This window comes from Artemia sp. Qi Xiang Cuo, chromosome 9 (genome assembly GCF_049724085.1).
Source record: "Artemia sp. Qi Xiang Cuo chromosome 9, ASM4972408v1, whole genome shotgun sequence".
Taxonomy (NCBI): Eukaryota; Metazoa; Arthropoda; class Branchiopoda; order Anostraca; family Artemiidae; genus Artemia; species Artemia sp. Qi Xiang Cuo.
This window is the reverse complement of record NC_142802.1, coordinates 73,737,095-73,843,500: the sequence shown is the minus strand read 5'-3', so window position 1 is coordinate 73,843,500 and position 106,406 is coordinate 73,737,095. Positions and strand designations below refer to the sequence as shown.

Below are 106,406 nucleotides of genomic sequence, written 5' to 3'. Positions count from 1 at the left end.
AGATAAGAAAAACCCCTGTGTCGACGCAACCCCCATGGCCCTGAGGCAGGCGTTGTAAGTAATGCTCTGGGGGCACATATCGTTTTTATGAAAGGGATACTTGCATAAACTTCGGAGAGGCTTCATTTGATTAGAAATTGAAATTTCTCGTTCTATTTTTAAGAGTCAAAAGAGATTGAAGGGCAACTAGCCCCCCCCCCTCCACGCCCTAAATGCATCAGATAAAATTCTTGAGATAGACATTTTGTTAAAAATAGTTTAAAGTTCAGATAACAAAAATCCAGTGTTGACACAGCCCCCCAGGGCCCAAGGGTAGGCGTTGTAACTTATGCCCTGGGGACATATATGGTTTTTATAGAAAGGATGCTCGTATAAACTTTATAGAGGGCTCATTTGATTGAAAACGGAAAGTTCTAATTCACCTTTTAAGAATGAAAAGCGATCGGAGGGCGGCAAGCCTCCCCCCACACTCCACTTTTTTTCCCAGACGCACTTCATACAGAAGGTTCCGTCGTATAAACTTCAAAGGAAGCTCATTTCAAAGGGGGCAAACTTTTTTCACTTTGATATTGTTCCTTTGATACCAGTTTTGATACTTTGATGAAGATTTTTAGATTTGATTTTGAAATAAGGAATTCTCTAGATCTTAAAGTGAGTAATGCTTAGATGAAAATCAAGCTTAAAATGAACAAAATATTTTGCTATTGAAGTGTTAAACTTAAAACGAACGGAAATTAAATAAACAACCAATGCAAACAAACATACAATAGACATTAATGTAAATGAATAAGTAAATCTTAAAACGAGTGAAACTTAAATTGAATATGCAAATCAAGCTTGAAACGAGAAAAAATCACTACAAAAAATAGTTTGGGCATTGCCTCCTTCTCTCGCTGTAAAAGTCTAAAACCTACTGTGGCATTGGTGCCTTACTGACAACTATGTGCGTCTTGAATAGTCTTGGAAAGTATAAACAACATCAAATTGAATATTTGATGTATAATGATATACATTGTTGAAAGATCTATCAGTTCAACATATTCTCGAACTTTTGCAAAAGCTTTTACCAGATCCATGGCTGCTTATTCGACAGTATTTACTGCAATGAACATGCCGAACAGGGCATTATCGAAAGTTGTCTTTTCTCAATGGTTCTATAGTGACAATAGCTTGTCAACGAGTTTGACATAGTAGCTATGTGGTTAAAACTCAAAAATGATACTTAACTGATCAACGAAATACTTCTTTGTGTTTTTTTTTTTACCACAAAATTTATTTCTCCTCCAATCTCCGCTCTTCTGGTATCTGCCCCCCCTCCCCCTGGAAATCTTTCTGAGGGTGCCCTTGAATACAAAAAATATTACTTTAAACAAATAATAGTCATCATTTCACCTTGCATTGTGAATTTTTCGCTTGAGTTTATAATTTCTATGTCTACTAATTCCTATGACGACTAAAGTCCAAGGCCCGAACGCGTTTCAGGTTGTATTTTATTTTATCTGCGGCATCTAATATTTTGCTCAAAGATCACATATATTCCTTATCTAAATAGAAAAAATAAATCATCCTTGTTTTGAATTTTATTTAGACTGGATACTAGTCTAATTTGAATTTTCACAAAAGATGACATGGGATGAAGGAGATCAGACTGCTGATATTGTGAAAGCAACCCAGGTATTAACTTAGAAAATGAATATCATTATAATTCATACAGTAGCCTAGAATAAGATTACCCAGTAGGCCTAACTTAGTTTGACATGTAGGCCTATTCACCACTTCAACAGATAAATCACTTAAAGTAACATTGCTTTAAAATCTGGTAAAATTCTACTTTGGTTACTTTTGGCTATCTGGGAAAGGGGTTGGGTTAGGAAAATGAAACTTTCAGGGATGGATGCACATGCTAAGGTTTGTCCCAGGAAGGTACTTTGAAGTACCTAGGCTACCTTGGTAAAATTCTACTTTAGCTACTTTTAGATATCTTGGAAAGGGGTTGGGTTAGGAAAATGAAACTTTCAGGGATGGATCTACATGCTAAGGTTTGTCCCAGGAAGGTACTTTTAAGTACCTACCTCCACTCCTCTCCACTCTATATAATGTAAAATTACTGCACATTACTAGTTGTTTTAGCTCACATTTCATCCTATATTACTATCATAATTATAAATCACTGCTTACCTTACACAACTTCAGCTTTTAACCTTGTTCATTAAAATATATTCCAAAATCCTACTTTCATTTAACAGTCATAGCTTTAACTTATTTACTATCTAGCTGACATTGCTTCTGGAACCCATTTGTGATGTCACAACTTTGCTTATCATAACCCCTTTAACAGTGGCATGCAAGTCCCATGGAGTAGAAGACAACTCTGTGTTGATAAGCCATTTAAACTTTATTAATTAGGGAAAGGATTTGACAAGAGATAAATCAGTAAAAAAAATCCAAATTGTTTTTAGAGAACAAATTATGTTATGAGAATAGCCTATGTTTCTATTTTTATAGGTCCATGCACTCATGAAGCTTTTTAAATATTTCTGAAGCACTAAGTCATAGAGTGCTACAAACATCAGAATTGACTTTGGAGGACAAGTTATGTCATGGGAAGATGTTTTTGAAATCCCCTTCCCCCCAAACTCAAAATTTACAAAAATTCTACTTTAGAAGCTTTTAAAATATTTCTAAAACACTAATAGATAGATTGCTTAAAACATCAGAATCGACTTCAGAGGACATGTTATGTCATGGGAAGATGTTTTTGAAATCTCCCCTCCCCAAAACTCAAAAATTTCTAAAATTCTACTTAAGAAACTTTTTGAATATTTCTAAAGTGCTAATAGATAGAGTGCTACAAATATCAGAATCAAATTTAGAGGACAATTTATGTCATGGGAAGATGTTTTTGAAATCCCCCTTCCCCCCAAACTCAAAATTTTCTAAAATTCAACTCTAGAAGCTTTTTAAATATTTCCAAAGCACTAACAGATAGTGCACAAAAAACATCAGAATTGACTTTTATTCTACAATAATTACCCCTTCCCCCCAAACGGAAATTTTTTTTGAAATCCCCCTTTGCCCCAAACTCAAAATTTTCCAAAATTCTACTTTAGAAGTTTTTTTAAATATCTCTAAAGCGCTAAGACATAGTGCTACAAACATCAGAATAGACTTTGGAGGACAAGTTATATCATGGGAAGATGTTTGTGAAATACCCATTACCCCCAAACTCAAAATTTTCAAAAATTCTACTTTATAAGTTTTTTAAATATTTCCAAAGCACTAATAGATAGAGTGCTAAAAGCATCAGAATCAACTTCAGAGGACACGTTATGTCACAGGAAGAGGTTTTTAAAATCCCCCTCCCCCCAAACTAAAAAATTTCTAAAATTCTACTTTAGAAGCTTTTTAAATATTTCTAGCACTAATTGATAGAGGGCTACAAACATCAGAATTAACTTTAGAAGACAAGTTATGTCATGGGAAGATGTTTTTGAAATCCCCCTTCCCCAAAACTCAAAAATTTCTAAAATTCTACTTAAGAAGCTTTTTAAATATTTCTAAAGTACTAATGGATAGAGCACTACAAATAATAGAATCAACTTCAGAGGACAAATTATGTTATGGGAAGATGTTTTTAAACCCCCTTCCCCCCAAACTCGAAATTTTACTTTAGAAGCTTTTTTAAATATTTCTAAAGCGTGAAGACATAGAGCACAACAAACATCAGAATAAACTTTAGAGAACAAATTATGTTATGGGAAGATGTTCTTGAAATCCCCCTTCCCCCCAAACCCAAAATTTTCCAAAATTCTATTTTAGAGGCTTTTTTAAATATTTCTAAAGCGCTAAGACATAGAGCATTACAAGCATCAGAATTGACTTTAGAGGACAAGTTATGTCATGGGGAGATGTTTTTGAAATCCCCCTTCCCCCCAAACTCAAAATTTTCCAAAATTCTACTCTAGAAGCTTTTTCAATATTTCCAAAGCACTAATAGATAGCGCACTAAAAACATCAGAATCAACTTTAGAGGCCAAATTAATTCTACAATAATTCCCCCTTCCCCCCACACTCAATTTTTTTTAGATCCCCCTTTGCCCCAAACTCAAAATTTTCCAAAATTCTACTTTAGAAGTTTTCTATAAATATTTCTAAAGTGCTAAGACATAGAGCGCTACAGACATCAGAATCGACTTTAGAGGACAAGTTATGTCATGGGAAGATGTTTTGAAAATCCCCCAAACTCAAAATTTTCCAAAATTCTACTTTAGAAGCTTTTGAAATATTTCTAAAGCACTAATAGATAGAGAGCTAAAAGTATCAGAATCAACTTCAGAGGACACGTTATATCACGGGAAGAGGTTTTGAAAATGCCCCTTCCCCCCAAACTCAAAATTTTCAAAAATTTTACTTTAGAAGCTTCTTAAATATTTCTAAAGCACTAATAGATATAGCGCTACAAACATCAGAATTAACTTCAGAAGATAAACGCTGTCATGGGAAGATGCTCTTGAAATCCTCCTTCCCCCAAAATTCAAAATTTTCTAAAATTCTGCTTTAGAAGCTTTTTCAATATTTCCAAAGCACTAATAGATAGCACACTAAAAACATCAGAATCGACTTTAGTGGCCAAATTAATTCTACCCTTCCCCCCAAACTCAAAATTTTTTTGAAATCCCCCTTCATCCCAAACAAAAAATTTTCCAAAATTCTACTTTTGAAGCTTTTTTAAATATTTCTAAAGCGCCAAGACATAGAGCACTACAAACATCAGAATCGACTTTAGAGGACAAGTTATGTCATGGGAGATGTTTTTGAAATTCCTCTCCCCCCCAAACTAAAAAATCTCGATAATTCTACTCTAAAATTTGTTTTAATATTTCAAAAGCACTAAAATATCGTATGCTTAGAGCATCAGAAGCGACTTAGAGGCCAAATTTATTATACAATCATTCCCCCTCCACCCCAAACTCAAAATTTTCCAAAATTCTACTTTTGAAGCTTTTTTAAATATTTCTAAAGCGCTAAGAAATAGAGCGCTACAAACGTCAGAATCGACTTTAGAGGACAATTTATGTCATGAGAAGATGTTTTTGAAATTCCCCTTCGCCCCAAACTCAAAATTTTCCAAAATTCTACTTCAGAAGCTTTTTAAAATATTTCTAAAGCACTAAGACATAGAGCACTACAAACATCAGTATCAACTTTAGAGAACAAGTTATGTCATGGGAAGATGTTTTTGAAATACCCATTATCCATTGAAATTTTGACAAAACAACATTTTACCTTAATTTTCAGTTATCAGTTTCTTTTTCTCTGGCTTTAGTTCTGAAAATCATTTGAGCAGAATTTTAAGCCATATCAATGTTTTATTTCCAAAATTTAGGAAATGTATTTGCATATATTTTAAACATTATAAGTTGGGATTGAGCAAAGTTTTGAAGCTGAAAACAATTTTGTTGTATTTTGCAAGGTTCCATTGCTATAACTCACAGATTTTTATAGGTCATTCAAAGTTTTTGGAATCCCCCTTACTATTCATCCCATTCCCCCTTCATACTCTAAAATCTGGTTGGAAATTTGAAAAGCCTTATTTCCCACAGGTTTTTTTTTGGGGGGGGGGGATTTTCCAGTGGGTATTTGCCAAAAACCACAAATCTGATGGTATGAGTTTTATTAAAATCTTTGACTTTTAGGGGTTGTTTACCCCTTTTACAAATCTCAGACAAATTTTTTAGACAGGCTAATTATCAACCAGATATTAGAGTATAATTCTGGTGCAACATGTTGCAACAAAATGGTCAGCTTAGATTAGTATAAGAGCAGGGGCACCGCGAGTAGGTTGCTGACTACCGCCCTCCCCCTCCCCCTGCTATCAAATCCCCTTGCAGCTAACCTTTCCACCCTTGTAAGAAAATTTTTATAAGTTCCAGCATTTTTAGCATATTTTAAATTGCAGATGTAAAAAAGAAAAGCAAAATTTTTCAACATCATAGAATTAAGCTATTTGAATGTTTTATGTCTTTGTCTAACAAATACCCGTTTGTCTGGTTTATTTGTCTAACAAATACCCATTTGTCTGGTTTCCTTGTACAGTCTATAGCGGTGGGTTATTTATAATGCACAAGTACCAAATAATCTATATTCGTTTTGATTATTTTTTTTGGAAACCTCTTTACATTTTGAGTTGGGTAACCACATAAAACATATTCAAATAGCTTAATCCTATAATGTTGAAAAATTTTGCTTTTCTTTTTTACATCTGCGATTTAAATTATGTAAAAAATGCTGGAACTTATATAAAAATTTTCTTCCGAGGGTAGAAAGGTTAGCTGCAAGGGGATTTGATAGCAGGGGGAGGGCAGGTTGGTGGTCAGCAACCTGCTTACCACTGCCAATTTTTGAAAAATTAATTTTTTTTTTCATAATGTAGGGCTAAGCCTAGGCAACAAATAGGTACTATTTGAAAGATAAAGATGGCTTTAAACGATTGTTTGCCTGTTATTTCAAGCAAATTTATGGTCCTATGTCAATTCTAAATTATTGGTCAACCTTCTTAAGACTAGGTGGGCGTGCCTTGTTTGCCTCTCATTAGAGGCAATCTAATAGTCTTATGTCAATTTTTGAATTCTTAATCAGCATGCCTAAGACTCTAGGCAGGCATGCCTTTCCAAAAACTAACCTGACAAGTATGTGTCAAATAAGAGAGTCATGCATACTCCTGCCTTTTACCCATGCCCCAGCCATTTAATCATTTGCCTCTCAATTACTTGGACTATCTGTCTTGGCTTTTCTCTGTCTACAATTACCCAGCGTCTTGATGCAACCTATTGAATTGAAGTTATCAAGTATTTTGCAATAGGTTGCATCAAGACATGGCTAATTGTAGACAGAGAAAAGCCAAGACAGATAGTCCAAGTAATTGAGAGGCAAATGTTTAAATGGCTGGGGCACGGGTAAATTGCAGGAGTATGCATGACTCTCTTATTGGACACATACTTGTCAGGTTAGTTTTTGGAAAGGCATGCCTGTCTAGAGTCTAAGGCATTGAAGGCAATTGAAGTTATCAAGTATTTTGCAATAGGTTGCACCAAGATGCTGGGTAATTGTAGACAGAGGAAAGCCAAGACAGATAGTCCAGGTAATTGAGAGGCAAATGTTTAAATTGCTAGAGCATGGGTAAATGGCAGGAGTATGCATGACTCTTATTGGACAGGGGCTTTAGTTCTGAAAATGCAATTCTTGTTTTTTGAGTTGAATTTTAGCCATATCAATGTTTTTTCTTCAGAATTTAGGAAATGTATTCGCATAGGCCTGTGTTTAAAATATTATAAATTGGGATTGAGCAAAGTTGTGAAGCTTAAAGCAATTTTGTTGTACTTCATTTAAGCAGAAGATCTATTTTGTGAGGTTTCACTTTTATAACACACATATTTTTAAAGGTCATCAAAGGTCAGGTTCCCCTAGAGGGAGAAGTAGTAGAAGTAGGCACTTCAAAATACCTTCCTAGGACATACTTTAGCCTGTACACCCATCCCTGAAAGTTTAATTTTCCTAACCTAACCCTATTTCCAGGATAGCCAAGAGTAGCTAAAGTAGAATTTTGCCAATTTGTGTTATAAAAGTAAAACCTTGCAAAACAGATCTTCTGCTTAAATAAAGTACAAGAAAACTGTTTTCAGCTTCACAACTTTGCTCAATCCCAATTTATAAGGTTATGAAGATCTGCAAATACATTTCCTAAATTTAGGAAATTAACATTTATATGGCTTTAAATTCTACTCAAACAACAGGAATTGCATTTTCAGAACTAAAACTAGAGAAAAGAAAACGAATAACTGAAAATTAAGGTAAAATGTTGTTTTGTCAATGTTTCAATAGGTAGGCTATGACCTGTCAAGCAGGCAGATTTCTAAGAATTAGAAATCAGAAGAGGGTTAACATAGAAGCTCTTGATAAAACTCTAGACAAGTTGCTTTTTGCTATCTTGGAATGTGGTTAGATTAGGAAAATAAAACTTCCAATAGTCTAATTAATCTAGGGTCATAAATATACTCCAGGAAGGTATTCCTAAGCTACTATGTTAACCCTCTTCTGATTTCAGTAATTATTTTGTTATTCATATTATTGAGTTACATATAAAGTAAACATACCACTCAATGCCTTTTTTCACTCTCTTTCCAAATATAATAATCATTTTTGCTGGAAACGAATTTTACATGCAAATATATACCCTGAATTGATATATATAGTGGGTAAAATTTCCAACAAAAATAATTATTATATTTGGAAAGAGCATAAAAAAGGCATCAATTGGTGTGTTTACTTTATTTGTAAGTCAATAATATGAATAACAAAAAAATTACCCTGATTTCTATTTCTTAGGAATTTGCCTACTTGACTGGTCTATACCCATTGAAATTTAGAAAAAAAAACATTTTTCCTTAATTTTCAGTTTCTTTTCCTCTGGCTTTAGTTCTGACAAAGAAATTTCTGTTATTTGAGTACGCCTAACATTTTAAGCCCTATCAATTTGTCTTTTCTAAATTTAGAAAGTCTATTTGTAGATATTTGAAACCTTACAATCAAGATTGAGCAAAGTTGCAAAGCTGATAAATACTTTTCTTGTACTTCATTTAAGTAGAAGATCTATTTTGCAAGGTTTTACTTTATAACTTAATTTTTAAAATTCACAAAAGTTCAGTGCTCTCTAAAGGTAGGAGGGTAAAATTTATTTTCCTAACCTAACCACTTTCCAAGATAGTCAAAAAGTAGCTTGTCTAAAATTTTAGCCTACCATCTACACAATGCTAACAATTTTATATTCACTCAATGTCAGTAGTATAGCCTAATCATAGAAAGACACTTATTAGGCTATTGAGCCTAAACACAGAAAATGTTGTCTGATCTTGGATATTAAAGTATGACATGGATCAAAGTAACCTATATAAATGATGAGACAATGGTCTCAGTAGACTACTTTCACAGTCTCTAATCTTGGACAAATACTTTTATGTGTGAAGGTTAAGAGTAGCTGCTCTTCACAAGGAGACATGCTCAAATGAAAAGAGAGATATTTTTGCCTGCTACTTTTATGCGTATTTTTAAAGCTTTGTTCAAATTTTTTGTAAATCATCCTAGCCCCTCCCCCATTTCTAATGGTCTTGTATAGCCTTAGACCATGTAGAAAACTAAGATAAACAAAAATATTGGGCCAGTATTTTATGTGAATTATCACATCATTTAAAGCCTTTATTCATATTTTTGGATCTTATGACTGATCTGATTGAAATGATTATTCTGAAATTTTAATTCAATGCATGTAGGGGCAAAAAGGGTAGGTTGCTGCTCTCCAATTATATTCAGCTTTAAGAAGGCCTTATAGACCTTTCAATTTGCAAATGAGTAAAGCCTCCCTCAACCTATTCTGAACAGTTGTTGTATATGATGAGCCTGGAAAAATAATTGATAATACATGGAAGACATAACTCTTTACTAAGTTAATGGTGTTCTGTTGTGTATTATGAAGGTGTAGCATACCAGTGTTGGAAATGTTTGATTTAAAACATTTTCATATTCTATTTTAAAATAGTTTTTAAAAACCATCTGTGCTTTTACAAGATATTGAAATGCTTTTATTTGTGAACTAGCCTTTTTATGTTATCAATAATTCATTATGACTAATAAAAAGAATTATCCTCATTCATTATTACTTCTTCAGTATTCTACTAGGCCTAGCAAACTAAATGCCTGTTTTATATTTGTGGTAGCAAAATATTATTTTGGTACTAAATGCTTCTTTTTTGTGTTCTTTCAGTTTGGTGTCCTTGAAAGATGTAAACAGCTTGTGGAGGCAGGTTATGATGTGAACAAAAGAGATTTGGAAAATGTAACTTTACTTCATTGGGCATCAATTAATAATAGAATAGAAATTGTGAAATATTACATATCCCAAAATGCTGTAGTTGATGCTGTTGGGGGAGATTTGAGCTCTACCCCTATGCACTGGGCAATCAGGTAAGATGCTTAATCTACATTGATATAGGTTCACATACATCAAACATTAGGAGAAGAATAGGAAGTTTTTATAGATTGATTATGTTAAATATTGGCAAAACTAGGTTTTAGGATTGTCAAAGTTTGTAGAAGATCTTGGGGCATAACCTAGACTATTTTGCTGTATGAAGCGTTTCTTAGTCTTCCTTGCAAGAAGCTTCAAGGAAGATTTCAGAAGCAGAGATTGTTAATCATCTGGCCTAAACTAAGTACTTTTGTAATTCTGTTCCCAATAGAAAGTGACTGAAACAATAAGAGCTAAGTAAAACTTAATTTAGATATGCCTTTTAATCTCCTGTATAAACTATTTTTATCTTTGTCAGAAACATTGTAGGATTTGTTTTATGACTCAGGTTCCAAATATGGAATTATGATAAGGATAATCTGCAAAGTTATTATTTTGATTCTCAGTCTTAATTTGAATAATATAATTTTTTTTAATTCTAGTCTTAATTTCCAAATTTTCAAATTCTAATCTTAGTTCTCATTGTCCTATTTCTAGTTTCTTAATTTCTTAAAACTTATTTCTTAATTTCCTAATTCTAATATTAATTTCTTAGTGTCTAGTTCTTAGATTTGAGTTTCTTAATTTGTATGTAAACATCTCCAATCCTAATCATAGAAATCTTTTGTTTGCACGAGAGGTAGGAACAGATGACAAAATAGTAGAAAACACATACAAAAAAAAAGATGCTTCGTTTTAATTATAATCTTAATTCCCAAGTTAAATGAGCTGCCATTCTTTAGTGGGTCATGTTCTAATTGTCTCCTCAGAGCTGGATCTTCAAAAAGAGTTATAATTAAATGGGGGGCATTCTCTTAAGAAATGATGGCCACTTTCATTGACAATATAATTACTGTAAAGAAAGTCAGGCATCTTGCTTAAATTCAAAACCCAGTTCATACAGCAGTTCTAGAAATTAGTGTCAAATTGGAAACTGTTTAACTATTATTTTATTGAATAGAAATGAATTGTCTGTTATTAGTATTATAGTCTCAGTTTTATTAATCTCCTTTGCTTAGGCAACTCACCAATAAAGATCAGTGATGGAAGAGTTCCTACACAGTTGTTACTCCTCAAGAAAGATGCATCAAATGCCATTACTACAAAAGCATTTATATCTGTAAGACCCATCAAATTTCGAAAAAATCCTACAAGAGCATAGGGAGGTGAAGAAAAAGCCTTGAATTTGGCCATCCGCCCTAATTTTTTATTGATTGTTTTCATGGATGGCTTTTTCGTCAGTTTTAGCTGAAATTCTTTGAGGCTCTCGGGGAAGTTCAAAGGTTTCCCAAAGCTCTTTTGATTTGGCTTTATTGATGATTTTTTTTTTCTTCAGGAAACTGGAAACTTGGTTTTGTAGTTTATGGAAACCCAATGCAAAATAATGCATACCTTAACTTTTTTTATGATCATCCTCTGCAAGCTAGTGGATTGTTCTCCAAATTTACATGGACTGCTTAACCTGACTATAATTAGTGGATTGTTTACAGCAGCATAGGCAGTTGACAAATTACTATTGCTATATATCTTAAACTTTGTTACATATTGCTCCTTATTATATCCTGGAAATTCTCAATCGTAACTTCATCAATTTTAGCTGAAATTCTTTTGAGGCTCTTGAAGAAGTTTAAAGGATTGCTAAGGCTCCTGTAGTTTGGTTTTATTGATGTTTTTTTTTTGTTATTTTTAAAGCCCCAAACTGGAAATTCGGTTTCATAGTTTATGGAAAACCCACGCAAAACAATGCATACCTTAACCTTTTTTTTCTAATGATCCTCTGTGAGCTAGTGGATTGTTCTCAATATTTACAGGGATTGTTTAACTTGACAGTTATTAGAAAATTATTTACAACAGCATAGAGAGTTGATAGAAATTGTTAAATATTGCATCCTGGAAATTTGCATGAAATTGGACAAAAAGATGTGTACTGATTTAATTGTCTGCTGTTTTCAAAAGTAATCTCATTATAAAGAATCTTCTTTAACTCAGGGAGAACATAGTAAAAGCCTTAAATTTGACATGGAATCCTTAATGTTAAGAATTGTTTGAATGAATATGCTTCTTTATTGATTTTAGCAGAACCTTCTTGAAGTAATGGTGCTATTGTTGTTTTGATTGTTGTTAAGATATTTTTCTTACCCGAGAACTGGAAACTTAATTTTACAGTTAACGGAAAACCTAAGCAAAATGTATATAATAGATTCTCCACTTTAAATTCAATCATTCTCTAAAGTAAAAAAAAAAACGCATTGCCACACCCTTAGTTGATTATGTTCTAAATATCTTCTCAGAGCCATATGTTCACAGAGAGCTAAATTTTTTTAAAAACATTCTTTAGAATGTATACCCATTAGAATGTATACCCATTAGAATGTATACCCATTTACTATTATAAAAATGTGCCCCATTTGCTCCATGGGAAAATAAAATCATAGAAAATTTAAAAATTCATCATATACAGCTGTTTCGGAAAAACTAGAACATCGCTTGTTTTCCGTATTTCCCACAATTTAGTACATTTTTAAGAAAAATGTTTGCTAAATGATTGCTTGTCCAAGAGTAATCTCAGGATTATAAATCTCCTTGACTCAAGTGAAGCTAAGAACCCAGTCACCCATCAAGGAGGGGTATATAAAATTGATTTGCTGATTTGCCCAAGTCTTTGAATGAAGGAATCTATTTAATGATAGAAATTCGTCTTCTTTGAGGATAGAAAGCGACTCAAGGCTTGGAGGGGTATACAGAGATGTTCCATATAACTGTCTATAATCCAATTATCCACTATCTCAAAATAGTTTTTCTAAGAACATCAAGATAATATATAAATTCTTTAAGGAAGTTTGAAGTGAATTTTCTCTGTTTTTATATTTTTACTATTGTTTTTTCATCATGAAATTGGCTTTACCTTGTCAAAAGTATTTTCTGTAAGCTAGTTAAACAATGCAACTAAAACTCATCTAGTATTGTCGTTATACTATCAGGTTAATGTATGCGTTCTAAGTTTAGCCTAAGTTCTCTGATGAATAGAGCTCAGCATTTTTAGTACCAGTTGCCATTGACTGATGTTCTAGATTGGTCAAGTTTAAGCTCTTTAACTGTAAATAGATTAGACTGCTTTTATGAGCCTCAACATCTATGTGACTGAATTGAATGATTGAACTGAAATGCAGGTGGACTGAAACAGAACATGTATATGACGCCTAGCTATGACCTCATTGCTTGTATAAGATAGTAAAATGCACCTTCTCTCAGCTAAGATGTCAATCCAGGCAGGTGACAGCAGAGGGAGTCCTAAAGCAGCCAGATCTATCAAATGATAATTCCTTTGAACTGATTTTCAGTATTTTTTTAGCAGGTAGGCTAAAATATATTTAAGGACTTACGTTTCCTGAACTCAAATTAGAAAATTCCTCTCTGATTAATAGAAAAAAAACAACATTCACACTTCCTGATCTGTAAGTCTCATCAAAACTGGATATCCCTATATCAGGCCCAAATTGAAAGAAATCCAATAGTTTCTCTAAGATATCTGGCAAATTTGGTGTCAGCTTTTAGTTTTCTCTCATTTATTCAAATCTATTATCCGAGTTCTTCAAGTTATATCAAAGCCGCCAACATAATTCTAAATAGTTTGGCCACACTAGCTAAAAACGTTTATAATGGGCGAGATAGGACAATTCTTTTTAGTATCAATGGATCTTAGGCATAATGCCCATTGTTGTCTTTGATATATGTCAATGCTATTTTCGGACAAGAAAATGATACATTTTAAATGATACTATTTTCAGACAAGGACATTTGCGAATGGTTGTTTTGTTGATGAAACATGGAGCAGATCCTCAAATCCGAGATGGAGAAGGATATTCAGGAATTCATCTTGCTGCTCAATATGGACACACATCTATTGTTGCCTACCTTCTGGCCAAAGGTGTTCCTCCTAATGCACCTGATAAAAATGAAATGACTGCACTTATGTGGGCTGTTTCAAAAGTTAATGGGTAACATGTTTGCTCCTATTTGATACCATGCTATGATTTAGGAGGGTAATAGTGAAATCATCTTCTTAGTTATTTTGTGCTTGTCATCTAAAAGCATTAAAAGCATAGTTCCAAAAGTGATACAATATGGCCCCTGGTGCTGATGATGTGATAAATGTTTTTTTTTAAACATTGTGTTTGTGAAGTCAGAAATAAATTACTTAAGATTATGAATATGATTTTAAAAAAGGGAAGTTCATAGCGATTTTAAGGAAAATTTAATCAAACCTCTCTATAAGAAAGGTGATAAGAGCAAGTATGGCAATTATAGTCATTATCTTGGTTTCTGTAGGAAGCAAATTGCTTTGTTTTTGAGCAATTTCCTTTTTGTTTTAATGCTATAACCCGTGGCATCAATTCATGAAGATGTGAGAAGGGGGAAGGGAGCAAATATGTTTCCAAAATTTAGAGAAGGGTAAATTTGTAGTTATTTTTTCAATGAAAATACCCCAAAAAGGCATTTTTCAGTGAAAATACCAAAAAGGTATTTTTGAAATTAATTTTTCCCGATCTAATTGACGTCACTTACTATAACAAACATGCACATCAATTAGGCTGATCTTTTTAAAATAGGAATACAGGTCCGTATTATAGGGTGGTAAATCAAATATTTTTTGGGGGTTGGGAAGATTGGCAAAAAGAATGATTTGTTTACACAAATTTTCCTAGAGGCAGTCTTATTGATCGATCTTCCGGCGGGGGGGGGGGGGTAATTTGGGAAGAGGAGGGTGGTAATGTTAAGTCTGGTAGGGGAGTGCATGCCATAATTTTTAGCTTGTTTTTTTTTTCACTAACATTAAAAATCAACTATTGAAGCATAAAATACAGACGATGAGACTTTAATAGCTGAAATAGTAAGACGAACGTGCTCTTCGATTCGATTTAAAAAGCAGTAAAGTAAACCATAGGTAAACACGGGCCTGGCCCTTAGGTTGGTGCATCAGAAAATATTTTTCTTTGGGGGGAGGGGGGGAAGAAATAGTATATTCATCAATATTTTTCTATATGTTTCTTTAGACTAATGGTGCTAGAAGAGGCATTATAATCATCGAAAGATATTCGGAACCAGTTCGTGATTGATAAGTGTCTTAAAACAAAGGTAAAAAAGATAATCAAAGTGCCAGGTGCAGCTTAAATCTGGTCCCTTTTTTCATTTCAAAATCATATTGATCATTTAAGGGTAAAACTTCCTCAAAATATCAGGTCTATGTATCTTTTGAAAAATCTTAATAATGCAGCAAGAATACCCAAAAATTGTTTACATTGACCATAAAAACTTGAAAATGCATCAGAAACCCAAACGTTGTTTTTTTTCTCCGTAAGTTTGTTAGATTTAAAACATATAAGAGAAGTTAATGTGTTGATATGGCATTTTCAAATATATAATCCTAAAATCTCTTATGAATCTGCCCCTCCTTCAGCTTTTATGTGTTCTAGAACATATCGAATTTATTTTATTTTTTCTGAAAGGTCTAGATTTTTAATTAGATACCATTAATTTCAAAAAAGTATAAGTTGAAAGATAAAATTCTAATTGATTTGTCCCTGCAATCTCAGCCGAAGTTAAAGAAAGGAACAAAAAAGATTATCTTTTCACCTGTGATAATGAAATACTTCACGAACCTGCGTTCCGTTGAGGGTTACTGTTTTTGTAGTTTTAATCTAATTAAATAAAACAGTTGTAAAACTGTTGCATTTTATTAATATAAACAAAAGTGAAGATATAGAGACTAGAACTTGTATTCTATTGTTTTAGGGTGGATCCATGTCGGCTATTATTGTCGTGTGGTGCGTCGCCATCTATCCAAGATAAGCTTCATGGAAACACTGCCATTCACTGGGCTATAATTGCTGGCAATAATACAGCTATACAGTTAATGATTGACTATAATCCAAATATGGACATTCCAAACCACCAGGTACGGACAGCTTCCAAGTTTAAGTTTCGGTTATAATTTTTATTATTTTGTTATAGTTGTTATAATTTTTAGAGGTTTAAAAAAGCTCCTACCCATTGGTATTTTTAGCTCCTTCATAGGTTGTAAGATATACAGGACTAGTAGGGGGATAGAATTAATCGATGTCCCTTTCATGGAAAGCCAAAAGTTGCTCTTGGACTCCCTTTTTTTTTTAATTTTCACATTTTAAATTTAATCTTTTGAAAATGTTTTGCCGTGGTAGACACAATAAAATTCTACAATGCCTCAATAGTTTTTCACCTAGTCACTTGTTTTTATTACCTGAGCAAATCCCTTAAAAGAATCATTATTTAGATTAAATGAAATATCTTTCTCAATTAGATGGTTCATTATGTTTCTTTCAGTTAGGTGTTTCGGATGATAAGAACGAGCTGTGGTAGCTGTGGACCTAAATATATGTCTTGTGCCACATTTTGTGGTGCCAGAGGCAACAAAAATAACGTGTATACCGCTAGCCCTTTAATCCGGTTTAATGACCGGGTATTTAGCATTTACTTGGAGGAATCAACTGATGGTTTTGGTTTAATACCTCACCTTCTCAAACCCTCACCTCTTTAGGGTGAGGGTTTGAGATGAACGTACAATGTGGAGCAGACCTCTTTTCGAGTATCTTCCCTAGCCCTACTTCAGGCAGTCAGAATATCAGCATCATTTTACTAGTACAACCATTTTAGTCAAGAATAAATTCCAACTAACTTCATATTTACAAAAACAAAAATCAAAAACCCTGGAGAAGCTCTGGACTACGATTTTGTCTTATCGCTTGGATAATGAATTTGGTAAGGGATTCTTTGACAAACGGTGAACAAAGATGTTTTCAATGAAGGCTGTTATTGCCAACATACTTTTAAAAAATAGAAGCATTTAAAAAATACAACCATTTTAGTCAAGAATAAATTCAAACTAACTTCATACTTACAAAAACAAACATCAAAAGCCCTGGAGAAGCTTTGGACTACGATTTTGTCTTATCGCTTGGATAATGAATTTGGTAAGGGATTCTTTGACAAACGATGAACAAAGATGTTTTCAATGAAGGCTGTTATTGCCAACATACTTTTAAAAAATAGAAGCATTTAAAAAATACAACTATTTTAGTCAAGAATAAATTTAAACTAACTTCATACTTACAAAAACAAACATCAAAAGCCCTGGAGAAGCTCTGGACTACGATTTTGTCTTATCGCTTGGATAGTGAATTTGGTAAGGGATTCTTTGGTGAACAAAGATGTTTTCAATGAAGGGTGTTATTGCCAACACACTTTTAAAAAATAGAAGTATTTCCTGTCTTTAGTAGTCAAAAGGGCTGGGCACACGTAGCTGATTTCGAAAACCGATTTCAACAGCTCAGTGGACAAACGAATGGGGTAAAAAAAATTTATTGAAAGAAAAATTTATTGCGCGAGATTTTCAAAATTAAAAATCAAATGGAGCTTATTAATAGTTACATGATTGATCTCAGCTCAGTAGCAGGGTCTTTCACCCCAGACATCTCTGGCTGATTATTTATTTTCTTTTTATTTGCATCCCTATTTTTTTGTGAAAATCACGATGAAAATTGGCGCTGATTTTTTAAATTGGCGCCGAAAACTAGAAAATTTCTCAAGCTCAAATCGACGTCGATTTTTTTCAAAATCCGCGCTGATTTGGAAGTCAGTTCCCGAAATCAGCTACGTGTGCCCAGCCCTTAATTGTTTATTTAAAATTCAAATAATAATGATATAATGCGAAAACAGGCTTGCGCCTCTATCTACACAAATTTACATAATCAAATGCTTTATTACTGTAATGATTTTCAATCTCGCTCTTAAATGCATTGACTGAATCTGAGTTGACAGTGTCTGATGGTAGTGCATTCCACTCGGAGACAATGCAGCTGCTGAATTCCTATCTACCAACATCTCTCCTGAAATGGTTTTCGGTTAGCTTAAACTCGTGACCTCTCAGGTTATTATTCTTGAATTTTATTATCTCTTCTAGATAGGGGATATTAGAAGATTGCATTAACCTTTTTATCATCCCATTCTAGGTGATCACTCTTCGGTCATCATTTTGTGCGTGTTTTTGAAACACTTTACCTCTCTTATTTATGTAAACCTCAGTGTTTTTTCATAATTTCTATTTAATTTACGTCTCTTAAATCCTTCAATTTTGCCACTCAAGTTCTCTTTTCTTTTATTTATCTGTGCAAATATGTAAAATGTATATAAAAATGTATATATATATTTAAGTATTTTAATTTAATTTTTAAGACCTCTCCTCCACCCACCCTCCTGAAAAAATTTCCATCGTATGTCTGAATCCCTATGTATCTGTGAAATCGTTTTTGTTTAAATTTGTAGTACTACTACTAACAACTCACCGCATCACCAAGCCGCCTGAGGCCGACACAGCTACGTACACTCCTCCTACATCCCAATCTATTCAAAGCCTCCATCTTTAAACCCTCCTGGGAAGTTCCCATTTCTCTTAAATCTTTCCTTACGACACCCTCCCACCTCAACCGCGGACAACCTGTTTCCGTCTAGCCCTTGACGGTTGGCCAGAAAGGACAATCTTTGGCAGTCTGTCTAGTTTGCTTCATTTATTTTATTTCTATTTATAGGGTGTTACTCCTTTTACACAGTTAGTTTTGGAGCGGCCAAAATGGCTTAATCAAAAAATTTTTGAACGGTTAGTTGAAAAATACCTTCCCAAAAAGGATATTGGATATCTAGGGAGAATAAAAGATTCAAAGGTGAGCGAAATTTTGTTGATTGTGTTATTTGTTTGTTGTTAATAATGTTTCAAAGTTCGTTCATATAAGGAAAAACGCAGTATACAAGATCATAAATCAAAATATATATATACATAAGAAATAAGTATATGAAATCTCTATTAGTGATTGAGTAAAATATATAACCAAGATTATTCCTACACCCAGGAGGATGGCTTAGATCTATTCTCCCACACATAAAATATTGAGGAACATATACTATTCTTCATTTTAGGATGTGAGGCCATCCCAACGGAAGGGAGGAGGGCTACATCTCTCATGTAGCCCCTTTCAGCCCTCAGAGCATCAGGATATCCTCTCTCTTGATGCTCTGGAAGAAAAATGGCTAATATTGGACTGCTGTGACGATTCTGCGCCAGGCAAAATTATTTAAATGTTTAATCTTATGAAATTTACTGGATAATTACCCAGGGGATTTGCTAGATTATTGCTAAGGTAATCTACCGAAACTTAGCATAGGCAAAGTATCAAAATCCTTATGCTAAGGCAGCATACTAAAATTTGGCTAAATAATGTACCAGATCTTAATTCATGGAATCTACCGGATTCAGCAAAGCGAGTTAACTGAATTCTGCTTAGAGGATCTACCGAAATCTTGGTCAAGGAAATTACCGGAATGTGGTTCAGGAAGCCTACCATAATTGAGTAGCCTACCATAATGGAATAAGAGCCTACCTACTATAATGGAAAAAGATATACTCACAACTTATTGGAATGACCTTGACACAAAGCCTACCAGAGTGTTTTGATCTGACAGATGACATGGCATATAGGATCATTGCCATCCTAGCAGAAAACATATTTCTAGCGGTCTGACTGACTAGTGTAATCTATAAGATAACCTACTTGGCAGTTTTGCAGAAGTTAAGCCAGGCTTTCGCAGATCTGACAGTTGCAAGACTTGAAGTTGTTTTGGTTGTTTTAATACTGGCAAATGATGTAGAAGAAACAACTCCGAGGGGGAATACCAAAGGCACAATGAACATGGAATAGTGCCAGTCCCCTTTGGGATTTTATAACTACTGTGCTCCTAGAGATAGTATAAGGAATTCTTTCTATTTAAAGTTAGGAATGTCATCCGCAGTAATGTGCAATACGAATACAATAGGAGCTTTCCAGACTATCATATGATCTAATAAGACCATTATATTAACGACATTCGGCTCGAAATTTCGATATATCTTGGAAAATCTATTGGCATTCCCTCAAGATCGAAGACGAAGATCTGCATTTTATTATACCGCTGGCCTTCTTCCAAGATTAAAAAACACTTTTTTTTAATAATTACATTGTAATTAATTCACTTCTCTTTTACCTTTTCCGCAAACTTAATCACTATATAAACAATTTAACTGCCTAGGGTATTGAATCTGTATCCATCTCAGTGCTGGGATAGCACTCTGACAATCTGATCTATCATATCTTTGATAATAATTTGATTTTACTTCTATATTGAATACCAAGAAGCGTAACAAATAACATCCAACACTACTGAACAGTAGAGCCCTATTAATATTGGCAACTTTCCAGAGTTTTCAAGACTACCCAATACTGTAATGGAACTGTTCTTGTAAAGATTTTGCGATTGCCAATACAAATTGGGAGATTAACGTGTTGTAAAAGTGAAGAAAATCAGTATTTAATGTCTCGTGATCTATTTCCAATAAATTTATCTTGTGACGTAATGAGACCGTTCTATTAATCTCCCAACAAATCGGGAGATTAACGTGTTGTAAAAGTGAAGAAAATCAGTATTTAATGTCTCGTGATCTATTGCCAATAAATTTATCTTGTGACGTAATGAGACCGTTCTATTAATCTCCAAACAAATTGGGAGATTAACGAGTTGTAAAAGTGAAGAAAATCAGTATTTAATGTCTCGTGATCTATTGCCAATAAATTTATCTTGTGACGTAATGAGACCGTTCTATTAATCTCCCAAAAAATTGGGAGATTAACGTGTTGTAAAAGTGAAGAAAATCAGTATTTAATGTCTCGTGATCTATTGCCAATAAATTTATCTTGTGACGTAATGAGACCGTTCTATTAATGAGTTCGCGAATTTTGGCTAGAAATCCTTGCAAAAATGGCAGAAAACGTGAATGTAATAATATGTGCTTGGAACCTTTAAATTCTAAAATATCAATTTGCGGAAGCTGTACATAAAAAAGGGTTTCAGAAGAACTTTAATGCTATTAAATCTATCTTAACCAAAGTTAAAAACATTTTAGTTATAAGGTGAATTTTATAAGGTAGAGATTGGAACAGACAACAATAAATATTTATTTTCCCTCAATTTATCAATTTCTCGTTAGATGTTCGGCTTTTGAAACAATCCTTGGAAGAATTTGCTCCAGTCCAATATTTAGAATATCAGTTTGTAGAAGCTGTATAAAAATACTTTCGGAAAAATATTAATATTGTTGCATATATCTTAATTAAAGGTCATACTGGGGGGATTTTTTAGGGTCGCATTTGAAACAGACAAAAATGAAGCAATTACTTTTTGGTCACAACTTATCAAATTCTCCTGAAAGGGTCGGTCTTTGGAAGAATATACCCCAATGCAAAACTATGTCATAACAGGCAATGTTTCCAAGAAATTACCTAATGTTGTTAAAATGCTCCTTGAACCGTGCCATCTTTTGCGCTGAATTAAAATCAAAATATTCTTAAATACATGTTTGCTCAGGTTGTTAGAGGGCAATCCAGCAATAAGATGGGTGCATGTTCTATGCCCTTGGCAATAATTTTTTCTTTCATATAGTGATTAAGTTTGTGGAAAGGAAGAAAAAAAGAAGTAAACTAATTACTGTTATATAAAAGTGTCCCTTGATCTTGGATGAATGCCAACAATATAATAATATGTAAACCTTGGCCTTAAATCTTGAAGGAATACTTTGTTAGGTTCGACTTACGTATCTAGCTTTTGCAACCTGCTCGATCTATTTCCGACCGTTGGGATTCTTGTATTTGTTTCATGTTACAAGCTCTTGGCTCTTCATGGCATTCGAGATCCGAGGATATGTTTGGCTCCAGGAAGGTCTGTCTGCAGCTGATGGCTTGATGATAGACAACCACTCTCGATCCCAGCGTCTGCTGCATTTCCTGAACCCGTCAAGCGGCTCTATATTGGAATTGATTGTGGATAACCAGGATTTGTTTCGATGGCTGGCTGGCTTCCTCCACGACAGCAACAGGAGACCTATCAGCTCGTAGTACGTGGTCAAACCGCTTGAGACGTCTGAATTTCATGACATTTGACATGGGAGGCTGGTTTCCAGCTTTGCTGCAGATTGCATCGTTGCTGACTCTCGCAGATCGCCGGGCTTTCAGGAAATACCCAAGGAATTTTTTATAGAAGGCATCCATATCTCGGGCTTCTGAGGTTTTTAAGCGCCAGGTCTCGTAGCGGCACAGTAGTACCGGCACCACAATTGCATCAAATATCCGCAGTTTGGGTAGAATCTAAAACCAACTTAGTCTCGTTTCTCTGTAATTTTTTAAGTAGCCCAGAGAGCCTCAGAACAAATAAAATATTTGAAGTTATTTTTGAAGTCTCACGTGAATTGAAAAATGGCCTGCCATTTAAGTGGAAAATGTACAACCTGACCAAGACAATCCCTGCTACCTCATGTAAAAAGCCTATAATTTCTATCAAGATAAAAAAGGTTAAGAGCGCATCTCACTCAGTTTAAAAAAATATTATAAAATGTATTTTTGTTTCTTCATATTATACCCCTTGGAGTACCTCCTGTTTATCCTGCCGAAACCCCTTAGAGTAACAATGATACCTATTTGATATTTATTCTTTTGATACATTAATCATTTACTCACTTTTACGGACAAGAGAAATCAAAATGGAATAAACTTGATGGAACACGTTTGCAGGAGGTTTAAGGTGACCTTTTCTGAGAGGGAGGATTTGAAATACGAATTCCAGTAAATCACGTAAGAAAAAAATGTTTATGGTTGTAAAAAGATATTTTGAGGGGATAATTAAAAAAAAAGATTTTATTACAAATCTATTTTTTTATAAAATAAAAGCTGTGTGGTTTTGTTTTTGCATAGAAGAGATTTCACTGCGTTTCCTGTGTTGCGCATGACGGGATTTGTTTTTTAAAGATAATTTCTACAGAATCTTGAGTAGCTTAACAATCTACTCAAGCCCCAAGCAATCAGACATTTGATTGTATATATAAATGATAAATAAGTGAAAGTCATAATGTGGACAAACAGCATTTATCTATATATTTACAACCATAACTGTAGCTTCTAGTAGCTCAAGTTTATACCTAGATAACTTGCCTCCAATTCCATACCCTAGTTGTTTACACATCTTTTGTGCGCCCGATTTTGGAATATATTTGCCCTGCATGGCTCTATAGTCACATCGAAGAATTTAGTGACATAATTATCTAGTTTAAAAAGAGTTCTTGAAGTTATTTTTGAGGGGGTCGTTTTCTCAAGAAAGGTGTTTGCTCTGTCCTTTTATATACTAATGTATTTTTACACTTTATTTATTTTATACTTTATTTATTACACATTTTATTTTATATTAATATAAAAAGGTTATTTTCAAAGCCAGAAGAATATGGTCACATCTGTTCTTTGCGGGCCTATCTTATGTCCGCTTTCGTGCTAAAATTGTCTCTAGATCAATGCTAGTTTGGGTGATTTTGGTTGACATATTTAAGTTCGAGGCTTTTGGGTTCAATATTCCAAATTCTGGGTTTTCTCGAACTATTTTATAGCGTTTTAACCTCACCAAATCTTACTTAGTGAGTGAATTTATGGCTTGAACAAAAACAGACTATTCTTTTGAAAATCCTTATTTTACAATCACAAATGTTTGCAAAAGAAGCTCTGCTTTTTCTGTTAACAAGAGAGGTCATTTTTTGCATAATCACGCTGGAAGACAATGCCTCGTGTGTCCAGCCATTTATAAAAAAGCGAGATGGCCAATACATGAATTTCCGTCTATAGGTTAATCATCGTAATGTCTATCCAATGCCATTCTTCCTACCTGCTTGTCAAGATACTGCAAATAACAGTTGTGATTTGAGTGATTTTGAACTGGATTTTACAATCTATGAGAACTTGCCATATTTTATCTTTAAAACGTGTATTTGTCTCATAAAAGGTTTTGTCTGTTCGATCAGTCATTTGGGGAAATAAATTTGGTCCTAGAAATCTTATAATTCTGTTTTCAAGCACAATTTTTTGTTTCAAATTTTCAATATTTTTCCTGGTATAGTTGTGAAATCTGCTGTGGAGACTTCCATCCCAATAGGACTCTGAATTTCGGAGCTTGTCTAATCTATAAATATTAGCGTCTCATTGATCCATCATGGCTATTGGAAATAAAAGAAAAAATCATTTTGAAAAACAACACATACAGTTGCTAGGTTATCACTTTATTTTTCACAGATGATCAAGTTTTGCTATTATTGGGAATTTTCAACCAGTGAGATTCGCCGCATTTCTTGGAAAAATTGCAAGCAAATAAACTCAACGATTCACCCTTAAGGATGAATCGCCATACAGAGATACTTGTTTCTGCCCTCCATAACCCGGAAAGAATAGGATTTCAAAGATTTAGAGTGTGAAAACTTATAATCCAATCCACGCTGTGACATAAAGTAGGAAGCATCGTGAAAACGTGTAATGGAAGCATAAATAATACCAAATGAACCTATCCCTGTCCTACCTCGGATGTCTCTTGATCCTGTGGTCTATTTTCCTTTCTTATTTTTTTCTAATTTTATATACTTTTATAGTTTTGAAGTCCTTTTTATTATTTATCTTTACCTTATTTTTCACAAAAGAACTAATGTTGATAATAATTATCATCTGACCTGCTCTTTTTTATTAGTTTTTGATTTTCTTTTCTCTTTTGTTTTCTTCTGTATGTTGTATTGCTTTGAAAGACACTTTTGTGAAGAAAATTCTTATTGTATCTTACACAGATTTTCAGGTCTTGTTTTAAATCTGCCCCTCTGGCTCAGCAGCTGGATATACACGACTGTAACGTTTTTTATGGAATTAAAGTTTTTGCAAACTTTTTAAATGAGAGTTTTGAAGATTGTGCAAAGTATATGTCCACTGAGTAGCTTTTTTTGGTACACCGTGAACCTACTAAAATTTAGGATATCATTGAAAGGAATTAGGAAATTAAATTATGGAACTAACTCAAAATACAAAACTTTGGAAACATTCGTGATGCAGGATGAATTTTAGTACAAAAATTATCCATGTGTCAAACGATGAGTGATATTTCACCTCGTCCTACGTCTGTGGACTTCTTACTCATATCATCCATAGCGCTAATGCGTCTATCTCCCTCCTTAAGCTCCTAAATAAATTGTGTCCCGCCTCCCATTCCTTCAGGATTTATACTTAATTTGTCCGCCCGCATCTCGAATATACTTGTCCAGTTTGGCACCCTGGTATCTCCCATAAAGACAGAAAAAAATTGAAGCCATCCAAAAAAAGAGCCCTGCGAATACTTTTCAAATGTTCTCTGTTTCTAAGAAAAGCTAGTTTAGAAATCCTTGAGCGCAGGAGAGTTACGCTGTGCCTCCGTTTTGCAAAACAATACAATAGAAAAATCTCGCACGGAAAGTATTGTCCCCATACGTCACTCCCCATCCTGATTCCGGCATCCTCGAGCTGTTTCTTAACCTATTCCTTTTTTGTCCCCCAGTCGCTGCCTTGCCTCCAGATATGAAAAAACTTTTGTCCCCTTCATTACAGGAAAAATAAACAAAATATTCCGCTACTTCCTCTTTTTTGATGGTGGCGCTGCCGAGTTTTTTTATTTATTCGATTGTTTTGCCCCCCCCCTTTTTTTAGGGTCCCTTTTAACTTCTTTTGTATGTATTTATTTTTTCTAGCTTAGTTTGACCATTTTTCATCTTTTAACTTTTTATTGACACTTTCCAGTTAAATTATTGACTGACGAATGATTTTTCATTCTGATTTTTCTTTTTTTCGTTTTCGTTTTGGCATTCTTTGCCAGTTTCGGTGTTTACTTATGTTATTTTGACTCCGAAATTCGAATCCGGTCCTTCGGGGCTTGTGATAATGATTTAATGAATCTCTTATCTATCTCACTCTAAGCTGACCTCTGACTCCGAATCGACATGATTCTAATGTGTATCTTATGTTTTTAGAGGATACGGAAATATTCAATGGTGGGACTGCCTTTTACTGTTCTTCTTCTACTGGGCTGCCTGTTCAATGCTGATTCCACATATCTGGTTAAGTCTATTCTACTGGGTGTGCTAGCGCTTTTTGTTCATTTGATTGCCAAATATTTATTTGATGATAATGCAATTAACATTGTTCCGATCTCAATTTATCTTTCAACCAAAGTAAGTTTTCTTCTGAAATTGCTATATTTTTGTTGTTGTTTTTATTTTTATTTTCTAAGCCATTTTCAGAAGTGGCTGTAGAAAAATAAGCTAAGACAAATAAAAAGTGAGGATGAGAAAGAAAGAGAGAAAAAGAGCGTAGGATGAGAAAGAAAAGAGACAGAGAAGGGAATAAAGATTTGACTTGAATTTAGACTGACTAATATTGTCCCACACTAAGATACTTTATTTCAAAGTAGGTTAATCTAAACAAAATAATGAATAACACGTAAGTTAATAAAATGAAAACACTTTAAACTTTTTGAAGATTGTGGGAAAATAATACTAATATGCAGAAGATTCGTTCTCTTAACTGTGTAATAATAAGCGAAAACCGTCTAATTATTGTTATTTTTTATATTGATTGACAAAGATACATAAAATATTCATAAAGATCAGTTAAATTATGGGTTCTGGGTTATCAGTAAAATTATATATATATATATATATATATATATATATATATATATATATATATATATATATATATATATATATATATATATATATATATATATATATATATATATATATATATATATATTTGTAGTGTGAAATACATTTTCACACTGAGAACGGATGAGCAGAAGTCTCGAGTGAAATATTCTTATTGCATCCTTGTTTTCAATGTATATAAATATTCAAAGTTTTCTCTATTGTCCTGTGTTTTCTCTCACTGTCTTTACTTGGGACTTGCTTAAGACGAGGCACAAGCTATTTAGTCCCAATCGGTACCAAGAAGCTGCTGGAGCAGGTTCTGCCAAAGTGATGTATCCTTTATCTGCGGTCGAATGAGTTGAAGCCACGACTTGCCCAACTTGTAGCCATGTCTCCAGAAACTAGCTAGTGGTTTGACATCCTTATTCACGATGTTCTGCCATGACTTGATCTGGCCTCCCTGTTTTTTATTTCAAGAGGAGGGAGGCACTGTAGTAAGGGCCTGGCGTGTTATAGTTTCCTCTTGGCGTTGCATTGCATGGCCAAGCTACTTAAGGTGTCTTTTCTTTGTCATGCTGGACATTGTAAGCTTTTGTCCGCACATCTTCATGAGCTGATGGTTGCTGATTCGTTGCGACCGTCTGGTGTTGCAAATAGCTCTTAGCCAGTTTTCGGGCTCTTGGGTAGTTGCTGATTATGAGACCTGCCATATCTGTCGTTGCCGCCAATCTTTATCATTTCTTGCGCTTTCAGTGCTGAGTCGGACAGGAAAGTAGTGTCATCAGCATATTCGAGGTCAACCACGCTTTCTTCGGATAAAAACATCACGCCATCTTCTTCGTTCAATGCTTCCTTTGAAATACAATCTACTATGAAAATGGAAAGACTTGGGGACGCTAGACAGGCTTGGCGAACACCTCACTCTATTTCAAAGAGTTCTGTCAGGTCGCCATATACTTGGTTATTAGTCTTTGTATCTTCGTAATAAGCTTTAAGTTGGTCGACGAATTTAGTTGGTCGCGAAAGCGGTGATGAGATCGAGAAACATGGTGACGGTGTCTTGTCCATAAATGAATTGATGTTGAAGAAGTGGATCTCTCTGGGCGGAACCCAGCCCAGAGAGATCTTATTGTCCGTTGCTCTCGTTCCTTTCTAAAATGGTTTATGACAACTATTGCAAAAATTTTCCCGGCTATGCCAATCAGAGAAATTCCCCGGTAATTCTTGCATTCGCCTTTGTCTCCTTCTTGAAGATAGGAATCATAGTGATGTTGCGCCAGTCCTGGGGGACAAAATCTGCATTCCAGATTTTACTGATTAAGTTCCGTCATGGCTTTCTACGAGTGATGGGCTTGCTTTATAAGTCTGCAGGTAGGGAAGCCTCTCCTGGGGATTTGTCGTTTTTCAAAGACTTAATGGCATCTCTGACTTCCTCTGTTGACGGCTGTGATATTTCACATGGACACTGCTTCTCTGGTGGCAGTGGTATATGATGAGAGATTTGGCTCGACGCTTGGGGTTTAATCTGCCCTGTTCTATTCAACATATCTTTGAAATCGTCTTTCCACCGATCCAATCTTTCTTGACTGTTTGATATGATGGTTCCGTATTTTGTTCTCACGTTTTCCGTGGTACTGCTCTTTTCAGACAGAGCTCTTCGAAAGTTTGGTACTGTTTGCGGGTCTCATTTTTGGTTGCTACCTCCTCTAACTCTTTGGCGCAGCTTGACCAGTAGGGCTTTTCGCGCCTCTTATCCAGCTTGTGAGCTTTCTTGCGCAGTTTTCTGAATGCTGCCCTGTTAGAGCTTTCCCTTGTCCTCCAAAACAGTGAGTGTTTTTGGGGTGCGCTATTTCTTGGTGTCCCGTGTTTTCTTTCCTAGAACCTGCCCAGCAACTTCTGGTGTGATTTCTCTCATTATCTGACAGGACTTCTCTATGGTTTCGGTTGCCGTTCCATCAGATTTATGTTCCAGTTGTTCCAGGACCTGAAAGCGGTTTCTCAGTTGCAGGTTAAAAACTCAGCTTGTACTTCTGGAACTTGGAGTTTTTCCGTGTTAATTCTGGGGGCGGTCTAGATTTCTCCCAGTTAGAAGGTTTAAGCTTTACTGTTGTTACTAGGAGGAAGTGATCTCAGTTATTCTTTGATCGAGCCGTCCTAGCCGAATGGTTAGCGCTCTGGACTTGAAATTCCGAGGTCAGGGGTTCGAGTCCTGCTGTCGCTGGTTATTTGGTTTGGAAAGGGGATCAATGGTGTGACTCGTTAGCTCAGCCAGAATCGACCCAGCTCTAAATGGGTACCTGGAGAAATCTGGGGAAAAAACACAGGAAGCGTCAGATGATTTGCTCCCAACCACGCATTTCACTTCTGGCTGAAGGCATTGAATCAGGAGATTGGTTTCTGCGTAACGCAGACCATTGGTCAGCATGCGAAAAAGTTTATTTTTTATTCTTTGATCCAGCGTCGGCTCCTGAACACTCTACAATTGACTACGGGTGACCTCCATCTCTGATGGGTCAATATATTCAAGTACAGCAAGGGCATGGCCATCTCTTGATTTCCACATTAAAGGGCTCTTGTGCTGATTGAGCGTATTTGATACTTACAGATGGTTTTGCATAGCCAGTATTAGCAGACGTGTACCGTCGGAGTATCTTTCCCTTTGGCAATGCGGTCCAAAACTAGCATGCTCATAGGTGTCGAATTGAGGACGAATCCTTACCTTAAAGTCTCCAGCAATCTTGGTTAAACAGTTGATCTCGATTTGGGCAATTGTCTATCGTCTGCTGGAGTGGATTATTCGAGTCGCGGGGCGGTGCGTAGGCAGTGATGACTGTGACTTTAAAGAGGTAGTTAACACCCGGATCCGGGCTATACGGTTCGATATTGGCTCCCGTTCCAAGACTGCTGATTCTATAGTCTCATTTAGGAGGAATCCGACGCCATGTAAACCGGATCCGTCACTGAAACCAGAGTAGTAGATCTGAAGTTTCTTGCCACTGACCGGGTCGTTGATTACTTTTTTGATCCAATCTTCCATTCTGGTCTCCGTTAGGCATAGCAGATATAACTTGTAACGATACACTTCTCCGTCCCTCAAAAGCCAGTGTACTTCACATTTAGTGGAATTAACGTTCCAAGTTGCTATTCTCAAGATTTGTTTCAGCATCTTCATCGCGGTGCTAGATTCATGATTTTTCGCCGAGGACGTTGCTAAACGCCTTAGCATGCATTGATCTCTTATTATGGTCCAGTGTTTCATGATGTTTCATGGGAATTAGGTTCACCGGTGGTACTCCAGGCCTTCAGTTACCCCAGTGCGTTAGCACCCCTTTGAATTAAGAGTAGGCAGTTCACAGGGGAGGTCCACCTGACGCCGTGGCCCATACCGCCATAGCAGCCAAGAATACACCTTGCCACATGAACCAATCTATCTCCGAAAGAGTTGGAAGGGACCAAATCTTTACTTTTGCGTATACATGTGCTGTTTTAATTCTTTGCGTTTGCTGATGTGCTGGTCTTACTAAAATTATCCTGAGTTGTGATTCACGTTCGATAAGTCTTTTTCTAGACAATGTACATTGTGTTGCGATCTTTTGATTCTATACGAGTTTACGGGTATACGATTTTTTTTCTTTGTGTTCTATGTCAAGTAATTAAATAAAAAAACAATTTTTTTAACTGAAAGTAAGGAGCGAAATTAAAACTTAAAACGAACGAAAATTGTTCCGTATATGAAAAGGGCTGTCCCCTCCTCAACGCCTCGCTCTTTACGCTAATGTTTTACTCTTTCTCACAACTCTGTTTTTTAAAAGAATAAAAAACTTGTTATGTAGTGGAAATTATGGCCTTTTCCACTGTATATGTTGCTCCACTGGATATCACAAAGATTATACTAGTTCATGCACCTACTTTTCCTTAACGCTTTATGCGTCGACAGACAGGCTCTGTGAAACTGAGCAGGTAAAATTTGTATATCTAAAAATTGACAGGTCTCCCAAGTTAAAAAATAATTAAGCAAAAATAATATCTAAGTTATTCAAGATTGTATATCATTATAGGCTTGGATATACATAGTGATGATAGTCGTAGTAAGTCCTGCATTTGGTATGCTGCCAACATCAGCCTTTTTACTGCTCTCCTTGTTTCTTCTTTATTCGTTCTGGAAATGTTGGAAGTCAGATCCTGGAATCGTTGAGAGCACAACAGAAAGCAAATATAAAGTAACGATCTTTCTCTCCAATGTAGTGTTTTCGTTTATTTTGGCTTAATATCCCTTAAACAGTCTTTTCTAGAAATATTTTTTTATTAATCGAAATTGTCTTTCTTTAATAAAGACCGGCGTGGGCCTTTGGTCTCCTTAATCATCTTCCTATCCTCCACCGCCAAAACTTTTAGTAAAGATATTGTATGTGGCACCTTATTCGAACCTGAATCATACAAGGATCTTTAATGTTTTGCAATTGAAGGCGAAATTGGGCTTGTGGCCTCGTTAAAATTGAATTTTGTTACATTTTTAAAAATTACTTAGTATTTGTTTATATTAAAAATAACACGCTAATAAGGTCATTAGAAAGGTCAGGATCAGAAAATTTGCTAGTTTTAAGGAAGCTTGGATCATTCTCTAAGAAACAGTCTTAAGTAATACCGTAATTCTGGCTCGATGAATGGATAGACCTGAAACCAATCAAGCCATTTGCTCCACATGGCACATGACATAAATTCCTGTTTTTCCATAGAAACCTTGAAACTTAAAGATGATATATTACTGAAATTTACTTTCTTTGATACAAAGTTTTTATTACGGAATTAAAGAGCGAAGTTGAAAACGAGCAAAAATTATTGCTTCGTAGATTACCCAAGGTACATCTGCAAAACTAGCTTAAATAACCTGACTCGTGGTACGCTCGAATACCTAATAAATGTAAGCTGAATGATAAAACTTAGATTTATCCATCACAAAAATCTCAGCTGAATTTAAAGAAACAAATATTAAAGATTGTTTTTCAATGTTTGTTTAGACCTTTGATGATGGAATATTAAAATTCATTAAAATTTACGATATTTTCTTTATGGGTTTGGTTTTTGTCCCCACGATGGGATGGCCTTCTACGCCCCTCCTGCCCAGCATTTCTTTTATCCTTTCCTTTCTTCCTTGTTTCTTAGGTTTTTGTTATTATTGTTTTTTTGTTAATCATGTTAATTTTTGCTATTTTTACTGTTTTTATGACGAGATGTCTTGTTTTGTCTATGTCCTATTACTTACACACCCAACCTTAGGAGCTCTGCTCTCTGTTGGGGGTCAATGCTCTTTCGTATTTTTAAGTATATTAAATAAACAAGTACCTGTAAAATTTTAAAACTAGTGCTCTACTAAAAGACCTAAACAGGATGTTTCAAATCAATACTGTGAGTCGTTCCTAAGATATTGCTGAAACGCCCTCTATGCACATAGTTTGTTTATGATTTAGTTCACTTTCTCCCTTAATATTCTCTGAAATTTTCACTTTAATACCCCTATCTTTTGTAGTCGTCGTAGTAGAAGTAGCAAGTGTATTAATAATATTAGTAGTAGCATGCACATATTGCCATTTGGTCAATTGATCATCCTCCTCATTATTCCTAGAAAGTTCCAACTTTGATACCCTAAGCATTTCCTGAGATATGACCTTTTGACATCCTGCATGCGCATAGTGTGTTTTGATTTAGTTAAGAAACCCCTCCATGTTCTCTGAAAGCTTCACCCTTAATACTCTAGGCCTTTTTGGACAGCAATGGTCAAACATGCCCCCCTTTTCCAATAACAAATGCTATAAGTAATGGGTGAATTGCATAACTTACTGCCCTTGCCCCAAGGAATGTGAGGGAGGGTTGTCATTCCCAGAGGTATAGTTATTGGACCTTTTAACTATGTTGAACGAAATGGCTATCTCAACATTTTTATTGGCTGCCCTGAGGGGATAATGGGCGTGAGTGCCCCTACAATCACTTTGACTCTGAAAAAAAAGATACTAGAACTTTTAATTTGCGATTGTATTAGCCCCGTCTGAAGTTTCTACAATAACTCCTTCTATAGGAATGGACCTGGTGGATAAATATAATACATAGATACCACTTTGCTCTTTACTTAAGCAGTGCTATTGCGCTGCCTATGATAGGGAGCTCAAAACCTATTCTCTAGGGTTTTAGACCATGAAAAAGCGACTGATAACCTTAGAATTTGCAATCCTCGGTATTTTGGCCCTCTTTGAGCAAAAGTTAGCCTGTTGTGTGGCACAGAATGGCTGGAAAATCCTCTTTGCTTTGATTTTGAAGATCAGCGCGTGGGGGGAGGGGCTCAAAACTTCCTCTTCAACGTTTTAGACCATGAAAAGGCGACTGGCTATCTTAGAATTTGCATTTCCTTGTATTTTGAATGTTTTTTGGCAAAAATTTATGTTTTATTGCCTAAAGAGGAAGAAAATTTTTTTGTTGTTGTTGTGGGACGATGCCCTTAATTATTTGAAAAGGTCGTCATTTGTTACTCAGAGCGCACTTTTTTAAGATAGGGGCTCAAGCTTTTCTGTGTAGGGAAAAGTGGAAAATCGATTGGGTCTCTGAGAGTTTCACTCTCTGACATTTTGATCTTGTTTGGGCAAAAACTAATTTTTGTGGCTTGAAATAGCAGAAAACGCAACTGGGGTGTGGTTTATCAAGATGGGAGGCACAAAACCTTCTTTTCAAGGTTGTAAGCCATGGAAAATTGATTGGATGTCTTAGAATTTCCATTCTCTGGAATTTTGACGAAGCGCATTGGTTATGGGGATTTCTTTTCAGATGAGCAATCTCCCAACATTCTACGGCATCTGGTTTGATATTATCATTCCTGGGGGAAAACGGAAACACGTGAATGCTTCAAATACAAAAAATTGATTTTCCTTTTTGCTTAAGGTTGGGAGGTTTATATCATCTCTTGAAGATTTTCGACCATCATGATTGTAATGGTACTCTTTCCATTTTGATTCGACGCTACATTTGAGGGGTTTCGGGCGCTTTCGGAAATTTTTGTGGGGTTCGAAATTCCTATAAATTTTTTGGGGAAGGAATTTTTACTATAAAAATTTCATAAAATGACATAAAAGTTACCATCTTGTAGATTTTGACTTTTGTTTACCTCTTGTTTTCCCTCATGGAATTGATGAACTGCTTTAATGAACTGCTGTAAATTCATTGCCTATTTATCTCTGTTTTATTGTATATTTTCAAAGGAAAAATAGTAAGAACAACTGAGAAAAGGGGTCTGAGAAAACTGAAGAGTTTGGCTCTTGTTTGCCTCCATTAGGGGAGTGAGCCTCTCCCTCCCCTTCCCCCCTAAAAAAGAGGAATTAATTCGAAACATATTTCAAGGCTTTTTAGCCTTGTTCTAGCCATAGCATCCCTGAAAATTTCCAAAATACAAAAAAGGAGGAAAAAACGAAAGTAGATAAATTTGGATGGTCAAAAACGAAACAAATTCTTTTCAATTAGATATTAACGAGATTTTGATGCAGTCTCAATCCATCTCCTAATAAAAATAGTGGTTCTTTGTCCCCCTCCGTCAGTATTATCCATATAGTGGTTACGACATAGCGTTAATTCAGTTTTAATTAAGTTACTTAGTTTATCTGTCATAAGAGAAAATGACTGCTGCCTTTGATTGTTTTGAAGAAAATATTCTTTTTATTTCAAATCAGATCAAATTAATTTTTTTAACATAAAAAATACAAACAAATTTACAGCAGCCGTCTACAAAAAACAGAAGGTTTATTTACGATAGCTCAAATCTATTATTATAAAGCTACAAGTTCACATAACAACTATCTCTTTGCGGGAATCAACATTTGAAATAAATGAACATAAAGAACATCTCCTACTCTAAAAGAATTACTCTCTAGAAATCGGAAGTGAGAAATATAACCCATCATCCTTACAACATCGACTCAAAAAAAAAAAAAAAAAAAATAGCAACAACAGAGGTAAAGAGAAAAAAATGAGATACTTCTAACTTAATCAACTATGACAAAATCAATAAATATCAGCTAAGCTATAGAGCCGACGTGGTGTGCTTTGGCTGGGTAATTTTGCAAAAATGCGACCTTTGTCTGTCCTAACATTTTTCATACCAAACATCATTCACATTCAAATTTCTAATCATTCAAATTATCACCCAAAAGGTAACGGTTCCATCTACGCTTGAGCCGGCTTACATTATCAGCTCGTCGAATAGCGTCCGGGAGGGAATTCCACACCCCCGGTCCCTCAAAACGAGGCAGAAACGCAGCACGTTCAGCATTCCGGAACTCAGATGCAAGGTCATTCGCATTTCTAGTCTCATAGCAGTGATAAGATGAAATAGCTTCAAAAATTTCCCAAAATACCTCCGGTGAACACTTATTCAAATATTGATAAATTAAAATTTGCTAACTGGTAATCCCGTAACTGATAAATATTTAAAATTTTCAAACTTGTGAAGCAATTCAACGGGCTATTTTCAAACTGAATGTAATTACCTACAATACGAACTATTTTATTCTGTAAAATTCGGACCTTTCTAAAACTTGAAATTAAACTACTAGTCCATAGCATGCAACCATACGATAAATAAGGGCTAACAATAGAATGATATAGTAAAAGTAAAACATTTGACGGTATTTGATTTTTCAGTCTTCTTATCACGCCCAACCCTCTTGAAATCTTAGCTGCAAAAAGATCACAATGTGTTTTCGAATTTAAATTAAAATCAAGACTAAAGCCCAAGTATGTAACAGCATTTACATGCTTTAAAAAATCACCATTAAAAACAATTTTATTATCTGAAACACATGAAACTCCATTTCTACAAAAATCATGAAATTTGTTTTTGAAATATTAGCTACCAAAAAACTAGAATTTGTAAAACTTATCAATTCAGCGAGGGCCTTATTTGTCTTCTCAATTAACTGGTTCAGACAAGTAGTTGTAATCGTAAACACCGTGTCATCAGCAAAAGACGTTACCAGTACATCTGATATATAAAAATGCATGGTAGCAACGTAAATTAGATAAAGAAGTGGGCCAAGCACGGAACCCTGAGGCACACCAGAATTAACGATAAAAGTTTGTAAAATAGAATTTGAATAGAGACTCGAATAATATGCTGGTTAAGATGAGATTCAAACCATTTCAGAATAACCCCTTGGATCCCTAAACGGCTTACCTTACGCCAAAAATTTTATGAACCAACGTGGCAAAAGCCTTTCTAAAGGCTATAAATACTGAAAGTACCAGTACACTTTTTTCGAGATCACCATTGATGAAATCTCTTAGGTGCTGGACTGCATGTATTGCAGAGTGTTTTTTTCCTGAATCCAAACTGGGTATCACTAAGAAAACCGTAAGTAGTCAGATGGTTATAAAGTCGTCGATGCATCACTTTTTCATACAGTTTAGCAAATAGGGGCAATATTGAAATCGGCCTCCAATTAGACGGATCAGACTTTGAATCCCCTTTGTGAAGCGGAATAACTTTAGCCTCTTTCAGCCGAGTAGGAAATTCACCTTTCTGCAAAGAAACGTTAATCAAATAAACAATACAAGGCAACAAATATACCATAACATGCTTGAACGTTTTCAGATTAATTCCATCATTCCCTGAAGAACTTGATTTTACCAATCCTATTATCTGTTTTAATTCTCCAACGTTCGCTTCATATGTAGATATTTTTAGTCCAACTCCCCTTTCATCACGAAACGTCTTATTAATTTCATTATTTTCATCGTATGGATTCTCACTTATTGATTCACCAATCTTAGAAAAATATTCACCAAACAAATTAGCCACCTCATCATTTCCATCAACAGATTTACCATCAAAAATCAGACTAGCAGGAATCTTGGTCTCTTTCTTCTTATTTACGACTTCATTTATAATATTCTAAGTCGCTTTCGTATTGCCTTTGTTTTCCTTAAATTTCTCTCCATAATATTCACGAATGCATGACCGCTTAGCCGATTTACTTTATTATAGATTTGTTTAAATTCATTTAGATCTTGACTATGGTTACTATCTAAGTAACTCAAATACAATGTAATTCTCTTTATAATTAAGTCTAGTAGCTCTATAGTTACCCAAGGTTTCCGGGGATCCTTTTTCCTCACCTTTATGCTCTTTACTCGGCAAGTTCTCTCAAATATTGGCTGCAATATGTCCATGAACTTGAATCGAACGCCGCAGAAGCACTTTCAGATTCTTCATAAACTGGTTTCCATGACACGATACTTAGTTCCTCTCTAAACTTCTGTAGGTTCTCTTTTTTTAGTTGCCTTCTTTTAAACTTTGTCCTGTCCTCTTTATCACATATTGACATAAAATCAGTGCTGCTATAGGAAAGCGATTGTAAGCCTCACTTACTTTAACGTCTGCAGAACAGCCATGTAATACCCAGGATCGTACAAAAATATTGTCAATAAGTGTATCTGACTGTCCCGTAACACGAGTCGGAATCCCAACTAATGGATAAAAATCATAACTGGAGAAAAGATTTCAAAAATCTAAATTATTATTACAAAAACTTAGAGGATCATAATTAAAATCCTCCATGCAAATGCACTCCAGATTACTCAATTCTACTGCATCCATTAAACTACTAAAACCATTTTCAAACTCCTCCTAAACTGTACTCGGCGGTTTATAAGCCTCAGTAATCAATATATCCTTTCCACCAATTTCCAGGTCAAGAGTAAGAGATTCCATCTTACCTTCTATCCAAACTGATAGGTCTTCCCCTATTTTAGCAACAAAATGGCCCTTAACCAAAAATGACGAAACTCCACGTCCCATTCTCTCTCTATTCCTTACAATAAGCCTGTATCCTGAAAAATTATATAACGACAGAACATGCTTAGAAGTTAAAAAAGTTTCACAAAGGCCAATTACATCAAATTTACTATTCACATTATCAATTAACTGGAGATTCCAGTGACACAAGCAAAACGACCTTGCATTCACTTCTAATCCTGAAGAAATCACATCCACATAACAACTATCTCTTTGCGGGGGAAATCAACATTTATACTTTCCGGAAGTAAATCATCATAAAGAACATCTCCTGCTCTAAAAGGATTACTCTCTAGAAATCGCAAGTGAGAAATATCACCCATCATCCTAAAACATCCACTCAAAAAAAACAATTGAGCAACAACAGAGGTAAAAAAAAAAGAAAGAAAAAAAGATCTGGTTTATTTCTTGATTTTTTTTTTTTTTTGAAGGATTCTGTTCAAACATTGTAAACTATTGTTTTATTTTGTGTTTTAATAGATTTTGGTTATTATTTAGGATTATAAAATTTAGCTTGTAATAGCGATTAAAAAAATTAATCTTATTATATCTAACTGTTCAACCTTTGTCATAGAATCAAATTTTATTTTTATTATTTCCTTTCTAACTAACAATGTCCATTTTAGTCAATAGTTCGACTGGCAGAAACAACCGGTTTCGACCTCGAGAAGTTTTGCACCACATGTCTAGTTCAAAGACCCATTAGGTCAAAACATTGCTCCGTTTGCAATCGATGTATTGCAAGGTTTGATCACCACTGTCCATGGGTTGGAAATTGTATTGGTAAGTTTTTTTTATATATATATAAAATCCACTCTATTAGAATGAAAATTAATCTATTCGCAATCTACGTTTTTCTTCTCTTGCTCCGTTGCTCTGTTTGCAATAGAAAGTTTGCAAAGCTTCCTACGAAACTTGGGCTGCCTCACCGGCAACTACCCCAGTAACTAGTGCAATTTTTGACCTTCTAGGGAGGGGGCATGTGCAAAATCGGACCCTCTGGGTCCGATTTTGTTATCCTTTAATTTTTATTATCGGGAAATTTTTATTGAAAATAATCAACCTTAAACCGGACAGACATTACTATAAACAGGCTACTGCCCCCCTCTAGACGTTCTAAAGGTTATTGCGTCATTTGCCTGTTATTGAAAACCATATGTTTTTGAACAGTGTTTTTTTAATTTATCAAATTATTGACGAAAAACAAAAAATCAAATAAAATCACCATAATCTAAATGACTGAAAAGAACTAATAAAATAAACTGAATGTCTAATATGCGGTGCTTTTATTTAACAGCATGTTTTGATTTTTAATGCTATATTTATAAAAGAAAAAAAGTTTTAAATATTCATGATTTTCAGTAAAGCATGAATGACGCTCTTATAAAGTTACTTGGGAATTTTTTTTCTTTATATGCAAAGTCATTTTTGTCACTTTTGAATGGAAAAAGTCATACTCGTCGCTTTCCATAAACTCTTGAAACAAGACCTGCCTACAGTGTTGCTACTATATGTTGATTAACTACAGGTAAAATAAATTTTAAAGAGAAGGCAGCAAAAGGGACTGGCGTCCCTTGCCTTTGGAGTACTTTCTGTATTTATTGTTTCATTGTAGACTCTCTTGAAGGCTTTGTATTCAAGGTGGACTGTGGCTCTTGGCCTATTTTGGAAACTTGTCCAGATAAGCCAAAATATAGTTTTCTATTGTAGTCTGTATTTTAAGATTGATGAAGCCACATTTGATTCATCTTGGTTAAAGAAACATAACCCTAACCGACACCTTTAGCTTCAGTTTGTTCAGTGTTCAGTTTGCAGTTTGCAGCATTGTTTTCAGGCATGTGGTGCACCGGTGTTGATGAAAGTAGCATTGTGTGTTCAGTTTGCAGCATTGTTTTCAGGCACTAGATTGTTTTCAGGCACGTGGTGCAGCGGTGTTGATGAAAGTAGCAATGTGTGTTCAGTTTGAAGCTTTGTTTTCAGGCACTACAGCAGTATGCTAAGAATGATAGCCACAAAAAGATCAAGTTAGACTGAAACTGAACTCGAATCAGTTGCGATTATCTGCTATTTGGACTGAAGATAAAGACTCTGAGAAGTCAGTAAAACATTTGAGTCTAACCGGCTCCAAATACGACTGCCTGGGAACCGAACTAATAGGGGGACTAAAAGACTCAAATTTTCTGCAGCTTCACGTTGGAATATCGACAAAGTTTTTCGGGCAATGTTTGGAACAGCGGTACCGGATGATTTTTTTCTTAAACCTCAAAAGCTCATGTATCTGGTGAATGAAGCATACTCAATCCAAAGCTGATTCCAGAATTTCGCTCTTACACATGGGTCACCAAGAGCAGGATTTTCAGACATTTCGGGAATTCCGTACCGATTCCAACTTTCTGACTAGGCACAGCAGCTGTCTTTGCACACTCTAAAGCATGTGAAATTTCGGTGCAATATATGTTCATACACATTTGTTTTTCTTCTTCTTGAATCAGTGTATTCTGCTGTAATAACTGGAAAGGTATTCTAAACTTGGCAAGAATCCCGTCTAATATTGTATGGTAAGTATTCATATCAATTTTATTCCAGTCAGTCTTGACTGCCCACTTCCGAGCACTAGGGGATTGTCAGGTAGAGCACGGGTAACTTGAAAAGCATTCATAATCGGGAAACAGACTCTTATATCGAAATAACATGGGCCACAGGCTGGGCCTTTCGGTGAGCTCAGGATGAAATCGAGGCTAGATGTTGAGCCCGAGTTGTGTATGTACGTAAAACGCAAGAGCATCACCTTCTGGACCACTCTACTAGTCTTCTTTCGAGCCTGTCACAGCAGTTTAAGTGTTTTATATCTCCAGCTACACCTACAGGTGGACGCCCATCTGGAGGCGTTTGCATTTTTATTCGAGAGAATATTCCAGTTTCAGTGTTTGCCGTTAATCGTTATTTTGTTGCTGTTCGAATCCCAGGGATTATCGTTTTCTCGTGCTATTTACCAACAAATTATCATACTATTGATTCGGATTTTGATTTCAATTTTGCATGTTTAGAATTATCGCGATTTGTGGCAAAAGTTCCATCAGATTTCCAGTGGCTTATTTGCGGGGATTTTAACTGCAACCTTACTATCTCTGATTTCCACTTCTCCGCTCTTTTATCTTCGTTTTTGGTCGTTACTATAGTTTCAAAGAATGCAGATTTTACGCAAGTTCTTAATTCTAATTATTGCTCTAATCTAGACCATTTTCTTCTTTTAAGTGCTGCGTTATTGCCACAGCCTGTTCATGTTTGATTGGATATGCATATTAGTGACCATTTTTGCCTTTCTTTTCATTTAAATATTCAAATTCCATCTTTTAAAATTATCCATCGTTCTAGTCAAATTGTAAATAAAATGATCTGGGATCGGGAAAAAGTGTGCAAATATCATGAAGAATCAGATGCTCTTTTAGCTAAAATAGTTGTAAATTATTCTAAGGATGTTGATCAAATTGATATTGATCTATTTTACCTTGAAATTGTTCATAGTTTAAAAGTTGGGGCTAATAAAGCATTTACGACTGATTCTTTCCGTCATGGTTCTCGTGTTTTAGGTTGGAACCTTCACCCGATTTTAAAGCAAAGCCAAAAGAATGCATGTCAAGCTTGTTACCTTTGGAATTGCGCGGGAAAACCGCGATCTGGACCATTTTATGATGGTATGAAATTAACTAAACGCGTTTTTCGGGTTGAGTTGCGTTTGCATAATGAAATTGTAAAAGATGAAATTGGTTCAAGGATTACTAGTGATAAGAATGAGCTTTGGACTTTGGTTAATTCTAGACGTCGTAATAATAATTGCTCACCAGATTCTAATAGTTCTCTGAAACTAGATGATTGGCTAACTCATTATAATAATGTTTTTTCACCCGGTGATGTGGCAGTTGAATCACGGCGTGACTCCTTATTATCGGAACAAATTTCAAAGTCCCGCCCACATGGTAAAATATCTGTTCCTGTTGAAGAGGTAACGGCAGCGATTAAAGCTCTAAAAAGTAAGCATTCTTTTGATCATGATGGTATACATTCAAACCATATAAAATGGGCATCCCCCAAAGAAATCATTCTCCTCGCTACTCTTTTTACTAATATTCTTTCTTCTGGAGTTCTTCCAACTAGCTTTTCTCGTACTACCACTTCACCTCTTTCAAAAAAAGGAGGGAATACGAATCGATGTTCTGATTACAGGGAATAGCAGGATTACAGGGGATTACTAGACGCTATTCTACTTTTGATAAAAGTAGAATAGCGTCTAGTTTCGGGGCAGTAATTTGTCTTCACGATCTTCTTTCTCGGAAATCACTGGCTCGGGTATATAATACAGTCGCTTTGCCTCAGATTTTAGTTTTTTCATCGCTTCTACCATTTTTTAGAATTAGTAACATTGCGCATGTAAAAACCACAATTTTTAATTTTGCTAAGTTCCTTTGCCGCTTTTCTAAATTTTAATCAAATACTTTTTTATTGAATACATATAAAATAAAAAACCCTGTTGATGTTTTGGAGAAAACGCAAAATAAATTTTTATCCAAATTACCTCTTTTTTCTCATAATTTATATAATGCTGCGCACAAAGCTTAATTGATTTTTTTTTTATTAATTATTGAATGAAGTGTTAATTTGTGAAGCGTTAATTTTAAGTGTTAATTTATTATTTATTGAATGAAGTGTTAATTTTTGTGGTAAGTTTGATTGAAGGCCTTTGCGTACTTGTTGTTATATAGTTTAAAAAAATTTTATGGCCTGTTGATTAGCGGTAATTTTTTTTTTTTTTTTTTTTTTTTTACTCTTCTTATTCGGAGGAAATAAAAAGTTTGAATTGAATTGATTATTCCTATCAGAAAGGTCGCAGTTTAGATCGCCGGCTATGATGCAAACAAGATCTTCACTAGACATCTGCTCACCGAGCTTGACAATTTGCTACATGCCTCACTAAATCGCTCTTCAGATATTTCATTTCTGTAATTTGTTGGCATATACACTGAGTAGACAACCATATTGTGTACCGTAACAGCAACAAATAATTCCTCGGTTTTATAAAGGGAGGGGTTTAGGGTGCTATTGATGAGTGCGACAACACCACCAGAGGGCCTTCCTCTTCCTACAGAGCTGGCTGGGACCACAAATGATTTTACTACGTCATTTATCTTTAGCAGGTTAACAGCTTGGTCGGAAAGAAAATGTTTCTGCACACGGACCACATCGTTAAGCACAACACGTTATAGCAACCCTTTTTAACAACCTGGATGCGCATATTGTGTTGGTTTAATTCCACCCCCTACCCCTATCCCCTCAACATCTCCTGACAGTTTTGGATTAATACCCTTACTTGTACTTGTTGCACGTTCAAGCCGCATCCAGACTCATAGTGGTGCCCAGCAGATGACGATATGTCTCCTTCCATAGGTTTCGCTCGAGGGTGGCAGGCTCCACCATTTCCAGCCACTGGTAATCCCAGCGACGGCCGTTTTTTTGGAATACCCCGATTGGCTCCAGATTGGACTTAACTGCTGCTAGCCACGTCTTCTTTTTGCGTCCTTCCCTCTTCCTTCGTGCAGGTAATGGTAGACACTTGAGACATTTTTTGCTTATATAGTCATCTGGTCTACCTATTGTGTGGCCAAACCATCTCAGTCTCCTATGCTTAACAATGTCAGAGACAAGTGGGCGATCCCCACATCTTCTCCTTACTTCTTCATTCGAGATTCTATCTGAGAGGCGGATACCCAGGATATAGCGCAAGCATTTGTGTTTAAATATATTCAAGCTCAACGCTTCGGCTGCTTTAAGTGACCACGTTTCACATCCATAGAGGAGGACAGAGAGAACCATAGCTTCGCACACTCTGAGCTTTGTGCGTGGCGATATTTCGCTCCGCTTCCAGAGATAATTCCGTAATTGAAGGAAGACACTCTATGCTGACGATATGCGGCTCTGGGTTTCTTCTGAAGATTCGCCGGCAGGGTTTACTATCGATAACCCTTCCTCATTTTTTGAAGATAGGGATAATTATTGAGGTCTTCCAGTCATCTGGGATGTATTCATTGTCCCAGCCTTCGGTTATCACGCTATGAAGTTCATTCACCGCCACCTCGGGGAGAGGTTTCAGTAGCTCGGCAGGAATCCCATCTATTCCTGGGCTTTTTAAGGTTTTTCAAAACTTGGATCGCCTTAATCATTTCATCCCTGGAGGGTGGATCCGTACATACATATTCATAAGCCTGGTGGTGCGGGGGGTTCTGCGGTGCTGTAAGTGGTTGCTTTCGATTACTATTGTCTCCTGGTCTCAATAGCTCTTGGAAGTGATCTCGCCATCTTTCGATATTTTCGTCGCTGCTTGTGAGTATTTTTCCATCCTTCGCCTTAAGCGAGGGGATGGTAGTTTGCTTCTTCTTCCCAGTGTATTCTTCAAGTATCTGATAGAGTTTTCGTGTATCGTTCCGTGATGCAGCTCTTTCCATATCACTGGCAACATTAGACCAGTAGGTTTTTTTGTCAGATCTTGCTGATTTGTGACAATCTTGTCGTAGCGCTTTGTATGTGGGGGACTTCTTTTTGGGCATTTCTTTTTTCCTGGCAGAGAGCTTGAGTGTCTTTTGTGAGATCCATTTGTTGGTTTTACGCTTAAAGAACCGAAGTATGTTTGAAGCAGCTTCATTGATGTGGTTCTTGAATTTGCTCCATTTCTTCTCAATCTTTATCTTGGGGCACCGATCAGTCTGGGTTGCCTCCTCAGTGTCATGTTGAAGGACAGCGAAGCGGTTTGAGAGTTCAAGGACAAATTCTCCTCGGTACTCATCTACTTTCAGCTCCGACACATCTATTTTCTGGTTCGGCATAGTAATCTTCCTTGAACTAAGTCTGTACTTTAGCCTTTTCTTCAGCAAGAAGTGGTCAGATCCATTTTTCGATCCCGTGTCAGCACCTCTGTGCACTCTCGAGTCCAACCCCATGGATTTCAATCGTCGGGATACAAGGAGATAATCTATTTAGGCTTTTATTCTTCCATAGCGGAATTCCCATGTATACGTATGACACGGCTTGTGACTAAGCCAGGTGTTAGCCACAGCGAGATTGTTCTGCATTGCGAACAGCAAATGCCTGTTTCCATTTGTGCACCTGTCTCCGAGGCCGTGCTTGCCGATCGCCTGTTCCGAGTTATTCAGCTTTCCGCCGATTCTGGCATTGAATTAGCCTCCAATTAGGAGGATATTTTTCCGGGGAATCTTATAAATGACTGTCTGCAGGTCACTGTAAATCTGATCTTTTTGCTGTTCAGTGGCATCTCTTATTGGGGCTTAAACGCTAAGGACAGTCAGATTGTTCGTGCGACCTTTAGTTCTTGCCCGTATGATTCTCTTAGACACAGGCTCATATTCGATGAGCCCAGTGACTGCTTTGGGGGACAACAGGATACCTACTACTGCTCGGCCAGATCAATTTAATGGTCCCGAGTTATAAAGAGAGACCGCCTTCCAGGCCGAGGATTCAAGGGTCAAGATGTTGCGTCCGTTTAGTCTCGTCTCAGAAACGCATAGAATATCAAGGTTGTAAAGATAAAATTCATCAGCTACAAAAGCTGGTGTCAATGAACATTTAATCGAGCACAGGTTCCAGCAGCCGATATTCAGGCCCTGTCTTCTTGATAAGACGGTAGCTAGCATACTTTTCGACGAGAGCGCCATTCTTGTCGCATTGCATAATACCGGGGATTCCGTAGCCAAACTTTTCACCATTATATTTGTCATCATCATTGAGCGTTTCTTGGGGATAAGGTACACCACAAGGTCCTCAGTCTTGCGGTCACCCGAAGCGCGTTGGCCATCACCTTGCTCGGCGTGGAGCTCAGTGATGTTTACACCCCTTCACCACTTTGAGGTGCGCTAGCGGATTTCCTATGCTGCCTAGGGACGGAAGGTCAAGCCTCATTGCCTGGATGCCCACCACCGCCGTGGAAATTTCGAGGCTTAGCTAGCCCTTTGCTCCCACCTAGAATCAGCAATTAATACCCTTAGCCGTCCCTGGCATATTGTAGACACTTATTCTTGACAACCTGGATGTACATAGTGTCTTCTTATTTAGCTAAACATCCCTTCAACATTACCTGAAAGTTTCAACTGAATACTTTTAGCAGTTTCTTTAGAGATATTGCAGATAGATTCTTTTGACAAACTAGATGCATTCAGTGTCTTTTAATTTAGTTCAACATCCCCTTCTGCATTCCGTAAATGTTTCAGCCGAAAACATTAGCCTTTGCTGAGGTATTGCAACGTCTCCCCAAGGTTTCCTGAAAATTTCAGCTTGATAGTCTCAGTAGTTTATTAGGTATTCCAGATAAGTCATTTTGACAAACTGGATATGCACAGTTTTTTTTTATTTAGTTGAATATCCCCCTAACATTCCATAAACGTTTCAAGTTAATACCCTTAACTGGGCCAGAGATATTGCAGATACGTCCTTTTTGCAACCTGGATACAGAGTGGTTTTTTGATTTAGTTCAATATCCCTCTCAGTGTTCCCCTAGTTTGGGCTTAGTACCCTTAGTCGTTCTAATATATTGCAGGCACAGGTTTTTGACAACCTGGATACAGGAGGTGTCTTTTGATTTAGTTCAACATCCCATGGAAGTTTTAACTTAATACCCTTAGCCATACCTGACATATTGTAAGTACACCTTTTTAACAACCTTAAGTTACCACTTTTCCCACAAGAAAGTAAAGAGCAACGTTAAAGCCAAAACGAACAGAAATTACTTTGAATATGAGGGAATGCATTATCCTGTACTTCATTACCTCTTCACTGTTGATACTTTTGCCTATCATTCCCGGCAATCTAACGGTCCTATGTCAATTTTAAATTATTGGTCAACATGCCTAAAAGTCTAGGTAGGCATGCCTTTCCAAAAACTAACATGACAAGTATATGCCCAATAAGAAAGTCATGCCTTCTCCCGCCATTTAACCGTGCCGCAGCCATTTTAACATTTGCCTCTCAGTGACTTGGAATATCTGTTAGGGCTTTTCTCTCTCTACAATTAGCCCTGTCTTAATGTAACATGCTATAAAATACTTGATAACGTTTATTTTGTGTTTCAATGAAAAGTGACGCACTTTTCCAGCAATTTTATTCTCATCATACGGCTTCTAAAATGAATGAGCTCATTTTGGTGTATTTGTGTTGATATAATTTCCATTTTCAGTGGATTTTCTAAAACATCCGGTTCAAATTTTTTCATAGTGAAGAGGTGAATACAATACTTGCATCATTGCTTTTATTGGGGAGAGGGGCTTCAAAATTCTAAAAATAAAATTTCTTGGTCATCATTTCATGTTTTTCAAGTCAATCTTGGGACTGATTGCTCTCTTGGCAGCAGTTTGTTTATAAGTGTTGTTTTTTTTTTTGCTCTTTACTAATTACCAACTTCAACTATTGGTGCGACTTAACTTGTTATCCTTTTATGTTATCTTTCCAAGTTACCATAAATTTGTTTTTGATGCACTTTTGCTATTAAGACTAGTCGAAATTATACTTACCATTCCAGAATCAGCTAAAAATGGCAGTTTTTTCTCACTATGCACCTTTTCTTTAAGTTGTTTTTTAAATTTTTGGTTACTATGGGACGTGTTTCGTTTTTTTCTAGGTTGTAGCTATCGCTGCAACCATGATCATTGCAAATGGCGTCACATTGTTTTTATATATCACGGTTTAAGTTTTGATATGACGTCGCTGTATATATGCATCAATCTACCATGTATAATCAATTAATTTTGGTATCATATCCCCTGTCAAAAGATACATACGTTGCATCGTCCTATATATGAATTGGCAGTTTTATCAAAAATTGCTTAACTTTAAATATTATGTTTTGTCATTTGGAAAAAAACACTTAGATATTGCAACTTCCTTCGAAATGAGCCCCGAACGGGCTCTCTGTGATGTTCTAGCTCCCAGCAAGCGGCGAAAAAAAAGAAGAGGAAATATCAGTGCTACCCATGCAAAAAAGAATTTTCCTTGCTATCAAGGTGGGGAGGGGGTATAAGTTTCCTGTATGGAGTTTTCGGCAATGGTTATTCCAATGGTGTATTTTTGTTTCGATCTGTTGCCATTTTTCGAGGGGTTTCCGGTTATTTTTGGAAAATACCAATAGATCTTTTTAGAATAAAAATTATTTTTAAGACTAATCAAAATAATATTTACCCTTCCTAAATTAGCTATAAGTGATAATTTTCTTTGACTAGATAATTTTTTTTAACATGTTGGTTACTCTGACCGTGCTTCGTTACTAGCTTGCAGCTTTCGCTGCAACCAACATATTAAAATCAACCCTAAAACAAATACAATTATCAAGAAAAAATATGTCATTCAGGTGATTCGTAGGACAAATATCACTCTTGGAGAGATGCTCCCTACACCTTCTCTTAAAGGCATACACACGAGTGCAACTTTAATGTATCTCACTCGAAACCTTTCTGTAATAAAAGTAAGATATTCCTTCATTAAACGCCGTTTGAAGGAAGGGAGTTTGGGAGGTAAATTAGAACGTTAAAAATTACACCAAACTTAAATTAGGTAGAAGATGGAAGCTATTACCTTCCTCAATCCTCCCCCCCCCCCTCCACCCCACTGGATATCAAATTTAAGAAAAAGGCTCTTAAAAGGACACAGTTGGACCTGCTTATTCAGTAAGTAGCAGCCCCCATAATATTTGGAAACTTGAGGAAAATCAGGATTCCTTAGTCTATTCAATATTTCCTCTTGTTTACGAATTGTATTTTACTTCCCTGCTGGAATACTTCTTTTGTAAACTTTTATTATGGTTTTAATTCGTTTGTAGTACTTATTATGTTTTTGATATTTTCAGGAGCAAATAATCATCATTATTTTGTATATTTTCTTTTCTCCTTAAGTGGAATGTGTATCTTCTATGTTTATGCATGTGTATCCTACTGGAAAGAGGCATGCTCTCTGCCAGATAAAACTTCTGAAGGTAATTTATCGCTCTCTTTTACCCTTTTTTATATCGTTTTGTGTGCTTCAACTTGTGATTACGATTGTATGCTTACTGTACAGATGTGACTGGAGGGACAGTAACTGGAAATAAGCACGATCTCTTAGGTAATTTCTTACCTAAAAGGGCACTAGATATTGTAACTATCTTTCAAATAAGCCCTTAAATAGCCCCCAATGTTGTTCCAGTGCCCCGCTTGTAATTAATAATAAAAAAAAAAGAAAACAGAGAATACAACAGTACTAGTTTGGGACGGGGGTCAGTGGTGTGACTCTTTAAGCTCAGCCAGAGTTGACCTAGCTCTAAATGGGTACCTGAAGAAATCTGGGGAAGGTAAACAGGAAGGGTGTGCGAAAGCACAGGGTGGCTGGCTCCCAACCCCCCATTGCACCTCCTGGCTTAAGGACCAAACGGAGATCAGCACCGCCGGTAGGGACTGTAAAGTCCACTGCCGTATTCTTTACCTTTTTTTTATAACAGTACTAGCCATGCAAAAAAATGGTTTTCCTCATTGTTCAAGGTGGGAGACTACAGGTTGTCTGTATGGAGTTTTTGGCAATGAGGATTCCATTGTCGTACTTCTTGTTTCGATCCGATGCCATTTTCTAGAGGTTTCCGGCTAATTTTGAAATTTCCATAAATTTGTTTTCAAAACAATGAAGACTATTCGAAAATATAGTTATCCATCCTAAATCAGCTACGAGTGACGATTTTTTCTCGCTTGACAGTTCTTTTAAACGCGTTTTAAGTATTTGGCCACTATGGACCGTGGCTCGTTTTCCACTAGGTTGCAGTTATCACTGCAACCATGAATTATCTCCTTTTTGCTCTTTCTGTACCTAACGGTGTTCTACTTGCACTAGATGGTACTTTCAAATGGGGATAAATCCATTTATTTAGACAGTGAAAAACCGGTAAACAGTCCAGATATTTCGGTCACATATACAGCGACCGTCCTCAGTAGAAAGACTGTGTAAATAAATGGATTTAACCCCATTTGAAAGTTTATCTGTTCGTCTGAGCAAAATAGTACCATAAAAGATTCTTTGTGGTGTTAATATAGCTTTCTACCTCAGTTTCCATTTCAAAAACAAAAGAACTAGAATCGACTGAAAAGCAAGCAATGCTGTTTTTAGCTCTTTTTTTTCAGCTAAAATCCCTTTTCTTGGGCTTACACTTCTAAGAAGTGGCTGGTGAGTTTCGAATATATGAAGACAAAAAACCTTGACCAAGCGAATACAACTAAATGCGCTGAAATGTACCAGAAGTTTTGAATAGTACCATGAAATTTCTAAATATACCGCATTGTAAATAATTTCTTAGATAACGCTGCTTTTCCATTTACGAAAAATTAAGAGAGGAAAACGGTTTGATTTAAATAAAGCAGTGGAACAAGAAAAAAAGCAAAAAAAAACAAACATTTATTAATAAAAAAAAACAAATATTTCGACTCAACGTCTGGGAGCCTTTCTCAACGGAAAGAAAAAAAACTTTAAAGAAGAAAAAACAGTTTTTTAAAATAAAACCATCTAGAAAAACGACCAATTAAACACACGGGAAAAAGAAAGGGAGAAAAAACAACTAAAAAAAACAAAACAAATAAATACAAATCACCTTCTAAACACTTCCAGAACTGTTGTTACTAAGAAGCTTGCAAATAATTTTCTAAGAACTTTTCTAAGAACAAAGAAATTTTCTAAGTTCCATATTCTCTTCTTCTAAAAAGGCTAGGTAAAGAAACGCACGAGTGTAGAAGAGTAACTGAGGCACCACATAACTCTGAGTCAGGTTGTGCCCCCAAAGGCTCATTGGCCTGTTTCCCCCTTTGTACAGGCCAATTAGCCTTTGGGGGAATAATAACATGTAATATTGTATGTGTATCTAATGAAGAATAAAACTTATCTTATCTTAGTTTAAAAAAAGTGCAATGATAAACCATCGCACAGAAATTATTTTCCTCAAATGTCTCATCCCATCCATATTCTGCGCCCCCCCCCCCTCAAGCTTTTTCTCAGCCCATTCCTCTCTTGTCCCCCATTCGGTGCTTTACCTCCCGATATGAGCAAACTTTAGTCCCCTAAATTACCGAAAAATTAATAAAACATCGATTATTATTTTCTTTTTATTACTTGTACAGGCCTTCTGTATGTGTTGGATATTTCTTTCGTTCGTTGCCGTCTTTTTCACGTTTGTTTGTTTCCCTCAAATCGGAAAAGTATATAAAATACAAAATGAAATTGCAAAAAGGCTTGAAACGAAGCAACGATTAACAATAGGCTTAAAAACATAACTGAATAAGAAAAAAAAGAAAATAAAATTGTCAAACTTTATTAAAATTCTTGTAAGAAGAAAAAATATTATGTGTAAGGATAATCTTTTCAGACTCACGATCAAATATCTATCTTAATCATAGCTAACTCCAGCGGCTCTTTAATTATTAAATCTTAAAACAAGTAATCATTTACAATATTTAAAATAGCAACCGCAAATTGAAGACAAATCGCAGATTCTAAAATCTCGAAAAAAGAAGTGAAGGAGTAGAGAGCATGCGGGAGGGAAACAGCATTATAAAGGGAACCTAAAATATCGCGACAATAGATACCACGAAACCACAATAAGGCAACCTCACATAAACAACGGTATCAGAAAACGGTAGTGAAATGTCGCAAATTAGTTCACCTTAGTTATTACCATTGATGGGAAAATATTGATATTTTTTAACACCAAATGAAAGGCCTCTGTCTTACTAGACAGGGAATTACACCTACTAGACAGGGAATTAAAATTCTGAATCAGACTAGCTTTAAAACGACGATATAAAATCCGATTAATCCGATTAATTTCTTCCAACTTAATCCGATTCATTGCTTCCGATGAGTTGGAGGTAATAGACTTGAGATTGCTTGTGCAGGATTTCGACTCTAGTTGATAGAAGAGCATCGCCAAGCGTTTAAAACCATGTTGTGACCATGATGGGCTTAGGATTGCACAAAGCCTCTATTCAACCGGAGGTCTGAGGGACTTCTTGCTGTCCGGTTTTAAGCCGGCTTAAGCGCTTCGTGTAGACTTTAGAAAATGTGTTAGTCCGTGTTCTGCACTGGTTCTGGGACCATTGCTTTTCCTGAGGCCATGATAATTTCAATGAATTAATTAGTATGAAAATTGCAGCTTGAAATTGTAACAACGTAAAAATATAACTATCGAATTGACATTTTGTCTGACGAAATCAAACGCTTTGAACTGGACTTATTAGGAGTTTCAGAAACTCAGACGGGAAGGACGGGGTGCTTAGGCAGGGAGCAGGGCTCATGATAAATAAATAATCTGCTAAGTGTTATTTAGGTTGGGAAGGTTTTAGTAATAGTATGCTAGTTGCTCATAAAAAGTGCTGGGCGTCAATCATAGTAGTATATGCCCTGTAGAACCGATTGATGGAGATAGTAGTGACTCAGATGAATTTTACTTTTAGCTACAGGAAGATAGTATCCTAGTCTAGGCAAATTTAGTCTAGGAAATTCTTTTCCTAGAAACTAGTAAAGATTATAGACTGCTGTAATTTTTTAGGAATAACAATCTAGTTATAACCAATACAGTAGTTGGTCATAAAATGGCCCATAAGTTAACATTGTGTTAACGTAATAGTAAGACGGCTAGCCTTGTCGATTATGTTATAGTATACCAAAAACTGGCAGGATCGATGGAAGATACTAGGGTGTATAGGACGGCTGTTTTTGATGTTAAAAGTAAAGATCATTATCTAGTAGTGTTTAGGGGTAATCTAAAGCTGAAATTTAGGAAGGGTAACTACCTTCCGGGAAGTTATATCTTAGGTAGACTCCACGATGAGAGTTTGAGAGGAACGTTCCAGGAACAGTTGAATACTAAAGTGGGGAGTCTGAAATTTGGCAATGGAGAATATGAATGGAGTAATTTTAGGAAAATAATTTGTTAAGTCACAGATGGTGTCTTTGGGAGGAAAGTTGGAAACGCAGCTAAGAATATTGGTGACAATGCTTTGAGTTTAGCTGAGAGAAGGAGGGACCCAAAATATATTTGAATGATAGATCATATGAAAATAAGAGGAATTCGTGAAAAGGGGAGAAAACATAAATATATGAATCAAGGAGCAGTGAAGTAGAGGCCATGGATAAAACTGCTGAAGATCTGCAAGATCAGCCCGAGGGCATAACAGTAAAATATTGTACTTGCATATTAAAAGATTTAGTGGTAACAGTCAATCTGGACTTGTCCTAGTTAAAGGTAGGAGCGGAGCCACAATTAGTGATGAGGAAAGAGTTAAAGAGAGATGGGCAGAACTTCTAAAAACGTGATAAGTCGTGACACAGCTACAAGATAAGATATAGAAGAGAATGAAAAAGTTTGTGACACCTTTGGAATGAAGGAAGATTTATTTTGTGAGGACGAATTAATAATAGTGCGAAAAGGATTTAAAAAAATAATAAAACCCCTGGTGCTGATAGTGTGGTAAATGAGTTTTTCTAATATGGTTGTTTTAGAGTTGGAAATAAATTACTGAAGATTGTGTATATGATTTTTGAAAAAGGGGAAGTACCTAGCGATTTTATAAAAACTTTAATTAAAACTCCTCTATAAGAAAGGTGATAATAGTGAGTGTTGTAATTATAGAGGCATTATGTTGGTTTCTATAGGAAGTAAATTAATTTTATGACAATAATTTTGTGACTTAGAGATGCTTTAGATAATGTTTTAAGAGAAGAAGAGTGTGGTTTTAGGAAGGAGAAAGGATGCGTCGACAAAATTAACACTCTTAGCCATTAATAATTGAAAACAAAGTTGTGTTCTTTATCCATCTATATGGATCATTTTGATGGAGTTTGTTCTAAGGAGCACAGCAAAGGCTATGGGAAAACATGGAATCAAATAGGGAAGTAAAAGTCCCCTAGACTTAGCTTATGCTGATGATTTGAGCATTCTTTATGAAAATGTTAGCAAACTGAATGAATTTTTGGAGGTGTTGAGAGTTCAAGGGTACAAAAATAGGTTTAAAAGTCTATAAAAGGGGGAATAAGTGAAGGTCAATAAGTGAAGTGAAGGTATTATTAATACCTTCTCAACCTAAATAACTCTTAGCAGATTCCTAATTTATCATGAGCCCTACTCCCTGCCTAAGGACCCTTTCCTTCCAGCCTCAGTATGTGAAACTCCTAATAAGTCTAGTTCAAAGCATTTGAATCCGTAAGACAAAATTTCAATTCGATAGTTATATTTTTATGTAGTTAAAATTTCAAGCTGCAATTTTCATATTATTTAAGTCATTGAAATTATCATGGCCTCAGGATATATATATATATATATATATATATATATATATATATATATATATATATATATATATATATATATATATATATATATATATATATATATATATATATATATATATATATATATATATATATATATATATATATATACATACATATAAAAATATATATATATATATATATATATATATATATATATATATATATATATATATATATATATATATATATATATATATATATATATATATATATATATATATATATATATATATATATATATATATATATATATATCTTACGACCTATGACAAATAAGCCTGAGTAAACTTATTTTAATGAAACTACAAATTTTGGTGTTCATAAGAGCCTAATGAGGTGGTCAGATCAAGTTTTTTTTATGGCTTTGGTGTTTGATCTGTCAGTTTCAATAAAAGTTCTTATTGGTAATTTACACAGGCCCCAGTGATTGAGTGTTGATGCACAAGTGTTTTGATTAGTTGAAATGTGTCTCTTTTTTCAGCTATTATTGCTGCTGCCAGATGTAATGGCTTCGTATCTCTTACTGCCGGAAGTGCTTTAATTCACTCAATTTGGGTTGGAGGTCTGGCAGTGTCGCAATTATATCAGGTCATATGTATATCAATGACCACTAATGAACGAATCAATCAAGGACGATATTCACATTTTATTGATTCTAATAGGAGACATGGAAGAAGTCCTTTTTTCAGAGGCATTGTAAGAAATTGTGTAGATTTTTTTGAATTAAGATGTTGTGGACTTGTGAGGCCTGAAGTTGTTGATTGGACAACGTACTATGAATCAGAAGAAAAAGAGAGCTTATTGCTCGAAACTATATAATTGCTAATGCTTTTCGAATGAAACGGTGATAAGAAAGTTTGTCAAAAGGATATGGATTCAAAAGAATGCTTATCCATCAAAACTATGAGTTTTGAACACAAAGAGTTGTTTATTAGACGGTATTGTGTAAAATTAAGGAAGAAAGAGGGAGGGGGGTCAGCAAATATGAATGAAACTTTTCTTATTAATAATATTTGCAACTTTATTTTTCTAAATGCTCTGTGGCAATGACAATACAATACGAAAAAATCAATTCTAGCACCAATTGCAAAAATCTGTTTCTTTGCTCCATTGCAATCCCGAGAAATCATACTAATTGGACAAAACTTGCAAAATACTCATCCCGCGCCATACTCGCCAGCCATCTTTCATAGACTTACACCCTCCATATACTTCCTTTTGCAACTCACTCAATTATTCACATTCACCCATCATACAGCCCACAGTGTCATCCATATCTCCATACATGGGGAAAAAATAAGGACCATTTGCCCTTGCCTTCTTCCTAAATATTTTCTTCTTGTCCCAAGTTGTAAACTATTTGCCCTCAATTCAATACTGTACTTTAGCTCCTCCTTTCTTAAATTCATGTTAAAAATATACCAATATATATGTATATATATTTATATATATATATATATATATATATATATATATATATATATATATATATATATATATATATATATATATATATATTAATATATATATATATATATATATATATATATATATATATATATATATATATATATATATATATCTTTATTTATACATATATTGCTAAATAATAAAGCAAGGGAATTGATGGCTGTTAATAAGGATATATAACTGCTATGGTCTATCCATCAAGAATTTTGAACTTAGACTGTCTTTTATTTTTTAACATCTGGAGTAATAACGTTATTATATAAATTGAAGGAGGAAGTGAGGAGGGAGGGGTGAAACATTAAATGTGAAAGGGTCTTATTTCAGCATTTATTACTGACAAATTAAGCAATGGAATGTGTTAGCTATATAAGGGTGTAATAACTGTTATTGAGGGTGTATATCTGTTAATGCTTATCCATCGAAACTGTGAATTTTGAACACAAGGCGTGGTTCATTAGACGTTATTACATAAGTTGAAGGAGGAAGAAGAAGAAATTGGTAAAACAGCAATCGTGAATGAAACTTATATTTCAGCATTGATTACTATTGATTAGCTATTTGAGGGTGCAATAGCTGTTATTGAGGGTGTAGATCTGTTAATGCCTATCCATCAAAACTGGGAATTTTAAACGCCAGGTTTGGTTCATTAGACGTTAATACAGCAGTTGAAGGAGGAAGAAGAAGAAATTGGTAAAACAGCAATCGTGAATGAAACTTGTATTGAATGAAACTAGAATGAAACTAGCTATTTGAGGGTGCAATAGCTGTTATTGAGGGTGTATATCTGTCAATGCCTATCCATCAAAACTGGGAATTTTAAACACCAGGTTTGGTTCATTAGACGTTAATATAAGTTGAAGGAGGAAGAAGAAGAAATTGATAAAACAGCAAACTTTAATCATCTTATATTTGAACTCCTTGAGTCGAAAGATCTACTGAAAGATATCTGAGAATATCTAATAAATCAGAGACAACCAAGCCAGGAGCTCTGTAGCCCACAGAGTGAAGCAAAAGGAAAAGGGCTAAATAGTATCAAGTGATAAGCCCGCCTGCTGTGAAATAGAAGAAGAAGAAGAAGTTAATGAAACTTGTATTTCAGTATTTATTACTGACAAATTAAGCTAGGGAATCGGATAGTTATTTAAGGGTGCAATAGCTGTTATTGAGGGTGTGCATCTGTTAATGCCTATCCATCAAAACACATACGATCTATCTTCGATACGATCTATATTTACATACGACTAAATAATTGTCAGATATATATTATTTTGCATAAACATTTAATTCCAATTAGGCTTGTTGTAGTAGAAAAGAAAATTGTGACTCAAGTCACAAAATTAAAATAATAAACACTCCTTGGAAACTGACTATTTTTCAGGCTATTATTTTGATTTGTCAGGCCTAGTGTCATCCAGTGTGAATCATTCGAGATATTTCAAGATGGATCAACAGTTAATGAATAGTTTATTTTATTGGCAATGGATGAACTTCGGTTCTGAACAGCATTACCCAAAATAAACAAAATGGAGAAAATAAAATTACGGATGATTTACAGACAAATTTTAATTGTTATCTCTCATTATTTTTCTAAAGAGTTAAACTAATCTAGCCTAACTTTATCCTACTCCAGTCCAACCCAACTAAATTGTGGCTAAGTATACAGGAATATAGTTCAGAGGGGTTGCAAGTTTTTATTCATATCCCCATAGGTTCGTAGCAAACCTGCCCTCCATCCAATCGTCTAATCCTTCATGCTTAATTCAAGCGACAAAATTAAAATATTCAGTAGTTTGTGGAACATGAATGTTTTTCCGAATATTGTGCTGTCCCAATAAGAAAACGTATGAACCCAGTTTCATGTTGCAAATTAAATGTAGTGACCTCTATTCTTTTGCCTTCTGGATTTAAAGGACTAGTCAAGACAGTGCACCTTAGGTCTGTACGAAGTTAACATATGTATAGTTTCATGCTAACAGAAGTAGATGGCAGTGGCTACTGTAGGTCGGGATTCAATTTCATCAAGAACACAAAAATGGACAGATTGATATATACAAAAAAATATGAATTTTGAAAAATTATGCTCAGAAATGTTTATATTTGTCAAAAGTTAACAAAAAACTAAATAATCTGACAAAAAAATACATGGTCCACTGAGCTTTATTTAGCTTAGCAATTTAGTTAAAAATTTGATTTTCTACTTTAAGGCTATGGTCCTTCTCTAAATAGGTATCCTTCCCCCACTCTATTTGTCAGAAAAAATGCTACATAAAAAAATCTTAACATTGTTTAGGGCATTCTGTTCTGATTTTTCAGTTTTCCTTTTTTTTCAATTTTATTGTGTTGAAATGTCTGAAAGTGAAAGGTTACTAAATTTGTCACAAAGGTTACTAAATTTGGTTACTAAATCTCTGTTGTCACAAACCAATATAATTTCGTCTGTAAAAGTGCTGATATTTGTTGTTGACAGATTTGCCTCCATTTTGATTATTCGTAAAAAAAATTCCGATGAAATGAGTTATAACAGCGGCATGTGGAAAAATCAGGTTCACATGCCTTTAACAAGATGAGTCTAGGTTTCCAACCAAGTTCTCTAACCAGTGCCGGATTTAAAGCTTTGACGCTTCTAGACCCGAGTGTTTTCGTCGCTCCGTTTTTGCGAGATTTTCATGGAAATCGTTGAAAATTCGGGAATAGTTGAAGCATTGAACAGGACATACCTGACGAACCAAATACAGTGAAAGAGAGAAGTGATGTTAAGCTCTCAGTTGCTATTCTTGGAAGACGTCTGACAGTTTAAAAGCGACCACGGAAATCCTTTGTTGTTTTAAAGTCACTATTCTGTGAATAGGCAGCGTGGCGGTGGAGTGCACCTGGCAGTTTGAAGATAAATCACGTCAGTCTAGTTATTGTTAAGAAAAAAATCACTCAGGTATAATTTATTACGCCCCCTGGCATTGTGCAACCCTAGACCCGGGCCTATTGGTAAATCTGGGACCCTAACCCATGTTTGTTGGGATATTTACTTGTTTAAGACACATATTGAAAAATACCTTAACTTGGTTTTCTCATTGAAAAATCGAAAAGAAGACAAATTTCACTCTAGATTGTGAAAATATCTTTCTGTATAACCATCTTCATAAAAAAATGACCCCGCCTACATTTTCACAGATTGGCGCCTTTGTTTACTTATCCTGTTCACTTGGATGAGTAAAAGTAGAAATATTATAATATTGATACTATAATTTAGTAAATTTGGTAATTTACTTGTTAACTTAGTAATTTTTACAGTTATTATAAATTGGTAAAAATATTGATATTGACAGATTTGTCTCAACTTATTATTTAACTTCATCTGTGGAGTTCAAATCTTAAAATCATTATTTTGCCACTTCCCGTGGGCACTTCCATTGAGGTGAATTTTACAGACATTGATTTCAGGTAACAATACACGCATCTTATAGCTAATTAATATTAATCATTTCATTCACTAATTTTACATTAATAACAACATTAATAACATTAATTATTTGGTCGTTTTGCCTCTTATGATCCAATAAAATGCAGCTAATTCTTCATGATAGCTTGAACTGATAATGGAAAGCTAATGGTAGGCTGCTTTAAGATTTACAAAAGAGTAAAAAGATTTTTTTAAGCTTTAAAAACACGTTTTATCTCCAAACGTACTAAAAAGTAAAAAAAAGTGTTTTTAAAAGTATTTAGAAAAAAAATGTATAAATAAAAAATCGTTTCCTGCTACCGGGGAAAATTACTTCGTTAAAGACTGTAAATGAATATGTGGGGCAGTTCAAAGACCTTTGGGACACCATTTTCTTCAATGTGAAGGTGAAAATCACGTCAACATTATTATCTAGAAATGCTGACGAGTTATGTCTTGACCTTCCAACTGTTTTATTTTTATTTTTTGTCTTCGAAAATATCAATCTTCTGGGTGGCTGGAGAAAAATGCTTTTTTATTAGTATATTTGAAGATAGTTGTATATTTAAAAAGTATTTTCTCAAAATTTTCCTTTCTTTTCTGTTTCAAAATTAATTTTGAAATTTTTGGAGATTTTCAAAAGATTGGTCAGAGCTACGAACCAAAATTTAAATTCGCTTCGCTTCTCTTTTTTTATGTTTTTTAACAAAGTCTAACCTTTTTTTTTCTTTTTTTTTAAGAATATGAAATATATGCCGTTTTTTCTTTGTCTTGGCAGCTTTTTTGATTTTTAACTCGTTTTTAATATTTCAATTTAACATAAATACGTGCTTAAGTTCCTAGTAATTAAAAATATATTTTTATGTTATAGGATAAAAACCCTTTTTAGTATGTAGAACTTGGACTCTAGTTTCCATTTTTAGAACCAATTCCGTATAAAATGAGACCTGATACATGCATATGAATCAAAAAAGTTTTCCCCTGTTTCCGCATAGGTCAAAAAATAAATATCACCAATACCATCTAGTTTTTAACGGTCTTTCTTGACCCTAAACTGCTGCATACCTGTCTTTTCATGTACTTTAACAGAATTCAGTACGCAATAAGCTCACCTGTTTAGTGCCCACTTAGCCTGCCAAGATTTTTCTAGTCAGTCTAGGTCTACTTGTGACTACTAGATTTTGACCAAAATTTTTTTTTTTTTATTTTATTTATTTATATTTTATCATTTTTTTCACTTCCAGAGAAATTTCAGCTTTAGTTCATAATTTCACGGATTAATTATGTCGAATTTCGTGAATAAATTGGAATTTTCTGTTTCTATAATAAAATTTCTAATTATCTTAACGTAAAAAGTAGGTTAATATTACAAAAATCCTAATAATAAAATGTTTGCATGTATTTTCTACATCTATTGAGGCGAAGGAAAACAATGTAGAATAAAAAATGCGGATTCTTTCTTCGAAGTTGATTGAAATATTTTTTAAATATTATCTATTTGAGTGGGTGTTTAATGTTATAAAGAATATGCTATCGACAGAGCTCGAATACACGGTCTCCGTTCGTGGAGGACAAACGGCCTTGAACCAAGCATGCAACCCATACCGTTGGACCTAACCTTAGGACGACTCGTAAAAGTGGAACGTTGGTTTGGAGCCTATTTTCTTTTACTAGACACAATTTCTCTTGCCAGTCATGTTAAAACCAAGTTTTTCGTAATGTTTATTTATTTAAAGTAACCTTTACAATAATAGTTTTAATAAATTAGATCAGCTGTTGGTAATTCAAAAGTACTTAGTTAGGTAACATAAATTTTACTGGAAGTAAAAAAATGAAAATCACGATTTTTTTACTGTTGACAACGACCAATCGCATTTAATGAAGAGGTTTTTACCGTTGCCAAATTGCTTTTTACCGTTATTAGCGACCAGTTGCTTGTACAGGAGGATTTTAAAGGCCTTCGAGATACGGCAAAATAATTTGATATGTGAAGTTCAGATTTTCATCTATTTCTACAGATGAGGATAGGAGATGGAGTGCATTTTGGTGAAAAAAGGCAGAATCTTGAGAATCAAATAAGTTATAAGGAAAGTGGGTTAGACTAGTCGATAGAGTGCTGAGTTTAAAGGGGTGGGGTATTGACAGACATGGGTGTAAAGATTTTATTTCTCGGGTGGGGGAGTAATGAAAAAAAACGAATTTTATTTGAAAATCTGAAAAAAAGTGCCCAGAAATTGATTTCAGGGGGCGGGGAGGATGGACCCTGAGGCCCCCCTAAATAAATCCCTGGTGATAGATTTCAGTTTGAAATATTGTCTGCATAATTTTGTCTTCGTTATCCCTCAGTTATACGGGGAATTAGACCAGAATCGAAGAAGCGGTTGAGTTTAAAGTGAAGTCCTCGCGGCATGTACCCTCTTCATCACACAATTATGAATTTGTTTTCTATGTAGATATTGAACTTACCCAAGGCTCTTGTCTAATTGCTTCTTTTTAAGTTTTGCTGGTTAAAAGCAAAAAATTGTATTTTTATACCAAAATCGTATAATTTTATGATTCCATATCCCTGTGACCTAATTTTTCAGTAAAAATACGCGATTTTTGCATATACATTTTTTTAAAGATTTTTTTGATTTTGTGAAAACTTGAGAGAGTAGAGTGGTAAATACCGTATCCACTGACATCAGGGTGACACTTTGAACAAGAAAATGTGACAAAATTTGTAAACAATTGTATTTTTGCCAAAAACTTTAATTATCATGTGATAGTATTGTTGTTGTAAAAAAAATGCCCAGATAATATTGACTAGAGCTTCACAGTAGTTCTAAACACATTTCCAAATTACTTTATCTGAAGTAGCACGTTTTACTAAGTTTAATTGCAGCTTGATAGAAAATTGTTTCTTGTTTTTACGTATGTTTTGCTATGTTAATAAGAAAATAGGTATCAAGTTATAATCAAATTTCAAAAATGTTCTTGATTTGTTGTCAGTGAAGTGTGAGAAAAAAAATATTATACACCCCATGCCCTTTGACTATCCAGATATGGACCTCTCTTGCCCCTCCAATAAAAATGCTGGAGATTCGCCCCTGGCAATTGCTGAAGCATTTTGTTCATTTCGCAAATTATAACTTAGTCCATAAACTATAGCATAAAAGCAAAAACTGGGATACAGATTTTTATATTGCGGAAAAAGATCATTGTCAGGCTGTTTAATTGACCAGTTATAATTAGGCAATGTAAGTGTGAGGTTACCTTTACTTCGTTTCTTTTATGAATGGTGTATTAGTAGAAACGTACATTTACTATTGTATATGGTATTTTTATTGTTGTCTGTGCTGCTTATTTTGTCCTTAAATGTTTTTGTAGAAGAAACTCGTTGTTGCTTCGATCCTTTTTATAATAAGAAACCATTGTCTTTTTTTCTTTTGACTTCGTAATTTTACTTAGATATCGTCATTGTACTTTCTCCTAAGTGTAAAACAAGTACATTATTTTTAATTGAGCGTCGTCTCTCTCTCTCTCTATCTGTTTCTTTGTCTCTCTATCTTTCTCTCTTTCTAGCTCTCTATCTCTCGAAAAATAAATCTCTAGCTATATCTCTCTATCTCTCTATCTATCTATCTATCTCTCTCTGTCTTTCTCAACCTATTTTGCTATCTGACAATTTTACCCCTCCTATCCTAAAAGCACTTGCTCTATGAAGTGCCAACTTCAAGAGATTGCTCCCTTCTTCAAAAATAACATCCGTCAATGCAATTGATCCCTTCTTCAAAACTAACATCTGTCAATGCAACTGCAGCTACGACTGTTTGACTCGTTAATCGTTCTTGTTGCTCTGTTCATCTGCGAGACGTAAGCTTTGAAACTGGAGGATGAGCGAAAAGTTTCGGTATTCGAAACAAAATCCCTTCGCCGTTTAGCCGGTAAAACATACCTCTGTGGAGTCTCCAACCAAGAACTTCAAGAACATCTTAAGCGGGAAACAACAGTATTCCAAGTAGTGCAACTACAACAACTTGGGTATCTTGACCACGTCCACCGTAGGGAGAAGTAGCCACTGCCAAAAATTGTTTCTGAAGATAGAGTGCACCGCAGTCACCTTTCTGGCCGACTAAGGAAAAAATGGCGAGAAAATTTCGAATATGACCTGCAAATTTCAAAGTAATTGGCTTACATGCTATAAACATTTTATCTATCAACGTGTAAATGAGATAGTCCCACCGCGACTCATGAGGACGTCCGGGACATAAGTAAGTATTTCTATAGTGAATTTTTGCATACACGCCACGTCTGTACATAATGTATTTGAAAATTATGAAATCTATTTACAAAACGCGAAACACTACGCAAAATTAATTTTATTGTTTAAGAGGTAAATACTTAGTTTCAACTAGACGAGTAATTTCGCTACTGTCTTCAAAAAACTGAATATTAAATGAAAGCACATTCTTAACGGTTCACTGGGTTCGTTAAAAAAAAAAGTACGATCTCAGAGTCGGGTTCCGTCTGGCATTCTAATAAAATATGGAATTTGCCTTAGGTTAACTTTATATCCATTTAACCATCGTCCCCCTTTTCGCAAGCTGCCATCCATTCCATCCTTCCACACACCTCTAGGAAGGTAAATATCCCTTTCAAACGTATCAGGCGTTAGGATTGGCGCAACTAATATTTTATCACCAATTAAAAATTGATCGTTAGTTTCATCTGAAAAACATTCTGGGTCCTCGGAATCCAGGAACCAAATGGGACGTATGATAGGTGCTGCTGATAGGACAGATTCGTCTGCTATTTTTCTAATGATAGGCATCACAAGAGTTTTCCGCAGTGTTGCCAGTTTTTCGGCTATTTCCATAGTTTCGTCGTCATAATCAAATGGAAGTATTTTATACTGTATTACCGGCAGAAACGTGTTGAATTCCAGCCATCTAATGTAAAGCTCTTTTGAAGCGGTGGACTCTCCTGGGGAAACATTTCCCCCGACGGGTGGACAAATAATAAATGGATACCCAAGTATCGATAATGTAAGGACAGATGGTAAGGTCGTTTGAAGACCGTCCCATGTCGTTGCTGCTTTAGGTGTAATGACAAAAGTGGGCAATTTTGGCATTTCAATGGCGCTTGATGTTGCAAGAACAGTTGGTAACGTTGATCTAACTGCCTTTAAAAAATAGGTTGTAAGCTTCGAAGGATCCACTGTATCCACTTCCAACTGAAAAAAAAAATAATTGATTGAAAGTAATGAATATAAAAATGATATGTTCAGTATTATCTTCAAATTAACCAAATAACCAGCTATTCAGGCAAGGCTGTATACAGAGTGGGGTCACGGGATTTGAACCCCCCCCCCTCCCCTAAATGTTTTTCCGACTCGTAAAAACGTAACAAAAATGAATGTTAAAAAAATTTTTATGTTTTTTTTAAAGTTTTTTGTAAGGCCCCCTCGAAAAAAATCCTTTTGTACCCCCCCCCCCCAAAAAAAAAAAATCCTGCATACGATCCTGTACTCAGGGTTTTTGGCTAGCAAAAAGCCTGCTGACAAATTGCATATCTCCACTCGCTTCCAAGTCGGCTTTTTTGGAACTAATTTAAAAAAAAAAGTTTTTCAAAGAAAAGTAAAGGGTCATTTTAAAACCTAACATGAGCAGAAATAAAGTCATATCTTGAACAGAAATTACTATCAATGAATAAATGAAACAGAAGGCGAGCAGAAATTAAAATTAATAATCACACCAAACTTAAAATGAACAGATACTGTTATAGAAGAGTAAATGCATCTTAAAGCAAGCGCAAGTCAAAATGAACAGTCAGGTGAAACTTAAGGTGAGCAGCAATTACCGAAAACAAGACTATACTATAGTATCATTAACCTCCTAAAGGCTGTTATTAGCTCCGTCTTGCGCTTTTCTAAAAATTATTTTCATTTCGAGCAGTGCATTTTTTATGTATTATAATATCGACAACAGCACAACAAAGAAAAATACCCCCTAGTCAAGGTTTACAAATAAGAGAGGTACCCCTACCATTTACGTTTTATTGTAAAAAAAATATGTATTTTGAACAGTATGGTCTTTATTTTTCAAAACATCGACATAAGAAAGAAAGAGAATCCCCATAGCGATCAAGATTACTGGAAACTTTAATGACAGTAGACTGATTGTTTAATATATAATGATAATAAATCCTGAAAATCTTCAGTTTTGAATTTAAAAAATACAGTACTACTATTAACAATTCACTGCAGCAACATGCCGAATGAGGCCAACACAGCTACGCACGCTCCTCCTCCATCCTAATCTATTCAAAGCCTGCCTCTTTAAACCCTCCCATTTCTCTTAAATTTTTCCTTACGACATCCACCCACCCCAACCGAGAACGACCTGCTTTCTGTTTAGCCCTAGACGGTTGGCTGAAAAGGACTGTCTGTCACCCTTCATCCGCAAAACGTGCCCTAGCTATCTCAACCTTTCTCTCATCGTAGCCCCTGAAAGTAGGATTGAACCACACTTTTCGTGCAGCTCACTGTTTGAAATACGGTCAGTCAGTCGGGTACCCAAAACAATCGGTAGGCAAAATCTCAATTCTTCGAACTCATGGGAAGTTTTCCAGTAAAAAAAAAATTGGAATAATGCTCTAACTAATGGTTAAAGTTAAGTTTGAAACTTGAACGTAGTTTCATCAGAGGTATGGTTATTTAACTGTAGTTTTCAATTTTACTCCAACCATCAGAGACGTGGTCAGAAGACACCTAGATGCATACAGTTAACTCATTGCTCTCATTTCATTTCACACCCTTAACCCATTGATGTCAGAACAAAGGGCAAACATTTACCCTTGATTTTTTTTTTAGCATAGTCCTCAGCTTTTACTAAATGTTAAATTTGTAACCCACTATACGCATGCTGAAAACAGAATTGCTAGAGAAGAAAGGGTGTGGAAATTGTCCCCATAACTTGTGTCTGTCATGATAGGTGTATAACCTCTTCCACGTTAAGGTATGAATATGGCTTTCTTTTTTTTGTTAACAAATATCTTGAAAGTATAGGCCCATCGAGAAGCAGAACACTAAGATTTTTGCCTACTGAGAAAAGACTAACTGAAGGTATTTTGTGCCCGTATATAGTAGGTAACTATATAATAATAAAATTAGTTTTTAAAACACTGGTGAAGTCTGCCGTACTTCTGATTCACAATTAAATTTTGCTAATACCGAGATTTAGCTAGTGTCAATTTAAGCCAATCAAAATCTTTTATTTAATTTTTCAGCTAATTAGAATATTCTGCAGAAAATCTGATTGGCTGAAACTAGCGCTAGTTAAATCTCGGCATTAGAAAAGTCTCGTTGTGAATGGGTCTTCGGGAATGTCCATTTTAAAATTGTTTGTGTTGTCAAGAAATGTCATAGAAATCGATGCCATTTGAGTGGGTTTGTCAGAGTCAAAGTTTACCATTAAGGATAACAGCTGTGGCACGTTATGTGCCACAGCTGTTATTGAGGTCAATCTTATTTTGACCTCAATTGGATTTTATTTCTCCTTGGTTTATTGTTCCGAGTATTTCCTTCGTAACTATATTTCTGCTAAATCGGAAATACAAAATTGCGAATAGCATGGGCTTAATTTCATATTCACTCTATTTTCATCGTTTTAATGAAATTGACGAACAACAGAGGACTTGCAAGAATAGCTGCATCCTAATTAGTCATTTTAGTATTTCGACGAGGAGAGGCTAAACTATTATACATTTGCTAATTTGTAATATAAATGTGTGGAGTGGCACCAATTGGGGGGGGGGGGTATCTGCTTCCCTAGGTCTTGATTTACACTTTTTTGTAATTTCATTGAAAAATATTCTTTTTTGGTATTTCCCTTAGTCTAAAAAACTCGCTCTCCCAATTCAGATTTTGAAAAATACATTTTGCCCATCCCACAACGTTTTCGTGAATTGGCGCCACTGGATTCGTATAACTTAAAGTTTTGAACAAGCTACCTTTTTACAAAATTTTGCCTATAGAATTCTAATTATTAACAAAACGTGTGTAGAATGGACAGTTGCAAGAGGATGAAGCAATACTAAAGAAAACTTGTTCATTGGAGGCAAACCACTAAAAATAAACTTAAAATATGAATATTCTTATGGAAAAGATGGAACTACTTAAAATCATCCCTCAAGCCCCGTTTCTATTTGGCGTTTTATGGACGAAACACCAAACAACTCTGACACTGGAAAACCTCATTTTTTGTGCTGTGTTAAAAAACAGTTTTCTAGCATTATGACTGATCAATTAGATTAATAAGCTAACCTTCACATCCATGAAAAACCAAATCAACATAGGGATTTAATGTTCTAAAAGCAACAATAGATTGGCTTTTAGTATCATATTTATTTATTTTGTTGTGGAGATCTTATTCTCTGTTCCCCAGTTTTAGAAAAGTGTTTTTTTTTTTTTTTTTTTTTTTTTTTTTTTTTTTTTTTTTTTTTTTGAAAGGATACATCTAGAAAGAGAACAAAAAATTCAAATAGCTCAATTCCAAATAAATTCGGTAATACATTATCCTGGAAAAGCTTACTATTTAAGTTTTACAGTAGAATCAGGAGGCAGGTACCCAGATGGAAGGGGGGAGGGGTCTAGGCCTAGTCTCCAAATTTAATTATTATTTTAGTTTGGTCCATGATTCCTTATAATTTTCACATAATTCGGTATTTCTGCTGACACAGCACAGCACCGTAGCTAACAGTGTCGCGTATAATGCATATACTTAAATATTGGAAAGACATCAGTTTCATTTGAAACCCATTCATTGTTAAAATAAAATAAAAAAAATGATATTGGATAAAACCTTTATCTAAGGCAGTTAAAAATGAAAAAAAAAATTGTATAGGCTACTAACAAGGCCTAATCCAGAAATGAAAATTTCACCGTTTGACCCCCCCCCCCCCCAAAGAAAAGTTTTTGTCCAACTCGTAATAGCGTAAAAAATACATATAAACAAATTTGTGATGCGTTTTTAATTTTTTGTAACTCCCCTCCCTCCGAAGAAAATCCTGGATACGCCCTTGGATACTAATAAAAGTCTGAGTATTTCTGTTTCGCATTTGGAAGCCTTTATCAACGGAAAAGAAACGAGAAAAGGGACTAAATTACTTATTTAACACATATTAGAGAAATAAAATGAAAAGATGAAAAAAACGCTATATAGAAAGGACAAAAAACGAAAGAAAATCATCTGGAAGAACAGAATTATTTATTTAAACAGAATCTGATATGTAATACAGCTCAGATCCTAACAAACTGTTGTATGTTATTTTGAAGTTCCGTAGCGCAATTCCAGATATCATAAGATATATGATCAGAATGATGTCAAACTGAAATATTTGGGCAAACCCAAATATTTCAATATATATATATATATATATATATATATATATATATATATATATATATATATATATATATATATATATATATATATATATGATATGTAATACAGCTCAGATCCTAACAAACTGTTGTATGTTATTGTGAAGTTCCGTAGCGCAATTCCAGATATCATAAGATATATGATCAGAATGATGTCAAACCGAAATATTTGGGCAAACCCAAATATTTCAATATGTATATATATATATATATATATATATATATATATATATATATATATATATATATATATATATATATATATATATATATATATATATATATATGAAATATATAAGCATCTTGTCACCTACTACTATTAAGTCTACTGCTGCTATTAAAACTAAGGGTATTAAGGCAAAAAATTTGGGAAATATTGGAGTAAAAATAGATTAAAGGGCAAGCAGCCTTTCTCTCAATTCCATTCATTTTCCTAACTCATCAAGATAGTCCTTGGATCTATTGCTAGATATCCATCTAGCTTTATTTCATTTTATCCAAACAATGCTTATAAATTGTTTGTGATATTTCAAAAGATGTTATATTTTTGACAAAACAAGATTTTAGAGGGCCGTCTCCTTCAGCTAAATAAGTTCTAGCCATCAGTGTGTGACCTGTTTTGCTTCTAAATAAGTTCTTAGCATGCTTTTGCTCGCCAATAGTGCACTCCACTAAATCCAGTGAACGGAAGTACATACATGTAGTACAGAATCCACGGTACCTTGTACACGTTAATCAGCTGCTAATGACCCCACTGAAAATGCTTTAGCGGAAATTTCCAAGAAATCACAGAGCAGAAGCTTCAACTACATTTTGAGAAACAAAATTCGCTGCTTATAGTTTCCTGCTGTATAAATTCCCAAAATCCTTTCAGTTCTAAAAAAATGAAGTTATACCACATGTTTACAATTTTTACTGTGGATTCTGATAATGAGATGTGACTCTGAAAGTCCAAAAATTGATGTATGTAAATAAGTAGAAATTTTGTTACACGGTGTTTAGTCAGAAAAAAAGGATGAACTAAACAGTTGCCATAGGTAATTTGCAAGGGGTATTTTGCATAAAGATAACCAGCTCTTATATGCGCTTTCATTTTAATTGTAACTTAGTTCAGTTTAACTTGGTTCTCAAGATATTAAGCTTTTTCCAAAATTTGTTGTATACCCTTTTTTCACTCAGGGGAATAAAATTGGAAAGTTTTTTCAAGATTTTTTTTTTATATATCTTGGATGCCTGAAAAGAAACTTACTTTTACAAACAATATAGCAGTTTGAAAACGTTAGGTTTGAAAGCCTTAATTCTGCTTCTTCCTGATAATGATATCCAAGGAAAATATCAATCTTCAAAATTTACTGATAAAAATTCTTCAATTTCAGGCCGATTAACCATAGAATTGGCCTTAAATTGAAGGCTACTTGTTAGTAGCCTTTTTCATTTTTAACTACCTTAGATAAAGGCTTTATCAACTATTATTTCTTTATTTTATTTTAACAATCAATGGGTTTTAAATGAAACTGATGTCTTCCCAATTCTATACAACTCCAGCTACTATACTATATAGATCAAAGAATGTTTGAATTTTGACAGCTCTCGATTTATGGGGTGTGCTCTTAGGGGGTGTGCTGCGAATTTAAAACGATCAGAAAACTGATAGCAGACTAAAACCTGATATTTTTTTCATAGTAGTATATGGTTTTTAATTCAGCTTGAAATTTAAGCCCATTACTCATCAGTAACTTTGTTTGTGGGAGGATTCTTGTGTGTTGGTTAGATTTTTTTTTTATTCTAGAAAGGTGTCCTGCCTTAGTTAGCATAATGAGGATTTTACGGATCCTATCCTTGGGAAGCTTATTCCCCTTTTGTAAATTTAAGTGTATAACGATTAGAAAGGACCACACCTTCCTGCCCTCTATTTGCCTCCTTATTATCAGATATAATACGACTAGAAGAGACTACGATTCCCACGACATCCATTCCGACCGTTAAACGATTACTTAGATGAATCAAACAGTTCGTGGTAACGAACTGTAAGTAAGGAGCGACTCAGCTCAATAGTAACCGAAACTCTTAAAACAGTATTTTAATATCAATAGATACATCAAAAGAATCAGCTTATTATGCTGATTCCAAATATATAAGATTCACTAAGTGTTACCCATCAAAAACTAGGAGCCTTAGAAAATTTGCCTGATTTTTGAATTGGGGAGGGGGCGCCCCCTAAAATTCAAGGAATCTTAATGAAAACCACACCATCATATTCAGCGTACTAGTGAACCCTAATGTTTCATGCTCCTATCTGCAAAAATGTGGAATATTGCTATTTTTGCCAGAAGACAGATCACGGATGCGTGTTTATTTGTTGTTGTTCCCAAGGGTGATCATATTGATATAATGATAATAGAAGATCGGGAGAGGGTGCATTCAAACGGAAATTAAAAGTTCTAGTCTCCTTTTTAAGTGACCAAAAAGATTGGAGGGAAACCGGGCCCCCTTCCTCGCCCGTTTTCCCCAAAGTTATCTCATCAAAATTTGTAGATAGCTATTTTGCTCTGTATAGTTGAAAGGTCGAATAAATATGTCTTTAGATGTAAAATGGCCCCACAAAGTGTGTGGGGAGGGGCGTGTAAGTTTTAAAATTTGCCCATTGTTTACGTATTGCATTTGTAATTGGGAAGTATACAGACATTTTTTGGGGGGAGGGGGTCGTTCTTTGGGGGATTTCTATGGATAGAATATTCCTTGGGGAGGGAAATTTCTGGGGGTGAATTTTCTAGGGGAAATATTACACTGGGGTGTTGACAGAATTACTATACGAAATTCTTTTTGATTGTTTTATATTCTCTTTGCCAAATTTCTCATGTTGAGATGTTCCGGGGGATATTTTCTGTGTGCTTTGATTTCCGGGAAATAATTTCTACGAGGGGGGGGGGTCATTTCTGGAGATAGCGAGAACCCGATTAGAGATTAAAAATTTTATTCAAGTGAAATAATGTTAAGGAGAATTTTTCAGGCTGAACCTTCCACAAGCAATTTTAAAGGGAGTGGGATTCTCAGTGAGGATGGAACTCTCTGGAGGAAATTTGACAGGGGGAGGGGGTACACTTTACGTTGGATGAAATATCCATGAAGGAGTTTTCCGTGAGGGGAAGGGGTATATTTCATATTTCATACCCCTTCCTTCATACCCAGAGGGTGAGCTAGATTTACCAGCATTATTTGAAAAACGAACAGAAATTATTCCATATATGAAGGGTTGCCCCCTCCTCAATACCTTTCTCTTTGCGCTAAAGTTTTGTTTTGACCCAATTTTTAAAGAGTGGCTACTGAAACACGGGGGCTGTTTAATTAGAATAGGTAGCTTTTTTGAAAGTGCTAACAGCTTTAGCGTAAAGAGCAAGATATTGAGTAGGGATACGGAATAAATCTGCCAAAATTAATATGCAAATTTGTTTTAAGTTTTCATGTACGGTGAGCCAAATTCGAACCTGTATTAGTTGAAAAACGTTCAGAAATTAAATTAAAAAAAACAAGTTTTTTAACTGAAAGTAAGGAGCAGCATTAAAATTTAAAACAAACAGTAATTATTCCGTGTTTGAAAGGGGCTGTCCGTTCTTCAACGCCTCGCTCTTTACGCCAAAGTTTGACTCTTTGTCACAATTCTACTTTTTAAAACAATGAAAACTTTAACGTAAGAGCGATGCGTTGATGAGGGGACAGCCCTTTACATGTACGGAATAATTTCTGTTCGTTTTAAGTTTTAGTGCCGGTCCTTACTTTCAGTTAAAAAACTCGTTTTCTTTATTTAACAGAAAAATTGGACAGTATTCTGCTATATTGTTTATACCGCTCTTCGCTTTAATCACGCTGTTACCTAAAAATGAAGGATCCTTCAGGAGGCCCTAGACGGTCAATCATTTCGATCAAAAGTTTCTGTCAATCGATTGACGTGTGCTATAATTAATCTTCAATCGATCCTTCAATCAACTCTTCAACCTTAACGAAAGGTAATCGAACACACTGCTTTTGATCAAAATGATTGAGTCATTCAAACTTTCTATCAATCACCGTCAACGCTTGACTCAAGCGTCGAACAGGCCCCTAGACGGTCAATCATGCTTGAGTCAATCGATTGAAGAAAACTTTTGATCAAAATGATTGACCGTCTAGGGGCTCCTTTATTATTGTTTTCGCCGATCAAGACAAGCCACTAAACCAATTAAGGTGGTGCTTTAGATAAATTAGTAAGTGTCAAATATGGCAGCGGCTTTACCTGAAAGTGTTTTGGCAAACTCTCTGTAGTCCCTAGGTTAAGTACTACTGCGTCGACAGCATAGTTCTTCTTTAGGTTTGAAAGTTTTGCAGAAAACCATTTTGCTGCTGGTGAATACGTCGGATCTAGGACAACAAGACTATTATCATCATCTTTCGACACTAAAGATGGCACAAGCGGACCATCGTCCCTTGGCGGTTGACCCAACCAGAAACTTCTGTTTGACTCGATCAGTCCTTCCTCGTAGCTTTTACTAAATGTTGAAAAATAAGGGCTTGTTCCAATGGCTATCTTGAATCCTTTTCGGCGGATTATTTCGAAAGCGTCTTCTAGGTCCTGTAAGGTAAGTAGTAACATAAAATGTCAAATGAGTTTGCACGAATAGTTATAAGAGTAGTAAACTAGAAAGTTACTACCAATGGGTAGCGATTCATGAGATTCAGTTTGGTCTTTTCTGATTCCAGTTTAGTAAATGATATTTTGTTAATCACTAAGAATGTTTAATGTCGGAAAAGAACATACTGACTTCCAAAGCCAGCTAATGTCAAAGGTGAGCATTGTCAGCATTTACATATTTCTAGAGGTGACTAAATAAAAAAAAGGTTTTCAACCGACAGTAAGGATCAACATTAAAGCCAAAAATGAACAGAAGTATTATGGATATGAGGCGGTGTTCCCCTTTCTCAACCCTGGCTCTTAACGCAAGAGCTCGTTAAAAAATACTTTTCGTTCAAATTCAACGGCCATTGTGTTTGAGCAGTCATTCTTAAGGAATTGTGACAAAACATCAAGCTTTAGGACACAGAGAGAGGGTTGAGGAATGGGCAGTCCCCCTCATATACGGAATAATTTCTGTTTCTTTAAGTTTTGATGTTGCTCTTTACTTTCAATAGAAAAAAACTTGTTTTTTAATTTATTTTCTTACCGATTTTCAGATCGTGCCATGAAATCCCCCCCCCCCCTGTGTGTAAATTTCCGATGAAAAATTCCCCCTGGAAGCTTTCCTCTCGACCCATACTTTTCCCCGTGGAAAATTCTCCCCGGGCTTAAATGAAAACAGATTTTTCAGAGATAGACCTGAGAAATAAATTAAATCGTTAAAAGGTGAAAGAAACAACAGTAATGTGATGATTGAAGAAAAAAACTTTATTTTACTGCAATACAAATTTCCCTCTCTTTATTTTTTTCCTTTTAGTAAAGCATCCTCAGAGGTTTTGATAAAAAAAAAAAAAGTTAAGAAAGTCTCCGGAAAACCTGAATATAGCACCTGTTTTGCATCCAAATCCTTGCAGTGGCAATAGTGAGCAAATCATCTCTTAACGACCAAATCATTCCTGAAAATTACGAACATATTTTTGAAAAAGGGTAAGCACCTAGTGATTTTAGGAAAACTTTAATTAAACCCTTCTATGAGAAAGGTGATAAGAGTGAGTGAGTTAATTACAGAGGCATTAGATTGGTTTCTGCAGGAAGCAAATTAGTTAGTGTTATGATACTTTTTAGACCCAGAGAGGCTTTAGATAACATCACAAGAGAAGAACAAATGTGGTTTAAGAGAAGAACAGTCTGGATTTAGGAAGGAAAGAGGATGTCGAATGAGAGAGTGATAGATCATACGAAAATAATAGGAATGTGAAGAAGGCATTAAATATGAATTAAGACAGTTTGATGGGGAGGATGAATAAAATTGCTGAAGACCTGGAAGATTCAGCCAGACGGCATAATAGTAAAATATTGTACTAGTATGTTGAAAAATTTAAAGGGAACAGTCAATGTGGACTTGTCCTAGTCTGACATAGGAAGATAGATAAGAGTTAAATAGAGATGGGCAAAACATTTTGAAAACATGCTAAACCGTGATGCAGCTACAGTAAAAGATACAAAAAAGTTTGTAACACTTGGAAAGTGAAGGAAGATTTATTTTGTAAGTAATAACTCGTGACAGTACTAAAAGGATTAAAAAATAATGAGGCCTCATGCACTGACAGTGTCGTAAATGAGTTCTTAAATCTGGTGGCTGTGAAGTTAGAGATAAATTACTAAAGATTATGAATATAACTTTAAAAAAAGGTAAGTACCTAGGAATTTTAAGAAAACTTTAATTAAACCCCTCTATAAGAAACGTGAAAATAGTGAGGGTGGTAATTGCAGACGCATTAGCTTGGTTTCTGTGGGAAACAAATTACTTAGTCTGATGATGCTTTTTAGACTTGGAGGGACTGTTGATAAAGTATCAAGAGAGGAACAGTGTATATCTAGAAAGGGGTGAGGGCGCGTCGACCAAACTTTCACTCTTAAATTAATAATTGAGAAGTGCCTGAGTCTTTAGATACCTTTAGTCCTCAGTTTTATAGATTATGAACAAGTGTTCGATTCAAGCGATAGAAGAGCTTAGGCGAAGGTCCTATCCTTGTATGGTATACCAGATAAATACTTTAAAGTAATTGGTGCTATGTACGAGAATAAGATTTCTGCGGCTAATATTGGAAATAGTTTAGTAGCTGGAATCGTATCGAATCAGGAGTTGAGCAGGGTTTCGTTCTATCTACATTAATAAGGATCATTTCGCTCGACTTTGTCCTAAGGAGCACAGCAAAGGCTATGGAAGAGCACAGAATCAAATCAGGAAGTAAAAATTCTTTAGAGTTACATTATGCTGATGATTTGAGCATCCTAGACGAAAATGTTTGAAAAATGAATGAATTATTGGAGATTTTCAGAGATCAGAGTGCAAGAATAGGTTTGATAATTAATTTTAAGAAGGCTAAATCGCAAAGACTGGGAATAAGTGAAGGTCGAACCAGGGTATTTTTTTCACAGTTGAAGAAAAGTTTGGAAGAATATGAAGATATGCCTGCAAACCAAGATTAGAATTTTGGAAGCTACAGTGATGACAGTGGTCGAGTAAGATTCTGAAACTTGGACGCTCCGAAAGACGGAGGGGGATTTGTTAAATGTTCCAGGGAAATTTTCTATGGATTGTTTAGGGTACCCGTCTGACCGACTGTATTTCAAACAGTAAGCTGTACGAAACATTTGGCTCGATCCCGCTAAAGAGGGCCATAATCAATGAAAGATTGAGATGGCTAGGACACGTCTGCGAATGAAAGACGATAGACTGCCAAAAATATTACTTGTCGCCCAATCATCTAAGACCATACAAAAAGCAGGTCGGCCCCGAATGGGGTGGGAGGAGTTCATAAGGAAAGATTTACGAGAAATTCAAACTTCTTGGGAGGGTTTAAAGAGGGAGGCTTTGAATAGTTTGGGATGTAAGAGGAACGTGCGCTGCTGGGTTGTGCTCAGGCGGTTTGGTCCTTCAATGAGCTGTTAGTAGTAGTAGTAGTAGTATCATTTCTTACTGTTTAGGTAATTTCCCAAAATTTTTATCAAATAGCTTTTAATTTCAGCTCTATAAATATTGAGAGACTATATTTTTTCATGAAAAGATGACTCTATAGAAAATACCCGCATTTGGTAAAGGTCTGCCTAAAAAAGTAACATTATGTATTGGTGGTAGCTTAACCCTTATATCCACTATCACGTTTTCCTTCTATTATGAAAACTCGATTGGAAGGCTTTTCAATTACGTCTGTTATCAATGCAAAATCATCTTAGTTTAGAGAAGAGTATATGTTAAAATGGATATAGATTCCATATTGGTTTGACAAGCACTATTAAGAGGCGGTCTAGAAACAGAAAAAAAAATCCTAAGAGACAGAGTCTAACTATTAAGCTGAAAAATGGAGCCGAAATGAAGGCTAAAAATTCTTCAAAACCCTAGATGGTCCCTTAACCCAGTCAGTGTCAAAATTATTTAGCCGGATGCTAGCCCAGTACCAGCTACTTGGTCGAAACCATCAAAAATCAGCTGATTTTGTAAATCCCCTAAAATAATACCAATGAGAAGAAAAAATCTCAAAATCCAGTATTAAATAAATAGGAGTGACAGTGTCCTTGATTGAATTATATTTAGAACATGGATTTTATTTTTCAGAAGCATTTTCTTCGGAACAACAGCTATCAGGAATTATTGGAGGAGAGGTAGCCATAGAGTTCAACTATTCTAACTGGCATAAAAGTGACGCTGTAACCATAAAAGTGACCATAAAAGGGGCTATAAAGGTGACCAAACCATAAAAGTGGCGCATAAAAGGTTGCACAAAACTTTTAACTTGCATAGAACTGCCAAAAAAAAGTGACTAATCACCCTTTCTTTTTTACTACTGTTGCTTTAAAGCTGTATTTACCCTCATGGCCTCCAAAGCCATTCTACGAAGCCAATACGGCCGCAGCTAAAATTCAGAGATAGTTTTTGGCCATTATATTTATCCGAAATCCAAAAACTATTTAAAATCAATTTTTCTGTGTCCGCATTTCTCTGTTGGCTGAAAAATTAGGGTGCTAATTCTTTTTTTTTCTCTCTCTCTCTATATATATGGCTTAGGTCAGCAATCCATATTTGGCATCCCAAAGATTCACAGCCGAAATAGGAATAAGATAACTAACCTTTTAATTATATGTTTGAACAATAGTAATTATTATTAGTATTACTTTTCACCCACACAGTACAGTAGCTAAATACGCGGGTAACATATAGAAACAAAACACATAAAAATACAAATACAAATAGGAAGCACGTACATCAAACGCATAGGAAACATTTATAGACTAACAAACTTTTAATTATGTTTTTGAATAATAATTATAATCCTCATTGCTATTTTCACCCACCGCTATACAGTAGTATGATGTGTGGGGTAACACATAGAAAAAATGCATAAAAATACAAATACAGTAGAAAACGAATAGAAAAAAATTGTTGAGCAGCACACAAAAAAAACAATCATTAAAAAGGAAAGAAAAACAAGGAGAAGAAGGGGAAAAACAAAACATACAAGGAGGGAAAAAGAGAAAAAAACTCGCAACTGAAAGAACCTAATTGGTCGGTGATGCGGAGAAATACAGAGGCAAAGTGAATTTGAGAATTTCTCTACAGTAATTAAATAACTTATCTATGGTAACTTTGTTTTTTATTACTGTTATGCTGTCAAAAGTTGAGGTATGTCATGAAAAGAGCCTTGTTTCAAATCGGCGGCTAAATGTTGCTTCTCCGTAATTGATCGGTAGCGGAATTTTACATCGAATTGTATACTGTTTTTTACACCGACAGCCGGATTCCCCGTCAGATTCTCTCAAATGAAAGCATTGTCTTCATTTATGTTTTGCTTCTGACAAATAGGTTTGCTTCTGTTTCGGATTGAAGTTGAAACATTAGTTTCTGCCGGTCGGTAAGATTTGGGTTGAAATAAGTAAAAGATTCCGGTTTATGCACCGGGTAAGAATGAGCCACAGACATTCGTTTTTCGTTAGGCATTCCTAGGGGTCTTTTTTTCAAAGTATAATCACCTACGGAACAAGTACTGACAAAACCTATCCTCTCCACACAAAAAAGTGACCCTTTGTATACCTATGCGAACCTGGCAACTAAATAGCGTAGTTACACAATTCAATACAACTTTCCCGGTCACTCGTCACCTGAATCACGCTCTAGCATAATTTATTGGCTGGGAGCAAAGTACTTTGGCTCGGAGTGATTAAGTAGTACAATATTTTGCGTCTAGAGGCGCTGAGGTACGCGGGGTCACTTTTGGAAAGTTTTGTCAGTACTTGTTCCGTAGGTGATTATACTTTGCTTTTTTTGGAATTTTCTTGGAAAACCCTTAATTTTGTTTTTAATCTAATACCAGACGAAGGTCATATAGTGACATAGGCTAGGTTGTTTCAGTAGGCCCTAATTTCTTATCTGTTTTGACTAAGATTGGATTAGATTGAAGCAGCTAGGTTGTTTTCTGCTTGTACATTTTAAACGGAATTTTCTCTAAGAGACTTTGAGATTGAAGCAATTGTACAAACTTTATTTGCCGTAACTGAAGGATAGACGGTTCAAATAGATCAGTTTGTTTTTTTTGTTTTTTTATATAGGTTCGAAAAAAACAAAAAATGTTCATATTCTAAAACAAACTTTAAGGATGAGCAGGGACGTATCTAGGATTTTATGCGGGGGGAGGGGGCTACAAAAATACTTTAAAAAACACATAAAAAAATTTTTTGTATTTATTTTTGTTACGTTTTTACGAATCGCACAAACATTTTGGGGGAGATTCAAACCCCCTAACCCCCTCCCTGGATACGGCCTTGGGGATGAGCAAAACATATCAAAACAAAACATCGTATTATATGTATTATTTGAGAAGAAAAAACGCAGTTAAAAAACTTTTATGAATTTTTTGAAGTTTTTTGAGACATACAACACACAAAGCGTACACTTAGCAACCCAAAGCTTTTCTCAAAAATTTGCCCAGAAAAGACGATTAAAAGCAATGGGGAAAAAAAGTATATCTTTGAGTACAAATACCAATTGAAATCCATCCTACTTTAGAACTGTCAAAAAAAAAAGAATGCTAGGGTTTCAGTCAATCCTAAAGCTATTAAATAGTTATAAGAAGTATAAGAACTAATGGCAACTGCAATCATTTGTTAATTCAAACACAACAAAAAAAAAAGACAAATCTTTTCTATAGCTCCGTGGTGAAATATATGCGTGGTAAAGTTGCCATCAATCCATGGCTAATTGGAGAAAAAGCCAAGACAGATAGTCTGAGTGGAGAGACACAGCTGACATAAGCCTTTTTCAGGAATGTATAAAAATGATGTCACTTTCACTTGTTGATGGATAGTCTATCATCCATCCCCCTATCTTAGGGCAGAACTAAGGTGGATAGTCATAGAACTTTAGGGGTGACCAAGATTTTAGGTTGACTCATGACGGACAATGTCGACTGGAGTTGTATGCAAAAGCGGGGCCTGAATTCGCTTGGACTCAGAGGCGAACGAACGAGCTAAGCCTAATGGGCTTGGTTTCATTGGTTGACATCTGTGACGTATTTTCGTAATCCAATCGGATTATGCTGTATTTGTGGAAAGACGAATTAGCCCGCCTTTTCAAAACTTGATTAGCCGGAAGTTTCAAGCCAATAAAAATAAAGTCGTTTTTTTTCAAAGCAGTCCCTCTACTTCTCTGTAGTTTAAATATTTAAGTATAGTAATTAATGTTTAACTATTTCGTAGTAGCATTTGACTATATAATAATTTGACTTATACTAATATTTTTATTACACAATATTTGACCTTAGGAGCTAGTATATCATCAGTGGTTTTTGGATTTGGTCCTAATTAATATTAGAGCCTCGATAAAAATATTTGTTAAAGACTGATACATACATCAAACTGGCTTGTATCAAATTCAAGATCCCCAACAAAAGCTTCCCATGGTCTAGTGAGCATAAGATAGCCAGGCGAGGTCCATTCCACTGATAAGATTCTATTTGTGAAGTTCCTCATACTTTCAACTAAATTGCCACTTGCTGAAATAAGGTCAAATCTCCAAACTGGATCATGTAGTAACTCTCGAATAACCTACGAAAAACTGGTGCTTTTAAAAGCGAGAAAACAGTAACTGAATTTCTTAGTGATAGATCTCTTAGATGATAGATTTAGAAAAGAAACCACTTTTTAAAACTATTTCTCAAATTCTAGAAATTTTGTTTGAATCGTAATGCTATACCAAGTTTTAATTGATTACAACTTAAAACTAAGACTAACAGACAACACCAGTGAAGAAAATGAAGTAAATGAACTTGCAAAACCAGTGTAAAGCATTATATCAACACCAAATTTTTACCCCAATGAAAAAAAATGAAATTGGCTTCTCTATATATTTGTATTTTTAAGCTACTCTACCTGCTAAAAAGGAATTATTCCACTGAAAAAGGTGAAAAAACAGCCAATTAGCTTTCCAACAGATATACAAAAACTGACCCCCCCCCTCTTTTTATACCAAATAAAAATACCAAATAAATATTTAAATAAAATATAGCTACAATTTATTTTCCAACCAAGCCAAAACTAATTGTCTGGTATAAAGAAGCTGCTTTATTACCCGTGATAAAAATATTAGTTTCAGAGATCTCAAGTTAGTTGTACTGAGTGCCTGAGCGTTTTATCTTGAAAAACTGTTACTGAACCAGAGATCGTTGTCTCACGACTCTTAGGTGTAGCTTCGGAAACCACTTATACCAGTTCTAGCATCGAAAGTTTTCTCCAGGCCGTAGCCGTAGCCGTAGCCGTAGAGGCCAGTTGACTGGAAGTGATATGAGTTATTATTAAAGCTTTGGTTAAAAAATAAAATCATCATTCTGTTTTTAGCCAAAAAGTAGCGAAACTTCCGAGACGCTAGCTAGAATTCTGATGACCCCCTTTTTTATTTTTTATTATTTTTTTTGCTTGAAAGATCCATAAGCAAATTATTTTGTGGAATTTGGATGGCATGTTTATAGCAAGAATCTCAATTACTTTTTTGCCGAAAAGTTTGTATTGTCAGTAAAACTGCAAACAATAAAACGCCATCTAATTCGGAGGATAACTGTTTTAAGACTATTTTTCAAATTATAGATATTTTCGTTTCAATCTTAATGCCATACGAAATTTTAAATGATTCAACCTTAAAAATTAAAACTAGCAGAAAACGCCAGTGAAGGGGAAGGGGGGTGGATAATTCCGGTAATCTGCTTTTTAATTTTGCATAGGAGTAGAGATCGCTTGACTAAAAGAGTTTTGTGAGTTATTATTGAACCCTTTATAAAAAAAAAACATCCTGGTTTTTCAAAAAATTAGTGGAATTTACCGAACGCTGGCTAAAATTTTAAAAACGCCCTTTTTTATTTGTTATTTTTAATTTATTCTTTTTTTTTGCTTGACATATTCCTAAGGAATTTCTTTTGGGGACATTTTGGCCTTTTTTACAGCTAGTAACTGAATTAGTTTTTAGTCAAAAAGTTCGTATTGTGTGTAAAATAACTAATTTATGAGCAAACAATTAAATGACATCTAATTCAAAGGACCTCTTTTTAAAGTTATTTATCAAATTATAGACATTTTCGCCTCCATCTTAATGTCATGCCAAGTTCTAAGTAATTACAACAGAAATTTAAAACTAACTGACAAAACTAGTAAAAAAAAGTATTCTAACACTAGTAAAAAAAAAGTATTCTGTTTTTAGCCAAAGACGTAGGAAGGAATTAAAAGGGAAAAGGTGTAGATTATAGTAGAGCATAAAACAACACCAATAAGTTTATTCACTATTTCATAATAAGCCAAAATTCCTAGTTTGAAGCCAGAAAAATATAACAAGTAGGCAGACTAGCTGTAGAAAGACTAGTTGCAAAAAATAAATAGCGAAACTCCCCAAACATTGGCTAGAATTATGAAGCCTCCTTTTTTTTTCCTTTTTTTTTTGCTTGACAGATTCGTAGGCTCGTAGCACAGTTTATATAATTATCCAGTAAGTTTACCGCAGATGATTTCTGGATCTTCATTCTCGGTGCGAACAAAAAGCTCCTCCCACTTATTTGTGCATTTATTGTCCACTTATTGGTTGAGCTGGCCAAGTGGTTTTGTCAGTACTTGTTCCGTAGGTGATTATTCTTTGTCTATTCGTGAAAAGATCTAATGCCGCTAATGTTTATAGGTTCTCTGGAGCACTCGCACCTCGGTCCGGGTTTTTATAATGGGTGAGATAGGGAAAGATCATACTGATAATTATATAAACTGTGGCTCGTAGGCAAATTTTTTTTAACGAATTCTTATTACTTCTTTACAGCTAGAACTTAAATTACTACTTTGTCCAAAAGTTCATATTGTGAGTTAAACTGCAAATAACTAAACGGCATCCAATTCAGGGGACGGTCGCTTTATTGCCTATTGCTGATAGTGAGAGCAGCAGGCCCCCTCCACTAGGATCCATCACAGATGAGTGTGAGCTCCTTTGCATCTACAAATAATTTTTGTCTCGCACTAACCTTAGTTCGAAGAGGGAAAAATTAATATTAAAGACTTGTGTTGCGTTAACTGACACAGAAGAACAATACAGCATGCCATATATTTTCCAGAATAATACAAATAAATACATTTATAGACAAATTGAAATTGTAAAAGGTGTTTTGTAGAAACTGGGATTTAATTTTCTTTTGAGTTACAGCAGGCTTTTTTCGATTGAGCAGAACGGACAGAAAATATATTGCAAAAAAAAATATTTAGTATTATTTTGAATAATATCTGCTTAAGTTTCTAAAATGAGTTTGAGTTTTCTGATTAGATAAAAAAATTTCTCCAAAATCTATTCTTTCTAAATCAAACTAAAATGTATTCAAATTAAATCAAATTAAAATGTAATCAAATTAAATTAAAAGTAAATCAAATTAAATTTAACAAACTTCTTAACTTGATTGAAAGTATTAATGATCCCAATTTTAAAATGTGGATCCTTTCAAACCCCTCTCGTTTATGTGAAAGAAAAATAAGTCTTTTTAATCGAAAAAATTAACACATTATCAAGGTTCTATCCAGGGAGGGGGGGTAGGGGGTTTAAACCCCCTCCCTCGAGATGTCCGAGAAAATTGCTTTTTTCAACACTGACCTCTTTATGAAACTCGTATATTTTAAGCTTACCAAATCACTAGGTCACTTTAATTACGGGCTTAGCTTCAAATATTTGCCTTTGAGTGAATAATAGAGTCAATTATTAGGATTAGGCAGCCTATCTTCTTCTTCAGCTCAGCCTTCTCTTAGCTGGTGCAATCCAATCCGAGGTCAGTTTGTATCTAACACTGAAACAATGAGAAAGCGACAAGCGGATAACGATTTACTTCAATACTTTCAAGCGAAAACGCCCGCAATAGAAAACGTGGATACCCGGCAACCAGAGCCAGAATGCGAATCTCAGAACAGGTGCGTTAGGGTAAAAGACCAGTATCCGATTGAGCAAAATTATGTAAAACTAAAACCGTCACACCTTGTTACCAAAGAGGAATTGAGAAGAATTGTATATATCAATGAATAGCTAAGAATCTAAGATATGCATCAATATAGTTACTACTAAAATTATTTTAGATTAAACGCATGAAATTACTAGTTTATTGACTTACCTTCAAGGACCTCTTTTCAGAAATACCAACTATCCAATTTTGATGTATATATCCTTTCAGTGTTTCAGGTTTTTTTACATATTAACAGAAAGCTGATTGTCTGCTAATTCTAAAAATATAACTTTTATTTCTTTATATATGTTCTAAAAATCGCTATTAAATATGTCAAAGCTGAGCCACATTTTGAATTTATGAGGACAAATTGCTCCCACTGGGATGAAGCAAGAGGGTGGTTGGCTGTGTCCGCCCCCTGAGCGGGTGGTTGGCTGAGCCCGCCCTAAAGACGAATAAGAATTGTCTTTATTTGTAACTGTAGGGGACAGGACATGTTTCTCAAGATGATAGTTGAATTGAACTTATTAGCAAGAATAAAGAGAATGGCAGAGCAATATATTTATCAAAACTCAAGGGGAGTAGGGCAATCTTTTTGTTTTCCAATGAAAATAGTTTTTAAAAATGCATTCTTTAATAGAAAAGTTTTTTTTAAATTTAGATAAGAGGGTGAAAAAATAGAATAACCACAGGCAGCCCTTTTGGGTAAGGATAGGGGTGCTCCATCTAGAAATCAAAAGTGCTGTTTAGAATGTTTTTATAGAAAATGTGAATTATTCCACTGAAAAAGGTGAAAAAACAACAAATTAGCTTTCCAACAGATATACAAAAACTAACCCGCCCCCCCCCCACTTTTTTTTATACCAAATAAAAATACCAAAAAATACCAAATAAATATTTAAATAAAATATAGCTACAATTTATTTTCCAACCAAGTCAAAACTAATTGTCTGGTTATAAAGAAGTTGCTTTATTACCAGCGATAAAAATGTTAGCTTTAGAGATGTCAAGTTAGTTGTACTGAGTGCCTGAGCGTTTTATCTTGAAAAACTGTTAGTGAACCGGGGATCGTTGTCTTAGGACTCTCAGGTATAGCTTCGGAAACGCCTTATAGGACAACCTGTCAACAGGGCCTGTGATTTAGACGTTACTGCGAAGTTGCAATTACTTGAATCTCCGTGGCTGCCAGACGAGAGCTACTTGTTTCCAGCATCAGGGAAACGTAATTTAAGGTTTCAGCGAAGCTGGATGGCTCGTTTTCCGTTTGTGTGCTCGGATAAATTTAAGGTTGCTTTCTGAAAATACTGTGTAATCTTTGTAGCTGAATGCTCCGGTAAAGGAAATCACTAAAGGCTTGGAGCACTGGTCCTAAAACCATTTACAGCATGGAAAGACGCGATTGGAGTTTTCGCTTGTCACAGTTAATTGAATTTCCATATAGGAAGTACTGTACTTGCGGAAGGCTTTGTAGCCGTACAGAATGGCAACCAAGACAATTTTCTCTTCAAGTTAGATGATGTTCGAAAAGTTCAAGCAAAAGAAAATCGCACGAGACTCAAACCGATTGTAGAAACTGTTGTTTTCTGTGGTCGACAGCAGCTAGCCCTTCGTGGTACAAATGATCACGGTCCTCTGTGTCCCGAAAAAAAAGAACCAGCTTTAAAAGATGGAAATTTCTGTGCTCTTTTGAGAATGAGAATGCGATGTGGTGATGACGAGCTGAAAAAGCATATTGAAAAAAGTGTGGGAAATGGGATGTATCCCCAGTTGTGCCAAATGAGCTTATTGGTGTTAGTGGAAAGATGATTCAACCTGATATTGCTAAAAGGGTAAACGAAAGTGTGCGCTATTCAGTTTTAGCGGATGAAACATCTGGCGTAAGAAACACAGGGCAGCTGCCCATTTGTGTTAGGTATGTTTCAAACAGAGCCTTGTGCGAAGATTTTCTTGGTTTGTTCCCGTATCAGATTTATCTGGACAAGGTCTGGCCACCACAATATTAGAAACCTTGAAAAACCATGGTTTGGATTTGAGCAAGCTTGTACAACAGGGATATGACGGAGCAGCTTCTATGAGTGGGCGCCTGAGAGGTACTCGAGCTTGGATTAAAAAGCAGTATCCACGAGCAATTTATGTCCACTGTGGAGCACATACACTCAACCTGGCGATCGCTTCAGCTTGCTCTGTTCCAGTCATGAAAACGTGTTTTGGGACAATTATCTCTGATCTGCGACTTTTTTTGGCTCATCCCCCTCCCGTACCCAGGTACTCAAAGGCAGAATTCGACAACGCATGCCAGAATCTAGAAAAAATACTCTCACTATCCTTTGTGATACTCGGTAGGTAGAAAGGTACGATGCTTTTAACCGCCTTACAGAGCTTTATAAGCCAGTTTTAGAAGCACTGGAAGAGCTTCAAGAAGGAAACACGAATGCTGAGACTTCCGCAAAGGCCCATAAGTTAGTAAGCTCAATGGAGCAAGGATAGTTTCTGACCAGTTTATTCGTATCAAAAGAACTCTTTGGTCTTATGTTGCCACTGTGTATAGGTCTTCAAGCTGTTGACTGTGACTTGGCGCTTGCATGCGACCACGTTGAAACTGTGGTGCAGACAGTTGTGGGCCTCCGCGAAGACGCAGATTCTTTGTTAGACTCGTTTTATTCAAAAATAGAAGATTTTGCCAGAGATCTGAAGATAGGATTGACGTTTCCAAGAGTTGGTCGTCATCGAAACGACCATTATGACATCGGTTTGCCGAAAGAAGCATACGGAGCTTTCATATACATTCCATTCATGGAATACTTCATGTCAGAACTCAAGGAGAGATTTACGGTGCATCGTACAATTTGACCAAGCGGCTTAATTTAAGCGGCTTCATATCTGCGAACTTAGACAAAAGAAACTTGTCTGGCACAGAAATCTGTGAATATACTGATATTTACTCCGACCTTTTACCAAAGCCAGATACCGTAAACGACGAACTGAAATTATGGAAAGCAAAGAAGTAGAACGTTAATAACAAAGAAAGACTAATCTCGGCTTCGGCTGCACTTGATACGTGCAATACTCATTTCTTTCCAAACATCAGCCACCTTCTTACGACTGTAGCTACTTGGTCTGTTTCAACTGCTACACCTGAAAGGACTTTCTCTACCTTGAGACGGCTTAAGACATGGCTACGAAATTCAACCGGTGAAGAACGTTTGACAGGTCTAACGTTACTGTCAGTGCATAGGAATGTTGCTATTGGCACTGAGTTATTGACATGCTCGCAACTCAAAATACACTTCGAATTGATTTTGTTCTGTGAACTCATTTTGTGCCTATTACGTTTCATAACTTCAATATACAATATTTTATGTTCCTATCTATTGTCTTCATTACCGTTAGACATGGATTAGGTCCAACCCGAGGCGACCCCCCCCCCCCTCCCACCGAAATAATTTCCTGGATACGGCCTTACAAATTATAAAAAATAGGCTTCATTTCGACCAGTATTATTTTCAAAAAGCAGGTTGCTAATATTCAATTGTTTGATATTTTATCCTTCATGCAATTATTAGTTGCTTCAGCTTTTCTTCTACATTCAACTGATTCATTAATTTTTAAACTGAATATAGACATTTCTTGATATTCAAAGCATTTTAAAATTAAAAAACTACTCTTCATTTAAAATGAAACCAATATAAAAAGAAGGATGCTAACTTTTCCTCTAAGTTCAACTTCTATTTTTTAAGATGGATATGGGTGTAGCCATTTTTTAATATCCGAAGCTGTCCAGCTTTAACATTATAAACTATATTTTATATTTACCATTGAGAGCATCTGAATTATGAAATTCGGCAAAATTAAACGCATTTTCTCATTCTGGACGGCAAAACCAAAATTCAACTTACCTCCATTTCATCTTTTCTTACTCCATCCCAGAGTCCATTGTCAGCTAAAAGTCGAACTGTTGTTGGAACATCGGGGCCAGTGCAAATCGAGTAATTTAACACTGGCAAGGACTCAGTATTATAAGGATAACCTGATCTACTCTCTGCGCAAAGCTTATCATCCTTAACTTCTAGCCACAGTGGAACATTTTCATCAACAACAATAGCCGCTCCTGTGGAACTAAAAAAACGTCTTTTCAAAATTGAGCCCCACTTAAGATCATTCCCTTGACCAGTTACAAAGGGGGATAGGGGCATATTTAGTTTGTTTAAAGGCCATTTCATTCCTGAAGTTGTTAACCCACCTCCAAACCAAACACTTTCACTCATATCAAAACAATCGAGAGGGGCGAATGAACTGGAAAGACTTTGCCAATGAATCTCATAGCATCGCAGATGTTCTGTTTCTCGAAGTGTCACTTGAAGTCTTGCCTGATCGATCCATTCAAAACATACCGCATCAGTTTCATTATTAGTCAAGTCTCTTGGTCTACACTTATATGACTTTGAATTTTCAGGTAAGGGTATCCCAAGCCATGCTTTCAATTGAGTATCACCATGCTCATCGGAAATATGAACACTTCTGTTTTCTTTCAAAAATCTGACGCTATCAAAATATGAATGCTAAAATAAAAATAATTCTGAATTAAATATGGTCCACGTAGAAGCCCATCAGATTAGCTCAAAATCATTTTCTTAGATTGAAGATTTCATATTTTTGTGCTAAAAAAACCTTAATGACTCGTAGCTTTGTATGCTCGTAAGAAAATAAATTTGAATTATAGTCAATGCTTCTTTATTAAATAGTAATTTATCTTCATGTGATATCTGGGAACAGTTTATACGTTAAAAATAAAACTTGCAGCCTTAGGTGACAAACTCCATAAGTGAGAATGCATGATGAATGAAATTTGACATCATTACAATAGCACGTATTTCTACTTCTATGGGGATTTTTGTGGCCAAACTGGAAATTTTCAACTGGTTAAATTGTAAAAAATTTGCCTTATTCACTAGAAACATTCCTCTTTAAATATACTACTAGCAGTACTAACAACCCACCGCAGCACCAAGCTGCCTGAGGCCAACACATCTGCGCACGCTCCTCCTCCATCCCGAGCTATTCAAAGCCTCCCTCTTTACACCCTCCCAAGAAGTTCTCATTTCCCTTAAGTCTTTCTTAATGACATCCTCCCACCTCAACCACGTACGACCTGCTTTCCGTTTAGTCGAAAAGGCCAATCTTCGGGAATCTGTCATTCTTCATCTGCAGAATATACCCTAGACATCTCAACCTTTTTCTCATTATAGCCCTAGAAAGCGACATTGAATCACACTTTTCATACAGACTACTGTTCAAAATATGTTCAGTCAGCCGGGTACCCAGAACAATCTGTTGGCAATTTCTGAGGAAAACATCTAACAAATGTTCATCCGCTTTTCGGAGCGCCCATGCTTCAGAACCATATTTGACCACTGTCATCATTGTAGCTTCCAATATTATAATCTTGGTTTGCAGACTTATCTTCCCATTCTTACAAGCTTTTCTCAGCTGTGAAAGAACACCCTGATCCTTGGCTATTCTACTTTTAGCATCTTCATGGCTCCCATCGTCTGTACTAATAATACTACCAAGGTAAGTCAAGCTGTCCATATGATCAATCTTTTTGATACCCAACGTAACCTTTTCATCTTCACTTATTCCTAGCCTTAGCGACATAGTCTTCTTAAAATTTATTTTCAAACCTATTTTAGCAATCGTGAACTTGCAAAACCTTTAAAATTTCATTCATTTTGCTCAACCTATCATTTAGGATGCTCTAATCATCCGCATAATTTAAGTCCAGGAAAGTTTTTCTTCCCCATTTGATTCCGTGTCTTCCCAATGCCTTTTTGTGCTCCTTAAGACAAAGTCCGTCAAAATTATCTATTAAAAGGATATTGAACTCAACCCTGCCTAACCCCTAATTTAATACGAAACCAGCAGCTAACCTTATTTCATACCTGAACCACAGCAGTGTTATTTTCGTAAAATTCCTTTAATGTATTTGTATGATATCAGAGGCAACGCTATAGCGTTGCCTATAGTAAAGGCTATACGGCTCCAATGTTTTATTATTTTATTTTATTTTTCCCAGAGGCGCTTCATATGGAAAGGGTGGTCGTAGAAACTTCAAAGAGGGCTCATTCGATTGGAAATCGAGAGTTCTAGTGGCCTTTGTAAGTGTCAAAAGTGATTGGAACGCAACTAACACCCATTTCACGACCACCATTTCCCCAAACACATCCAATCAAATTTTGAAATAGTCATTTTGTTCAACGTATTTGATTTCCAGATAGAAATTATGTTTTTGAGAAGGGACACTCCCCCCACAGCCCTCAGGGCAAGGGTGGTAAGTTATGCCCTGGGGGCATATAAGGTTTTTATAGAAAGCTTTGTCGTAGAAACTTTGAGATGGACTCATTCGATTGGAAATTCAAAGGGCTAGTGCCCTTTTTAATAGTCAACAGTGATTGGAGGGCAACTAACCCCCCTCTCACGCCCACCTTGTCCCCAAACACATCCAACCAAAATTTTTGAGATAGTCATTTTGTTCAACGTAGTTGAAAATTTCAGGACATTAGGTCTTTGACGATAACAACCCTCCCACCCACAGCCCTCAGGGCAAGGGTTGTAAGTTATGCCGTAGGGGGCATATAAGGTTTTTATAGAAAGCGTTGTCGTAGAAAATTAAGAAAGGGCTCATTCAATTGGAATTTTAAATGACCACTTCCCTTTTTAATAGTTGAAAGTGATTGAAAGGCAACTACCACCCCTTCCACGCCCACCATTTCCCCAAACACAGCCAATCAAAAATTTTGATATAGCCATTTTGTTCAACGTAGTTGAACAGTTCAAGAACTTAGGTCTTTGAGGATAACAACCCCCCCCCCCCAAAGGTCAGGGCAAGGGTTGTAAGTTATGCCCTGGGGGCATATAAAGTTTTTACAGAAATTGTTGTCGTAGAAACATCAGAAAGGGCTCATTCGATTATGAATTCAAATGGCTAGTTCCCATTTTAATAGTAGAAAGTGATTGGAAGGCAACTAACACCCCTTTCAAGGCCACCATTTTCCCAAAAAAATCCAATCAAAATTTTGGTATAGCCATTTTGTTCAACGTAGTTGAAAGTTCTGGAAATTATATGTTTGAGCAGGACACTCCCCCCACAGTCTTCAGGGTATGGGTTATAAGTCATGCCCTGGGGGCAATCATTGTTGTGTCAATCGCTGTCCATAAGTTATGCAAGCTGTCCATTGTTTATATATAAGGTTTTTATCGAAGAGGTAATCGTAGAGACTTTGGAAAAGCCTCATTCGATTTAAATCGAAAGTTCTAGCTCCGTTTTTTAAAGTCAAGAATAATCGGACAGTAATCAATCCCCCCCCATGCCATACAAACTTGAAACTTTTTGCAATCAAAAACGAACAGAAATTAATTAAAAAAAAAACTTTCCGAAAAATGCGTTTTTCAAAGAAAAGTAAAGGCCATTTTAACCTTAAGCTCAGCAGATACATTATATTAAATATATAATGATATTAATTGTTAGAAGATCCATCAGTTCAAGATTTTGTTTTCACTGTAATTTTTGTTTTCATTTTCAGTGATGTAAAAACTGGAAAAGAATAAATTTGTAATATAATTCGTTTTCAGTGAAGCGCCAATGACGCAGCAGGCTTTAGGTTTTTACAGTTAAAGAAGGGGGCAGTATCCAAATTTTTTGTGTAGTGAAACTATATTTGTCTTGAACAATCTTGGAAAGAACTAATAAATTAAATTGAATATTTGATGTATAATGATATTAATTGCTGGAAGCTCATCAGTTCAAAATTTTACTATAATTTCAATATTTATTTTCAATATTAAGTACAAAGGAAACATTTGTAATATAATTCGTTTTCAGTAAAGCGCCAATGACGCAGTAGGTTTTAGGCTCCTGCAGTGAGAGGAGGCGATACCCAAATTCTTTTTTGTAGTTATTTTTATTCGATTCAAGCTTGATTTGCATATTCAATTTAAGTTTCACTCGTTTTAAGATTTATTTATTCATCTACATTAATATTTATTGTATGTTTGTTTGCATTGATTGTTTATTTAATTTCTGTTCGTTTTAAGTTTCATTTATGCTTCAATAGCAAAACATTTTTTTTTTCGTTTTAAGCTTGATTTTCATATTCAATCTAAGCATTACTCGCTTTAAGATCTATCTATTCTTTTATATTATTACTTGTTGTATGTTTTTTTTGCTATGATTGTTTATTTAATTTCTGTTCATTTTGGATTTCATTTATTCTTTAATAGTAATTTCTGGTCGTTTCGAGTTTGAATTTTAACAGGTATTTGTATCTGCTGATACAAATACCTGTTACAAATGTTACAACGTGATGCAAACACCCATTAAAATGGCCTTTACTTTTCTTTGAGAAACTTATTTTTCGGAAAGTATTTTTTAAATTAATACCATACAAGGATAGGACCTTTTCTAAAGCTCTTCTATCAACGGAATCGAACGCTTTCTCATCAAACAGTTCGTGGTAACGAACTGTGAGTAAGAAGCGACCCGGCTCAATAGTAACCGAAACTCTAAAACACGGAATTTTGATACCAACAGATACATCAAAAGAATTCAGTTTTTGTGCTGATTTCAAATATATAAGTTTCGAGCCCGAGAAAATTTGCTTTTTTTGTTGAAAAAAAGAGGAAATATCCTCTAAAAATCATAGAATGTTAATGAAAATCACACCATCAGATTCAGCGTATAAGAGAATCATATTGTAGAGGTTTCAAGATCATATCTACAAAAATGTGGAATTTTGTATTTTTTAGCCGGAAGAAAAGATCAGAAAGACGTGTTTATTCACTTGTTTTATTTTTTTCCAAGAGGTGATCGTATCGACCCGGTGGTCCTAGAATATCGCGAGAGGGCTCATTTCAACATAAATTGAAAGTTCTAGTGCCCTTTTCAAGTGACCCAAAAAATTGGGAGCACCTAGACCCCCTCCCACACTCATTTTTTCCCCAAAGTCACCCGATCAAAATTTTCAGATAGCCATTTTGTTCAGCATAATCGAAAAATCTAATAAATATGTCTTTTAGGATGACATAATCCCCCACCGTCCCCGTGGGAAGGGTTGCAAGTTTTGAACTTTCCCTATTGTTTACATATAGTATAAGTTATTGGAAAGTATACAGACGTTTTCAGGGGAAATTTTTATAGTGAGTGGGGGGATTGGGGGAGCGGGTTACGCGGGAGGATCTTTCCTTGTAGGAATTTTTTTATGGGGGAAAGGGAATTTTCCATGAAGGGGGTGCCAGATTTCCCAGTATTGTTGAACGACGACCAGAAATTAAATTAAAAAAACAATTTTTTTCAACTGAAAGTAAGGAACAGCATTAAAACTTAAAACGTACAGAAATTATTACGTATAAGAGGGGGGGGGGGTTGTCCCCTCGTCAATCCCTCGCTCTTTACGCTAAAGTTTTTTTTTAGTATTTTCAAAAGAGTTATTTATTCTAATAAAATGGTCTTTGTGATTCAGGGGTCATTCTTAAGCAATTGGGACCAAATTCGAACTTTAGCGTATATAGCGAGGTATTGAAGAGGGGGCAAACTCCTTCATATACGTAATAATTTCTGTTCGTTTTAAGTTTTAATGTTGCTTCTTTCTTTCAGTTTAAATTTTTTTATTATTGTTTATTAATCTATAAGGATTGAGGACCAAAGGTGTTTAATAACTCAGCCACTTCTCAATTATGAACCTAAGAGTGGAAATTTGGTCAACAAATCCTCTACCCTTTCTAAAACTGCACTGTTCTTCTCTTATTGTCATCTCTCAGTTTAAAAAGTATCATATCACTAAGTAGTTTTTCCCTACAGAGACCAGGCAAATGCCTCGATAATTACCACACTCCCTCTTATCACCTTTCTTATACAGTGGTTTAATTGGGGTTTTCCTAAAATCGCTAGGTACTTCCCCTTTTCAAAAATGATATTTATAGTCTCCAGTAGTTTATTTCTAACCTCAGAGCCACCATATTTAAGAAACTCATTTACCACACTATCAGCACCTGGAGGCCTTATTATTTTTTAATCATCTTAGTACTGTCGCTATTTCTTCCTCGCAAAACAAATTTTCGTTCACATCCAAGTTATCACAAACTTTTTCATTCAAAATCCTCCGACCATCTCTCTTTAACTCTTTCCTTATCACTAATAGTGGCAACCTGTTCCTATCTTTAACTCGGACAAGTCCGGATTGACTCCTCCCTCTCAATTTATTAACATGCCAGTACAATATTTTACTATTATGCCGTCAAGCTGCATCTTCCAGATCCTCGGTAATTTTATCTATTGCTTCACACCTCCTTAGTTCTTATATTAATACTTTCTCCTCCTTTTTTACATTCCTCTTGTTTTCACATGATCTATAACTCAGATAATTCTTGTACATACCCCTTCTCCTCTCTATTAAATTTTAAACATTTAGTGGTGATGTTTACTTCTAAAATAAATAACAGCACTCCTATATACCCACGTATCTTGTATTGATCCTGCCAGTCTTCGGTTTACAATAACATAGTCAAGAAGGTTTGTAGTCTTACCATCACGTGAATACCACGTTAACTTATGGGCCATTTTATGACCAAACACTTTATTGCTTGGAACTAGATTGTTATACCTACACAGTTAAAACAGTCTGTATCTATTACTGTTTTCTTTTCCTACACCAAATTTACCTAGGCTAGGATACCATCTATCCCTATTTTTACTTACCTGGGCGTTAAAATCTCCTAGTAAAAACATCATATTTCTAACTGGGACCCTGTCTATTTGCTCCTGTAAATGTAAGTAAAATTCATCCGAGTCACTAGTATTTCCGTCAGTCGGTTCTACAGGGGCATATACTACTATATCTGATGCACTGAACTTTTAGTCATAAAATGAGCGATTAGTATTCTATTCTTAATACATTCCCAGCCTAAACAAGACTTAGAAGCTTCCTTATTCATCATGAGCCCTACTCCCTGTCTATATACCCCATCCTTCCTGTCTGAGTAAATAAATTCTATATCACCTAATTTCATTCTTCCTACCCCTGGGATATGAGTTTCTGAAACTCCTAATAATTTCAGTGCGAATCCCCTGAATTTTTAATTCAAAATGTCAATACTATAGTTATATTTTATTGTCGTAGCATTCCAAATTCCAACTTTCATATCCTTTAAATCATTGAAAATATTTTGGACTCAGGAAAAGCAATGGTCCCGGTTACCAGTACAGGACGCGGATCCACACATCTTCTAAGGTCTACACCGAAGCGCATACGTCGGCTTAGAACCGGACAGGAAGAAGTCCCTGGGACCTCCAGTATGACAAATGAAACTCAGAGAGGAAAGAAAATAACAAAAAGAAAAATAGAATTAAAAAAGGTGAAAGAACGAGGATTTTGTCAGCCAGTGGTGAACTATGAAGAAGAAGAAATAAGCAAATATTTCGAAAAGGACCTCCGCCAAGTCGTTCTCAGTGCTAAACAAAAAAGAAAGAAAAGAAAAAGAAACCAACAGAAATCAAACCTTTCGAAGTTTGCTTGACAATGACAGAACAGGAACTAAATAGGAACCAGGTTTGAATCAATGAAAAAAAAACTACCAGGATGATTGGGCAATAATCCTTTGTTTTGCTATAGCTTTGGCTGGCCTACAAATTCGTTCATCTTTTGATCTGCAAATAGGTTCTTTCAAGTGATACCGGGTGAAAATATTGATTGAGTCCTTCAAAATTAAACTGTCGTAAATTGGGCTTAATGAAATATCTCCAGTATCTCTATTTATTGCTAAATTTCGGTTCATGTATTTTTTTTTTTATCTCAATTACCTCTTTAAAAGTTTGTGGTAGGTCATTTACAGTAGATATTAAGGTTGCCTCGTCAAAAAGAACCAGATGGGTCGGATTTACGAAAATATGCGAAGCCAATGCCGAATCAAAGTTGTCATTGTTATTTTTTAATCTCAGGGACTTATCTATTTAAATTTTGTGTTTATGCAAAAGTTCACCTAGTTGTTGATGGGTCCTTCCAATGTAAAATTTCCCACATGAACACGGGATTCTGTAGACACCATTATCCAGTACAGGATCAGTTTTATCCTTTCCTGAGTTGAAAAAATGTTCAACTTTTTTTCAGTTTTGAAACAAACAGAGATTATGTTTTTTTTTTTTTTTTTAATTTTTCCAAGTTTATCGCCAAGTTTCGGGATGTATGGTAAATTGATGAAATTTTTTTTCTCAATTGCCGGGGTATCTGAATCAAGGGGGACGAGCTCCCTATTTTGTTGTTTTATCTTTTTTAATCGTCTATCTATGATATTTTCAATAAGTTTGATTGTGTAACCATTGCAGAAAAGAATATCCTTGACATAGTTTAATCCAGAATTTATATGCTTACGGGAACAGATTTTTAAAACTCTGTCGACTAAAGAGATTATTACCCCTCTTTTCACAGAAGGAGGGTGATGGGAAGAGAAATGTAGATATTGATCGTTATGAGTCGGCTTTCTGTATATAGAAAATTCAAGGCTAGAAGTATTTTTTTTATAATCAAAACATCCAAGAAGGGCAGCTTACCTGAATCTTCGAGTTCCATTGTGACCTGGAGATTCGAATCAAAAGAGTTAAAATGTGCCAAAAAATCTCTTACAGAGTCTTGTCCATGTTCCCAAACAGAAAGGATATCATCAACGAAACGAAACCAGATAGAGTGTTTTAAGTGGAAAATATTTAAAGCAGACTGTTATATGAAATCCATGTCAAAATTTGCCAAATAGGGAGACAAGAGAGTGCCCATGGATAGGCCCATGATTGGAAGGAAATTTTTTTTTCGGAATTTAAAATACGAGGAGAAATTGTGGCAAAGACGAACAAGGGTCATTATCGTATCAATTTCCAAAGTTTTGTTATCCGACCAAGCTGAATTTTCCTCTAATTTTCTTTGTAAGGCCTGATCACATTTATGGACATCGCATGAAGTGTCATAGAAACTGCATCAAAACTAGATAAAAATAGTTTTTTCTGTTGTACTTTGATTTTTTTACTTCTCAACAAGATCTATGAAGTTTTTTATATAGGATTTCTGTGTGCTTAAAAGAGGCTTAAAAATGGTGGCTAAGAAACTTCCTATACCCGTAGCTGGAGAACTATAGCATGCTACTATAGGACGTAACGTAATATCTTTCTTATGGATTTTAGATAAACCCTAAGAAATCGGGGCTGAAAGACTTTTGGGGTATAAATTTCTGTATATTTGAGGAGTAATTAATTTACTGTCGTTTAAAATTCCTAGTTCTTTTCTCAATTGTTGTGTACATTTGTTAGTGCGATAAATTTGTATTTCTTTGTAATTATTTTTATCCATTAAAAGGGGGTTAACTTTTATTTCATAATCTGCAGGATTCATAATTACAACTTTTAAACAGTGATTTTGTAAATAAGAATTTCCAATATTCATGTTTACTCAGTTACAATTATTTAAAATCATTTATCATCAAATTCAAATGCTCGCTTGCATAGCAATGTATAACGTAACGATAATTTTATTAAATGTGGCCTGAAGTTTGTATTATTGTTGCAGAGATAGCTGGAACCTAGTAAAGGACTAACCGGTAGCCGGCGTTTACCCCCTCGGTTAATACCCCCCCCCCCCGTAAAATACCTCCCGCTGAAAATACTCCTCGGAAAATACTCCCTGTGGAAAACACCCCGCCCCGCCGAAAATGCCCCCGGAAAATACCCCCCCTCCAGCGATAGCTGGAACCTAGTAAAGGGCTAACCGGTGGCCGTCGTTTACCTACCCGACGATTACCCCCCAGAAAATACCCCCCGTGCGGAAAAATACCCTCCCGCGGAAAATAAAGCTTTCCAAATTTGAGAGTTTTATTTGAGTTTTATTTTTTCTATTTCCGTAGGGGGAAGGAATTTTGGTACTTGTGTATTATGCGCCACTCACTCAATTTTACACTATGTAAAACTCGAGAACAAACCGGTTTCTTCGTTAGTTTCTTTCAGCTAAGTATGAGCCAAAATAAAGACAAGTGACAGAATAGATTGTAAATGTACAACTTCGGCTGAATATTTCCAAATAAGGGGGGGGGGGATAAAGTAATCGGATAGTTTTAAGTCAGAAAAAAGTGCCCTCTAGGTATGGCCACTAAAAAATTACAAAAGACTAGTAAGGTATCTGGAAATTTTGTTAAAAAACAAACACCACACACAAACAAAAAAAAAAAAAAAAAAAACAGTATAAAGTAAATGTAATGTTTCATTTAAGTGTTTTTTTTTCCAAGTGTTGAGTTTTTTTTTTCAATGACCAATTTTTCAAGCATTAAGTACTATTATTTGGTTAATGTAGTGTTTCATTTGAGTGTTTTATGATGATCGCTGATCAAAGTTTATGTTATTTGTGCCTTTCATTTATGTTATTGTACTATGTTCATGGCCGTATAGTTTGGCTTAAAAATACACTTCTCTGTCTATCTATCTAATATGCAGAATAGTTTTACCAAATAGATTTTGCATGCAGATCCGCTATACTTTACCCCCCCCCCCTTAATATGAAAATCTATAGCCAAAATTTTTCTAAAGTAACGAAAAAAGCTAACGAAAAAACTGGTTTGTTCTTGAATTTTAGAACCAAAATTCTTTCCCCCTACGGAAATTAAAAAAAAACTCAAATAAAATTCTCAAATTCGGACAGCCTTAATTTCCACAGGGTTATTTTCCGGGGGGTATATACCGGGGGGGGAGGTATTTTCCGTGGGGTGGGTATTTTCCGCGGGGGGCATTCTCCGGGAGGGCATTTTCCAAGGGGGGGTATCTTCTGCGGGGGGTATCTTCCGGGGGGAATGCCTAGAACCCTTTTATTTCAGTTAATCTGAATATATCTTAATAGCAAATGCCAATTGGTTAACAGTAAATTCTAATAGTAATTCTATTCCAAATAGTAGAAGTTTATTACGAAAAAAAGAATTATGCGAATTTTGAAAAAGACTCTAAAACCCCTCGATAATGGTGTCGGATCAAAATCTAAGTTTCACTTTTGAAATCATCATGGTCGGATCCCAATACTGGAGAGTTTAAGTTAAAGTACCCCGCCTTGAACAACAAGGTAAATCACTTAGTTGCAGGGGAAGTTCTGACGCGTCTCCTTTTTATTTCTTCTTCTTTTTTCTCAGGGGTGATTGGCCGAATCAGTGGTTGTAGAATGTTGGAAGAGGATTCAGTTGAAAATATATCGTAATATCTAGAACACTTTTTAAGAGAAAAGACCGTTCCAAAGCAACGTGTCGTGTTCGGGCATTTTGTATCACAAAGCATCAATTTGGCCAAAAGTAGGTAAAAACGTCAGAGAATAGAAATTCCAAGAAAGCCAATGAATTTTTCTACCTACACAATTAGATTAAATAAAGTGAGTATTCATATTTTCTAATTTTTCCAAAATTTGAGACAACTGGCACTTTACTAAAAACTGAGCTTAGTCGTGAGAACTTAGTCGAAAGAACTTAGTCGTGAGCATGCTATTTTTTCTCTTTTTAAGGTTCTTGTAGATGTGGAAGGTTCCGGGGATTTTATTGTTCTATGTGCACTGGACATTGCCAGAGCATTCGATTCGTGTATTTTTGACCAGATATTGGTAGAAGCTCTAAAGAGAGGGGTTGACTTCACAGTTATAAGGTGTCTTTGATACATGTATAAACACCTTCGTGCCAAAATGAAGTGCGGTTCAGCGCTTTTTAATGTGCTAAAGGGCGTTAGACGAAGAGGTCTCACTTCCCCCTCGCTTTATAATAATTCAGTCATTCTAGCTCAAAGTTCTATTGAGTCCACCTGTATTTACGGGGTTCTCTTTACTTACATATGCTGATTATATCCTGAATCTGAGTCGCACTCTCTCTAGTTGTGAGAGCACGTTCTCGAAGTTAAAACTAGAATATCAGCAGATTGGTTTAAGTTTTAATTTGGATGAAACTGTAGCTGTCGGTTTCAACATCAAACGATACTCTGATAAATCCCTCCAACTTACTAGAACTTGTATCCCCCTTTCTACAAGTCTTAGTTACCTGGGAATGCCCATGAGAAATTTAATTAAGGAAACTGTTAAGCTTGCCATTAAAAATCTTGAAAAAAGGACAAGGATAGCGTATGCGTCATTTATCTCTAACGTTACACACCATAGTTGTTTACATATTTATAAACTTTATAATAGTCTAACTGTGCATCATCTTCTTGCTCTTTCTCCTATTTGGCAACTCTTTCCTGCTTCAAAAAAAAAATTTTTCAACGGATTTATTTCTAATTTGCTAAATTCCTTTTACATATGTCCCCTTGGACTAGTAACTCATTTTGGTCCCAAAAATTTAAGCTCATTTTTACTTCCATAACTATTGATAAAAGATTGAAAGATTTTAAATCTTCGGCTGGTAAACTGAATCATGATTGGTCCTCTTTATTTTTGTGATTGGGTTATTATTTTTTTTTTATGTCTTTTGATTTATGTCTTGATTATCTTGTGATTATGATATATGATTTGTGATTATGTCTATGATTATTATGGCTGTAAAAACTACTTATTTTTGTTCAGTGTATAAGTTTTCTTCTCTTTTCTCTTTTTTTTCCGTTATGTACTCTGTCATTTAGGGGATCTGTGCCATTTTTGTTTTGACAGGTTATAAATAAATTGAATTGAAATGAATTATTGAGCAAAATTTCCATTTTCTAGGACCGAATGAAAATAAATTCTGGTTTACCAATTCTGTCCTCTCATCCTAACATTTTATGTGCTTAAAATAAAGGTCAAATGGTCAAATAATGGTCATAAAAATAAAGGTCAAATGGCGTATTTATACCTATTATAATAATTCTTTACAACAAAAGTCTACTTTTCAGTAATCAACTGTGTGTTTCCAGCAATAAAAATTTCAACTAGCCATAGTTTTTACTGTTTGAATTCGTTTTTATGTTTGTGTGAGTAAACTAAGGATGTAAACACGGTTTTTTTTACTTTTCTTTTTTCTAGAGAAGATAAATCACTATTATATTTACCTTTTATAGTAATAAAGTGATTCTATAATAATTTCCTATGGGAAAACTCTAATTTATAACCAAGTGTCATTTTACCCAAGGTCTCTACAACGAACTGCTCGGTTCGGTACTTGTATTATTAAGTAAATAAGCAAGTTTCTCCGCATGAAAGCAAAGTTGAAGAAAAAGCTAAATAAAAAGAATAAAAATAAAGGAAAAGAAAAAGAATAAAAGGAAGGAGCCTGTCCTCTGCCCTTTGCGCTAATAATTAACTTCATTGTGAGAATATTAATTATCTAAATTTTGACATATAAAAGACTTGCATTTACCAAATTGGCTAAGTTCTTCGCATTTTAATATACTTTCACATATGAAAACAAGAGAGGAAAGGAAATAATAAATGAAAAATAAAATCAAATAGGTGAGAAAACGAGGATTTTGTCAGCCAGTGGCAAAATATGAGGACGAAGAAAAGCAAATATTTTGACAAGAACCTCCGTCAAGTCGTCTTCAGTGCTAAAAAAAAAAATTAAAAAAAAAAAAAATTTCAAAAAAAAAAAATCAAACAAAATCTAACCTTCCGAAGTGAATCTAACGAGAGCAGAATAGACACTGAATAAAAAAAAGAAATAAAGAAAAGAAACAATCATCAATTGGATTGAATAAGTATCTGTTACGATAAATAAAAGTTCAAATGGGGATAAAATCCTTTTAATAGACAGTGTTTCACAAATAGTGACCTTCATCACAAGAAATACACAAAATTTCACAAGAAATACTAAATATTTCGGTCACGTATGCAGTGACCGTCATCAGTAGTAAAACTAAACTAAAACAATTAAAAAAAATAGTTTATATACTAAATAAAATAAAACTACATATTTTAAATACTCTAATTATTTGAAGCAGTTCGTGGTAACAAACTGTAAGTAAAAAGCGACCGGCTCAATGGTAACCGAAACTCTAAAAAACGGGGTTTTGATACCAATAGATACATCAAAAGAATGAACTTTCAATGCTGAATTCAAATATATAGCTTTCATCAAGTTTAGTCCAACCCATCAAAAGTAACGTGCCTGAGAAAAGTTGGCTGATTTTCGAAAAAAGGGGGAAAGACCCCCTAAAAGTTATAGAACCTTAATGAAAATCACACCATCATACTCAGCGTATCAGAGAACCCTACTGTAGAGGTTTCAAGCTCCTATCTATAAAAATGTGGAATTTTGCATTTTTTGTCAGAAGAAAGATCACGGATGCGTGTTCATTTGTTTTTTCGTTGTTTTTTTGTTTTGTTTTTTTTCCCAGGGGTGATTGTATCAACCCAGTGGTCCTAGAATATCGTTGGAGGACTCATTAGAACAGAAATGAAAAGTTCTAGTGCAATTTTTAAGTGATAAAAAAATGGAGGGCAACTAGGCCCCCTCCCACGCTCTTTTTTCCCAAAGTCACCTGATCAAAATTTTGAGATAGCCATTTTGTGCAGCATGGTTGAAAATATGATAAATATGTCCTTTAGGATGACTTAATCCCCCGAAGTCCCCGGGGGGAGGGCTGAAAGTTATGAAATTTACCCAATGTTAACATATAGTATTGGTTATTAGGAAGTATACAGACGTTTTCAGGGGGGATTTTTCTGGCAGTAAGGGGGTGGGTCGGGGATTATGTGGGAAGATATTTCCATGAAGAAAGTTTTCATGGGGGAAGGGACATTGCTATGAAGGGGGCGCCGGATTTCCCAGCATTATTTAAAAAAAGATCAGAAATTAAATATAAAAAAATAAGTTTTCCAACTGAAAATAAGGAGTAACATCGAAACTTAAAACAAACAGAAAATATTACGTGTATGATTGGGTTCACCCCCTATTCAATACCTCGCTCTTTAAGCCAAAGATGTTTTAGGACTTTCATAAGAGCTTTTTATTCTAAATTAAGGCCTTTGTGATTAAGGGGTTATTTTTAAAGAATTTGAACAAAAATAGAACTTTAGCTTAAAGAGCGAGGTATTGACTAGGGGATGAGCCCCCTAATAAACGTATTAAAAATATGTGAATATATAAATTCGTTATGTAAGTTAATTCGTAAGTAACGTGTATTTATTACTAATAAAAACATTCACAAATAAAATTAAGCAAGTTTCAAGAAAGTGATTTAACCAAATAAAAGTAAAATTAATATGCAAATTTTGTTTTAATTACTCGTGTACGGTGAGCCAAAATCAAAACCTGTATTAATTCTAAAATGTTCAAAAATCAAATAAAAAACAAGTTTTTTTTAACTGAAAGTAAGCAACGATGTTAAAACTTGAACAAAACATAAATGAGGTTTTATACGAAACTTACTGTTCCCTCCATAAAATCGAAAGCGTTTCGAAGAATGTGGACCCCATCACAACTTTATTTTTGTTAAACAATAAAAAACTTTAGTGTAAAGAGCGTGGCGATGAGGAGGGGACAGCACCTTTCATATACAGAATATATGTTCGTTTTAAGTTTTAACGTCGTTCCTTACTTTCATTAAAAAAAACTTGTTTTTTTTATTTAATTCAAAACAAAAGCAGAAGCTAACCTCTTTGACCTTCTTGGATCCGGTTCATTAGCGTTTAAGGAAATAATACTTGGACAGAGGTTAACATTGGGTGGATATAACTTTACTCTATCAGATTTTAATAAATTATTGCAGGCAGAGTTCAACCCAAATTCACCTATGTCACGATTTAAAGCTCTATTCTTGAATAAAATTTTCTTTATTTCAAGAGTTTTGTGAAAATTTTGCTTTAAATCCCGGTCCCAAGAAATCTAAGAGACATTATTGAACAAAATAAAACGATCAGGAAAATTAAAGATATGTTCCGAAAGGGCTGAAGTAAAATCTTCAGACTTATAATCTTGCTTTAAAGCCGATGGCTATATCCAAGCCATCTCCTATATCAAAGCCGATAATATTATAATTTGAAATTATATCTTTTAGCACTTTAATCTTTTAGCTCTTTAACACTGTCTATTAAAGGGATTTTATCCTTATTTGAACTTTTATTTATCGTAATGGAAAGGCAGTGTGGTCTCCCAAATTATCTAAGTATCCGTTGCCTCAGGCACGTACGCAGGAGTTTGTTTCTGGGGGGGGGCAAATCCTTCAAACCCATTATTCTGTGAGAAAAATCAGAAAATTATGGGAAAATGAAAAAAATCGTGAGATTTCGGGGGGGGGGGGCGCCCAGAGCCCCCCCCCCCTGCGTACGTCCCTGCGTTGCCTGGCAATAGACTTCGCCATTCTGTAATTTCTATATCAGGTATGCGGGCAAGTTGTCTTAAATTAGACTGGGCGAAAATATTGAATGAGTCTTTTGGAATTAAGTTGTTATAAACTGGGATTAAAGAAATATCTCCGGTGTCTCTATTTATATCCAAATTTATGTTTATATATTTTTTATCTCAATTACTTCTTTAAAAGAATGCGGTAGGCCATTTATAGTAGATATTAAAGTTGTCTCTTCAAAAAGTACCAAATGTGTAGGATTTTCAAAGAAATGAAGGGCTGAGGCAGAATCAAGCTGTCATTTTCATTATCGAATCTTAGTGGTATATCTTTTGAAATTTTGTGTCCACCCTGATGTTCGCTAGTTTTGTGATAGTTCCTACGTATGTAAAATTTCTCTCATAAAGAGAGTACCCGGTAGAAGTTACTCCTCATTAAAAGGTTCGGTTTATATTTCCTTGAGTTGAAACTTTCAGTAAAGCACAAGGTAAAAAATTTTGCAAAATGAATGAATTTTTGAAGTTTAGGGAGCTGAAAGTGCAAGAATAGGTTCACAAATTAATGCTAAGAAGACTAAATTGCTTAGAATGAATAAAAGTGAAGAGGTAATGTTGGGAAACGAGATGATCGATAAAGTTGATAACTTCACATATCTGGGTAATATTTTTATTAGAAATGGTGTATGCAGTGAAGACGTAAAAGATAGAATAGTCAAGGCCATGGGCGGTTTTTTCCCTGTTGATACAAGTTTGGAAGGATAGGAAGGTTAGTCTGTAACCCATGATTATAATACTGGTGACTTCGAAAGGCAAAAGAAAATGTATCAGATGCTTTTCAGAGGAATTGTCCACGGATAATTTTAGATACTTTACTCTGTACCTGAACGTATGTTAAACAGTAAGCTCTACTAAAAATGCTGTTCGATTCCACTTTCCAGGGCTATAATGAAAGAAAGGTTAAGACATACAATACATATTTCTCGGGGGGTTAGGTGTTTACTCCCCAATTCTGCTTTTGATACTTGATCAGTAATAGACTCAGTAGTTGAATGCGCCTTCTGGATTTGGGGAGACGTATAGCCACTACTCTTTTCTTCCTTATTTGTTTAATATCATGAAAAAGGTTTAATAGTGATTCTATGTTCCTTCCTGTGCTATTTGCTTGCCTTAAGTTCCTTGGTACCTTTCCAGAGCATGTACTTATGGATTTGCTAGCCTTATGTTCCTTGGTGTCTTTCCAGAGCATGTACTTATGGATTTGCTTGGTTGATGTTCCTTCCCATGCTATTTGCTTGGCTTACGTTCCTTCCCTTGCTATTTGCCTAGATTACGTTCCATGGCACCTTGCCAGAGCATGTACTTATGGATTTGGATGGATTATGTTCCTTCCTATGCTATTCTAAGGGTTTATGTTCCTTCCTATGCTATTCTAAGGGTTTTTGTTCCTTCCTATGTTATTCTAAGGGTTTATGTTCCTTCCTATGCTATTCTAAGGGTTTATGTCCCCTCCTATGCTATTCTAAGGGTTTATGTTCCTTCCTATGCTATTCTAAGGGTTTATGTTCCCTTCTATGCTATTCTATGGCCTTATGTTCCTTCCTGTGTTATTCTATGGGACCTCTACACGTGAGTAAACACGTTTTGCTTACTTTTCATTGGTACCTTTCCAAACGAGCGGGGATTCCACACTAGTTCCTACACATTGCAAAAAGCAAGATATTTATTATAAATTTGGAACAATATCAATCTATTGAAATGGTTAACGATAACAAACATGTTTTCAACCAGAAGTTTTCTATCACAATTATAGCACACTTTTTATTTTTTATTTTTTTTGGCAATTGGCATTTTTGTCTGATAACAGGTACCATTCATTGCGATCATAGCTCTAAAAAAAGGGTTTAGCATTTGCGAATTTGATCCTCTTAAGGTGGAAAAAAGGGTTTAGCATTTGCAGATACTTCGATGTGTTCTGTATAATACACAAGTGGTGTATGAACACTGTTGTCAGTTTAAAATAGAGACTAACGAGGGCTTGTTAACTCAGGCAATTTGGTATAAATTTGGGACAACATAAATCTACGAAAATGGTTAATGAGGATAGAATGACATTGTGAGTTGACCTAGCTCTACCTCTCCGATGTTTTCTGTATAATACACAAGTGGTGTTTGAACAGTGTTGTCAGTTTAAAATAGAGTCTAACGTTAGTATACTAAAAAGTTGATAGTAAGAGAGATGTAGATGGCAAGAAAAGAATTTTAATAACGGATAGCTTTACTTCTTCGATGTGTACTGTATAATAAACTATTTCTGTAAAATCTGAGCTAATAAGGGTTTTGGGCCGTAAACTCTAGTTTTTTGTAAGAAAATTATGGAAAATAAAATTCTATGGTTCAAATCTGAAACTTAAGTCTATTTTTGGATCGAAAAATAAAACTATTTCCGTGAAATTTGAGCTAATAAGGGTTTTTGACCGTAAACTCTAGTTTTTTTGTAAGAAAATTATGGAAAATATAATTCATTGGCTCATAGGTGAAAATTAAGTCCAGTTATGGATCGAATAATAAACTATTTCTGTAAAATCTGAGCTAATAAGGGTTTTTGGCTTTAAACTCCAGTTTTTTGTAAGAAAATTATGGAAAATACAATTCTATGGTTCAAATCTGAAACTTAAGTCTATTTTTGGATCGAAAAATAAA

At 35.2% G+C, this 106,406-nt stretch overlaps 2 protein-coding genes across 3 annotated transcripts in view; one reads left to right on the top strand and one right to left on the bottom strand.

Annotated features, from left to right (window-relative positions):
• The first annotated feature begins 1,578 nt into the window (after positions 1 to 1,578).
• Positions 1,579 to 55,327, top strand: Hip14 (palmitoyltransferase Hip14). Of its 2 annotated transcripts, XM_089094178.1 has the most exons (10): positions 1,579 to 1,674; positions 9,818 to 10,017; positions 13,849 to 14,058; positions 15,854 to 16,016; positions 18,682 to 18,813; positions 26,028 to 26,228; positions 30,764 to 30,925; positions 38,163 to 38,319; positions 48,434 to 48,559; positions 54,410 to 55,327. In XM_089094178.1, exons 1-10 carry the CDS (start codon positions 1,624 to 1,626, stop codon positions 54,745 to 54,747), a joined length of 1,740 nt encoding a protein of 579 aa, XP_088950304.1. In that variant the 5' UTR covers positions 1,579 to 1,623; the 3' UTR covers positions 54,748 to 55,327. The 2 variants fall into 2 exon arrangements, with proteins under 2 accessions (XP_088950304.1, XP_088950305.1); XM_089094179.1 differs by lacking the exon at positions 30,764 to 30,925.
• Positions 55,328 to 63,121: 7,794 nt separating this feature from the next.
• The window catches only part of LOC148949017 (alpha-galactosidase MYORG-like), a 90,201-nt gene continuing 46,916 nt past the window's right edge, over positions 63,122 to 106,406 (bottom strand). Inside the window, exons 2-5 of the mRNA XM_089095088.1 lie at positions 87,302 to 87,964; positions 79,813 to 80,007; positions 72,529 to 72,864; positions 63,122 to 64,049 (exon numbers count right to left, since the gene is read on the bottom strand). Coding sequence (XP_088951214.1) covers positions 63,327 to 64,049; positions 72,529 to 72,864; positions 79,813 to 80,007; positions 87,302 to 87,964 — 1,917 coding nt within the window. The 3' untranslated portion in view covers positions 63,122 to 63,326. The remainder of the gene's footprint in view (positions 64,050 to 72,528; positions 72,865 to 79,812; positions 80,008 to 87,301; positions 87,965 to 106,406) is intronic.

Coding starts and splice junctions, on each gene's coding strand:
- Hip14 (XM_089094178.1), top strand. CDS start 1,624: ATGACATGGGATGAAGGAGATCAGACTGCTGATATTGTGAAAGCAACC. Junction 16,017..18,681: donor TGGACATTCCAAACCACCAG/GTACGGACAGCT, acceptor TTCTATTTATAG/GGTGTTACTCCTTTTACACA. Junction 26,229..30,763: donor CAATTTATCTTTCAACCAAA/GTAAGTTTTCTT, acceptor ATATCATTATAG/GCTTGGATATACATAGTGAT.